The sequence below is a fragment of the Anopheles funestus genome, chromosome 3RL, assembly GCF_943734845.2.
Source record: "Anopheles funestus chromosome 3RL, idAnoFuneDA-416_04, whole genome shotgun sequence".
NCBI lineage: Eukaryota > Metazoa > Arthropoda > Insecta > Diptera > Culicidae > Anopheles > Anopheles funestus.
In genome coordinates this window covers 50,437,482-50,581,660 of record NC_064599.1, presented here as the reverse complement: position 1 = coordinate 50,581,660, position 144,179 = coordinate 50,437,482, and the positions used below count along the sequence as shown (strand labels likewise).

The 144,179-nt window shown below is 41.4% G+C and overlaps 6 protein-coding genes and 1 pseudogene across 6 annotated transcripts; 3 read left to right on the top strand and 4 right to left on the bottom strand.

The window, feature by feature from the left end:
• The first annotated feature begins 48,225 nt into the window (after positions 1 to 48,225).
• LOC125769488 (uncharacterized) lies at positions 48,226 to 119,863 on the top strand. The gene is made up of 6 exons (XM_049438220.1): positions 48,226 to 49,075; positions 49,170 to 49,230; positions 49,298 to 49,345; positions 118,201 to 119,110; positions 119,177 to 119,717; positions 119,770 to 119,863. Exons 4-6 carry the CDS (start codon positions 118,615 to 118,617, stop codon positions 119,861 to 119,863), a joined length of 1,131 nt encoding a protein of 376 aa, XP_049294177.1. The 5' UTR covers positions 48,226 to 49,075; positions 49,170 to 49,230; positions 49,298 to 49,345; positions 118,201 to 118,614.
• LOC125769671 (uncharacterized) lies at positions 60,787 to 62,397 on the top strand. Its single transcript, XM_049438478.1, has 2 exons — positions 60,787 to 61,373; positions 61,448 to 62,397. Exons 1-2 carry the CDS (start codon positions 61,197 to 61,199, stop codon positions 62,030 to 62,032), a joined length of 762 nt encoding a protein of 253 aa, XP_049294435.1. The 5' UTR covers positions 60,787 to 61,196; the 3' UTR covers positions 62,033 to 62,397.
• LOC125769673 (putative nuclease HARBI1) lies at positions 62,442 to 63,817 on the bottom strand. Its single transcript, XM_049438480.1, has 3 exons — positions 63,454 to 63,817; positions 62,966 to 63,398; positions 62,442 to 62,903 (listed from the first exon to the last, which is right to left on the bottom strand). The coding sequence occupies exons 1-3, from the start codon at positions 63,564 to 63,566 to the stop codon at positions 62,742 to 62,744; spliced, it is 708 nt and encodes a 235-aa protein (XP_049294437.1). The 5' UTR covers positions 63,567 to 63,817; the 3' UTR covers positions 62,442 to 62,741.
• On the bottom strand, positions 72,883 to 74,376 carry LOC125769489 (uncharacterized). Its single transcript, XM_049438223.1, has one exon. It carries the CDS (start codon positions 74,374 to 74,376, stop codon positions 72,883 to 72,885), a length of 1,494 nt encoding a protein of 497 aa, XP_049294180.1.
• LOC125769719 (uncharacterized) lies at positions 81,965 to 95,797 on the bottom strand (annotated as a pseudogene).
• LOC125769680 (putative nuclease HARBI1) lies at positions 105,404 to 106,809 on the top strand. Its single transcript, XM_049438487.1, has 3 exons — positions 105,404 to 106,185; positions 106,274 to 106,418; positions 106,543 to 106,809. The coding sequence occupies exons 1-3, from the start codon at positions 105,931 to 105,933 to the stop codon at positions 106,800 to 106,802; spliced, it is 660 nt and encodes a 219-aa protein (XP_049294444.1). The 5' UTR covers positions 105,404 to 105,930; the 3' UTR covers positions 106,803 to 106,809.
• Positions 119,864 to 128,088: 8,225 nt separating the features above from the next.
• On the bottom strand, positions 128,089 to 128,772 carry LOC125769487 (ATP-dependent DNA helicase PIF1-like). Its single transcript, XM_049438219.1, has one exon. It carries the CDS (start codon positions 128,770 to 128,772, stop codon positions 128,089 to 128,091), a length of 684 nt encoding a protein of 227 aa, XP_049294176.1.
• Between the last annotated feature and the right edge of the window lie 15,407 nt (positions 128,773 to 144,179).

Here is a 144,179-nt window from a genome sequence, read left to right as displayed (position 1 = left end):
TTAAAGTATTGGGTGAGTGTTTATTTATTGAACCCTTCATTTGTGAGACAATTACAACGTTCGCAAATTGAAACACTTTTTTTTCAGCGGATTCTGCTTATCCATCAAAGCCATGGCTGGAGACTCCGAAACGAAATTCCGGTATCAATACGCCAGAATTCGAATACAACCTGAGACACGCCAAGGGACGAGAGATCATAGAGCGCACAATAGGCGTGTTAAAAACCGTTTCAGGTGTTTATTAGGGGCGCGGCAACTCCACTATACGCCAGAGAAGTGCGTTAAAATTATAAATGTTTGTTGTGCACTGCATGATATTTGCATAGCCAATAACTTGCCGATAGAATAATGCTTCAGTTCGTTCTAAAAAGCAGACTACAACAAAAATTATTTGTGTTAAATTAATAAACAGGAAAAACAATTTCTTTTATGACATAATGTTGGAAAATTTGGAAAGAAAGATGAAATAAATATGCTAAAATGTTTTTATGTAAATGTTTTTTAATGATTAGTGACCCGACAGCGGTGTCATATGTTTGAACAAATGATCATTTCCGAGTGCTCCCATGGCTTCGGAGCCGACTCCTAACTGACGGCTCCGGAGACGGCTATGGAGTAGGTGATTTGCTGCCTCACAACATTCAATTGAATGGTTCTGAAATGGATCTCAAGAGTCAGCTTCCGAACATCTACCTCGCTCGTACTACTCATGAGCCGTTGATTCGGAACTTAAACAATTGCTAGAGTGTGGCGGACCTGTCTCCAGTTCCGGAGCCGTTTTTTCCATTGCTGAACTGAAACAACAACACTGTAGAGTCATGCTGCTACTACGAGTCCGTTGAGTTACAGTTTTATGAAAAATATGCTATGGAGCTCAGCGTGTTTAAATATCACCGTTATGTTGTAACAATTTCTGCTGGCAGTGCCTCGTGGAATATATTTAACTCGTTCAACGTCGTTTAAAAAATCGCTAGGGTTACCGCGGCTCCCCTATTTGGCATAACGTATAGCACATCGCCCGGGCGCATCCTTCGGGTGCTACGTCCACGCGATAACCGTAGGTATCACCAGAATTCGGGAACGAACGGATGTGATGAACGAACGGCAAAGTAAGAGAAAATTTAAGTTTTTTTTTTTCACAACCATAGTTCAGTTTATTTCAGTATTTCATACTTCAGTTCATCACACAAAAATAGTAATAGTTACGGAAATTTATGAGAAACGTAGTAAAAAAAATTAAATAGGTTTACTAATTATTACTCCTATTGACAAGTTCTTCTCTGAGTTGACCTAAAAGATTCTTTAGAAGATTGTTCCCTTCTTCATGAACTTTGGTGTTCTTTTTTAGCTCATCGATAAGTGCTCTATCTGAATCGATTTTTTCTTTCATGACTTGAATCAACTGGGCATTTTGATCAAGAACTGCCTCTGTGATTTTCTTTTTACGTTTGCGAGCCGGTTCAATATTTTCATGTACTACATGAGACGTACATGGTTCAGCTTGAACTATAGGTTGATCCTGAGGGTTCCCATAGCTTCTGCCAAAGTTTTGTATTGTCGTCCGCAAATTTGTTAGATCAGCCACTCTTTCTTCCAATTCGTTCAAAAATTTTTTGTTTGTTTGGACCGCCTCCTGTTGCTGTTGCTTCCTTATAGTTCTCCCGGAGCTTCTTTTTCACGGAACATTTAAAATCAAACCACACCTAGAGATGAAGCAAACAATTCGGAAATCAATCATGATGAATCATAATATTGTAATATAACTCACTTTTTTCCATACTGATGCTTGCCGTACAGGTGGCCCAAGTGCGTTCACGTTCTCGGCAAGTGTTTCCCAGAACACTGTCTGATATCCTTTGTGCAGAGCTCTAGCAATTTCGGGCTCCTTTTCCAACATTTCCACCATTTTATCAAGCTGAGCTCTGTTCGTCCGCACTTCCCTACAACACAACAAAAGTTGTATCTCATTTTTCGATAATAATTCAAATCAAATCAATTTCACTTACATTTCAAATTTTTGAAAACACCACAGCATCAACAGCACTTTGACAGGAATAATTTCGTTTGACATTCGGTGACAAGCATTTGTCGTATAAAAGCTCCTGTCATTTCTCGAACGGCAGCTCGAACACAGGCAAAGAGGGTATATAAGGAGGTGTATTCATAGCATTTGACATATTGCCATTTTGAATTTCAGTTTGACAGCAGGGGTCGATATATGTATACCGATGAAGGCCACACATACAGTGATGTTATTGTTGACGATCAATGTAAGTGCAGTAGGTGCCCACAATAATTGTAAAGTATTGAGTGGAACTTCGGCCAAGAATGTGGCGTGTCGTCGTTCTTCTGGATCCTACACATTACTCTACGCATTTACCGCTTATGTGATCATCAGTGTTTTGATTGTGGCAACGATATAAATACGGATGTAAACATTTGCCATTCACCAACACACATGAACAAACGGATGGGATTTGACAACTGGGGTCGATCCTCTTTTTCCTACCAAATGTTCTACATGACTACACCTCCTTATATACCCACTTTAAACACAGGTATGATACCAAATAAACGTTTTCAGTGTGCTTTTCTGCCGTTCGAGATTCATGATCACGCTCAAAGACGGATCTGTGCGATTATGCCTAGACGGTATAGGCGTTTGATCATGCTAAAATAAAACCACTGTCCAATCTCTTTTTGGGTCTTATCCGCACTTTATTTTTCCGTCCGTTCTCTGCGACGGTTTCCACCAAAAAGCCCCTTGTTCAAAGTCTGTCATTTGACAGTTCACCTTTTTCGCCAGGTTGGATCAACGCCCAACTGTCATTCGACGTTGTCCATTGTCCAGGCGCCTACAGCTCGTCCATCCTGACTACCTACCATTGCCCTCAATGGTACAATTCTTCTTGTGCTGGCTCGTAAAGCCTCATGTTAAGGGGATCAAATATTCCCTCAAATCGTATTCCTGACACCTGATGGCCTTCGATGTCCCTGACTACGTATCTATTTCGATCCAACACTTTACTGATCTGATACGGTCCTTTAAACTTCGGTTGCAGCTTACTGCTCTCCCCTAACGCTTTTGGACATACAGTAGCGTTTAAAATGTGTTGTATTCCGTGGTCTTTCGTCATTTTTTCAAAACTCTCCGATGTAAAACATGTTCCTCTATCAGATACTAATATTCGCGGCCTAGAGTATGCTATAATATACGATTTTAAGTGCTTATTTACTTCTCTCGTTGATGTAGTTTTGGTAGCATACAGTTTTATGAACTTAGTGAACGCATCACAAATTGCAAATATGTACTTGTTACCGCTTTTCACTGTACCTATCGGACCTACATGATCAACGTGTACCATCTCAAACGGTTGCTGAGGCTTTTCAATGAGATTCATTTTACCATCATACTTGCGATCTTTAGGATTGTAATGTATACAAACTATACATGATTTTATATGTTCATTCAACTTCTCTTTCATATTTGGAAACCAATATACTCTTGTGATCATTTCTCTAACCTTATCTCTTCCAAAGTGTCCCATTTCATTATGATATTTGTAAATGACTGAACTTTCCATATTCTCAGGAACATAAAGTAATGATAATTGACCTTGTTGTTTATAAAGTATTCGATCTCTGATTTCGTATCCATTTGAATCTCCATTGATCACGTTACCTATTATCTTTTGCACCTTTTCATCTCTTAATTGATTGACATACATTGCTTTGTTGAACAGATTGTCTTCTGTTCTGTCCTCTTCATCTAATATGAAAACTCCAATTCTAGACAATGCATCGACATGGCCCATTCTATCACCACTGCGATGTATAATGTTATAGTCGTACTGTTCCAAAAATATTGACCATCTGGCTATCTTAGGACTCACGTCTCGTTTATCCAATGTAACCTTTAACGAATTACAATCCGTTACAATAGTAAATTTTATACCAAACAAATACATTCTAAACCTTTGAATGCTATACACAACAGCTAACGTCTCGAGTTCAAAACTGTGTAATTTAGCCTCGACTGTTGTCGTCTTTCTACTAAAGAACATCACAGGATGGAATTGATTATCATCTGCTTGTTTTTGCATCAATATTCCTCCATATCCACTACTGGATGCATCTGTGTGTAATTGTGTTTCAGCTGTGTGAGAGTAAATGCATAAAACTGGTTTTTCTATCAAAACTTGCTTAAGTCTTTCTATGGCTTCTATGTGTTCTTTTCCCAAAATGAATTCAGATGTTCCTTTCAATAATTCGTATAATGGTGCTGCAATTCTGTTAAACTGATATATAAACTTACGAAAATAACTAACAAGGCCTACAAACCTTTGTAAACTATGTCGCGAAGTTGGTACTGGTATTCTTTTGATTGACTCTACATGTCTGTCAGATGGTTGTATTTGATTGTGGCTTATATCATATCCTAGATATTCTATTTTGGTTTTCAGGAACTGACACTTATCTACATTTAGTCTTATACAATTATCATTAAGCAAATTCAAAAGTTCTTTTAAGTTCTTTAAATGTTCAGGAATAGTTTCAGTTGCCACAAGTATATCATCTACAAATACAATTATCTTGCCATTTCTTATCATTGGGTCCAGTACTTTGCTGATAAATTTAACAAATATTGAAGGAGAATTAGCATACCCAAATGGAAGCCTATTAAATTCGTACTGACCATCTGCAGTTACAAATGATGTATACTTCTTTGAATTTTCAGAGAGCGCTACGTGATAAAATCCATTCTTCAGATCTAATGATGAAAAGTAATTCTTGCCCTGCAGCTTCATAATCTGATCTTCTATGACTGGCATAGGGAAATGTACTCTTTCTACCAACTTATTCAATGGTTTGTAATTTACGCACATTCGATAACTACCATTCTTCTTTCTAGTCAATACTACTCGACTTGTATAAGGAGAATCGCTTTCTCGAATTATACCTTCTCTTTTAAGATCGCTTATCAACTTGTTTAATTCATCTTTTTCTGTGTAACTTAATCGTGCTGGGCTTGCTGTAAAATATTTATCTTCTTTAAGTTTTATCTCGCACGAGTATTTTACTTTAGGCTCTCTCGGTTTAATTCGCTCTTCATACTCTTTTTTGTACATCGTTTCTATTATATTCTTTTCATTTCGCGTTATGTCTGTATCACCAACATCTAATTCAATTTCTATATTCGTTGTCAATATTTCATCGATATGGTCAACTAGTTCACCGAATTCCTGTTTTAACAAATTCGTACATTTGAGCTCTTCATATTTTGGATTTCCTTTTGTCATTCTAATGTGAACAATATTATTCCTTCGTAGAAAATCACGACCCAGGATAATATCTGACCATATGGTTTTTTTCCGGAACAATCAGGAAGCACGCCGAATATTCTCGTCCTTGCACAGAGAGTGTTGTTGCCCAGGAACCCAGCTTCTCGATCACGGATTGGTTAACGCCAACCACCTCCGTTTCTACATGTGCTGGTTGCCATTGTACATCTTTGGGTAAAATGGTCGCTGTTATTAAGGTCACTGCACTTCCCGAGTCAACCAAAGCATTCGCCATTATGTTCTTTTCACCCATTTTCACACTCACCCAAGTTTTAGCTTCTTCGTTCGTCTCCAATGATTGTTCTTCGAATCGAGAATGTTCATCGTTTACCGTGGTAGCTGCGTTCACACTCGGCTTAAACGCATGTTGCGCTGGTGTTCTGCGTCGACAAACTTCAGAGCGATGTCCTACTCGATGACAATAGCTACACGTATCTGCTTGTCTCGGCTTTGGACACACCGTTGACTTGTGATCCTTTTCTCCGCAATTATAACAAACAATGTCTTTCTTTGCGGCTGTTTGTGTAGTAGTTTGATGCTCATTGTCTTTCTTCCCCGAAGTATATGCAGAAGTTTTGTACTCATCCTTCTTTTTCCGGAGGTTCATGTTGTTCTCACACCATTTTAGCTGGTCTAACAACTCGTAAATATCGTGGTATTTCTTTGAAATAATGCTAGAGTAAACCGGATCAAACGATAGTCCTCGTATGATATAGGAAATAATAGCCAACTCGCTAACTTTCCCAGTAACTCCAATCGCATTCACCCGAAACACGTACTGTTCATATGTTTCGTCTCTTTCTTTTGTCACTCTCTGTAACTCCATATGTACTTCTGCTTCGTTGCGCTGATCAGGAAACGCCTTCCTTGCTGCTACACAGAATTCCGAGAACGTTTTGATTGTACTCCGAAACCCGTCGTACCATGCTTTTGCTGCTCCCTCCAGCCGACAACTCGCGTACAATAGTTTCGAACGATCCTGCCACTCGTAAAGCTGCGCGTAATGCTCGATGGTTTCTAGCCACAGATTCACTTTTGAACCTCGAAACTCCGGTATCAACGCACGCAATTCTTGTGGATGTAATAATCGTTCATTTGCAATCATTACTTTCCTCTCTGTTACCATTGGATCCTCATAGCGTGTCGAGCTCAATTCCGGGCTACCTTGGCGACGGCTGACTGAGCGTTTCGGTGCCATTTTATTTTCACGTCGTCTTTATAATATCCACGCACGTGTTTTATCTATGCGCACTTTCCTCTTTGTCCCGTCTCACTTGTACACCACGGTTAGCTACGGTTCGTATGACGACAATCCACTTCGGAACGAATTTACACAATTCCGGACAATTGGGCTTTATCCCACTTCTGAAAAACTATAGGCGTTTGATCATGCTAAAATAAAACCACTGTCCAATCTCTTTTTGGGTCTTATCCGCACTTTATTTTTCCGTCCGTTCTCTGCGACGGTTTCCACCAAAAAGCCCCTTGTTCAAAGTCTGTCATTTGACAGTTCACCTTTTTCGCCAGGTTGGATCAACGCCCAACTGTCATTCGACGTTGTCCATTGTCCAGGCGCCTACAACGGTAAGGCTACTATCAATAGAATGCTATCCACAGACCATTACCCGCTGCCGAGAATAGATGATATTCTAGCGAAAATTGCAGGGTTGAAATATTTTTGTGAGCTAGATTTTTCGGGAGCAGATATGATTTGCAGGAGATAAGTACAATTGTCGTAGGCCTCCTAAGAAGTATGTACCATTAACATGCATAAAGGGTTATACAGGTATACCAGAATGCCCTTTGGAGTCAGTTCCGCGCCCGCCATATTCCAAAGCATAATAGATCAGATATTGATTAATACACGTGACATTGCTTATCAATCATCATCATGGAAGGTATTGCATATTTTCCACATAATCAACAATGTAATTACGTTCTTATTAAATAAGTCATAATTAGTGTAATGTGGCTCTGTGGCAACACCATGCGTTTTTCACATGGTAGTATCTACCCGAATGGTCCCTCCTCGCCATTACTAAATGCGTTGTTGTCGTCGTCGTCTAAAAAGAAAAAAAGATCATACAAGGATCTCTTACATTGTATTGTGTTTTCGAAGGTCGCAAAAAATATCTTTTTATATATATCTGGTGGCTCTGATAAGAGCCGATGTGCTGTGAAAATGGGTTAGTATGGTAAACTTAATCTGAATTTCGCATTATCCTAAACCGCTATTTAAACCGATTCCTTAGCCATTTAATCCTAGCATATCTTATTTACTTCCTATGTAGCTTCAAATGTTACTTTATCCCATTCTAACCTATGCCGCTTTTCTTCTACCAATCACAACAGTTTTCTTCCATGTACACATTACCCTAACTACCATAATTATACTACAATACACCTATATTTTATTTTACGCTCAATTTCCTATTCTACATAGCTATAATACTATGATTACCTAAAGTTTAGGCGCCATAACTGGATTATCTGGAGATTACACTGCAGTCAGTGCATCTCCTCATACGTGGTCCGTTTAACGACTAAAAATAGTTGTGGTCGCAGGAGCCAGGGTCGTTCAATTTAGATCCTTCCTCGTTCAATGTAGTTGTTACAGCGTCTATAAGCCGGCCACAGAACGCTGGGTTGCTCTGTTCGCAGGCAGCGATTCGCGCCTTTACAAAGTTTCCCAGAGCTCTGGCCTTTGTCATTGAACGAGGAGTAGTGTCTAAGTAGCTAATCTTATAGATTTGGAACCTCGAATCGCAGAAAAAGTTGTTCTTGGAGCTATATGTCTGCACAACTTTAGACTACGACACTTATTGCACAACTACTTAGAATCACTACTCCCTTGTACTGCAAACCAAGACAATATCTCTCTAAACTCGGAAGAATCAGACTAGCGATGGGAAAAACGGCTCCGAATCCGGAGCCGGCTCCGACCGGCTCCCACAAAAAATTGGAGCCGGCTCCGGACCCACGGCTCCGGACTCACGGCTCCGGAACCACGGCTTCGGATGCACGGCTCCGGATCCACGGCTCTGGACACACGGCTCCGAACCCACAGCTCCGGACTCACGGAGCCGTGGGGCCGGAGGATCCGGACTGAAGTCGGAGCCGGCTCTGGAGCTGTCTGTCCGGAGCCGCCTCCGGAGCCGTGGGTGCAGTCCAGAGCGCACATCACTAAATCAGACGATGTATCAGCATTAATTTCAATGCTGCCTATTACGGGCGTTCCAATAAGACCGATCAGAGCATTGCAAAATATGCGTAAACAATTAGCACGTCGCCTCACGATAAATAACCCACTGCCCTATGATCTGCCGCAACCCCAAAGAGCTGCACAATAAAATTGTTATGAAATGAAATTACTTACACTATTTATTGTTGGTCGGGGTGCTGTCTTGTCGTGCGGAAATGGCATGTGCTCGTACGCGAACCAACGGTGTTGTTAAAACTAGAACGACAATCGGATTATCGACTGAAGACAAACAAACCCGAACTGATCCGCACTTCAAAGACGGCACGTGAAGCTTGGTTAGCGCTTCGGAATTACCACCGGAAGACAACCCTAACCTCAAAGGTATCGCTGCTTAAGAGAATATGCGACAAACGTTACACATAAGGGGACGATATGGCGGAACACATTTTCACCATGGAGGAGCTGTTCGAGCAGCTAACAAACGCAGGGCAAGAGTTGGAAGAAACCCTTAGAGTCGCGATGATTCTGAGAGAGCTTCCAGGCTCAGTTTTCGAATCAGCAGATAGCGACGAGAAGACATATAACTGTCTTCAGATAGGCGAAGAAGGGCCAAGAAGATCTACACGAAGTACGATCTAGAAGTACGATGTCAAAGAGCCTAGAAGTTACGCAGAGACGATACATAGCTCCGAGAAAAGTGCTTGGCAGGCAGCCATGGAGGCGGAGATCGCTTCGTTGAACAAAAACGAGACGTGGGAGCTTTTACCAGCACCAACAGGTAGAAAAGTCGTTGGATGCAAATGGACGTTCAAACGTAAAGAAAACGAATAAGAAAAAGTCGTGGGATCTAAGGTCAGACTTGTAGTCCAAGGTTTTTCCCAACAATATGGCACCGACTACGACGAAGTATTTGCGCCCGTAGCAAAACAAGCCACACTTCGGACATTTTTGTCCATAGCAACACGTAGCAATATGCTACTAAAACACTTGGATATCAAGTGCGCTTATTTGTACGGAGACTTGGAAGAGTACATCTACATGATGCAGCCGTTGGGATTCGAGGACAAAAATAAAAACCTGGTAGGCAAGTTGAAACGTAGCATATACGGCTTGAAGCAGTCCGCCAGAGTTTGGAACAGAACAATCGACGGCATCTTCAAGGAAATTGGCTTTCACCCGAGTAGGTAGATTGCTGCTTATATGTCCGTAACAAAGGAGGGAAGCGCTCATTCATCCTCATTTACCTACGTGGATAATATGGTTAATGGTACAATTCCGTGGACGAGTTTCCGAGCATTCGAACAGTGTTAGAAAAAAGCTCCAAGCTTTCTAACCTTGGAGACCTTAAACAGTTCTTGGGAATCTACGTCGACAAGATTGATGAATGCTATACGCTCGATCAGACTTGCTGAATCGAAAAAGTCGTCTCACGGTTCGGACATGAAGACGTTAAACCTTCAAAGATTCCTATAGACACCGCCTACGTAAAATAATCCTCAGTTCTAGAGAAATCCTCAGCTCTAACGAATCTTGTAGATCGTTAGTGGAGAGATTGTTATACGTGGCAGTAAACCAGTAAGACCAGATACAAGCCACAGTATGTCGCTGCTTTGTCGGAAGGTGTCAAACCCGACAAACCGAAATTGGATGGAGGCGAAGCGTGTGTTACGGTACTTGAAGGGGTACTAAGGATCTTCGATTGTACCTAGGAAACGGAAAAGATGCACTGGAACGCTACGCGGATGCAGATTTGGCCTGGAAATGAGGGGATCGTAAAACAAATTCGGGATTTCTGATCAATTACGATGGTGGCTTGGTTAGTTGGAGAACACGCAAGCAATCCTGTGTTTCATTATCTTCCACAGGAGCAGAGTTTGTAGCACTGTAGGTATGCTGCCAGGAGCTCCTGTGGACTCGTCAGTTACATGAATAAAAAGACCTTTTGTCACTTCCTATCTAGTTACCACCAGAAGCAGGACGTGTGTCCGCGTCAATTTTTGTTATCCCTTAAACGTTCTAACAATCCCTAACTGCTACGTTGCGAGAAAATATAGTTCCAAATTAAGAAGAAACCCGTGATTCCTCGGGTCGAGTAAAACACAAAGGAAATTTTAACTGTCGGGTCCGCCGGGAATAAACCCAGTGGTGCCGTATTTTGTTCAGCGAGCGCACACTGCTTGCGGGAGTTGGACCCTTTCTTTCAATGGTAAAAGACAAAACAATTGTCTTTCATTGAACTTAAGTTCTGCCCTTTGTTTTAGAGAGTAAAGAGCCCGTTTATTGATTTTTTCCTTGCCGCGCCGTTCGCAGACGGCGTGCTGTTTTAGCAATGTTTACAATGTTTATCCCTACTCGTCCTTGCCTAAGAGAGTGCGTGATCATTATCGGTTAGTTTGCAGCGCCCAAGTGACTAAGCTTGCAGCATCTCTCGCTCTCGCGGCGTTGGGTCTGAAGCGTAAGGGATCATTCTACTCGTTACGCATTGTGGTGATAATTTTTTTTTTATTATTACAATTATTTTATTTATTAATTTTTTTTATTTTTCATTTAATTGCTCTAGCGGCAACAGTTACCTACATGAAAAACGGTGATCTACACGAAAAACATGTGCAAAATGTGAAAAACCATTCTGCGCTTGATACTCTCGGAAAGACCGGACTGAAATATATTTTGCATATCTACTTTACCACTGTCGTATCTGAAAAGTATTATGTGAAATATGTGACAGCTTTACCGACAATTTCAATAGTTAAAAGCGAAGAAACTATCAGAAAAAATGAATGATCTTCCCGTGAAGGTGGTTGTAGAAGTAAGGCGTATTAAAAGTTTGAACAAAACAAAATTTATAAAAAAGAAATTTTTAAATTTTGATTTTTTTAAATAGGCAAGAAAATAGTATTATACATTTGTTATGGCTATCTGGGTAGTTATGAACATAGAAATTAGAGAAGGGAATGGCAAAATGTATGGATTTTGACAGCTCCGGCAACATTTGTTGCCGTCGATTTTAATGCAATTTGATTTTGATAGTAACTTCGCCAGCAACATTTCAGACGTTTGAAACGTTAGATTTTGAATTTGAATTTTTAGCGTAAAAAATTTGATTGTTTGTTTTCCTGCTTCTAGCTATGAAAGTTTAGCAAAAGTGGCATGCGCTGCGTACCCAATATAATAGGGAATTGGGTAAAATGAAGCAACCTTCAGGATCCGGAGCCACAAATTTTCCAAGGTGGAAATATTTTGGGCACCTTGAGTTCCTGAGGGATTCATTCGCGTCAAGAGCGAATGTGTCGAACGTTTCATTCCAAATGTAGCTGACGGAAGGTAATTCATATGATGTGATCTGTACTGTAATGTTATTTTGAATTATTAATAATACTCTGTTATTATTCATTCACAGAGTACCTCGATGATTCGGACATCCGTGAGCCGGCATCAGAGGCATTGGATAGCGGCACACCAGGCTTAGTAACACTAATAAAAACAGCTCTCTGAACAGCCAAATTCGAAAGCTGTTAAACGTACAACGAGAGAAACTGGAAGAAATTCGGAACAGAAATAATTCCGAAAAGTTTTTGTCTTGTTTCGCTCCTTTCATGGAGTCAATGCCCCATGATGTGCAGCTAAAAATTATAAAGGAAATTGTTGAAGTTTTTGAAAAATATTCAGGATTAAATGCAATCGAAGAATAAATATACTATATAAATAGTATACCTAAAAAAAACAAAAATGACTGTTTACACAACAATCACAATAGTGGTATAAACCGACAGTTTGCTGGTTTCGTCAAGTTTCAGCAACTGTCGTATTGTGAGTGCCGGTGGCACTCAGTGGGCACTCAGAGAAAAGGTTATAAAAGGAAAAACAAATAAACAAAATCCCTCTTCTTCGCTTAAAAATCCCGCCAATCGTACGGTAACTATTAGAAAGAAAATTCAGCATCCGAATTCCGCAAGTTTGTTCATGGTGCCGTGACCAGGTTACGCCGAATTGCTGGTTATTAATTTGCGGATTCTCGCGACCTGTTTTTTCCTACGCATAACGCAATTTTTATCGCGACACAACACTCCCGTTTTTTCGTTACCGCTGACGAAGCTATTTCCATCGTGTCTGATCATGCCAGCGTCTTCCGTCATTCTATCGTCCCGAAGGGCAATTTTGCTGGTCTCATTAGATCGCCACGAGAAGTTCCTCCTTGATTTTCTCCCGGAACGAGACGCTATCGAGATCGAAACGCGCATAACAAAGTTCGACCAGCTGTCCATTGACTTGGAGAAAATCCAAGGTCAGCTAGAGGATTTGGCAATCACGGAAGAAGAAATTGCGCACAATGCCGCTTTACGCGATGATTTTGAGCCGCGCTTGATACGCGCACATTCCCAGCTAAAGGCTAAAAGGGTGCATGTTCCTCGAAGCATTAGTTCCACACCAAACGCTGGCCCGAGCCCCCTAGTAGGCATTAAACTTCCCACCATCGCGCTTCCCGAATACGATGGTGATTACATGCAGTGGCTAACGTATAGGGACACTTTTGAGGGCTTAATACATGATAACCCCGACCTACCGCCGATCCAAAAGTTCCACTATTTGCGCGCATCCTTAAAGGGAGAAGCCGCTAAGGTTATTGAATCCATCACCATCAGTGCCGCAAACTATGAAATAGCATGGAAAATACTGACGGAGCGTTACTCTAACGAGTACCTGTTAAAAAAGCGTCATTTGCAAGCCTTATTCGGAATGGCCACCATGAAACGGGAAAGTGCCTCAACCCTTCACCATCTTGTCGATGAGTTCGAGCGGCACAAGAAAACGCTAAACCACTTGGGTGAAAACACAGATGCTTGGAGTAGCGTATTGGAACATTTGCTATGCACAAAATTGCCTACAACAACGTTGCGCGATTGGGAGGAATTTGCATCAACAAATGAAAATCCAAGCTACGAAGGCTTGGTGCAATTTTTGCAACGCCGAATGCGAGTGCTCGAAACTCTGATGGTAAACAATACCGACGCGCCCTCTAGCGGAAATCACACGCACTTCACACACAAACAATCGAATCTCACTCGGCTGGCTAGTTTTCCGTCTACCTCTTACGAAACACGTAGGTGCATAATATGCCAGCAAGAGCATAGCATCACGAAATGTCCGCGATTCATGACTATGGGTCCGGAAGAACGAAATCGACAGGTCATGTCCAATAAGTTATGCTTAAACTGTTTGCGGGACAACCACCGAGCGCGCGATTGCTCCTCGCAATACAAATGCAGACACTGTCACTCAGCACACCATACACCAGGCATGAGCAACCTGCGGCCCGCGGGCCTCATGCGGCCCTCGAAGTGGTTTTATGCGGCCCGCGAATAGCCAGTAGCAAATTTTATAGCAAATGGTATTAAGAATTAAAAGTGCAAATTACCCGGTTAATGCAACACGCAAAAATGATTTTTTATCCTAATTCACTTTAAAAAAAACAACAATGCATCTAGTCCGAAAAAGTCCGGATAAAAGCAGCTTTACTACATTCATTATTATATCAATGCATCCTGCAATGTGGCCCGCCAACCAGTTTTTGCTTTTGAATGTGGCCCGAAGCTCTAAAAGGTTGCTCATCCCTGCCATACACTGTTACACAACGTACACAACGCACAAGGAGCACTTCCCACTGCAAACACCATGCCAGCTGCGCGAAATGTTCCGGTAAGCCATCCACAGAACAAAGACGATCACGCCACAAACACCCAAAGACACCACGTAGCAGCACACGCAAGCCAGCAAACATATGATCATGTGTTTCTGCAAACTGCCGTGGTACACGTTGCTGATTCACATGGTACTCTGCATCCAGTGCGAGCACTATTGGATAGTGCCTCGCAGCCTGATTTGATGAGCACCAGGCTTGCTCAGAGGTTAGCGTTGAAACTTGATACGGTCAACGTAACGCTCATCGGTGCGGGTCACTCTTCCACCCCGGTGCGGAAATCGGTGCGTGCGAAGATTTCCTCCCGAACGGGCCAATATCAGCTGAATGCTGATTTCTTGATTGTGGACAATTTGATTGGGGATTTGCCAGCACATGATGTGCGCACCGCCGAGTGGCAAATTCCGCCGAATTTTATGCTTGCCGACCCCCAGTTTAATAAGTCGGCACCGCTCGATCTTATCCTCGGTGCCCGGCATTATCATGCATTTTTCCAGAGCGGGGCGCAATATAAAATTTCGCATAACCTTCCTGTCCTCATTGAAAGTGTGTTCGGCTGGATCGTGACCGGCTCAGCATCAGCATGTAATAACACCGAAACTTCCAACGCATCTTCCGTCGTCTGCATGAGCACGCTTGAGGAATCACTCGAGCGATTCTGGAAAGTGGAAGAATTACAAATAAGAGATGGTTACTCCCCCGAAGAAAGGTATTGCGAAAAATTATACCAAGATACAACACAACGAGACGATACTGGTCGTTATATTGTTCGTTTACCAAAGCAGCCTGACTTTGAAGAAAAGCTGGGTCTTTCGAAATTATCAGCTCTACGACGTTTCACAATGCTCGAAAGGCGCGTAGAACGCGATCCTCATATTAAAGCGGCATACCATGAATTCATGCATGAATATTTGGAGCTAGGGCACATGTCGCTGATACGAGCTCCAGCTGACGACGAATCAGCATATTATCTGCCGCACCATCCCGTATTCAAGGCTTCGAGCACAACAACAAAAACCAGGGTGGTGTTTGATGGATCAGCGAAAACATCATCTGGATACTCGCTCAACGAAGCGCTATGTGTCGGCCCTGCAGTGCAGGATGATTTGTTGGACATCATTCTACGATTCCGCACGTACCAGGTGGCGGTTGTTGGAGACATTGCTAAAATGTACCGCCAAATACTACTGCCCGCATTTGTTTCCGGTTTGATGCGCATTCACCGATCCAGTATTACGAGCTGAACACCGTAACCTATGGGTTGTCCCCATCATCCTTCCTTGCAACTCGAACCTTGCAGCAGCTTGCAAACGATGAGGGAACCACATATCCTGTTGCCGCATCCGCTCTGAAGAGCAATTTCTACGTGGACGACTTCATAGGCGGTGCGGATTCGATCGAAAGCGCTCGGCGTCTACGAGTAGAGTTAGATGAATTACTTTCAAGGGGTGGTTTTGAATTACGGAAGTGGACTTCAAACCGATTAGAGGTGCTTACCGGTCTAACTGCGGATCAGATCGGCACACAGTCAGCGCTACAGTTTATACCCGACGAAACGGTAAAGACTCTTGGAGTTTCGTGAGAGCCAGAACATGATGTTCTATCATTCGAGTCCGCAATCGACACCGACACAGCAAGTCCTACTAAAAGAAGCATCCTCTCTAACATAGCCCGCATGTTCGATCCGCTTGGCCTGATTTCTCCCATTGTCGTCCGAGCCAAAATCATGATGCAGGAGTTGTGGTTGCAGAAAGCTGGTTGGGACGATCTTGTTCCTGATTCTATCTGCAAGAAATGGAAAAATATTCAGCAAGATTGGCCACTCATATCCGGTTTTAAGATCGATCGCTATGCGCTGTTACCTGGTAGTAAATTGCAGTTACACACCTTCTGTGACGCATCTGAAGCAGCTTACGGGGCCTGCATTTATGTTCGTTGCGAAAGTGAGCAAGGGGAAGTTCGCACCACTTTACTTTCATCCAAGTCGCGAGTGGCACCACTTAAGCGTGTCACACTACCTCGACTGGAACTGTGTGCTGCAGTATTAGGCGCTCATCTTTACGATCGAGTCAAGAAGGCGATGGGACTACACGCAGCAGAAGTATTCTTTTGGTCCGATTCTACCGTCACGTTAAAGTGGATCAGCGCCTCACCTAACACGTGGGCAACGTTCGTAGGCAACCGAGTATCGGAGGTGCAGCATTATACTCATCCTCGTCAGTGGAGGCATGTTCCCGGCTCAACTAACCCTGCCGATCTGGTCTCACGCGGCATGTCAGCAGCAGATTTCCTGCAGAGCAAGCTGTGGAGTTGCGGTCCGGAATGGCTAGCACTACCCGCATCCAACTGGCCCAACTGTAATCCTGAACCAGCTGAAGATACGAATCTCGAAATTCGTCAGGTGAGTGCTGCCTATGTAAACACCATCACTAACCCTTGGTTTACGTTGTGTTCCAGCTACACGCGATTGTTGCGCATCGTTGCATACTGCATTCGCTTCACACGTAACACTAAGGAGAAGGCACGCACTCAACGAACACCAACACACCTCGCATCACCTTTAGTCATCACTCCCGAATACATGGAAGCTGCTAAAACTGTGCTATGTCGTTTAGCACAGCAAGACGCATTTTCAGCGGAGCTACGGCAATTGGCAAAAGGTGAAGCAATAGGAAGACAATCACCACTACGGCGACTCAACCCATTCCTCGACGAGCAAGGAATAATACGAGTAGGAGGACGATTGAAGCTTTCGCAGCTTCCCTACCAATCCCAGCATCCCATAGTACTTCCTAAGAAGCACAAATTCGCACATCTAATTGCAACCTACTATCACGAGCAACTTATGCATGGCGGCGGAAGATTATTGCTGTCGCAAATAAGGGAAGCATATTGGCCACTAGACGGAAGGTGCTTGGTGAAAAAAATCGTGCGAAACTGTTTCCGTTGCATACGTCACAATCCTACACTCGAGCAACAACAAATCGGCCAACTTCCACCACCTCGGGTCATCCCCAGCCGGCCGTTCTCCGTAACCGGAGTGGATTACGCTGGCCCATTCTATCTGAAACCAGCACATCGTCGAGCTGCCGCTGTTAAAAGCTACTTGTGCGTATTTGTATGCTTCGCAACGAAAGCGGTCCACTTAGAGCTGGTGGGAGACCTCACCACAGCTGGTTTTCTGGCGGCGTTACATCGATTTGCATCCCGTCGCGGTTTACCGGCGCACATACACTCAGACAACGGAAAGAATTTCGAAGGCGCTGCGCACGAGCTCAGCGAACTAGTCAACATGCTGAACGACGAACAGCAGCAGCACATCATTGCCACCAATTGTGCCAACAAAGATATCACTTGGTACTTCACTCCACCCAAAGCTCCACACTTCGGTGGATTATGGGAAGCAGCGGTGAAAACAGCCAAACGACACCTCTATCGTCATCTAGGCAGCTCGAGGCTGTCATACGAAGGATATTGCACTATCCTTCAACAAATCGAAGCGGCAATGAACTCCCGACCCTTGCTACCTATGTCCGACGACCCGAATGATCTGGCAGCACTTACCCCAGCGCATTTCCTCATCGGTACGTCCATGCACGCAGTTCCTGTTCCTGACTATACCAAATTGAAGGCGTACACTCTCGATGAACTGCAAAGGTGGCAGCTAATCGTTCAGCGATTCTGGAAGCATTGGGCTACGGAGTATCTGCAGGAAATGCAGAAAGACAACATGAGACATCACCGAACCAACGATATACTCCCCGGCCGATTGGTTATACTACTGGATGAATCCTTACCAACAACCCGATGGCCCCTAGCACGCATCGTTGCAATTCATCCTGGAGAGGATCCGCTCACACGTGTGGTAAAACTACAAACGGTAAAAGGGATCATCACTCGTCCGATCAACAAAATCTGCTTACTGCCGTTAGCGGACGGTGAAACCACATGCTAGTTCCTTTCGCCTTTGTTATGACATTCTGTCATGGGGGGGAGTATGTTTACACAAGAATCACAATAGTGGTATAAACCGACAGTTTGCTGGTTTCGTCAAGTTTCAGCAACTGTCGTATTGTGAGTGCCGGTGGCACTCAGTGGGCACTCAGAGAAAAGGTTATAAAAGGAAAAACAAATAAACAAAATCCCTCTTCTTCGCTTAAAAATCCCGCCAATCGTACGGTAACTATTAGAAAGAAAATTCAGCATCCGAATTCCGCAAGTTTGTTCAATGACTATTCTCGCTTATCAACTCGTACACAAATACGATCCCGACACAGTTTCCGAAAAAAACGTGTAACCAACTGGCGCATAGTACAAAAACGATTGCAACAAATGAAGACTAACACGGTTTTTGCAACGAATCAAAGATATTTATCCCTTTGAATAATGCGTAATATGAGTGATATCAACAGGCACGAAGTATCTATACTAATAGAATGCAAAAACGATTTGTAGTACACAAAGGAGTAAAACAGCCTGCAATAAACCTATGCGTTCCCTCCACTCATCTAATCTAAATTAAATTAAAACAAAATAAAAATTGTACAGGTTATTTGAATCGATTTATAGAAAAACCTTGAACTCTCAGCCTACCTAAACCACCCACATTCATTTTTCCCGGGTTTCTTTTTCAGCTACGCTAAGTAGATTTTTTTTTAAATATAAACTAGAAAAAAAAACGACGGCTTTATTGAAAGTGTATTTTTCGATAGATCTCATTTACCATGTAACGTGTACAGTTACTCATTGAGCAACTGCAGCGAATCGAGCGATCGATCGTAAGAGGAGTTTTCTTTGCGGAAATATGGTACGGTACGGAAGACGATCGGAACCAAATTCAAACGTAAGAAACCAAGTGTATAATTCTGGTGGAAGTGCCAAATAGTGGTCAATGACCATTGTCATTGGTAACAAAAATTCGCTGATACACGAAGGAGTAAAAAGCAAGTGCACTTATTTGAAATGGATACCGTAAGTATTTGGATACCCACTGCTTGGCATTTGGTTTTGTTTTCTTATACGACATTCAAAAATATATACGGAGTTTGAGAAGCAAAACATTCCTAAGCTAACTCTAGACCTAAGAAGACATAAAATTTATTCTATACATTTCAGACAAAGCGTCTAGTAACTTCTCGCCGGCAATATTTGAAGCTGGTAGAAATGTTGGAAGCAAATCCAATGATATTGAAGGAAAAATGAAAGGTTCTGCATCTTTTTGGAATGTTGTTTAGGAAGAATAAAATCGGCTTGGATCTCCATTAAAGGATGCAACAGGATGGAAGAAAGTATGTATACTTTGATTAATTTGGTCACTACATTATTTATTTTTTCGATTGTAGGTGTGGACAGATTACAAATGTTCGTTAAAGAGGAAACTGGATAATAACTATAAAGAGTACCAAGCAACTGGCGCTGGGCCGTGCAATATTAAAAGCTTTAACGATATAGAATCCCGTGTGTTAGAGCTAATGGAAATGAATCAATCTGCTGGATCGCTGAATATATCTGCATTTCGAACCTTACCATCAAAGCCAAATGTTTCACAGGCACAAGATCCACAAAATGAAAGTTTACTATTACTATCTAAATCGGAACAAAGCGCTGTCCCAAACTTAAATATTCAAGAAGAACCTGAATCTATTAGCCACCACGATACCTCTTTGGAACCTTTGAGCCAGACCTCCTCAATTGCCGCGAACGATGAAAAGATTAAAAATAAGAGCCGAACATCAATTGGAAGCTATGCAGGAAAATAACAAAATTTGGAAAAGCGATTGACGTTCGACGAAGAACGTTTTGAATTTGATAAAACAATGCGTGAACGACAGGCTGAGCGCGAGGCTCAACAAATAGAACTTAATAGGCAGCAAATAGAATTGCAGCAACAATTACTGGATAAAATCGGTTCGATGGACCGGTGTGCGCATCAATAAAAAAATAAAATAAAAATTATACTGGTTTACATATATCATGGTGGTCGAGATTTATCTTCGCGGCCGACATAATAAAAATAACATTACTGTGGTCATACAGCCATTGAGTTTATTGAGCAAGATATTTCCTGTGATCACAATTAAACTAAATCCTAAATAAAACTAGTATTAATAAACAATGTTCGCACGAATATACATTGTTCGTTCCTAAATAATTAATTCTATCATCCGCCAAATTTCATTTATTTTACAGACACATGTTGTGTAAAGCACAACATACGTTTAAAATCATTCCACATTTTTCTGGCGTGTAATTTAATTGCCCATTGACTCCGAGTAGACTTCTAAATTCCAACAAATCAACGACAAATCCAACGCTAAAAACTATCGCGGCATAACCTCGCTATGTGCCAAACCAAAAGTCTTCGAGCTGCTTATGTACGAGCCGCTTCTCTCTGCTGTATCGAACTACATCAGCGCCGCTTAGCATGGGTTTGTCCCCAAGCGCTCAACTTCTACCAATCTCGTCGAGTTTGTCAGCCTCTGCCACAGGACCATCGATGCAGGCTTCCAGGTTTTCCAGGTTGAAATTTCTTATTTCAGCGTTTGTTAGCCAGCTGGAATGAGAAAGTGTTATTAAAATGGTTCTAAACAAATGAATATTCTAATTCCCTACGCTCATCCTAAGCTGGCCCTACTCTGCTTTCAAGGCATCAATAATTGTGGCAAACACATTTGGGTTGTGGCGTTTAAATTCAAATTCCCTAACATATGTATCTATACTAGCTTTGTGTGTTCCTTTCCTCCTAAGGTATGGCTTAAGCTTACCCCAAAGATTTTCTATGCCCTGCGTATGTATTTCCCTATCTTCCGGATCTACGAAATTTTGTGAATGGTTCACTGTCCTATGCTCATAACCATTATCCTCGAGTCCGTTGTACGCCCGCCAACAATCAGTGACAATGATTGTTTCCGGCGCAACGTTCTCGAGGATTATGTCATGGAGCGTGGCCCTATCTCTTTTTTCTACTAACTCAAAACTTTTCTTTATTTTCCCTACAAATACCTCCTACAACCCACACCTGATTATTGGCCGATAGTCGGCCACGGTTGTACTTACGCTTTGTCAGGACGGACTCGTCGATTTCTACCGTCATTCCGGGTCCGCCCACGATGTCCCTATGCTCATCTAAATATTCCTTGCTTTTTGCCCTAAGTACACTGAACCACTTGTTCACTGTTTTTCGACTAACTCCTGACTCAGCCCTAGTGCTGCTAACATGCGAGTCGCGCGACCACTCGAAGGTTAAACGAAGGAGTTGTGCTAGCGACAATTTCGAGTATCGGAACACACTTCCCTTGCGGATAGAGCATTCCGATCCTTCACAATTGTCGCTTGCGCAAATCCATTTACTTGCATTTCTTCTCCCTATACTACGTAAAACCATCGAGTGGTGGCACTTCTCGCACTCCTGTTCGCCCTTCAATAATCCTGCATCCTGCATCAATCTAACTACCTCACGCCCATCCTGCGTTAAACTTACTAACTCGCTAATTGTTTTTACCTGGCTAAGGACGCTCATTTTCCCTAATTTCCTTTTTTCCAATTCGGCTCTTTTTATCTTATCTTCGCTAATCCTCACTAATTTTCACTTCACTGTATATCCAACACTGTAATAATTTGTTTTTCACACACAACAAAAAATTTCACAACCGGGCACTTGGTTCGTTCGCGTGGTATTGACACTTATTGAACTTAATAAATATCAGGCGGTTAATTGTTTACATGCAGATTACCGATACCTGTCAATCAGGGCGGTTGACCCGTTTTTATTTAAATTCAAGTGGTTAAAAAACCGTAACCGTTATTCATTCGTAACCGATAAGGTTAATTTTTTATCATTATGGCCTTTTCCAAATTTATTTCTATATGATTTTATACTCCTTTTTAAGTGTTGTAGCTTTGCCAATTATCTGTTATCAACATGTTTAAACAATATCAATACGGCCAGGCCGTTCTATCTGAATGAAAAAACATGTTTAAACAATTCTTTATTTATTTTTTACCTGTTAACGGGCTAGGAACTGATAAAATTTAGTTTTTTCGATGTTTTTTATGTTACGGTCGTAAATTCGATAATAATTATTAACCACGTAAGGACCACCTCGTACACAAACCTTGATGTAATGCACGTAAACATGTATGTAAACCTTGATAACGTGCAATGCAAAATTAATAATTTCATTGTTTTTTTTCTCTGCGGTGCTCCAGATAGTTATTAAGATTTGTTTATCAAGGTTTGATAACTATCTGGAGCACCACAGAGAAAAAAAATGAAAGGATTTTTTGGCATTGCACGTAATCAAGGTTTACATATATTGTATGTTTACGTGCATTACATGCATTGCATGTAATCAAGGTTTGTTTACGAGGTGGTCCTTACGTGGTTAATAATTATTATCCAATTTACGACCAATTTAACATAAAAAACAACGAAAAAAAAAATTTATCAGTTGCTGACCTGTTATCAGGTAAAAGATAAATAAAGAATTGTTTAAACGCGTTTTTTTTAAAGACAGAACAGCCTGGCCGTATTGATATTGTTTAAACATGTTGATAACAAATAATTTACGAAGCTACAACTTGTCAAAAGGAGTATAAAATAATGTAGAAATAAATTTGATATAAGGCAAAAATGGTAAAAAATGAACCTTATCGGATATGCAGAAAATAATGATAAAGTTTTTTAACCACTTGAATTTAAATAAAACCGGGTCAACCGCCCTGGTTGACAGGTATCGGTAATCTGCATGTAAACAATTAACCGCCATATATTCATTAACTTCAATAAGTGTCAATACCACGCATACGAACAGACTGCACGGTTGCGAAATTTTTTTCTTGTGTGAAAAAAAATTTATCAAAGCTTTGGAGATAAAGTGCAGTGAGGATTAGTGAAGATCAGATAAAAAGAGCCGCATAGGAAAAATGGAAATTAGGGAAAATGAGCGTCCTTAGCCAGGTAAAAACAATTAGTGAGTTAGTAAGTTTAACAGAGCATGGGCGAGAGGTAGTTAGATTAATGCAGGATGCAGGTTTATTGACGGGCGAACAGGAGTGCGAGAAGTGCCACCACTCGATGGTTTTGCGAAATATAGGCAGAAGAAATATCAGCAAATGGATTTACGCAAGCGACAATTGTGAAGGATCGGGATGTTCTATCCGCAAGGGAAGTGTGTTCCGATACTCGAAATTGTCGCTACCACAACTCCTTCGTTTAACCTTCGAGTGGTCCCGTGACTCGCATGTTAGCAGCACTAGGGCCGAGTCAGGTGTCAGCCGGAAAACAGGTGACAAGTGGTTCCGTATACTTAGGACAAAAAGCAAGGAATATTTAGATGAGCATGGGGACATCGCAGGCGGAATGACGGTAGAAATCGACGAGTCCGTCCTGACAAAGCGTAAGTACAACCGTGGCTGACTATCGGCCAATAATCAGATGTGGGTTGTAGGGGGTATTTGTAGTGAAAACAAATTTTTTTTTGGAGTTATTAGAAAAAAGAGATAGGTCCACGCTCCATGACATAATCCTCGAGAATATTGCGCCGGAAACAATCATTATCACTGATTGTTGGCGGGCGTACAACGGACTCGAGGCTTATGGTTATGAGCATAGGACAGTGAATCATTCACAACATTTCGTAGATCCAGGAGATAGGGAAATACATACGCAGGGCATAGAAAATCTTTGGGGTAAGCTTAAGCCATACCTTAGGAGGAAGGGAACACACAAAGCTAGTATAGATTCATATGTTAGGGAATTTGAATTTAAACGCCACAACCCAAATGTGTTTGCCACAATTATTGATGCCTTGAAAGCAGAGTAGGGCCAGCTTAGGATGAGCGTAGGGAAGTAGAATATTTATTTGTTTAGAACCATTTTAATTTAACCATTTTAACACTTTCTCATTCCAGCTGGCTAGCAAACGCTGAAATAAGAAATTTCAGAACTCCGACCCGAACCTCCACGTGGTGCTGGCTGGACTAAAATTGTTGCCAATCATGGCCAACAATTGTATACCGACTGGGGCGGGGGAAAGAATGTTTTCTGTTTGTTTGTTTATTTTCAGATTATACAATTATAACATCGCATCGGTACAGTGCAGCTAATTGCAATGCAATCAAGTAGGATTGATCCAGGCCGATTAATAGGCGTCCTTTAACTTTTGCCTGCAGAACAAAAAGGTTTGCACCAATAGCACCTACAGTCGTATATGCAACCATCTGATACATTACACTTTTCCTTGCAGCGTTCCTCCAACACGATGCACCGGAACCAAGGCGCACTGTATGTTACAGCAATCGAAGGCGATGGACCGCTAGACATTTATTTAATATAATATCAAAATCAAATAATAATAAATAGGACATTAAAAGGCGATAAGGAGTAGATTAGATTAGGATTGATAGGATTAGTTCAGCATAACAATTCGTTTGAATTGTAACGAGACCATATACAGGTAGAGACCGGAAGGGACCGTCGAAAAATCGCATCGTGCGGACAAAATAATTAGACCTGCCAAAATATGTAAAAAAAGAAAAACAAAAACGAAGTATCAAAACGTGCAAGCCAATCCTTAAGATAGACCTAAAATAAAACAAAAGGCTAGAAAATAAGCGTAAACAAAAACAAATCCTCACCAATGTTTGATCAGCTGCACACAATAAAATGCATTAGTAACGATTGCATGTGAATAAATACTCAGCAATAGGAAACATTCCATGTATAAGAACTTTTGTAAAACCATGTACACAGTTACCACATTGAGTATAAAATAAACAAAACCGTTAGACCCTGGTAAGCTGCACAACTGGGTTTCCAGTACGTACATTTGCGTTGTTATTTCAAAAGCATCGAGAGTCCGATACCGATATGTTAAATATATTACAGTCCTATGCTGCAATTGCTGTTTCTGTGCTGCTGCCGCGTTACGAAATCTTCCTTACATATCGTTTACCTAATTGTATAAATAATATATTCAGGCAGAATTTCAATCTATCAGCCAGCTTAGTCGATGGTCTGATCATTGATCGTTTGCGCATATTTTTGTTATTTGTATTTGCGTATGTTTTTCTTTGAACTGTTTCACCTGTATGTTTTAACAACGTAGCATATAACCTAAACTTATACACTAAAATATAAACTTGTATACATAATAAGCGGGTGTAAGAAAAGTGTGAGGATGGGATAGCTGTGATCATCGAGAATATGTTGCTGTGTCAGTGTTTACGAGCTAAACATTATTTTAAAAATATTTCCTCCATGTAGTTACTATACCGCGGCAATCGAATGTTTGATATTTAATCTTTTAACGAAAACGAAAAAAAATGGAACAACAGATGTCATAATAATACGCATATTAAAAGACTAATCTTGCCAAAATAAGAATAAACAGTGTGTATTAAAAGTTTATGTAAAGAAAAAAAAATAACCCATTGAGATTTGAACTTGATACCGATCTAACACCGCACCGACTCTGTAGCAATAAAGCCATGTCGGCTATCCCCTTCCACCGGAAAATAGCGGTATTTGTTTACAGGTACATTACCATTGCCTATCCCTATATATAGAATGTTCTATATCCCTATATAGAACATGAACTTGACCCTAAGTGCTAAGTTATCCATCACTAGAAGCAAAGTGGGTATAGATATCAGGTGGGCTTATCCCTAACGATTTGACAGCTGCGTTGTAGAAAAATGAATTAAAATTTGACGTTTATGGGTTCGATTTTTTGTCAATGTATGTGAGTGAATCCTTTGGAATGTGCTATGTGTGTGAGTGAAAATATACGTATCACAATCGAACCCACAAACTTCTAATTGGTTTTCAGCATGTCTACCGCGTCAAACCTATGAGCCCACCTGGTCTCTTTACCCACTTTGACTAGAAGTGAAACGAACTGTCACATTGCGCAGTTTAAACAGCTCACGATTACCAGTCGGAAGCGAGCAAGGATATAGAAAATGCAGCCTCACCCCCGTACCAAAAAGTCGTTCCTTAAGCCTTAAGGGACGATTAAAGCGGCGCCGCCTAATACCGTCCCTTAGAAGCCCTTAAGCGGCTGAACCAATGGCAATTCGACATGACGCTAGCTCTTAAGCGGCTGAACGCTTGCATGCTATGATAGCATGCAAGTTTTCCGTCCCTTAAAGCCAAAAACAGACGGAGCATACTTGTATGCGGCGACAACTGACAGCTCCAATTTTTTTTGATTTCTCGTCGCCGGCTCGTAACCCATATATCTGGGTTATGAGCTGGCGACGCGGTGACGTTCGGCTATCGCCAGAGTTTATACCTTTATAAGTTGGGGAGTTGAATCACAGCGATGCGAGGGTAACTCCTGGTTTTAAATTTTAGCCGTTATGTATCCGAATTATTTTTTTTTTGCTTTAGCAATGCGGTAGTCAAGGGGGTATAACGTTTGGAAAAAATTATTTAGATGTAAACTGTTGACTTTGAATAATACACATACTGAATAGTCCTGTACTTATCAACTACTGCGTACTGCGGGATCTTGCTGTATATTCTGCATGCATATTAATGTTTGATTTTAGCTACGCAAGAATGTTTAAATCACGATTTAATGGTGTATCTTCTTCTTCTTGGCGTAACGACCTCTGAGGTCATGCCGACCATTTCTGGCTTGTGAGACTTATTTTACTACGTAGCTGAATAGTCCTGAACAGTCCTTGCTATGGGGGAACGGTCCGGAAGGGATTTGATCCCTGGTCCTGCCGTGTGGAGCGGCGCCGTTTATCACATACAACAACGGGCCGATTTAATGGTGCTGAATGTGTTAAATTTTGTTTTACTAATAATTTATAACATAATTATTGAAAAATATTAACAAATCGGTACCATCATCGAATCCATGAACACCATTATAAACACAACGAAACTTCTTTTGATACATGGTTCATGTCTGCGTCTGCGACACCCCCCACATGATAGCTACAGCTACACGAGCGACGCCTCGCCAAGAACAAAAGAAATTCCAAGAAAAACGGGAGCTGTCAGTTGTCGCCGCATACAAGTATGTTCCGTGTGTTCTTGGCTTAAGAGCTAGCGTCGTATCGAATTGTCATTGCTTCAGCCGCTTAAGAGCTTCTAAGGGACGGTATTAAGCGGCGCCCTTTTTCGATTTTTTGCTACGGGGGTTGAACGGCGATTGCACCAGAATACTGAGTGCTGATGGAAAGACAGTTAGCGTTCTACAGCTAGAGAGGATAGACCGTTTTTGAGCCTTCTTTAACCTTACTTTACTATATTTTACTTTTGTTGAATTTGTCTATGTGAAATAAAAAGAAAAGGATTCTTCCTTTATTACAAAGGGAATTACAAAAAACTCTTCAAACGCTTTGTGCAGCGAGGCCGGAACAGGTAGTGTTTGACGCTTCCTGCAAGTCAAGCTCAGGTCGGTCACTAAGGCAATGGTCTAATGTTGTTGTGGGCAACAATGTTGCTGGCAAAATGTATGGATTTTGACGGATCCGGCAACATTTGTTGCCGACGATTTCAATTCAATTTGATTTTGCCAGCAACATTGCCAGCAACATTTCAGAAGTTTGAGGCTTCAGACGTTAGAGCATTTGAACTGTGCTGGTGTTCGTTGACCATCACTTTTTCATCCCAGGAAAGAAATTGGTTCGAAAATAAACCTAAAGCTTATAGACGGGTATTTAGCATTTGCCAAGTAATAAAAATTATTCATTTATTTGCTGGAAACCCGTTTTAAAACGCGTCGATGCGACCAAAAATATAAACAAACATTTGGTTGACATTTAATTTGACGTTATTTTCTAAATGTTGCCAGCAACTTTCATAGACCAACCCGTCGGCAACATGTTGCGAAACAATGTTGCCCGCAACAACATTAGACCAAGCCCTCATTGATCTGTTATTAGCAGGCCCGCAACTTCAGGATGATGTAGTATCGATCTATTTGCGTTTCCGCATGAAAGCAGTAGCAATTGTAGCTGACATTGAGAAATACATATATCGGCAAATCTTGGTTACCGAGAGCGACAGAAACCTACAACAAATCCTTTGACGAGAGAGCAGCAACGAACCGTTAGCGGTATACCAATTGAACACCTTTACCTATGGCACAGCAGCTGCACAATATTATATACACTTATATAAGAAATTCAAATGTTACATATACTCATGTAAGATTAGAATTGCATAACATATCCGGAATTGTTTTAATTTTTTAGCTGAAACCATCAAACCAAAATTTTTCAAGCGCTAAAATAAATCGGCAGGCCTCACATTCATTTGGTAGCCCGTCAAAGATACCCAGACTCTCCCGGTCGAGCAGCATTCAAGTCTTGCTGGACTGCCACCAAACTTAGTCTCGGGACCTGGCATATCATCAGGACAGCGAGCACGAATTCAATTGGCTCCGAAAACATCGTCGAGACAGGGGCTGCGGGCGCAGCAGGAACAAGACATATCAACAGCACACCGGTTGATGGTCAGGCCGGAACTTGCAGCTGTGACGGACCAGCGAACACAGGACCACCCAGAATCTGGTTTATCGACGGAACAGGGACCGCCAATGCAGTCAGAAACGGCAGCTTCGACGGACCAGGGCGCGCAGGTCCAGTTGGAACCAGGTACATCGACAGGACAGGAACCCCTAGTCCCGCCTGAACCAGAATCTGCTACGGACCAGCTGGAACTGATATTAACGAACGGAGAAGTACCTGGAACGCTACAACATGTGCCAAAATTATCTAGGCAAGCAAGAATTGATGAAAAAATCATCAAATGCTTGGGATTCCTCGAGAATTCTTATAAACGCATGCAGGAGCGAGAACCTCTGTCAAATTTTTTGGGCATCGTTGCCGAACGCATACAGCGCAGGCAAATGACAATACAAAATTTGGAACGGATGCAAAACGAAGTTTTGCAGGTTATTGACCGTAACCAAATCAATGAGGAATAAAACTAATATAGACTACTATCGTCTCGGACACCTCAATTATTCTAAGTTTTTTTGTGGTAACTCCATGATAGCAAATCGATGGCAGGTTAAATAAAATTTTGTTTGTTACTGTTATTCGGTAGTTAGTGATGAATTGTTGATATTTGTACAAAATTCTGAACGTTGGTATTTGTTTGACTGCAAAAATGTGTGGAGGTCACATGTAGAACAACTGGCAATAAAGTGTGCCAAAAGAATCAACTTCCTCCGAACAGTCACAGGTTTCTGGTGGGGTGCACACCCACTACATCTCCTGCGGCTGTATAAGACAACGATCCTATCCGTCTTGGAATACGGATGCGTCTGCTTCTGTTGGGCAGCCAAGATGCATATACTAAAACTGGAACGTATTCAATATCGTTGTCTTAGAATTGCGCTGGGCAGTATGAAGTCCACTAATACGTTGTCCTTAGAAGTGATGTCCGGAGTGATGCCGCTGCAACTAAGATTTTTGCAACTGTCGCTTCGCCTTTTATTGCGTTCCACATTATCTAATCCCCTATTGATTGATAATTTCAAATCGCTACAAGAGGCAGTCTATGTATCAGTATCAGTATCATGAAAGTATATCATGATTTTGTATCTTTACAGGCAAACCCTAGCGCCACAAGAGCAATTAACTGCGCCAGTTTACCGGAGTACTACAATTCCCTTTTAGTAATCTACACCTCGATGAGGGAGGAAACGAAGAACATACCAGATGATCTTCGCCGGAGGATAATTCCCAGCATTTTTGTGGATAAGTATGGCCAACAAAAAAATAATCAGTACTTTACTGACGGATCCTCTTCGGAAGTGGGCACGGGTTTTGGTGTATTCAACACATGCACCGAAGCTTTCCACAAGCTTAGACAGCCATGCTCAATCTATGTAGCTGAGCTGGCTGCTATTTTTTACGCACTTATATTAATAAGCGCGAGTCCTCCATATGAATATTTCATATTCACCGACAGTCTCAGTGCAAGCATTGAAATCCGTTGAGGCTATAAAGAGCTCTGATTATTTCAACCGAAAAATTTTGGAGATACTACACCAGTGGCACAAATTCAAATTTTCGACTGAACTCTATGGTGAATTGATGTATAGAAACGAAGTTTTTTACCACAGCTGTGACATTACCGCGGTGTTATGGTGAGCGTTCATGTCAACAAAGCAAAGCGAAAGTGGAAGTGCTTAGCTGTAAAGTTTCGTTTAAAAGTGTTGCGGTAAAATGAGCACTACACCATCAGCTTGTTCTGGCCGCAGGAAGAGCCGTGAACTAGAAAGACAACGAAAATCCGGCGCGTTTTACCGGCGCACCGGTAAAAAGCCTATGAAAAGCACCATGGTGAAAAACGTCAAAAAGGTGAGTCGAAACAGGACTGCTAACCGGCAGCAGTTTCGACTCACCATGTATGGAGTTGTCAAAATTTTCGACCCGCCGAAACTGAGTCGATATATGAGTCGAAAATTTGAATTTGATGCGTTTTGTGCCACTGGTGTAAGGTCTCTGTTTAACACTAAGCGTTTATATCGCTTATTTGGCTCATTGCTCATTGCAGTATCCCCGGAAATGAAAAGGCAGATCTAGTGGCCAAACTAGGTGCCTCTGAGGGCAGCTTTCTTGAGAGATCGATTCCACCTCACGAGTTTCTTCGTACCCCACATCAACTTTGCATGACACGTTGGCAGAGCATGTGGGATGACGATGACCTCGGGAGGTTCCTGTATTCAATCTCAGCACAGGTATCCCTGCGTCCCTGGTTTTACAGGCTCCCGGTAGGTCGTGCGTTCATTCGTGTGATGTCTAAACTTATGTCGAACCATTATGCAATGAATGCGCACCTTCAACGTATAGGCATATCCGATTTCAAGGTTTGTAGCTGCAGCGTTGGATTCCACGACATGGACCACATCCTCTGGTCATGTGGGGAAATTGAAGCCGCAAGACCCGGACTTCTAACAGCCGTTCGGGCATCAGGAAGAACCCCTGCTGTGCCGATGCGCGACATTCTGGGTCAGAAGAACGTGTACGTGTACGTCCCATCAGAACTATGGGAATAAAATAACGAAGCGAAACGAATCGAAGGGAACCAAATGGAAAGAACGTCTTAATCGATTGGAGGCTCAGCTGTTAGAGAGCGCTTATTGGGAAAATCATTTCCATCATCCGATAGGACGAAACGAACTTCGTCCTCGTGGTTCCTCTTGATCTCGTATGATTGAGCACTTGAGGCTCCGCAAACATAAAACGCCGTTTCATGTAACACAGTACTACATATGTACGCCGCAACATTTGCTTATCACCGAGTTCACCCGGGATAAGGTGCAACCGTAGAATGAGGGAAGGAAATGTCCCTTATTCACATAACCATAAGTAGCGTAACACTGTTAGATAATAAAGATAGTCTGTAAGATATACGACCTGACCGTCCCTACGCTAATAAATAATAATGAACGTTGGTATTCTACCCATGTATTAATAGAATAACAATATTTACCTGTACGTAATCGACCAGCTCTTCGATTAACACATTGCAAATTTTCGGCACTATTTTGCGAATGGTTGAAGCAGAAACCTGTTTATGTTTTCATATTTTGAAAACATGATAACGAATTGCTGCAAATAGTGGCTACATTTTACTTACACGGAATAGAAACTGCAAACTTAGGAAAGTTTCTCCCGTCGCAAGAAAGCGTAACGTTATGATTTAACGTTCTCTTGCTGTTACCGCTTTTCTCATGTAAGTGTCTTGCTTACATATTTTGCTAGAAATTTTTGCCAGCAAGAACTCTAAATCATCCTCCGTCATTCGCAAAGACTTAATAATAATTTCATCAGCTGCTTCATCAGCTATATCCGCAAGCAATTTGTTACCGTCCTCGGATCTCTTGAACAACATTGGTCGTTCACACCATCTACGGCGACATACAACTAAGCTATATAGGCACAAGATAGCCGCTGTCGATTCGCTGATGAACTGCAAATCCATTATTTTCTTAAAAGAGTCACGATGAAAAGATTTTACGTCGACATTAACTTTAGTGGTGCGTATTTATCGTACTTACGTTCAGTTGATGCAACCAACAATTGTATTTTACGCATTAAAACACACAGCAGCAGACACACCAACCAGCAAACAACAAACATATACCACGAAACAAAAAAAAGTTCAACCCAACAAAATACAGACAAGTAGAATTTGGGAACCTGTACTGACAAGAACTATTTTACTTATCGCATGAGTGATCTAAACCACATGCAGGAGATAACCCTATGGTATGTGGCTTCTGTATGTGGTACCAGAGCCATACACATAACCAAAGTGTCCCTTATTATTGGCTCGTTCCTGTGGCAAGGATCCGGAGGCATACGTGTGCCGCTGAACCACCTATCCTTACCCCGAAACCGTGGAGGACTAAACCTGCATATTCTGGCTATCGCTACGCAGGCACTGCTAACCAACAGATATATCGCTCAAAAGGAATGTCTGCCTGTCGGAGGCCAACAGATGTCGTGTGCTGGAAACCCTCCCCACATAACATCAATTTCATCGACGTATGCATGTCTAAAAAGGTTGTCATGCAACTAACATACATCCTGGGCACAATTCCAAATATTACCACCCGAGCAATTCATCGGATGCTAGTTGAGAGGCTTCCTGACTCGAAGATAGAACAGGAATTCCCTAAAATGAGCTGGCGACTTGTTTGGGCCAACATTAGCACTCGACGGCTTTCATCCGTACAGAGATCCGTTCTGTACCTGCCGGTCCACAATAAGATAGCTCATGGAGAAAATGAACCGAGGAACATCAGCTTGCACTGAGTGCTCCCAGGTGGATACACTGGAACACAAATTTACGTTGTGTTCCAGAGTGTCATCGGCCCGAAATACTCTGCTGCAAGCAATCCAACACATCGATCCCGCCCTTACTCCTTCAATCCTGTCCCTCCGCTTCCCTATACTTCCCTTTACCGGTTTGACTGGCACCTTTACACGATTTTTTTTTTATTTACTTGACTCTCTATCCCGTAAGTTTGCACCTCGTTAGGTTAGTTAGTAAGCTTAGTGATAAGGCCAATCTTTGTGGCCAATCACTTAAATTCGAATACATATTAGTACCTCTTCACTATAATAACAAACAATATCAACAAAACATAAAATGTCAGAACACTGGGGCATGGCTATGGGTCACAACAACAGCGCCTACGTAATGGTCACAGCTTTTTCACAAGCGTCGTGAAATGTTTTCTCTTCCTATCTTTTGATGAACTATTCTAAATTGCACTCATCTGAGGAAGCGCAGGCAGCTTGACATGTACACATCATTCGTGGCTCCCAATGTAAGGAGCCAGAAAAGGAAAAAATGTGTGCTAGGAAGAAGGTGTAGGCACACTAAACCCGCATAGTAAACAAAAATTCGTGGTGATTGAACATACTCTCCAGCAAAACGGCCAGGCCGTTTTGTTTGATTACAAAAAAACACTTCAAATTGTACGCTTTGATGATAAACACGGTATTGCAAAAAATAAAATTTTCCCGGTTTGACTGATGGATTGACTGACCAGCAGGTCTTCTCCTATGAACAGATCAAGAATTGGTTGGATATCAAAAAACGTATCATTTTTCCGAAAAGGAATCCGCGATTTATCCGAAAGATAGTAATAAGAAAGTAATAAATAATAATGGCCAATACTTTGATTGACCCAATTTCCACAAATAAAAATGCCACGAGTAAAAATAAACTTATGAAAAATCAAATCAATAAGCGATCACCACTGAAATTGCTAGTGTTAGTTGAGAATTATAGCAAGCTTAGTTCGAGAAATCCTAACCAAGGTTATAATGGAATTTAGATAGGTAGGAAACATTACCGCCGGATTCGGGAAGTTTCGAGTAGGATCGGTATAGTACAATCGGTTAGCTACGATAGTGGAAAAATTAATATAAGGAATCTAAAAACGAACACCATCGAGCGAAGACGTTTTAATTTGAGCTACCGAAAGGGAATTGGTCCCAACATTTGGTCCTTCGAACCGGATGATCTGATCCGGAGAATTTGTCGTGCCGTGCGCGTGTCAAGTGTGAGAGACGGAATTAAACGTTGATTGCTAACAGTGCGTTGTGTGTGATGTGCAAGCGTGTGCACCGTGGACGCTATCACAGAAATCTTTGTGCGTAAATGTGTGGCTGCAGACAACGCGTTGGATGCTGCGCTAGAATAGATACTCTTCTGTGCGTGTTAGAGTGCGCGTAATTATTGGCGAAACATTCACATCGATACAATCGTCAGTTCGAAAGGAGTTGAAGAGCCTCTTTACGAAACAGCTTAGTGGAGAGTAAGCGTATTGAAGCAGAATCTGTATCTAAATTTGAGCGTGTTAGATTGTGCGTGTGTGCAGAAGCGTTACCTAAGCGTCTGTTGAAAACCATTTTGGTAACGCTATCAAGAGAAAGGGTGTTACGATACTTAGATTGAGAGTGTGTATCAAACGCGCAGAGATTTAGTGAGTGTAACAAACGCATAGGGAGTGAGAGTGAGTGGATTAAACGCATATCGAACAGAGAGTGTCCTGAGGTGATTGACATAGTGCTGAGTGTCTCAACTTTGGAAAATGGCCGAGAAGAAATTAGCCAGTTACACGCGTAAGCGTCAAAGCGTGCTTAATATGATGAAGGCGTTGGAAACATTTTGCGAAACTTTCGACGCAAGTGCAATCGATGAAGTGCCTATCCGCCTCGAGCTGGTCGAGCAGTGTAAGGTCGATTACAAGGAGATAATGTCTAAAATAGAAGAGTTAGACTTAGATCAAAAGGGAGAGTCGATAGATAAAGCCTTGCAGGAAGATGCAGAGTTCTTTACACGGTTTTGTAAAGTAAAAGGCTTCCTTCTTGCACATTCGAAACAAGAGAGCATAAGCGCGATGAATACATCCATACTTGGTACCACACTATTTGCAGGTGGTCAAGCCAATCCTCATCTAAGGTTACCAAAGGTAGACTTACCTACATTCAATGGTGACAGCACAACGTGGTTAACTTTCCGTGATCGATTTACATCGACGATACATTCATCTTCCGAAATACCGCCCGTGATGAAGCTTCAATATTTGCTAGCATCTTTAAAGGGTGAAGCAGCATCTCAGTTTGAGCACACGAACGTTACTGCGGACAATTATTCTATAACATGGAGTGCGTTGCTTAAAAAATACGATGATAAAAGAATGCTCATCAGAGAGTATTACAAAGCATTGCACTTTCTACCAGCAATGACTTCAGAAAGTGTAGAAGAACTGTCCCAGCTTGTGGATGAGTTCGTGCGACATACACAGGGACTGCAACGTCTGGGTGAACCGATTGATAAATGGGACACACCACTATCAAACATGTTGTTCCTAAAGTTGGACGATGCAACTCTTTTGGCATGGGAAATCCATTCGGCAATCTATGATAGTGATACTTACGATATATTAATTGAGTTCCTACAAGAGAGAATAAAGATTCTTAAGTCGAGAATCCGTCATGGACAAAAACTGGATCCCGGCAAGGTGGCCGGTGGTGGAACTTCATCACATAAACCCAACGTGATCGGAACGCGGTCGAAGTTAGTTAGAGGATATGCTGCCTCATGTGCGGATCAAATTGTCAAGAAGTGTCCCGCGTGTGATCAAAGGCATGAACTGTATCAGTGTGCGTCGTTTGAAAGGATGAGTGTGCGTGAGCGGTCTAATCTAGTGGCAAGGTTAAGGTTATGTTACAACTGCCTAAAACCTAACCACACGTCTCGGTTATGTTTATCAAAGTTCACGTGTCGATACTGCAAAAGGGGACATAATTCAATGTTATGTTTCAATAAAGAAAGGCCAACAAATTCAAGTGGATTTTTGGCAAACAAACCTGCACCAGCAACAACAAGTTCTACTGTAACAGTAGCCACTGCAGAGCCAGAAGTTTGCCTATCAAGTTATCAGACTTCAAAGACAGTATTTCTTTCAACGGCTGTTGTTTATGTGATGGACAAAGACGGTATAAAGCTACCCGCAAGAGCGTTGATAGACAGTGGTGCACAAATCAATCTGATAACCGAACGATTAGTGCAACAGTTGAAGTTGTCACGCAACACAGTGCATGTGCCAATAGCAGGAGTAGGAAGTGCAGTTGCCGACGTAAGGGCAAAGGTGACAACAAAAATAAAATCTGTGCATTCACACTTTGAAAGTGTGTTAGAATTTCTAGTGCTTCCAAAACTGATGCCTCGGCTTCCATCAGTGACAGTGAGCACCAGAGACTGGAACATTCCAAATAATATTAAATTGGCTGATCCCCAATTTAACGTGGCGAGTGAAATAGATATGATCTTAGGCGCCGAAGTATTCTTCAACTGGCTGTTGGATGGCAAGATTAAAATGGCATCGAATTTGCCTGTACTGGTAAACAGTCATCTGGGTTGGATTGTCAGTGGGGCGTTCAGCTCTGGACAAATTGAATCCCCGCATATGATATGTGCATCAACGTGTTGTGAAGAAGGAACAGATTTGGCGGAAATTATGAAAGCATTTTTTCGCATAGAGGAATTGAATGATGAAAACAAATGGAGTGTAGAAGAGTTGGAATGTGAAGAACATTTCAAAAACACTACAACGAGAGACGCGAGTGGTAGATATGTGGTTAGATTACCGTGCAAAGAAACCCCACTATTAGGAGATTCTCGTGGGATTGCACTACGCAGATTCAAATCATTAGAGAAAAGATTAAATCGAGAGCCCGAGACCAAGCAATCATATGTGGAGTTTATGAACGAATATGTGAAATTAGGCCACATGACGTTGTTAAGCGACGCGAAGGTAACCGATGAACAAGGATATTATTTGCCTCACCACCCAGTGTTTAAATTAGAAAGCTCAACAACAAAGTGTCGCGTTGTGTTCGATGCGTCATGTAAGTCGTCAAATGGTGTGTCGCTTAACGATGTGTTAAAAATCGGTCCAACAATTCAAGAAGACTCATTGGCGATTTTATTGAGATGGCGCACGAAAGCAATAGCTATAACTGCGGACATAGCAAAAATGTACAGACAAGTGTTGGTGCATGAAGATGATAGAATGCTTCAAAAAATCCTGTGGAGATTTCAAGCAGACGATCCGATTAGAACGTACATGTTAAACACAGTGACGTACGGCACAGCATCTGCGCCATTTCTTGCGGTGAGAGCGTTACAACAAGTGATCGAGGATCATGGAAAGGAGTTTCCATCGGCAGCCGCGAGAAGTCGAGACTTCTATGTGGATGATTTTATTTCTGGAGCTCAATCCATAAAAGAAGCCAGACAGATATACAGTGAGGCGAAGTCGCTTTTCGCCAAGGGTGGATTTGAATTAAGAAAATGGGTGTCGAACGAACACAGTGTACTACAAGATGATGAATCACGAGTAACATCAGAACCGTTCGATACAAAGGGAAACAATTCATCGTCTGTGCTAGGACTCACGTGGCATTCACTGCGTGACGAATTGTGTGTAAAAATACCATCGATCGATCTAAGTCGCAGTTGCAGCAAACGAGAAGTGTTAAGCACTATTGCAAAGATTTTCGATCCCCTCGGAATGATCGATACCGTTAAAGCGAAGGCAAAACAGTTTATGCAAACTTTATGGAAACTAAAAATGGAAAATGGAAGAGCTTTCAACTGGGACGATGAGATACCAGAGTCAATGAAATGTGAGTGGCTAGAGTTTGTGTCGCAATTGAATTGTCTTAAAACTCTTAGTGTACCGCGACTAGTAACGATAGTGAATCCCGTCAAAATCGAATTGCACGATTTTTGTGACGCTTCAGAACTTGGGTATGGCGCATGCGTGTATGTTAGAAGTTCGGATTGTTGTGGAAAAGTGGAGTCTAGGCTTTTCGTGTCAAAATCTAAGGTCACACCACTGGACACTAAACACACGATTGCGAGACTCGAATCATGTGGAGCACATCTTCTAAGTAAGTTGCTCAACAAGGTATGCAATTCATGTGAATTTTCGATTCCAACTTATTGTTGGACTGATAGTATGACAGTGATTCACTGGTTAAACGGGTCTGCAAGTCGTTGGAAGACCTTTGTAGCCAATCGTGTGTCAAAAATACAAAGGCTTACGAACAATTACTATTGGAGACATGTTCCGGGCGTGGAAAATCCCGCTGATGCAGTTTCGCGAGGGCGATGGCCTAAGGAGGTGATAAATGATACGTTGTGGTGGCAGGGGCCAAGATGGTTGTTGTTGTCAGAGGACAAATGGCCTGTATTAAAGGAGACTGTTGTGGATAATGCTGAAGTGATGGTTGAAACAAAAATGGTGTCAGTGTCAGCGAAGAATGAAGAAAACTGCATTGATCAGCTCATAGATCGTTGCGGGACACTCAACAAGCTAAAAAGAGTCATCGGCCACTGCTGTCGTTTTATAGACGGTCTGAAGAAGGGTACGACACCTGAGAAGCTGAGATTGTGTCATTTAAAGAGGGCAGAGACAATAATTTTGAGACACGTACAAAAGCAGACATTCAGCGATGAGTTTCAAAAACTGTTGAAGTGTATTCCGGTTGGAAAATCATCGCCATTGAGATGGTATTCTCCAATGCTGGACGAAAACAAGCTAATTCGTGTGGGTGGTAGATTATCAAATGCTGATTTGGAGCACAGTGCGCAACACCCGGTGGTAGTTTCTGGAAAGCATCGGTTGGCGAGCATGATTGCTGAACACTATCACAAAATCATGCTACATTCCGGTCTGCGGCTGACATCTACTACAATCAACCAAAAATATTGGATTCTGGGCGGTCTTCGTGTTATAAAAAACGCAATACACAATTGCGTACGCTGTGCACGATGTCGTCCGAAGCTGGTGCAGCAGCCGATGGCAGATCTTCCCATGAGCAGAGTGAGGCAGGCGAAACCGTTCGCTATTACTGGAGTCGACTACGCGGGCCCTATTTATGTGAAAGGAGGTCATCGACGTGCTACAGCGGTTAAGGCATACGTATCAATATTTGTTTGTTTTGTTACTAAAGCCACACACATTGAGTTGGTATCAGAACTAACTACTCTTGCCTTTTTAGCCGCGCTGAGACGTTTTGTTGCTCGCCGAGGATTAGTCGCTGAAATATACTCCGACAATGGGACAAATTTTAGAGGAGCATCAAACCACCTGTGCGAACTTGTCGAATTTCTACGTTCCGAGTCACATCAAGACAAAACGACAGAATGGTGCTATGAGCGCGGAATAAAATGGAGTTTTTCACCACCTTCTTCCCCACACTTTGGCGGACTATGGGAAGCAGCCGTCAAATCTATGAAGCACTACCTAATACGTGTAGTAGGATCTGCGAAACTAATATTTGAAAATATGGCTACGTTATTGGTCGAAGTAGAAGCGTGTCTGAACTCTAGACCACTAACACAACTGTCAGACGATCCAAATGATGTAGAAGCATTAACTCCGGGACATTTTCTCATAGGGTGCAATTTGAAAACGTTACCTGATGTTAATTTAGAAGAGACTAATGTTAATCGTTTAAACCATTGGAGGCAGGTTCAACACTACATGCAAAACATATGGCGTAGGTGGCACTTAGAATATTTACAAGAATTGCAAAGAAAGACAAAATGGAACAAGGCACCGATGAAAATAAACCCAGAAATGTTAGTAGTGGTCCAAGAAGATAATCTTCCAGTATCTAGATGGCCTTTAGCGAGGATTCAAGAGGTCCACCCAGGGAAGGACAACATAGTACGTGTTGTGACAGTGAATTTCGGAAACAACAAGATAGGTCGCAGAACAGTCACAAAAATCGCAATTTTACCGGTATTCGATTAAATTAATCATCATTACAGTACATATTAGCTATAGGAATGGAAAAACGTTGTTTTTGGTGGCCGGGAAATGTTAGTTGAGAATTATAGCAAGCTTAGTTCGAGAAATCCTAACCAAGGTTATAATGGAATTTAGATAGGTAGGAAACATTACCGCCGGATTCGGGAAGTTTCGAGTAGGATCGGTATAGTACAATCGGTTAGCTACGATAGTGGAAAAATTAATATAAGGAATCTAAAAACGAACACCATCGAGCGAAGACGTTTTAATTTGAGCTACCGAAAGGGAATTGGTCCCAACAGCTAGCATCATACGTGGAAGATGGACTGCTGATAGTAGGTGGGTGACGAAAATATCCTTACATTCTTCCAGTGGGTCATCCACTGATTGAGAAACTTGCTACTTACTATCATTACAATTTTCTTCATGTCGGTCCCCAGCTTCTCATTGCTAGCATGAGGGAATGGTTTTGGCCGTTACGCAAGTTAGCAACACCGATACGGCAACAAATGCTGATGCAAAGATGGTGAGCATTTGTCGGGGCAGCTCCGCAGAGCAGCGTCGTCAGCAGAGTTAATGCAGCGTTGAGTCAATGCATGGAATTTACCCAATTAATCAGTTGTTCGAACGTCGGCGGCACGATCGCATTCCTGATTGCACTTTGAAGATTCATCTCGCGACGTGGAAAACCATCCATAATCGAGTGTGACAACGCAAAACAAATCCTGGGTGCATCTCGCGAGATAGCTTTACTGGCGAAAGAATTCAACAAAGAATAGCGAACTAAGGTAACCACTCCTTGCATCGACGAAGGTATCTCTTTTCAGCTCGTTCCTCCTCGATCGCCCAATTTTGGAGGCCTCTTGGAGGCCGCCGTCAAATCTTTTAAATCCCATCTTCGCCCTACCTTAGGAAGCGGAATCTTTACGATCGAACACTCTACTCATTCAAATAAAAGGATGTCTAAACTCGAGACCCTTAACACCGCTGTCCAGCGAACCGTCGGAGGTGCTGACTCCAGATCACTTTTTAATTCATCGGCCAATCATGTCTTTTACCGAACCTTCACTGGAGAATCTACCGTTGAACCGTCTCGATCGCTGGCAACAAGTTCAGAAATATTTAAGACGACGGTGGAAAAGATGGTCAAGCGACTATTTATCTGGCTTGGAACGATGGTTCTTTTAAAGGAGGACTGGTTGCCGCCCTTCAAATGGTGGTAATGGTGAAAACAAAAGACGGGGAATTCAAAAGAGGATTCTCAAAAATTTGCGTTCTTCCGAGACGCGAGCAACTGTCTGATTAATGTTGAATTAATTTAAGTAATTCAACGCGGGGGAATATATTACGACAAAAACACCATTATCAAAAAAAGTACCTAAGTGTACAAATCATAGCCAGCGTACGCCGTACGAATTTAGGCAGAAGATGACGATTCCTAGGAACGAACTAAAAACACCCGTCGTACTAGTTTATGGTAGAAAGTAGACGATGACAATTCCTAGGAAACAAACTAAACACACACAAAAAAGAAAAAAAACTAAGAAAGGACAGGCAGCAAAAGAACAGACAGAAAAAGGATAACAACAAATATAAGGACGAAAAACACAGGCAAGTGGAACGATTGTTTAAAACCACCATATACGAAGACAATCTTGTTAAGAACAAAACAGTCAAAGTAAAACCACCTAAGCGCGAACATAGAGTGTTTGACAACTTACAGGGTTTATCATGCCAGTTAGCGATGCGTGAAGTATATTTCCTTGTGCATGAGTTGTATTTCTGTTTCGGTGAAGCATTTCACTTTCAATCAAATGTAGTTCCGTTCCTTTTAAATGATTTTCAACACGTCGCTGCTCGAATCGCTGTAGCTTTTTCACCGGGATTGATACTGGATCTGACACATGCCCCAGACCGAATGAGTTTATATTAGTATGTTGAAAAATCGATTGCAACATGTTTATCTTTTTTTCTTGGAATACATTGAAAGAAGTATTCGATCATTGGATGAAAACATTGACGACAAGAATCAAGCGGGAAAGGAAACAATACAATACAATGTATAGAAGGCGGCTTTTTCAAAGAAATGAAAACACGTTGCAACCGCATAATCTGTGAGCTGATTTGAGTTACCATACACAGTGATTAATTTTTGTGCTGCAACCGTACCAAGTGATGAATTTGTATGCTCCAACCGTAGATAAGTGACTATTTGGTAAAAGGTATGTGCGAGATGTATACATAATTCATGGAATATAGATATGTTCTTTAACTTTGTTTATCGGTTCCAGCTATGGCAGACAGCAACGTTGAAGAAATTGTTCCGGAGAATCTGAATTCGGTAGATGTAGGAGTTCCAGGAAATGCTGGTTTGTTTGATGATTTCAATTTATGGAAAACAAAATGATTTTATTTTGTTTTAAATCATTTTTAGTTACGGCGGGCAGGCTAAATGTTTCGGAAGATGTAGGAGTTCCGGAAGATGCATATGCGTGTTGCGATACGGTGGACAATATCTCAGAAGACATTGCATCGGATTTGTTGAATGTTTCGAGAGATGTAGGAGTTCCGGAAGATGCGGATGCGTGTTCCGATACAGATGTAGATGTTTTCGTCGAAGTAATTACGCCTAGTACATCGCAGTCTCATCGGAAACATAGAACCACCAGTGATGAGGATCGTGAGCGGGTTATCACTGCCTATGAAAATGGCTACACAGCTACAATGATAGCCGATATGCTTTCAATAAACCGTTCAACGGTTTACAGCATTTTGAAGAAATTTTGGAAGACCGGAGAAGTGGAAGCAAAGAAACGAGGAGGTATTAAACCCAAAAAACTCACAAGTGCGGCAATAAGTGACATACAAAAATGGATTGATGAAGACTGCTCCATTTCGCTAAAAAAACTCGGAGAAAAAATATTGGAAAGTCATGGCATCCAAGTGAGTGCAGCTACCATCGCTAGGGAGATAAAAAAATTTAATTATTCTTTTAAAAGAGTAAAACTTTTGCCTGAACGACGCAACAACCCAAATACGCTGGGTATACGCAAAGAATACGCATTGTCGTTCAACCGAATTTCTCAACGCCTTCCACAAGCGGCCGTAGTTTTTATCGACGAAGTAGGCTTCAATATAAGCATGCGGACGTCAATGGGCCGTTCTTTAGTTGGAACAGCAGCCACTAAAGTTGTTCCACAGATACGTACCAGAAATGTTTCGATTGTGTGTGCAATGAATCGTGGCGGTATTTTGCATTACATATCGAAAAAAAGGGCCATTAATCAGGGAGTGTTTGCTGAATTTGTCAAAGAACTTAATACTAATATGAATGGGCACAACGTTGGACATCAACCTATCCTGATCATGGACAACGTTGCCTTTCATAAATGCACCACGGTGCGAGAAACAATCGTTGCAGAAGGATTTGATGTAATGTATCTACCACCATATTCACCCTTTCTCAATCCGATTGAGAACTTATTTAGTAAATGGAAGAACATTGTTAGAAGGGCCAATCCACAAAATGAAACGGAGTTAATGACAGCTATTGAACAAGCTGCTAGTCTTATCACGGCGGAAGATTGTGACGGGTACTTTTGTAACATGTTCCACTACATAGAGAGGTGCATATTGGGAGAGGAGATTAATGATTAGGTAATCTATTATTATTATTATTAATGTAATCTATTAACATTTTGTTCTATTTAGTGTTCATGTTGAAAATTGGATGTTTTATTTTTTTGTTCCATAATATGTTTAATAAATTTCATGAATTGATATGTTAAATGCACCGTAAAGATTCAGTTTTGTCGGATCTGTAAGTTGTAAGTTTAAGATTTTATTGCGTTTTACAATGCAATTGATTGGAATTCAAACACTTATCGAAACATATCTAATGATTCTAAACAATACTTTCAGTAGATGCCGTATTACATAAATCATCAGAAGGAAGTCGCTTAATAAGTACTATCTGGTGAATAATTTGCATGATAATAAATTCAACGTAGATTGTTAAAGTCGAGTGTATGAGTATGGTTCTACATTTGAGTGGAAATGATGTGATTAGGTTGGAATGGCGACTCGTATCCTCTACATAGCTATCTATCTGCTATAGATTAATAACAGAGATTGAACGATGCATAGAATATGCATTTCATGACGGGGAAAACGTATCAATCACGCCGGCAAAACGAACGGACGCTTTTGAATATGTACTGTATCCGTGCTAAAAGGATCTTCTTTATGCCAGGAGCAACGAAGAAGATTGTGTGCATTTCGCCTAAGACTTGCGCCTTGACTCGCACTCGAATGAGGAAGATCTAGGACATCAAAGGTGTAAACTGATCGTTTCAATGAATACGAAATCACTTTAAAAATTGACGAATAAAAATGTTGTGAACAACAGCACCGTTTTGTGCTGCTTTGGTTATTTACCTTAACAAACATTCCGTTTAGAGCATGTGTCAAATCGAATTCGGACGCTGTGTAAACAAACCAGCTTTGATAATGGATTTATAAAATCTTTACATATTCCTAATGAATAGACGGTGGCACTAAATTTGCATTGCAAAAATTAATTTGATACTTGCTTTACGTTCCATAACATACATATTATGGACCGTTTTAGTGAGTTCTAAGCTCTAACAGGATTTTTAATCTTAGCCCTAGGATATGTTTTCGAAATGTTAAGGATTGATCTATTTATCTATTTTTATGTATTACCCAACACATAATCTGATATCGGGTTAAAATTGCATGACATAAAGAAGCTGAACCTCCACCTTTTCCAAAATAATATGACTTTGTTGATAAACTACTCGTAAAAACATTTAATATAATTTTAAAATTATGGTTCGAATGTTGGTCACATCCAGCATCAATCCCGGTGAAAAAGCTACAGCGATTCGAGCAGCGACGTGTTGAAAATCATTTAAAAGGAACGGAACTACATTTGATTGAAAGTGAAATGCTTCACCGAAACAGAAATACAACTCATGCACAAGGAAATATACTTCACGCATCGCTAACTGGCATGATAAACCCTGTAAAATAAAAACAAAAAACTCACCTAAACTAAAGTGGTTTAACACTATCCGATGTCTGGATACCCTTGGCTAAATTCACAACTTACAACAATGTGGTCAGAGCAATTTTGATCACATCAGAATGAGTTTGTGTTTACGTAGAGTTCCAAATTTAAGCTATCGGCATCATCTAACATGCTAGAAGAACAAGAAGACACTGACTCTTCAAGCTTTGGTTTTGTAGTACCCAGAAGAAACCAACGGCGTGTATTGCGTTTTTTATCAACTGAAGATGAAGAAACTAGTGAGCGAGAAGAATATCCAACAGTGCAAGAAGAATGGTTCGAACCGCAACGACACCATAAAAGTTTTACGCATTTTGCAAGTACATTCGGGGCAAAAACCAATATAGAAAAAGTGAGAAATTGTAGCACAGTTCAAGATTTTTACTCACTTCTGGTTACAGATGAAATATTTGAATACATAAGCGAACAAACAAATATATACGCAGCTCAGTCTAATAACTCATCGAATCGTTCCAAAAAATGGAACCCAAGCAATAAGGATGAAATTAAAAAGTTATTCGGACTGCTCATGTGGATGGGTTTGGCCTCGTTTTAGCAACCGATTAACACGTTGAGCGCTACGCATATTTTGCACAGCCTTCCGCTGTGCCGGCAGTTCGTCATAAGTCGACCGCGAGCGAGCAGCGCACACGGTACGACGAAACAATACAATGCAAATCTGATAAGCCAGAAATTACCAGAAATTCGCTTATATTGGAGTACAAAACCAATTTATGCACAAAGTTTCCCATGCAAGATGATGAGCCGTTATCGCTTTGAAATTTTACTAAAAATGCTACATTTTTCCAATAATGAACTTGTGGATAAATCGGACCGCCTTTCCAAAGTTAGCTACATTATTGAGGCTCTAAATCAAAATTTTCAAAAATATTATGACCCTCCAGAAACTGTGTGCATCGACGAATCACTAATACCGTAATAAGGGCGTATCGTATTTCGCCAATATTTGAAAAACAAAAGACACAAGTATGGCATAAAAATATTCAAATTGTGCTGTGGCTACGGATATACGTATAATTGTAGTGTTTATGCTGGAAAAATTCACGAAAAAGAAAAGACAACCCCTGTAAAGGTTGGAATGAAATTGTCGGAGAAGTGGTTAGATAAAGATCACACTATTTGCACAGGCAATTGGTACACCAGTGTAAAATTAGCCAATATGTTGATCAAACGTAAAACTCAATTGATTGGAACTCTACGAAGCAATAGAAAAGATAATCCGAAAGAAGTAGTTATAGTCAAATCGAAAGTTGGCGAATTGATTGCAAAAGAAAACTCCAACGGAATTACAGTAATGAAATGGAAAAATAAGAGAGATGTACTCATGCTTTCCACAAAACATTCAGACCAAATGGTTATAGCAAAAATCAAGAATAGATATGTTGTGAAACCAAAAATTATTTTTGAATATAATAAGACCAAAAATGTCTATTGATTTGAGTGATCAAATGGGATCGTATTCCAATCCGCTTAGGAAAACTTTAAAATGAACTTTCTTATGAAGATTATGCACTGTCGGTCCCTGAGAAAATACTCTCCTATCAAAACCGCTCTGGCGGTCCGAGCGGACCTCCGCCGGCACAGGGGAAAGTTCACTGACGGGGACCGGCTAGGGACCGCCATAGCGCTGAACGTGTTAAGGTATTCAATTCATATCAGAATTCATATCACCATATCACCAAGCAAATAACGACTTGGCAGAAAGTTACGTACAGTGTTCCAAATACATATCCGGCAGACAAATATGATTTCGAATTGATTGTACGATTCCTAAACAAGAAATATAAGCCAAGTATATTAATGCTAAATCAAAGCATAGCGGCAAGAGGCTACGTTTTGCTAAACCGAGAAATGCAAATTTGGAACGATTATTAAAAAAACTAAGAAAACTGTACTATCAGCTACAACTGGAAGAGTTTGGATAAGGCACCAGGCTAAGTAGCTGGTTGATTAGCTAAGAACAGGACACACAAAAAATCCATCTCATAATAGTGACGAGCATAACTTAAACACCTACATAGGTACATTATTCATATCCGGACACAGACATAGGAAAACATTCTCACGTTACACAAATGATCCAAATATTCAGTCAAATGATGTAATTGCAGAGTTTAAAATTTCACAGAATGAAGTAATGAAATGAAATGAAGTAATTGTAGAGTTTGAGATCAACTAGAATTCTTCATGTCTATTAAGCTTAAGTAAAAATGTAAATGAGGATTGAGTTAGAATGTAGGGTGAAACAGTATCATACATATATGTTTGATAGCGATGACGTGAAATAAATGCCACTCCGTGTCTGGGCGATGAACGGACAACTCATGTTTTCCTTCTGCGAAATACAACAATAGAGGACAAAAAGGAACATGCATGTGATGCGTAAGTAGATAAACTATTAACTTAGCGATACGAAGATTCCGTTCTGAAACGGGGTAATAGCTTGTTGCGGTTGTAGTTGCGCTTTGTGCTTGGTCTGCATCCGTTTTCAGAATGCCCACTGAAGGATACACGCCAGTTGCGCAGTACGCCGACTTCCCTGGCCGGTTTGGAAACGATACCCATCATACAAAGTGCGTCGTCTGATGTACTTACAAGGAACATTTACTGCCCATCATCATTCGTTTAAGGAAGTTTTAAAACTGAACAATTGTATTGAAAACAGCTTTGAGGTAGATCACAGATACGTTTCCGCAACCGATTGTATTTATCAAGGTACCGCACAGGTTTGCATTCTTCTCCCAATTGTAGTATATTATAGAAGATCATATATAACCTAAAAACATAACCATATTATGAGTAAGCTATCTGCCAAATCTTAAACTATTTACAATAAAAGTAACTTACTTATCTTATCCCAACGAAGAACGAAGCCAAATCCCAATACAAAAACAGAAGTAAGGCAGCGCAAGGAATTATTTTATAATATTCCACTTAATCACTTCGCAATTTCGTTGTATACACACTCTCAACTTATTTTCACAAGTGACTTTTTCTACACAAGTTATCTGGCACACAACACTGCTGTTTTAACCGATCCTTATTATTCAACCAAAATGATTTAACGTTGCCACTGTTGGCAATTTTGTTTTCAGAAAACCAACCTAAGTCAACATGCTTCTCGCTTTGACAAATTTGATTCTTGATGAAACAGAGCGAGAAAGCATGTTGATTCGGTTGACGGAAAAGAAGTCGTTGTCCAATGTAAACGTCAATGGTAGTGATGGTCATATTGGATCGAAAAGAATCATTCCGGAAGGGATTTTTAGTCTAAACCAAGGTGTTTATAATATTGTTTTGTCCATCAAAGGGTAAAATATCCATTCCAAGGTCCGCTTTGTATTACGGGATTTAATCTCGACTTAGCATTTAAAGCTTAACTACAGATTCCATCTGATCTCCTTGAAATTTGTGAAAAAGTTTTGATAAAAAAGAGCAATTATTTGATATTCGAATTATCTTCGAAAACTTCATTTCGATTCCAAATGATATTTTCAATTTAGCTATGTTTGGCAACCTTGTACAATTGCATGTCGAGTGATAATTTGCAAGTCATGTTTCTAGAATGGAAGAAGCCATTTTAACATTAAAAATAGTTCGTGCCAAGCGTGGTGAAGTAAAACATGAGATAATTACGTTAATTGTGATGTGATCGTGTAAAATGGGCAGTGTTTCTTTTAAAAAAAAGTGAACAATTATTAAAATGATCAAAGTGATGTGTGGTGTTAAACGAATACGCTTTTGTTTCAAGTGATAAAAGTGTTCTTGTGGTTGAGGTGGTACAGGACGAGTTGTGCTGTGAAAAAATGAACCTAATCATAATCCTTTTCTCATTGTATGCTCTCTGGAAGTATAGTTTGGGATTCGGATGTCGTTTGGCAGCTAAATGAGACAGTAATGTATTAATCTATTGTTTTAGTTTCGCTTCATCTTTTTCTGTTATCTGATGCATGCGTACTTAATGATTTTGGATTGTTCCTCATTCTAGGGTATTTTCTCTTTGTATCGGGATCTTTAACTTACCGAATTAAAATGGAACAGCATGCAGGGTAAGTGTCCTATTCTATGAATTTGTTTCTTTATTATTTAAACTAAAAATTTTATCGGTTGTTGTAGGGATTGACGAATGAAATAAATTAATCGGTATGGACCCGGTGCAGCGCAGTGAGTAAATCATATCCTTTTTTTTATTAATTCAGATATACATATACATCAGTTCCTCGATATTGGGAAAGAAGGATTCAGCGTATCGAGTTTCCGCGTACATCACATCTCCTTTGACACATCATTTTTTTAAATTATATTTTAAAAACGTCTTACATACTAGTGAAAGAAAAGTCCGGCCATTTCTGGATTACTACACTTATATTTACCGCGTAGCCGGATTGTCAGTCCTTGCTGCGGGGGACTTTTCGACTTGGTCTTGTCGTGTGGACTGCCGCCGTTTATCATACACTCGGCCCCTATTTCTAACATATACGACTATTGATTTCATGTACATGTGTTTTGTTCTAACTCCTGCCTTACACTAGTTTAGACAATGAATGGAATGACGTTCAGGGATTACAAAAACCATTTGGATGAGGATGAGGTAATTTGCAAACAAACGTAGAATATTTTCTTTCCTACTTGCACATGTTACTTAACACAGACAGGATGGGAGGGAAAAATAGTCAAGGGTCTCTACGTTGTGGTTCGCTGGACTGACGACAGTTGGTGGATGTTCTTCCATACCCATACCATATGTTCATAATTTGGGGTGCCTCCACCTCTATTTTTCCAGCCGGAATTATTACGATCATAAACTGTCTAAGGGTTTTGGTACTGATTTCCGTCTATCTCGGAAAGTCGTCAAATACTGGATAATCCTTCTCAGGCGATGGTAGGTTGTTTCAATCGACCTTGGTCCATCCACCGATCCATTTACCAGCATAAGATATAAGTTGCATTCGGAAAGAATGTGCCGAGCCGTGATTTGGGTAGCGCAAAATTGGCAGAGTGGAAGGCGTTACCAATACGTAATTTCGATAAAACCTGTTGAACCTTGTTATTTTTGAGGTCCTCCTAGGGTTGAGTAGAGATTTGAGCCATGATATAAGGATATCGCATTTAACCTGCTTAATAGTGTCTCTTCTAGGTACGGAGTATGTAACTGGATAAATTGAAAGGCGTGCTTCGTTTGCAAGTAAACCTGCTATTTCATTACCAATATGCCTCGGAACCCAGCAAAATGTTATATTATTGATGTGAGGATTTGTGTCTATTGCTTGTATGGTTGGATGTTTTATATGTCCTTGTTCTATAGCGGTCACTACACTGGCACTGTATGTGAATATAATATTTGGTTTTCCGAGTTTTAGTTTTCTTCTGCTGTTAGCCTCAATACCAATAGCCTCAGCCGAAAATATTGATGTATGGTCAGGGAATTTTATCGCACATCTTGTATTTGAGGAATAAATGCCACATTCTGTAGAGTTTGTAGAGATAGAACCGTCGGTGTACATTGTATGATGATTGGGGTTTTTATATGTTCTATGGTGAATTGATGAGTTTGTTTATTGTTTAATCTTTTCAGTTTATAAATGGTCCAATCTATGTTGGATGTAATAATGAGCCAAGGGCGTTAATACGTTCGAGAAAGTTTGATAATGTCAGGCAAGGTACGATTGGTGTCGCTTGTATACTTTAGTACATTCCTTTAGCGCTTTGGAAAAGAGTAGCACACTACATGCCTTTTTCGAAGCTTCGTAAGCCGTAGCTTAGCTACGTGTGTAAATGTGAGCGTGTCACTTTCACAAATCAGCGACTTTAAGAAGCTTGTAACGAAAGCACCCGTCGCGTATCTTAGAGCCGCATGGTATATTGGAGAAATTATTTTATGTCATGTAGCGAATTCTAAACTCACCAATTCTGTTACAAATAAGATTTTGGGACTAAGTTTACTAATCGTAACATTGTAGGTCGCGATGCTCTGGCTTTATAGGACCTTAACATTCTTAACATGTTGATATAGGTTGTAGTAGATTGTTTATTGATTGTTTAGTTTATTTTCCTTAGAGATTGGCCGGAAATGGCCTTATCATTTTCTTAAAATTAAAACTTTATTTACTACCCATAAAGAGTTACGCGACGAACGAGGAAGTTTACGCAGGTCACAAATTTTACATCAATAGAAATATGAGTTTAGTTGAAATGGATAGGTTGGTGCCAATCAAAAAACGCGTAACGTAAATTAAATCTAAGAGCCATCGCTGTCATAGGATCGTTTCCGCTATATGCACGTCTTCTAAGATCAGTTCTAAGTGGTCTGTAATTACGAAACATTCTATGAGGGACATTTATATTAACTCTAGTCAATAGATCGGGTACATCTATATCACCGATGAGTAGCTTAGACATAAAGGTGGACTGGGCGTTGTCAGGTCTCCTAGCAATTGTATCTAGTTCAAATAACAGACAACGAGTATGGTACGCAGGACGAGAAGATACATTGCGCCACGAAGTGAAGTGAAGGACAATAGGCGTTGAGTGGACTCGTGGTCAGTTTACATTTTTTTCAATAAATCAATTTTATTCGTATTTATAAAAGACTAATGTTCCTCTCCACGATTGCGTTGCTATTGTCCGACCGAATCTCTTCCTACGCACCCATTTTCTCCCTTCACCGGAGCTAGATCAGCGCACGCATTATCCTGTCTAAGTATTTTGTTTATTACGTCGGGTCGAAGTGCGGTCGTTCCCAACAAGATAATAAAATGTCCTCTTTTACGAACCATCGATCCCGATATTTGTACTAATTCACAGCCCGGCTCAGAACCAATTGCGCTAGTTTAGCCGAGACTCAAAACCAATCGCGATAATTTCGAGTTAATCGAGCTCAAATATCGACCAGCAGGCTCGGATAACGATTAAAAACTTATCGAATTGTTTGCTGCGAATTATTCGCTAAAGTTTATTGTTTATGATCATCTGCAATCGTTTCAAAGAGTGATTCGATGGTCTGGTGTGCAACTCAGTGGAAATGTATCGTGGCGGTCAACGTGTTAACAGCACTTTTTTCATTCGCACTATCCTTCAACATTTGAAAACGTTCCGATAATGTGGTCTATGATACCTTAAGTTAGAAAGCTAAAATTTTTAGCCTGGATCTGTCAAAACATCGAGCAGAATCGAGCGGGAAATTGTTGACAGGTAATATCAAAGTGGGTATAAGGTTGCAAATACACGAATCGAGTTTTACGCAGTGTGATTAAAACGCGGCTAGTTTATACCAGATTTAGCCCACATCAGCTGTCAAATTTTAAGCGCTTGCTATCGCGCCCGCGTTTCCGCAGAGTTGCTGAAGTGCAGCAACTCTGCGTCAACTCGGTAGCGAGATCGATGACATAAAGAGTTGTTTAAAATTTTGTTGATGATTTTCTGGTAAGGAAGAACCAAAGCATAAAGATTTCGCTCAGAGGACTTAAAAATACAACAAAATCAGTAAGTTTATAACTGCAGTAAATAGATTTTCTTTGGCTATTGCCACTGCGTACGCGGTTAGGTCCATACATGAGGCGCGTTTTACTCGCCTGTTTGACAGAGGTTATACCAAAATTGTCAGGCGCGTTTTACTCGCACTGCGTAAAACTCGATTCGTGTATTTGCAACCTAATATACAGGTGGATTTATCCCTAATGATTTGACAACTGCGCTGTAAAAAAATAAAAAAGGTTTGGCAGTTCGAGGTACGGTCATTTGAGCACGTGTGTGAAAAAGCGTACATCGTGTGCAGAGTGACCAGATTATTTTCTTCGTTACGTGTGGTTTGCACACAATAGATATTGCCTTGAAAAATGAATTAGGACATGGCAACCGGAGGCATTTTCAATCCATTAGAGGCAACTGCGCCGCAAACCATAACTCCGACGGGGTGTTTAGTGGTGAACTTAAACTTTAACTTCTTTGGAACATCCTCAAGCTTCTGCGACGAAATAAAACTATCGGTGCGTGAATTTGACACAGGATCAATAGTGAAAAGCTTTTCATCAGAGAACACGACGATCGGATGTTACTTCTTGAGCATATTCAACATAACCTTCGATCGTTCCAGCCGTAAAGCTTTTATCCGGTCCGTTATTAGGTAAAACGCTACCTCGAACGTAGTGGCACACGATTTGACCGTAGTGGCACGCTTCGGAAGGTGATGGCATGCGATTTGAAGCAGATGGTATGCGGTTCAAGGCAGATGGCACGATATTCGAACATAGCTTGACACAGGTGTATTAAAAAACCATCAAACTTTGATTAAATGGTCGTTATTTCCTTGGAAATAAACCAAAGTGTTCAACACCCGTATATGTTGTGCTCGTTACGAACTTGAAATGTCGCGTACCGAAATATCAAATTATATTCGTTAAGTATTAGCATTTGTAAACTGAATGTTGTATGAATGGTCTACACTCAAAATTGAATGTTATGCTGTTGGGTGATAAATTTAAAATTGCCAGTCACCCTGTCAAAAACCCGGCTTAATTGTTAGGTTCGTTAGTGGGTTAGTAAGATAGCATGTTGTTTTTTTATATATATTTTTTCTTTCTAAAAAGAAAATAAAGAAATTTTAATTTACATTGAATATATTCTCGAACATAAAACTTTTACTTGCCGGATGGTGCTAGCTCTCCTATCGTTCGTTCGGATGCTGCAGCTGTTCCATTGCAGTGTTGCTGCTCAGCATGTATCGCGAGCGAAGACGTCGACAAGGGCCGCGAAGACGCCCGTCTTGTGCGCTTTGCGGAACATGTGCTCCGCAAAGTAACCCTCGAATGATCCATGGATGTTGGTGTCCTTTTGGCGGCGAAAATGCTTCAGCCACCGCCACACAATCTCGATCCGTTGCGTGTGTACATCACCCAGCAACGGGTCGACGAAATTGCGTGAGTGGTTAACTGTCGCATGCTCGTACCCAAGGGCACCAAGCCCATTGTAGCCCGCCCAGCAGTCCGATAAGATGCGGGTTCAGAGACCACGTGTCGCTGGATTAGCTCGTGGAGTACTTCACTAGTCCTGGTCTGCACACGCTCCAGGAAAATGTCTCCAGTTTCCCGGCAAATGCCACCAAAAAAACAAGTCCTTGTGAGACTCCCGCACATCACCCTGCAACGGGTCGACGAAATTGCGTGAGTGGTTAACTGTCGCATGCTCGTACCCAAGGGCACCAAGCCCATTGTAGCCCGCCCAGCAGTCCGCTAAGATGCGGGTTCAGAGACCACGTGTCGCTGGATTAGCTCGTGGAGTACTTCACGAGTCCTGGTCTGCACACGCTCCAGGAAAATGTCTCCAGTTTCCCGGCAAATGCCACCAACCAACCAGTCCTTGTGAGACTCCCGCACTCGCCCAACGTGGTACTTCCGGCGAGCGACTTTCGTCTCGTCGATCTCGACGGTCATCCCTGCTCCGCCGATTTGCCTCGACGTACTGTCGAACACAAAATCAAAAAGAAAATTGCGGAGCAGTTTATACCAGTCGAGGACAGCGCATCGACTCAAGCCGGTCTCCGTCATCGCACGGCTAACTGGCGATTTGGCGGCCCATTCATACAGCAGCCGCGTCAGCTGCTTCAAACTTCCTTTCGAGTCGTAGAAGATGGAACCCGTCCAAATACTACAAGCAGTTGCACATGCCTTCCGGCGGCACAACGACTTGTACCAGTCGCCACCGGTCATCTTCTTCGGCTTCATGGGCCCGCCACATTTCGGGCATGGCTGATCCCGTTTCAGCAGCCCCTTGCGCTGCAGCCACTCGGTGCTGCGCCACGGATCTTCAAACAGCAATGTCAAAGCTCCCGTTTTTAATCTCCATAACGGGAATTGAGGGAAACAGGCAAAGTATTGAGCAAAAAAATCCGAAAACGTAGGAAGCACAGTGTTACACCAACGGTGTGTTTTTGGATAATGCAGTTGTTGTCTGCACTAAGGGTATTCATCCTCGTTCCCGGTTTTTCTCTCACTCTCTCTCTCTCTCTCTCTGTCTTCCTTGTGACATGCATTTTCGCGCCTTTTGCAATTACCTCGACCTATATTATCGGTCATTTGAATTAAGTCACCGTGCTTGTATTTTAATCATGCATTTTTATTAGCACATTTATAGATGTGCAGCAGCAAAAGTTCTCATGAGAACGACTTAGTTCAATATTAAAAAAATGTTGAACTTTAATTAAATGGTCGTTATTTTGGTCGTTTTTTTGGAAATAAACGCTCGAATTCACGCTCGAATTCAACGCCCGTAAATTTTGCTATCGTGCTCGCTCTTTCTTCCCTGTAGCGAAACAGCAATACTGTACCGAAATAGTTAGATGTCCCTTTAAAAACGGTTGCACGTTTCCAGCCAATCCTTGCTTTTGGAGAGTCGCTAGCTTTGTCAGAAAAGTTCGAAGCGATGTTACTCATCCTTCAAATGCTAACTTAATCTAAACTTATAATTAACTTACAAACTAACTTATTTCCAATTTCGTGGATCGTATCCATTCTTCTCCACGAATCTCGCGGCATTCACCTTCGCAAGCCTGCTTTGAATTCTTACCAGCATAGCTTCCGTATCGGCGACCAATCCCGCATGCTGGCGTAGAAAGGAGCCAAATGGTTTTCTGACCCCGCCAATCTCAACTCCAGCGTAGTCTGTGCGACATTACCAAGCGCCGTCAACACTTCCTGGTTGTATTGCAAATTGGCTTCATGCCAACGACGCTTGGGGACAGCAGACACGTTCTGCCGTGGAGGAGATGATGGTGCTAATGGCTGGTGGTCGGTTTGGGTGACCGGTGTGGGCACTTCGCACGCAACAGGTATACTGCCCAATTTATCTGGCTCGGAGGAGATTGCTATCGATGTGGTATCGTCAGGGGGTAACGTGTTGGCTTCAAACTACAAATGATAACAACATCATTAACTGTGCCAGAAGTTAATAAATTTAAAAAAAGCACATACCGTGTCTACCCTGGAACCACCATCCGTGACTGCATGGAGGAATGCCATCGCGCTGTACGCAAACCATCTTGGTCTGCATACATCCTTTGAGCCTAAAAATATGAAAAGAATTTTGAAAAAATACCAATACCGATAACGATCCGTCTGTGATACACTGTGGTGCAAAATTGATCGGACAAGAACAAAAGTTTCGTAAATTAGGTATAAAATGCATGAAACAAATGTATTTTCAATAATTTTCCTAATACACAAAATACAAATCAACAAATTTCCTAATACAAATTATACAACATAGTTCAAATTCAATGTGCGAAAATGATCGGACAAGATGCAACGATAACATTTTTCTATTTAATAGTTCATTCAATCAATTGTTTTAGTAATGTGTATGTCTTCCTTTGTACTTTATAACCTCTGCCAAGCGTTTTGGCATGGATTCGACCAAGTTGTTAGTTGTTTCTGGACGTAGACAGTTGCACACAGCTTCGATCTCCTGCATCAATTGTTTTTTGTTGAGGATATGCTTCTTTTTTTTTGGGCGGCCCGGTGGTGCATGTGAAAAACGGCGCCCGTCCACATGGCAGGGACCGGGTTCAAATCCCATCCGGACCGTCTCCCCGTAGCATGGACTGACTATCCTGCTACGTGGTAAAATAAGTCTTGATTCGGCCAGGTCGTTCTAACCGAGCAAAAATAAAATGCTTCTTTTGCAATTCTCGTCCAATTTCATCCCAAAGATGGTCGATCGGGTTTAAATCTGGGCTTTGGGGAGGGTGATTTAGCACATTTATTTTTTTTCGGCCAAATACTCCGTCACAAGCTTCGACTTATGCTTGGGGTCATTGTCGTGCATAAACACAAAGTTGCTGCCCAGCCGATATTTCCTGGTAGATTTTGAGATATTACGTTCTCCATGGAGCGAGCGCCACTTTTCTCGCAACAGGGGCACAGGCACTTGCAATTGATGGCCAATGCACTCCCAAGCATCTTGTTGCCTGTTCCGGTTTTTGTATTCAGGGTGGCTCCGATCCCACAGGCATCTTTCTCCCTCAACATGGCTTATAAAGGCCAACACAGTTTCCTGTGACATATCGACGGTCTGAAAGTACAAGTACAAAATTAGTTACATGCTCTATTCAATTTTTAATTGTACTAATTTCATGAAGCTCCCATGATAATTTACCCCACTATCACACACCGGGAAGTATGAATGGTATCATCGCTATAAGAACTACATTTGTGCATCTATATGTAACAGAGTTGGCTAAATGATAATATGAACGAGTATTAATTAATTAAATTAGCTACTTAAAGCGAAACCAAGCAATTATGTCGTGCTACAATCTAGTTACAGTTAAAAGTTATCCTAAGTTTATACATAAATGAATGAAAAAAGCATTTGTTCAACCGTATTTTAAATACCTCCAACGCTACCTCTTCTAGCGTTTGTTTCCGTATATCGGTCATTGGCTTGTATCGCATAAGAATTCGATTACGATCGAAATCGAAATCCTGTCGAGAAGTGTTCATTTTGGGTGAACACAATTCATTTTGCTATCGTGAAAGGACGGAAGAGCCGATCGAAATCGAAATCGAAATGTCAGCTTCAGTCTGTTGACAAAATGTATGGGGCAAATCGAGCAGTCGACAGTTTTGTCGACAATTGATATCGCGAAAGCATCATTTCGATCGAGGTCGTTTCGACTGGGTGAGGGTATATCGAGAACTGTTAAACTATCTTTTCTTCAATACTTTTTGATTATTTTGTTGGTTATTAAAGATTACGTTTCATTTATATCACGGATATTATAAATAACGAAACTTCTTAATTAATTAAGACAAACATATGTTTTATATATAACGTTAAAAACTACATGAGAGTGTTGAGTTACCATAACATATTTTTGTGCGAACTGAAAAATAAAACGACATCATGGCAGAATAGGCAATCTTATATATTATAAATTTTCCAAAATCTGTACAGACACACTACAAATAATTCAAAGTTTTTCTTTTAGTTTGAAATATGTCAGTGTAGCAAGGAGATTTTGTTTTAAAAAATCAAATCGCTCATGCAAACATGCACTTCCCACTGACAACCAGATTCGCCAGATTATTTTATTTTTTATAGGTTTCTTCTTCCTGGCACAACAACCGTAGACGGTCAAGGCCTGCCTAAGCCACTATTGGGCTTGCTATCTGTGACTTATTGGTTACCCATAGCAGGATAGTCAGTCCTGCGTATGGGGAACCTCGGTCCATTCGGGAATTGAACCCATGACGGGCGTGCTATTAAGCCGTCGACTTGACAGCCGTACCACGAGACCGGCTCAACCGGCTTTTTTATAGGTAGGAACGCAAAAAAAAACTATCGGCTTCAGAGTGTTTTAACTCATCAACTGTAAGACTGCAGTATGTGCACATATTTGAATATAAACGAAAACACACAATATTTTTTAAAATAGTTTTTACTAAACACATTTGAAATGCTATAATCTGTATATAGTCGGTCCCCGAGAAACGCGGTACCTTTTCTGACTGATCTGACGTATAAACTGATATTTTTGAATTCATTATTTTAAAAAAATATTGCAATATTTTAGCAGAAAATACTGGGGGCTGGGGCTGATCACTTTCAAATCTTGTATACAGAATTATCGGGCCCGATAAGTCTGGTCCGTGTATTTTCACCCGGACCCTTTTACACATCCCTAGCGACAAAAATGACCACAAATTCATCCCAAAATATTCATTTTGAAAATGGTCGAGCCAGGGTCGAGGCGAGGGTCGACGTGTCGTGGTCCCTCGACCTTTTGCCAAAGTGAACAAGACTCGTACTAAAATGAATCGTAACCTGCCGTGAACCGAAAGCAAAAATTTTGTTATCTGGGTAGCTCTAAGCACGCTTCCCCCTCCTAATCGCGTGTTGTGATTGGCTCAGCCGTATATTCTATTTATAACTCTCTCTTCCTTATCCTTTTATGTCCTTGTATGCGCGCCAGGCTTTGCTTGCATCTGTAGAATTGTGGAGGGGGATATATTTTTGCCTAAACTTTAACCTCAACCAACTGAACTGTTGTGAGAGAGAGAGTCTCTTTTTCTTGTTCGCCTATGGATGGAATTGAAGGATGAAAATTTATGTGTTGATGTGATTTGAACTCAATTTAGATACGTTTCCCTATACTAAATGTCCTGCCGCTACGATCAGGACTACAAAAATTGGGTTTTCGTCCGCGCGCGTAGTACGTTATATAAAAAATGGGTGGAAGGAAAGATTTCTGCAACCATGATCTAGGAGTAAACACGTCTACACACTCTTTCGACTCTTAGGATTTTGGTGCAAATATGTAAGAGGTAAGACGAATTTTTCATGAGCAAAGCGCAACATTCCCGTTTTTTTATTAATCGAATGCAATGCTAGATATGCGAAAACATGAAAAATTATCTTTTTTTAATCAATTAATATCAAATGGACGTACATTCGTTAAAGCATATGATAAATAATGATTAAAAAAATGTTTTAACATTAGAGGCAAGATATCTCTAAATTTTGTTTTAATTGCTTATGTAAACATAGCTTAATATTTTCATTTCCAAAAATGATATATTTCGTCGCACGTCTAACGATTTAGGTTCTGGTTAACTGGCCCATTTTCTCTTACTCTGTGATAAAGCCAATTAATCACATCATATTTTGTCTTGCACATTCAGTGCACCTGCACCTTCGCTGCATTCGTGATCTTTGTTCTATCTTTTAAAATCATGTGCCGTGTCATCTATTTTGTTTTGTAGAAGTGCTGCTGATGATTGTTTTTACTGAATTTCAATAACAATTCAAAAATTTGATATTGTTGGTGATAATATACCAGCGTAACAAATTTCTTCATTATGTAATGAAAACAATCATTATCATTATTATCATTAACATTATTTTTCATGTAAAATATCGTAGGCGGGTTCGAAAGGAAATGCAGTCCGTATGATCCACATGGTAAAGACGACATACCTTGCAATGATCGAACGGCAATAGGTTTTGAAACATGCAAAAAATAATCATATCAATAGAACCACCGCAGCTTGACGATGCTCTTTCACGTTCATTTCAGAGCAGTTTTGACAAAGAGGCAAATACAATCAAGAGAATTTAAAGGGACATCGTGTGTGTGCAATGCATATGGGTCAAGGGGGGGTGAAACAAGAAGCAATGCAGGGTGCAAAATTCATCGTGTCGTGACGACGGACGCTTGTGGGTTCGAGCAACAAGGCAAGAGGAAGCAAGAGTAGGAGCAAATGACCGGCCGAGCAGACGATGAACATTTTCGTGTTCTCGAATGAAGGTTTTTGCTCTTATCGTGAATTTTTGGGACAGCGCGGTCATTTTTAGAGGGTCGGCGTTTTTTTTATATGGAGTTTGGATGAATTTGTGGTCATTTTTGTCGCTAGGGATACAACTGATTTCAAAAAGCGCCGAACTTTCAAATCGCGTGTCACACCTTTTGGCTAGTTGTCACATCGTTACATTACAAGACCTTGTTTCTACACTCAGCTTCATATAAAGATGCTTTTTCACTCTGTCCCATAAGCAACTTAAACGCCAAAGTGAAAAAGCATGATGATATTGTTAGCAACAGACTTCACACTCTAGTCTACAGTCTGTTAAAATAGAAGTAGGACTATTTTTAATGGGAGTTATTTTCCCAATTTTGACAATTTTTTACAGATGGCTTTTTATGGTATTGTGCAGTATTTATCGAATATATATTTTTTATAATTCACACTATTTCTGAACGAACAACTGTTGCAACAGTTGCGAAGAACCATTAAAGATTGAGTGAATAATTTGCTGTCCGTGTTTTACCTACATGCACTGTATGATTTCATCGGCGCGTCGCATGTTTTATCGTATTTGTCTTGCTTGTTTTTGCTAGACGACTTCATGAAATGATTCCACGAAATGAGCTGTATTCATAACATCACACAAGAGTGGTCGATCACACCTATTTGGTTTATTTTCTTTCTGAGTTTTGTGCACCTCAAACGTTAACAGCATAATGGAAAACGCTACCTCGCGTGTGACGAAAGACCAAATCGAGCATTTGGTACAAATAATGGAGAAAAACCCGAACGTTGCCAAAGGAGTTTGTACGAACCCTGCTTTATTTTGGCAGGAAGTAAGCGTGGAGCTAAATTGCTTAGGCCCAGCAAAAGACAAAAATTCATGGAAAAAGGTAAGATGAAATGATCAAATTTTGTAGATTGGTAACAAAATTGAATCATAATTGTCAAATGATTCTTCTTTTAGACATGGACTGACAAAAAATCAAACGTTAAGAAAAAGTACAGCCTTATGCGACGGGAACAATTGAAAACCGGCGGTGGTATTCCTGAGGCTATTTTTTTGAGTGAGATTGAGGAGCGAATTTTAAATGTTACAAACACGAGAGCCAATGTTGACGGTGTGAAAGATAGCGTTTGTATCGGAGCACCAGAACACCTTAACAAACAACCAGCGCAACTTCAACCAGATCCTGTGGCGTCTTGTTCTTCGGTTGAACAAGATCCTGTACCGTCTTGTTCTTCGGTTGTACAAGAATTTGTACCATCTTGTTCTTCGCTTGTAGAACCTGTACCGTGCCCAGAAACAATCAAAACAAATAGTGCGAAACCGTCCCAAAATACTGCAAAACCGTCCCAAAATAGTGCGAAACCGTCCCATAATATTACGAAATTGACCGAGTTGGAAAAGAACCAAACAAAATTAATTCAGCAAAATGAAATGATTGCTGATTCGCTAGCGGAGTTGGTAACGGCTTTTAAAATTTACGCTGAGAGTACCATGAATTTCCATAAAGAATTTTTAGAACATCTGAAAAAGAAGGAAAATTAGGAGTAATCTGAACGGTTTTTGTTCTGTTGAATCGTATGTGCTGGAAATGCGAAGTTAGAAGTTATTGTTAAATTGGATTGTTATATTGGAATAAAAACGTGAAATCATCGTTATATCAACAGTTCATATTTTTATTTTATTATATGTATTATACTTGTTACTAAATTTAGTACTCAACGGATTATGTGGTGCTGGGATTGAAAAGGCTGAAATTAATTCAAGATGAAGATGAAAAAAAATACAGCACACAAGAAGTGAACGTTGGATTCCATTTTTAATGATCACTTCATGATTCATGATTCAAATGATTCAAATTAAACAATTAAACAGTCCACAAAATGTGCTTGTTACAAATTTTTGGATTCGAATATATGTTTTGCTCGTATGCGAAGTGCTCGTCATTCGAGTTCAGTTATTCTGTTAATAATACACAGGTTGTGTAAAGCACAACAAACATTTACAATTCGAACGCATTTTGTGGGAGTGTAGTGCAATTGTCTTTCTCCATTTATGCACCTAAATCTCCCTTTCAGCATACCAATAGTTTTTTCAATTATGACTCGTGCTTTAGCATGCTTGAAGTTATATTCAGCTTCCACACTATTGGGCTGGGAATTGGCAAAAGGTCGCAAGAGCCATGGTTTTGATGGGTATGCGGAATCACCTAAAATGATTCGTTTAAAGGAGCATTTAGATATATTCAATTATGTTAAACGTTCAACCTACCTAAAATCTTGCACTGCCTGTCCCCTTCCCTCCATCTTTCTTCAAAGAACAAGTTTGCTGGACTTTCTTCAAAAATGAACGCATCATGATTCGACCCGCTGTATTTCGCATTAACATAGCGTATTAGGTTACGATGATCGCATATCTGCAATTACATGAAATACACTTCATACATTTCATTATGATTGTGTAGTATTGTGTAGTTACCAAAAGTGCATTTAAGCTGTAAAAGCCTTTTCTATTGAAATACAGCACAGCATTTTCGTTTGGGGCTACCATCCTTATATGGGTTCCATCCGCTGCCATAACCACACCCGGGATGCCAGATTTGCTATAGAAGAATCTGCGTGCCTCCTGCTTTTCCAGTTCCGTCATCTCCAACGTTATGCACTCTTTGAGCTCACGTTCCATAACACGCACTGTTTCGTCAAATATTTCTGAAAAAGTTGATTGACCCATTGGTACGGTGAAATCATTTCCTACACCTTGTTGATAGGATCCTTGGGCCAAGAATTTTAATGTTGCTGCTAATTTTTGCTTCGCTGATAACCCTCGATTGTGCTTTGGAGTGATGAACGGAGCAATTTTTTCCAGTATATCCAAAAATATTTCCTTAGAAATTCGGAAATTTTTCCTAAAACTATAAAATCGTACTTTATTAAAACACAACCTTCTGCGGTGTAATCATTACTTACGCAGTATCTTCTAGCGCTAAAGGATCCAATTCCTTCCTTAGTTTTCTACGATATTTAGCGAGATCTTCCGTTTCAGTGGTGTAATTATCGAAAAGCAAGAAGGAAGCAATCATTTTTTCACTTTTATAGTAAATATTGGTGGTAAGATATGTATCGCGACACGTTTGTTCACCGCGCTCACAAATGTAAACAATCGAATGATTTGACAGAACACAAACTACTCGACCAATCGATCGAGCAGATTTACTCGATCATAATCGTAAACCCGTATACGATAGGTATTTCGATTCGATTTCGATTTCGATCGACAATTTTGCTTAGATCGAAATCGAATCGACTATTCTTATGCGATACGAGCCATTGTTCGGGCAGGAAAAACACATTCGTCGCTGTTGTACGAGCGCTGACAATAAAGTAAGGTCTCCAATTTTTTTTTTTCATAGAAAATGACATTTATTTACAAAAAGCGATACACCGTTGGAAAGGCCAAGGTCTTGGCTACTTTTGTACATAATCGCCATTTTTTTCCAACACCTTGCGCATCCGCACGATGAACTTGTCTATGCCGGCAGAATACCACTCTCCGTCCGCCTCGCGCAGCCAGGTGTTGACCTCTTTCTGAACCTCCGCGTCACTTTCAAACTTCTTCCCTCCGAGATGTTTTTTTCAGGGCGGGGAACATGTGGTAGTCACTTGGGGCCACGTCGGGACTATAGGGAGGGTGATCGATGATCCTCTTCAAAACGGGCCACAACTTTGGTCGCACATTCCACGCGCCGCTTCATGTGGTCTTCGGTCAGCTGGTTCGGCACCCATCGGGCAGAAACTTTGTGATACTGCAAGTTGTTCACAAGGATATGACGGTTTGTTTCGCTGCTACACACTCCTCCAAGCTTCTCTTCCAAGTCCCTAATTGTCGCACGGCGGTTTTTGAGCATTTCTGCCTACACTGCTTGAACAATCGCATCCGAGACCGACGGTCGGCCACTTCTCTCCTCGTCGTGAACATTAGTGCGCCCGGAATTGAACTCGCGGCTCCACTTACGCACGTTTTTTATGTCCATACACTTTTCCCCGTAAACTTCAACTAGTTGACGATGGATTTCAATAGGTGTCACCTTTTTCGCATCCAAAAAACGTATTACAGAACGCAATTCGCACTTGGACGCTGACGCGAGGGGTACCTCCATCGTTGACGGCTGCTCAGCCAAGACTGAGCGGTCGGGGAAGCCTCACCCACCAGCAAAGTGATAGTGGGGGAACCAAGGAACACGGCGGTGTTGCCAGATTTCGCCTAGCGCGTGATCCGGCGAAGTTGCAGCGTTGGAGACCTTACTTTATTGTCAGCCAAGGCTATTTAAAAAGACCAGGTGGTGGAATGTAGAGCATTTTGACATTCAAGAAGACGTGAAACAAGAAGACATTGTTTGACAAGGGTGGGGGCGTTTGACAGCATACCAAATATCTAAGCAAAGATACACTGACTGTTTAAATTGCAACGCTATTTTCATTTTAGGTAAAAATGTTGAAGGGATAAGGTGGCTGGAGGGTACGTTCGATATGGTTGATCTTGTTAAAGTTATTCTTGAAAGCCCCAAACATGTATACCTATAAATGCCTTATACAGCATAAAAAGGAAAACGCATATCACATCTTCAGGTATAGCGTAACACCCCATCTGGAAAAGAAGCTTTCTACTGCACCCCCTGTGCATGCATCAATTAAAGTAAAATAAGTTTACATCGTAGCAAGGACTGGTCATCCGACTACGTGATAAAAATAAGTATAATAAGTCAGAAATGGCTGGCTGGCCTTAGAGGACGTTAAGGCAAAAAGAGAGATAGAGAGAAGTTAAAATCCATGTTAAAATATTTGCATGCTTCAAACAAATTTTAAATAGATAAAATAATAACAATTTCGTACCAATGATTTGAGTAATATGTATATTTTACCATCATTATTTTGTTATGCATTATGACACATTGACTATACACATGAAACCAGTGTTGTAAACCTAAGACCCCCACCCGCTTATGTCAAAATATCTGAAGAAGAATTTTGCCAAAACTCGCTAATATTCGACCTGGTCTCCTTAAGGGACCTTGTTGTCAGCCCTCGTATTTTACTCCGCAAAAGTGTGCAGCAAAGGCACCAGTGTCAAATCGTTGCCACGCTTAGTAACAACCATTTTGCAGAGCACTTCGTCCGTGCGAAAATTGACGGAAGCATTGGCCGACAGGTCATGGATGGATACCTTGAAAATAAACATATCGCTTGAATCCAAGGGATCATCAAAAGCGGATGTTGGGCGCTTTTGACCAGCTTTTGACCGAGGATGATGATTTGGCCAGCATCCGCATCCATGCCCATCGCCGCTGATTGCATTTTTACAATGCTCCCGTCTCTCGTCAACAACCAGCAATTTTTATGATTGTTCATCAATGTCAGCTTTTCCCTTACGAATACCTTTATCATCCTACCTCGTACGCTGTACGATGGATAGGTAATTCGCAGGGCGGCCTCTTGAATACCGAACTGCTCCACCTCCGATATTCTGCCGATCGCCTGCTCCCAACTTTTCCACCCGCTGCGCATCATGCGCTTCAGATGCTGGAGCTCGTTTTCAAACCTGTACGTAGAAATGGAGGCCAGGGAACCAAAACGAACCACTTCTTCGTGCACATGCAGCAAATTGTGGACGTTGCTGGTCATGAACTTTTCTCCGTACAAGCGTTCACCCAAGCTCACAAACTTCTCCAGCATCTGCGCAGCGAGTGGCCACTTTGCCTGGTGGACCTTTGCAGACAGCAAGGTGATCGCGCAGAACAGCAACATAAAATGTTCGTAGCGGCTGGGTGGAATATCCCCCTCTAACACTACAAAGGAGCTGTAGTGAAAGAAAAAGGCAAATTGCGAACCCTTCCAATACCCCAAATATTTTAAGTGCCGTATCTTGCGATGCACCTCACAAGGCTGTGCTGTCTGCTGCAAAGCCAACGAAAAACTGTGGCGCTTTCTTTCGTTCCACTTCGGCTCGCCTAGCCTCCCGTCTCGCCAGCCCATCATCAACCGACGGACGTTGCCCAGGTCCAACAGGTGCAGCCGATCGGCCACGGGAACATCTTCGATAATGTCGAACCCGGCGCAATCCAGCAGTGGCGTAGCGGTTTTGCGATGTCCGGGGTAAACATCATCCCTGAAGCCTCGGTCGGTTCGTTTGGGCGCGTTTGAGTACGGGAACAACATAGTTCGTGCCGTTGTGGTATGGTGTCCTTGCACCGTACATTTAAGGCAACTACCGTAACCGGTGTGCCCTATAACGCCTAGTAAAATGAAAAGGAAAAAAAATTACTAGTCTGTACATGTGGACGATTATTAAAATTTATAAAAAAAACTCTTTTCTATTACCTTTTACGAACGACCTCGCAGGAGTGTCTGCGACAATGGCGCGAAGCTTGCAGGTAATGAGTTTCCCCTTGATCTGCAATCCGTTTCTAATAAGCTCGTTGAGCTCAGTCACTACTGGACGCAAATATTGTTCGACACTATCGGGCTTTTTCAAGCCGCAATAAATTGCCGCCGTCATCACCGGCGCTGCTGGCAACTCATCGACGGAGAAAAGCACCGGCCAAAACTGGCACGAGCCGCTTCTGTGCAGCGGTAAACCGTCGACAGATAGCGTCAACGTGAATTGGCCAACCGCTGGTGGATCCTGGTTTCTGTAACACAAAAGAAAGATAAAAAATTGTCGCTGTTTCTATGCACAAATGCTATTAATTGCACTTACCCAAAATAAATGGACAACGTTTTTTTAAATCCGTTGTACCAGTACTGTCCACCGGCGAGTTGTGCAATCTCCGTCGATGGATTTCGCCTCGTTTGCAGCAGCGTTTTGGCGGTAACGGGCACTCTAATACCTGCCTTCCGGAACAACTTCAAGACCATGTCGATGGATCGATGCGTGGCGTTATTCGACAAGGCCCAGTATCGAATGCCATCGACAAGCGGCAGGTCTTCAACTGTCCGGACACCGGCGTCGGCGTCGGCGTCGCTATCGTAGGAAAAGCTATCACTGTCGCCGATGTAATCGGACAACGGTTCGCTTGCCTCCGATAGCGATGCTTCCGGATCCAACGGCGGCATTTCGGGCGGGGAGTCCACACTTGGTGGCGAGTCAGTAACCGCTTCGAAGGGAACTAAAAAAGAACAGAACCATGATTCACACAAATCGCACAGAAAACACAACACACTCGAACTTGCCACTTTGGCTAGGGCCCGCTTCCCGATCATCTTCTTCGGGCGTACTTTGCCTTTGGAATTTGGCCGATCGTCGGTAAAATCCACCGGATTTACGTTCGCGGTTCAAATCAGACATAATTGCGATGGTTGGAATAACGTTTTATGGCACTGAAATAAACGGAAACTTTTTCACTGTATACACTTTGTAGCAGTAGTCCGTAGCGCAAAAAATGGAAAGCGTGTGGTGAATTTGAGACCGGTAACGATTTGATCGAGCCCTTTCATTCGGATTAATTCGGTAAGGTTTGAATCTTAATGCGAGAAATCAAACCGAGTGATATACGCACTACTAGATCGTTGGAGGCTGTAATGGTAATTACAAAGAGTGCGTGTTCTCATCACGACAAACTAATTAGTTTGCCAATGAAAAAATTGCAACGGTAAAAATGAGTAAATGTAGGCTAATGTAGGGAATTTATGAAACATGCCATTCTACATCATCGTATCCTGTGGGTGGGATAACATAATATTACATATTGCGATTCGAATCTCGCTGCATTGATTTTGCATACGACTATTAAACGCTCTTCAGCAATACCGATTCGTTTGTGTTGTGTGCGGTTTGTGTGAAATACGTAAAGTAATCACGTCGATTGCACACCCTCGATACACACGCTGAAGTAGAACTTAATGTGTAGAGAGCACTGTGTGAGGGAGCAAACAAGACTTTTGCGCGAACAGGACACCATGCGTGGCATGGGTACAAAGTTTGTAGTTGTACTACAAACAAGAGGGCATAACGCAAGAGAAGCGAACAGCATGCGAAAACTCGCATGCTCAGTGTAAGTGCGAGCAGGCACGGGATACTGATTAGAGGGAGACATTCTGTCATTTGCTCTTGACAAATTGAAACTTTCTGCTTGGGTATGTACTTTGCACATACTACTTAAAACCTCACGAAACCAGTCGTGCGAGATTGTTTCTTTCGCAAAATCTTTCCGGATTCCTTTTTAATACGTGTAACGCGCGCGATGATCGGTTAGCTCCTGTGTATTCATTTGTCCTTAAGTTCATTTACATCGAGTTCATTTCCTAATCCTAATAGTTCATTAATCATTGCCCTCGATCGGTTGTCATAATTACTCCTCTAGTGCAGTTTTTAGCTAAGGTCTATATTGCATGTAAATATCCGTGAAATATTTCAACTTAATTTTAATTAATTCAGATAAATCTCAACATTCCGGCCACCAAAGAAAGTATTTCTTTAACTAATCTAAGAAATTCAATATTGGCTTATCTGTAATGATTACATGCAATTCACTGCTCTACCTATCATGTGTGATCGCTATCAATGTGATCTCATGCCAAGTGAAGTGTATGTGTATGTGTATGACACTTGTTTTGTTTGTTTTGTTTTGATCGAAACCGATCGATCCCTTGTGGCTAATTATCTTCAAAAAGATCTGGATTCGGAAGAATAGCTAATCTTGCTGCTGCACGTACTATTTCCTTCCCTGCACCTGTTCTCAACGTGACAACTCGAACCGTATTATCTCTCCCTGGGTGTAATTTCGTTATTCTGCCCATTGGCCATAAGGTAGGTGGTGTGTTGTCTTCCTTGATAATAACTAGTTGTCCCTCTTTCAGATCTACCGGTTTTGATGAAATATGTTTTGCACGGGCCTGTAGCTGTTGCAAATATTCTGGGTACCACCGTGCCCATATACACTGAAGGTGTTTTTGAACGAGTTCGTATTCTTTCAACCGATTTGACGGAGTGTTCGTACAATCAACCTGTGGTGGTGCTAACATGTTTGACCCTACTAAGAAATGACCCGGTGTCAACGGTTCCATATCAGTGGGCTCGCTCGATAACGGAACTAATGGTCGAGAATTAAGACATTGCTCAACCTGGGCCAACAATGTCAACCAGCCTTCTTGGGTGAGGCTCGCCGTTCCAATCGTCCGTATAATGTGATGTTTTGCGGACCGTACCGCAGCCTCCCACAGTCCACCGAAATGAGGCGCCCGTGGCGGAATGAACTTCCACCGGATTTCGTTGATCGCGCACCAATTGAAAATTTCCGCCCGTTCCGTGTTCCTGCACTTCAGCATCTGGTACAGACGATGCAGCTCGTGTGCAGCCCCCTTAAATGTAGTCGCGTTGTCGGAGTGAATTTCCGTAACCAGACCTCTGCGAGCGATGAATCTTCGGAGTGCGGCTAAAAATGCAAAAGTGGTTAGATCGTTGACCAATTCTATGTGCACCGCTCTCGTCGAAAAGCATACGAAGATCGCGATGTATGCTTTGGTTGCGCTTCGATTGCGGATGGCTGACTTGATCATTACGGGTTCGCAATAATCAACCCCGCATACTGCAAACGGCCTTGTCGGTGACACTCTGGATGTAGGCAAATCGGCGGCAGCTTGTCTCACCAACGAAGGTTTACTCTTGAAACACCTGTGGCATCGATGAAAAATTGACTTCACTAAACTGCGGCCTCCAATTATCCAAAATCGCTGGCGAAGTGAAGCTAGCAAAAGTTGCGGTCCAGCATGCAACAGTTTGCGATGATACCAGCAAACCAGTAATGATGCGAGCGGGTGTTTCGAAGATAGCACAATCGGATGTTTCGTGGCGTCTGTAATCTGCGCGTTTCGAAGCCGGCCACCAACACGCAAGATTCCATCATGATCAACGAAAGGTGACAACCATTTTAGCCGTGAGTGTCGTGGTATCTCGTTACCACTCCTTATCGCATGAAGATCCTCCGGAAACGAATCTTGTTGCGCAAGTTTACACAAACACATCTCAGCGCGATGTAGTTCATCCTTGGATAGTGCTGAGATCAATGCGATAAGTTCTGCAACTGTTGTATTTTTTCTGCTAACTGCTGTTACCGAAGATACGCTATTCTTTAAGCATCGAAGATAGCGCAAGGCGTATGCCGTCGTTCGAAGAAGTTTCAGGTAGCCAGAAAACCGTGCGAAATATTTGCTGCCAAAATCGTTCGTTGTAGATGTTGCAGCAACCAATTGTGTAGCTCTCTCCTCGTCATTGCAAACGATTTCTTCTGTGGTAGGGTTATGTGGCCAATCTGCCTCCTTGCTACTTAACCAATGTGGCCCATGCCACCAGCGATGAGAAGATAGTAGCTTGTCTGGAAGCAGCCCACGAGATATATCATCTGCTGGATTGTCCACCCCAGGAACGTGTCTCCAGCATTTGATCCGAGTTTCCTGTTGGATCTGTGCCACTCTGTTGGCGACAAATGGCTTCCAGCGACGTGGAGGTGACTTCAGCCAATATAACACCGTCATCGAATCAGTCCAACAGAAGATGATGATGGGAGTGTTGAGTGACGTACTGATTCTCTTAACCAATTGTATGGCTAACCGTGCAGCGCAGAGCTCGAGTCTGGCGATCGAGTGAGTGTTAGCTAGAGAAACAACCTTTGACTTTGCGGTCAACAGGTTCACAGAAATCCCGTGATGATTTTCTGCTCGGAAATAGCAACATGCTCCGTATGCTGCTTGAGAAGCATCCGCGAAGACATGCAATTGGGTGGTAGTTGCATTTGGAAGCGATATGAACCGTGGAATGTGCAACTCACGAAGAGAATGTAGCGATGAGTGAAACCTGTTCCACTCTTGTTGAAGATGCAATGGTAGCTCACTGTCCCAACCCAGTGCAACACCATTTTCCTTAAGCGACCACAACTGCTGCATAAATAGTTTGGCAATAACTATCGTTGGGCCGAGTACTCCGAGGATGTCGAATATTTTAGCGATAGACGATAAAACCAAGCGCTTTGTCAACACTGATGCGGAAGGAGGTAGTTCGATGCGAAACCGAATTACGTCTGCTGCTGGCTCCCAGATCAATCCCAAAGTGGACACAAATTGCGATTTATTCCATTCATGGCATGTTTGCAATGCCAAATCCTCCTGAGGGATCCCGTGAAGCGCCTTAGGATTGTTCGATGCCCACTTTTTCAGCGCGAACCCAGCTGACTGCAACATGGATGAGATTTGTTTCTGCATCTCGATCGCGTCTGATATCTCATCCGTCCCCGTCAACAGATCATCAACGTAAAAATCTCGAAGCACCGGAACGACTGCTCGAGGATACTGTTCCTGATGATCGTATGCAATTTGCTTCAATGTCCGTGTGGCTAAGAATGGTGCAGATGCGGTACCATACGTTACGGTTTGTAACTCGAAGGTTGCTATTGGTTCTGACGGATCCTTTCTGTACCGAATTCGAAGAAAGTTTTTATCTGCAGGGTGATGTTGGATTTGACGGTACATCTTTTCAACGTCAGCTGTGAGCGCAATAGCATGTGACCGAAATCGAAGCATAATAGTGTACAGATCTTGCTGAACGACAGGTCCAACCAGCAGGGAATCGTTTAAGGAATAACCTGACGTCGTCTTACACGAAGCATCGAATACTACACGAACCTTTGTCGATGTGCTGGATTCTTTTACAACAGCATGGTGCGGTAGGTAGTAATGTGGACATGATTCATCAATTGGCTCCTCGAGCCTTATCATGTGTCCCAAATGTTCATACTCTCGCATGAATGACGAATATGCTTCCCTCATTTCAGGATTAGCCTTCAGTCGCCGTTCCACCGCTAGCAAACGACGATCTGCTATCTGCCTTGAGGCTCCTAAAATGATATTGGGATTAGACTTGTGTGGCAAGCTAACGACATACCTTCCTGAACCATCCCGAGTTGTATTAGCGGTGAAATGATTCTCACAGATGTCTTCTTCCACAGATAGAGCGGGTTCATCGGAGATGGTTTCGCTCTCCCAGAAACGTGTCATGATTGCCTCCAAAGGACTTTCGCTCGTTGCAACATGACATACACGTGGAGCTGGTGATGACTGCACTGTATTTCCGGAAACAGCCCATCCAAATCGGGTCTCCACTAGCCACGGCTTGCCTGCGCCTAATGATCGCTTACGTCCAGTATGAACCTCCCAGAATGGATCACTGCCGATGATGAGATCCACCTTACCAGGAACGTGATAAGTGGGATCAGCGAGGGTCACGTTCGGCATATCCCATGAAGAAACGTCTACCGGTTTGGTAGGAATGGCTGCGATTGGTGTGTCAAGGATGAAAAACTCCATCGGTGTGGTGAAGTGTAGGTCCTTAGATCGAACACTAGCGGTCATTCAACATTTCACTTGCTGCCTTGCTGACCCGATGCCAATAACGCACACATTCACCTTCGTATGAGGGGTGACGAGTTTCTGAGCAAATGATTCCGATATAAAGTTTAACATCGATCCCGAATCAAGAAGCGCTCTAGCCTCGTGCTTAATTCCATAATCGTCTACGATGTAAACTATTGCCGTCTCGAGAAACACCATTTCATCGTCGGATTGAGCCGCCAGAGTAACTTTCGGTTGAACAGTTACGGATGAATGAGAAGCGTGATGAAGTAGGCTATGATGACGTTCACGGCATGATCGGCACGAGTAGTCTGATCTACAAGATTTCACTTGGTGTGAGCTGCTGAGGCAGTTCCAACATAGACCCTTTGCTTTGACGATGTCACGTCGTTGTTGTATCTCCTTGTTGATGAATTCCGGACAATTGCGTAGTAGATGAGGTTCCGGACACTGCAACGGACATCTCTGTAGTTGAGGTGAAGTAGAGATGGATGCGTTCTTCTGCATTGCAGCTGCGCTCGTGATCGACTTCCGTGATGCAGGAAGACGATGTGCGCCGGCCACCTTGGTCGGTGCAATTTTTGCGCATGCAAAGCTCTTGCTCGATTTCAATATTTGAACACGATCCTGCAGGAATTCAATCAGCTCACGGTACTTATCCCTTTTAAACTGCACGGAGTGTTTTTCCCACGCTAAGATGGTTTCGTTGTCCATCTTCATTAGAAGCATGTTGGACAGAGGTGTGTCCCACGAATCGACTGGTTCTTGTAGTTTCACCAATCCATTCACATGCCGCGTGAATTCATCCACCAACGATGTCAAACCGTCGACACTTTCTGCTTCTATTCCCGGAAGGAAATGAAGCTTCCGCCAATAATCGCGAATCAGCATCCGTGTATTGTCGTAACGCTTAAGAAGTGACGCCCACGTCACAGCGTAGTTCTCGGTAGTCAAAGCCACATGTTCAAAGGGCACCGCTGCGTCGCCCTTCAACGAAGAAAGCAAATATTGTAATTTTGCAATGTGTGGTAAGTCGGGTGAAGCGTCGATCATAGCGACAAAACGATCGCGGAATGACAACCACTTTGTCGAATCCCCATCGAACGTCGGCAGTTCGATTTTTGGCAACCGAAGATTGGGTGCGTTTGGCCGACCAAACGCAAGCGTTGAATTTGCCAAAAGAGTGGATTCGTTTAGCGGGTTGGCGTCCTTCCGTTGGTTCTCTCTGAGAAATGATTTCAGCCGTCGGCACCGTTCTTCCATATCGATCCTGTCGTTGATACAGGATTGTATCGCCTCACTGCTGTCGTCGCATTCCTCCAGTTTCGCCACTGCGGTGAAAAACTCCTGCTTGTACTGCTCCAGCCCCTCCAAAGCCTCCGGAATTTGGCTTGCATCGTCGCTGCTGAACGCCTGTGTAAACCGCTCCAGCGATTTAATGTTCTCCAACGCGATTAGTTTTTGATGCTGGGCAGTTTTGATCTTTTTGTCCATTTTAGTCACTTTCACTGACTGATGATTCATGAAAAATGACTACGACCGAAAAGGACCGAAAAACACGATGACACAAATTTGAACGATGGCGCAATTTCGACCGTTGCCCTTTCCGTAGGGCGAATGAACTTTCACGCGCGAATTCGGAATGGCGCGTAAGATGATTTGCACTTTGCTCGTGATGCGGAGCGTACCGAATATACTGATGCTCTTGATGCAGAGCGAAGAAAGAAACAATTCACACACTAATCCGTATCTATCCGGTTCGAAGGACCAAAAATGTGAAAAACCTCACGAAACCAGTCGTGCGAGATTGTTTCTTTCGCAAAATCTTTCCGGATTCCTTTTTAATACGTGTAACGCGCGCGATGATCGGTTAGCTCCTGTGTATTCATTTGTCCTTAAGTTCATTTACATCGAGTTCATTTCCTAATCCTAATAGTTCATTAATCATTGCCCTCGATCGGTTGTCATAATTACTCCTCTAGTGCAGTTTTTAGCTAAGGTCTATATTGCATGTAAATATCCGTGAAATATTTCAACTTAATTTTAATTAATTCAGATAAATCTCAACAAATATCTTCTTTTTTATTTGATATCATACCATCAGAGTTGAATTGAATAAATGAAGATTATTGTATTTAAATTATTCGGAATTTACAATAGAGTGAAGAACGTAATTTTTTTTAAATTCAAACTATTTTTATATAGCATAAATATAGGGGACAGTAAAATAAAAACAAAAAAATTATTATCAATTATTTTCTTAATTAATTAATCATTTTAAAAGTACCAATTCCTATCAATATGTTAAACTACTCACCTGTGAGGTTTTTGTAATAATATTTTTCTCGGTGAAATCAATTTCAGAATTCCCTGACTATTCTGAAAGTGAAACGGTTCTATTCAAATTATTCGCCGCATCAAACCGGTAAATGTGAACTGCATCAATAATTTGACAGCATTTCACTCCATGGAGATTTGCACGGTGATTTCACGGTGAACGGGGAATAACTAGGAAATGTATTAACTACAATATTTTATTCATTTAAAAAATGCCAACAGTTGGGGAATTTAATTTCCTATCTTTTGGTGTATAACACTTCATATTTGGACAATTGTTTTGAAAAATATGTTCAAAAAACAAAATTTTACGTTCACTATCACTCGATCATTAAATGGACCTTAAGCAGTGTAACAGCAATTAATTGCAAGCGCAATTAACTTCAACATATTTTTCGTTTACTTCCACTCCCATATGGTTTGTGGCTACAGATAAGAACGAACGTAGTATATTAGTATATTTTAAAAATCAAGTTTACTTCCTGCAGATCCTACCCAACTGAACATGGCAAAACATATTTTAACAAATAACAAATCTAACGCTTCGTGTAGCATGTTTTCTGCGTCTTGTTTCACGATTTCAGCATCCAATTTTTGGACATATAAAAAAAAGGAGATAAAATCGTTTTTGCCGATCTTTTTTTTTTTTTTGAAAACATCTACCTACTTTCTCCTCATTCGATAAATAGTTTAACACAAAGTGTTCCGGCAGCCTCGCTGCACAAAGCGTTTGAAGGGTTTTTGTAATTTTCTTCCTTTTCTTCTTATTTCACATAGTCAAATTCAACAAAAGCAAAATAAAGGAAAGTAAGGTTAAAGAAGTTCAAAAACGGTCTATCCTCTCTCGCTGTAGAACGCTAACTGTCTTTCCATCAGCACGTTTGACAGCCGTTACCTTCGGATTCTTCGGGGGTTTATAGCGTCTACTTCATTCCTTTCTTGGGCGTTCTAACACAAAGTGTTCCACGTTTTTACGAGTGCCCTTACACGGATTTAGGATTGTTGACTGCTCCTTTAGCATTACAATCATTCAAATCAAAGCTAATTTTAATAAAAATTGTTTGCAGTCGCGGATGTTTTCCAAAACATCATCCAAGGACTTGCCATCAGTACCTTTATTCCCCGACTTGCTATCAGTTGCTGCCGGTATCACGGCGTTAATCGACGATTATTGTCCACCAACGCGGACGACTTTTCCTGGCTGTCTGGACATCGCTGTGGTAGGCGCAGGATCCATGGACAGCGTTAGATGGTACAACACTAGTGTAACGAATGCGTAACGGCACGGTGTTAGTGGTATCATTGAAATAGTAATTGTAAGTGTAGAGCAAGTAGGCATAAGATACAAAGAACAAATTAGTTGATATGTTGCACCAAAAGAGAACACACGCAATCGACGACTTATTTTACACATGTACAACATGGATACATTATTTTACACAATACAGGGTTTACTATCCGTTATGAGATGTGAGCTGCATTTTTTTTGCTTCCTAGTATCATTCTGGGATTCTTCCCCTCAACATCAGTCTCAATTTGGAGGGAATATATTTTTTTATTGGGGCATATTTCGTCAGCTGCCATAAGCCAGCATAATTTGATTAATTCGCTATTAGTGAAGGGACTTCCATATTTTGCTATTGCATGACCTATTCGAAGATTTGCTTTAGTTATTGATTCATTTTTATTTTTGATATTAACAAATAGATTACGCTGCGCAGACAAACTCCGATTTAAAGCTTGAATTTGTTACACTTGTTCATTTTCGGAGAGATTTGAGTATGTTGATTGATGTCTGCATATAGCTATTGCGTCACTGCAAAGCAAACACGTTATTTTACTGTTGAAATACGAAACAAAATACTTAACACTCCATACTTGATTGAGTGTCCAATTTTCCCCAGTGCCCAATCTTTTTTATGTTTGTTGTGGACATGAATATCTTGTATAATGTTTCAATTATTTATTTAACCGTGACACTGTAAATATACGAATAAACTTTTCAGCGAAAAAAAAAGTTTTTCACTCTTAGTTCTCCTACTATATACTGATTCAGCCATCGGAAACCAACAAGAAAATTTCGTACTTTTGTAAAGGAACCAACACTTTCCGAAAGGTCTCGTATCGTCAACCGACGATTGTTGACCACCAAATCCTTGATTTGGACGACGTGGGCGTCGTCGGTCGAGGTGGATGGTCTGCCCGGATGGTTCTAGTCTTAGACATTCTCACGGCCATTCTTTGAAATCACTCTACCATTTTTTTAACATCCGCAATGTTTCCGCAGCGTTTATTCCATTGCGCAAACAAAATTTGCTACATGCGCGCTGCTCCACAAACTTGAACATGGTCAATGTGGGCAAAAACACTAAGTGCAGCTCCGAAAACAAATTGTCCCTCCTAGCCGGGTTGATGTTGTGACTTAAAACGTGGCAGATCTGTCAAACATACATATTGACAAACGAAAAATAAATACAAGGGGCTTTCTTTTGACGCGCGAAATTTCAATTCGATTTTTTTGAATTCAAATTTGCAAATAGGGATGCTCATCTAAATATGCCATGCTTTTTGCTCTAAGTATCCTGAACCTATTGTTAACCGTTTTCTGACTAATACCCGACTCGACTCTAGTGGTGGTAACGTGGGAGCCGCGGGACCGAAGGTTAAGGGAAGGAGTAGCTTAAACTACAATTTCGAGCATCAAAACACACTTCCCTTGCGGATAGAGCATTCCGATCCTTCACAATTGTCGCTTGCGTAAATCCTTGTGCACATATTTTGTCTACGTAAAACCATCGAGTGGTTTTACACTTCTCGCACTTCTGTTCACATTTGAATTATCCGGCATCCTGAATTAATCTAACTACCTCTCGCCCATCCTCTGTTAAACTTACTAACTAACTTGTGGTTTTCATCTGGTTAATGGCGCTCATTTTCCCTAATTTCTGTTTTTCCTATTCACCTGTATTTGGCTACTCTTCACTAATCTTCACTAATTTTCACTGCACTTCATTTCCAAAGCTTTAATTATTTTTTTTTTACAAAAGGAACAATTTTTGGCAACCGTGCAGTCTGTACGTATGCGTGGTATTGACACTTATTGTATCAGATGGTTGCATATACGTCTGTAGGTGCTATTGGTACAAACCCCTTTGTTCTGCAGGCAAAAGTTAAAGGACGCCAATTGATCAATCCTAGTTAGTTGCATTGCACTTAGCTGCACTGTTCCGATGCGATGTTATAATTGTATAATCTGAAAATAAACAAACAAACAGAAAACATTCTTTCCCCACCCAAGTCGGTATACAATTGTTGGTCATGATTTGCAACAGTTGTAATCCAGCCAGCACCACGTGGAGGTTGGGGTCGGAGTTCTGAAATTTCTTATTTCAGCGTTTGCTAGCCAGCTGGAATGAGAAAGTGTTAAAATGGTTAAATTAAAATGGTTCTTAACAAATAAATATTCTACTTCCCTACGCTCATCCTAAGCTGGCCCTACTCTGCTTTCAAGGCATCAATAATTGTGGTAAACACATTTGGGTTGTGGCGTTTAAATTCAAATTCCCTAACATATGAATCTATAATAGCTTTGTGTGTTCCCTTCCTCTTAAGGTATGGCTTAAGCTTACCCCAAAGATTTTCTATGCCCTGCGTATGTATTTCCCTATCTCCTGGATCTACGAAATTTTGTGAGTGGTTTACTGTTCTATGCTCATAACCATTAGCCTCGAGTCCGTTGTGATCAGTGATAATGATTGTTTCCGGCGCAACGTTCTCGAGGATTATGTCATGGAGCGTGGCCCTATCTCTTTTTTCTACTAACTCCAAAAATTTTTTCCCTACAAAATTTTCCCTACAAATACCTCCTACAACCCACACCTGATTATTGGCCGATAGTCGGCCACGGCTGTACTTACGCTTTGTCAGGACGGACTCGTCGATTTCTACCGTCATTCCGGGTCCGCCCACGATGTCCCTATGCTCATCTAAATATTCCTTGCTTTTTGCCCTAAGTACACTGAACCACTTGTTCACTGTTTTTCGACTAACTCCTGACTCGGCCCTAGTGCTGCTAACATGCGAGTCGCGGGACCACTCGAAGGTTAAACGAAGGAGTTGTGCTAGCGACAATTTCGAGTATCGGAACACACTTCCCTTGCGGATAGAGCATTCCGATTCTTCACAATTGTCGCTTGCGCAAATCCATTTACTCGTATTTCTTCTCCCTATACTACGTAAAACCATCGAGTGGTGGCACTTCTCGCACTCCTGTTCGCCCTTCAATAATCCTGCTTCCTGCATTAATCTAACTACCTCGCGCCCATCCTGCGTTAAACTTACTAACTCGCCAATTGTTTTTACCTGGCTAAGGACGCTCATTTTCCCTATTTTCCTTTCTTCCTATTTGGCTCTTTTTAGCTTATCTTCGCTAATCCTCACTAATCCTCACGAATCCTCACTAATTTTCACTTCTAATTTCACTTTTCACGTATCTCTAAAACTGTAATTATTTTGTTTTTAACACACAACAAAAATTTTCACAACCGGGCACTCGGTTCGTTCGCGTGGTATTGACACTTATTGAACTTAATAAATATCAGGCGGTTAATTGTTTACATGCAGATTACCGATACCTTGAATCAGGGCGGTTGACCCGGTTTTATTTAAATTCAAGTGATTAAAAAACCGTAACCGTTATTTTATGCATAACCGATATGGCTCATTTTTTATCATTATTGCCTTTTTCAAATTTATTTCTATATGATTTTATACTCCTTTTTAAGAGTTGTAGCTTTGTCAATTATCTGTTATTAACATGTTTAAACAATATCAATACGGCCAGGCCGTTCTATCTGAATGAAAAAACATGTTTAAACAATTCTTTATGTATTTTTTTATCTGATAACAGGTTAGGTATTGATAATATTTATTTTTTTTTTGTTATTTTTTATGTTACGGTCGCAAATTCGATAATAATTTTTAACCACGTAAGGACCACGTCGTAAACAAACCTTGATTACATGCAATGCATGTAATGCACATTAACATGGATGTAAACCTTGATTACGTGCAATGCAAAAACAAAACTTTCATTGTTTTTTTTTCTCTGTGATGCTGCAGAGACTTATTAAGATTTGTTTATCAAAGTTTACTGTGTTCACTTACTAGAGCTTGAGCTTCATCCAGCGTTTGCATCATGACATACACTATGCCCTTTACACCGTTCAGCTGCACCAAAGACACCTTTTCTACTCCAATCTTCAAGGTGTCCACCATGAAATCAATAGTTTCATTTTGTGAGGGCTTCACAGGGATATTCGAATAATCGATACGAAAGGTGTTCTTGTCGTATCGTGAAAATTTAAAGTTTAAAATTTAAAGAAATACATACGCAAATACAAATAACAAAAATATGCGCAAACGATCAATGATCAACCCATCGACTAAGCTGGCTGCTAGGTTGAAATTTTGCATGAATATATTATTTATACAACAATGTAAACGATATATCAATACTTCTAGGCCGTTGTATACAAATAACAGAAAAAAAAGATAAACGATATGTAGTGCAGATTTCGTAACGCGACTGAAATATATTTAACATATCGGTATCGGACTCTCGATGCTTTTGTAATAACAACGCCAAGGTACGTACTGGAAACCCAGTTGTGCAGCTGACCTGGATCTAACGGTTTTGTTTTATTATATAGTCAATGTGGTAACTGTGTACATGGTTTTACATAAGTTCTTATAAATTGAATGTTTCCTATTGCTGAGTATTTGTTCACATGCAATCGTTACTAATGCATTTTATTGTGTGCAGCTGATCAAACATTGGTGAGGATTATTTTTTGTTTACGCTTATTTTCTAGTCTTTTGTTTTATCTTAGGTCTATCTTAAGGAATGGTTTGCACGTTTTGATACTTCGTTCTTGTTTTTCTTTTTTAACATATTTTGGCAGGTCTAATTATTTTGTCCGCACGATGGGATTTTTCGACGGTCCCTTCCGGTCTCTACCTGTATATGGTTTGCTACAATTCACAAGAATTGCTATGCTGAACTAATCCTATCAATCCTAATCTAATCTACTCCGTATCCCCTTTTAATGTCCTATTTATTATTATTTGATTTTGATATTATATTAAATAAATGTTTAGCGGTCCATCGCCTTCGATTGCTGTAACATACAGTGCGCCTTGGTTCCGGTGCATCGTGTTGGAGGAACGCTGCAAGGAAAAGTGTAATGTATCAGATGGTTGCATATACGACTGTAGGTGCTATTGGTGCAAACCTTTTTGTTCTGCAGGCAAAAGTTAAAGGACGCCTATTAATCGGCCTGGATCAATCCTACTTGATTGCATTGCAATTAGCTGCACTGTTCCGATGCGATGTTATAATTGTATAATCTGAAAATAAACAAACAAACAGAAAACATTCTTTCCCCCGCCCCAGTCGGTATACAATTGTTGGCCATGATTGGCAACAATTGTAGTCCAGCCAGCACCACGTGGAGGTTGGGGTCGGAGTTCTGAAAATTCTTATTTCAGCGTTTGCTAGCCAGCTGGAATGAGAAAGTGTTAAAATGGTTAAATTAAAATGGTTCTTAACAAATAAATATTCTACTTCCCTACGCTCATCCTAAGCTGGCCCTACTCTGCTTTCAAGGCATCAATAATTGTGGTAAACACATTTGGGTTGTGGCGTTTAAATTCAAATTCCCTAACATATGTATCTATACTAGCTTTGTGTGTTCCCTTCCTCCTAAGGTATGGCTTAAGCTTACCCCAAAGATTTTCTATGCCCTGCGTATGTATTTCCCTATCTTCTGGATCTACGAAATTTTGTGAATGGTTCACTGTCCTATGCTCATAACCATAAGCCTCGAGTCCGTTGTACGCCCGCCAACAATCAGTGATAATGGTTGTTTCCGGCGCAACGTTCTCGAGGATTATGTCATGGAGCGTGGCCCTATCTCTTTTTTCTACTAACTCCAAAAAAATTTTTTTATTTTCCCTGCAAACACCCCCTACAACCCACACCTGATTATTGGCCGATAGTCGGCCACGGTTATACTTACGCTTTGTCAGGACGGACTCGTCGATTTCTACCGTCATTCCGGGTCCGCCTACGATGTCCCTATGCTCATCTAAATATTCCTTACTTTTTGCCCTAAGTACACGGAACCACTTATTCACGGTTTTTCTATTAACTCCTGACTCGGCCCTAGTGCTGCTAACATGCGAGTCGCGGGACCACTCGAAGGTTAAACGAAGGAGTTGTGCTAGCGACAATTTCGAGTATCGGAACACACTTCCCTTGCGGATAGAGCATTCCGATTCTTCACAATTGTCGCTTGCGCAAATCCATTTACTCGTATTTCTTCTCCCTATACTACGTAAAACCATCGAGTGGTGGCACTTCTCGCACTCCTGTTCGCCCTTCAATAATCCTGCTTCCTGCATTAATCTAACTACCTCGCGCCCATCCTGCGTTAAACTTACTAACTCGCCAATTGTTTTTACCTGGCTAAGGACGCTCATTTTCCCTATTTTCCTTTCTTCCTATTTGGCTCTTTTTAGCTTATCTTCGCTAATCCTCACTAATCCTCACGAATCCTCACTAATTTTCACTTCTAATTTCACTTTTCACGTATCTCTAAAACTGTAATTATTTTGTTTTTAACACACAACAAAAATTTTCACAACCGGGCACTCGGTTCGTTCGCGTGGTATTGACACTTATTGAACTTAATAAATATCAGGCGGTTAATTGTTTACATGCAGATTACCGATACCTTGAATCAGGGCGGTTGACCCGGTTTTATTTAAATTCAAGTGATTAAAAAACCGTAACCGTTATTTTATGCATAACCGATATGGCTCATTTTTTATCATTATTGCCTTTTTCAAATTTAGTTCTACATTAGTTTACACTGTTACATGGTAAATTATATAAATTGAATATATTTAAAGAATTCTTTTATAATTATTATTATTTGCGGTGCTCTAGACAGCTGATGGTCCGCTGGTGTGATGTCTTCCGTCTGTTTCGCTGGCGCTGGATTGTCTATCGTGTGTTGCCAGTGTGCTACAAATATTCAAGGTTGTTTAAAACGTTTTGGTGATCTCTGGGTAATTTCTGTGGTATTTGTACACGCAATTATTTCATTATATATTCAAATCTATCTGTGTCTTGTCCAGGCTGGTCTCCAAGAGTACTGTTGATGGTACTAAGCATTTCCCTTTCAGCTTGTATCTCATCAGCATTTGCTTCATATTCAAGCAAATTTGGAATTGCGCCTCTGTGAACAGCGTTGCAGATATGAAATTTTCATTTCGTTCTCTGCTTATCTCATCTTGATTTTCTTCTATTGTGAATCGTTTGTTGCTGAGTAGTTACTTGAAAAAATTGTCCAACACATTCAGACAAAAAAGGGTGTTCGATGCGCCAGTATGCGGCTCTGTCTCCGTACAATGCGTATGTCTTACGTACAATCAAAAAACAGGTTCACTGGCAAGTACCGCTAGCTTGTGCATTTCTACCTTACATGTATGACGCGCTTTGCGATTAAATAGTGACGGTAGGTCAGATAAACGACCGTCGCATAACTTGCGTGCGTATGATGCAGTATTAAATACGACTACCATTAACATCTTCTCCGTAATCAGATTATTGCCAAATTCGTCCTGCATAGCTTCCCGACTAAATCGCGAGTAGTGTTCTACACTGGATACCAAAATGATAGCCTCACCCAGTTTTTTCAATCTGGGGCAAAGACCAAACATCGGACATTTTTCAATAACTTGACATATATTCTCGTGCATTAAAGCAATACTTTGCATTTAAAAAAGTATCAATATAAAGCAACAATAACCGTAGAAATAAATAAATAAAAAAAACATGATGTACCATCGCAATTATCAGACTAAGAAACAGAAGATACTATTGAGTTTACAAGAAATTAGCAATTACAAACGACATCATAAAATCGGTTCAAAGAACGGTTTGGTGGTCTGACGTGCATTTCATTTAACATGTACCGTGGCTGTAAAGATAATAGCGGCGCGTTTCGGCGTTTGATAATATTATTTTTATTATAAATTCTTCAATTAATACACGACGGAAAAAAAACAACTTCAAAAAAGGTCCGCCTTTGCTCCGCTGCCTTTTATCTTTCCCATCCAACTACCCGATCGAACTCGAACCGCCCACACGCTCACACACGCTACTAATACCGCTCAGCAGCAGTGTGGCCAGCTTGCGCGTTGTCGGAAAGGGCGCTTCCGACAACCGTTTCGCCCGGTTGCAGGGTTCGCCTACGTTGCTTTGGTAACAGTGGCAGTCAACATGTTAAGGGGGATCAACCGGCTTTTTGGAAAGAGCATGCAGACAACCTTTACTCCTTAAGTTCTCCTATCAAGAATGTGACGACGTGGAAAAGGGTAATGACACACTTTACAATAAAATCACAATTTATGATACCGAAGAATTTCCTTATTTTTAAAGGGATGGTTCGATTACAAATGCGTGGTTAAGAAGAAGCTACGCGTCAACAAAGCTTCTCTTACTGCCACTGGGGGTGGACCAAATCGCAATTGTTAAATGAATTGGAGGAACGAGTATGTCGAGGAACCACATACATTCATTAATTAAATTAATTAAGTTAAATTAAATTTTAAAATATTAATTATTTATTCAATGCACTATTTCTGCATTTGAACTATCGTTCTCAGTTAAAATTTCCATATTCATTGCTATACACATATTGTGAAGAGCACAACAAACATTTGTGATTTGTGCAGCCTTTACTGGTTTGTAGTGCATCTGTCTTGCACCTAATACGCATCCGAATCGATTCTTTAGCACGCCAATGGTTCGTTCAATTATTTCTCTACCTTTCGCGTGACTTTTATTATAGGCAGCTTCGCGTGTATTTAGTGCTGCATTTCGTTTTGGTGTTACTAGCCACGGCTTTGAAGGGTACGCAGAACCATCTGCGAGTAGAAAAAAATTGAATTAGTCCTGATGAAAACACAACTCATGTAATATTTTGTAGCTTGTTTCACCCTTTTGATGATTCACCGAGAAAAAATCGTTTATGTCACTCACACTCCAAATATGAACATCATGATTGGCTCCGCTGAACCTGGCATAAACGTAGCGTATTTCCATTTTGTGATCTCAAACCTTTTAATTATTGATTATTATGATTATTATAGGTAATTCTGGGTTGCACATGAAACATGTACTGCAAAAATAATGATTATCTTACCGAGAGAACGTTTATACTGTAAAACCCCTTCCGTTTGTAATGCTGATCTCTATCTTGAACCGGAGCAATGATTTTTATTTGCGTCCCATCTGCTCTAATTACAACCACGGGTATACCCGATTTTGAAAATAAGTGTAGTCGTGCCTCTTGTTGCTCTTCCGGTGTCATTTCCAAACTGATTCATTTCTCGCACGTTTCCTCTAGAATCATTAGGGTTTTAGCAAACACTTTGGAAAAGGTCGGCTGTGCTATGGCAATGCTGAAGTCGGTTCCCACACCATGTTGATAGCATATGTTGATAGCTTCCTTCTGCCAGAAACCTCAGCGTAGCGGTTAGCATTTCCTTCGCAGTCAATCCATTGCGCCCTCTTATCGAAGGAAACTTTAGTGTTATTTCTTCCAAAATTTCCACAAAAATCTCTCGTGAAATACGGAAATTGTGGGAAAATCTGTACCGAATGTAATAAGTTACGGTCAGGGCTAGGGTAGATAATCCTAACGGGTGGAACATACAACGCAGCATGCGACGATCTGCAGCAAGATTTGCTTTCTGCTCGCTATCACTTACGTAAAATGTGGAAATCATTTTGAACACAATAATGTTTTACTGTAAAACTTTTCACGAAATGAATATCATCTTTTTGTAAGTTGTTGCTCTTAGAGTGCTGTGATTATAATTTTGTTTTGACAGTTTGATTGTACGAAGAAAAAAGTCGATGAAGCTTTCGTCGAATCTAACGGGTGTGCGGAGTGCAAATTAGATTCCCGTTTGGTTAGAGTGTTTGTGACGGAAAGTTTCTCGTTTGTTACTGAGAATGAGCACTTATGTATTTGTAAAAACTGCTTCTAAATACAGTATGTATTTGTAATGATTGGATTTGCTTGTTTTATTCCTGTGCTCATGCTCATGCCCTATGCCGTTTATTAGATATACCACCGGGCAGTCCCAAACTCAATTGGGAGTTGTTGCATGTAAAATGAATCAATTAATTTCTATTAAAGCCTTAAATTAAAATAACTTTCTTTCTAGAGGAAATAAAATAATGAATTAATGCAAAGATGGAAATTTGTAGTTATACTGATCTGCAATATAACCCTATATGTATTTGCATCCTTCAATTACTAGCTATGATTGTGACAGATTTTGTCAAGCAATTGGTACCAGCAAAATGCATTCACAATCAGGAGGTGTAAATTTTTCCGCGATCATTCCTAATAAATTTAGTACGTCTTCCAAAATGCCATGCTTCAAATCTATTTTCAGTGCATGCTTCTCTAATGTAGATACAGGGTTTTAATGGTCAATCGGTTACTATCAAATCGCTATCTGTTTTAACAAAGTTCCTGTTTGGCTACTCTGGCCTCTACAAGAATGAATCTGTCAAAGCAAAGTTTCAATCCGGCGTACTCTGGACTGTTTTGGTTTGAAGCTGTCAAAACCGTGCTCCATAGCGCTTGATTCATATCGCTCAAAAATATTTGCGTTGATTGCGTGGTGTTTTATTAACTGTAGTTTTATCAAAAACCCAGTAAAGCAAGTATAAAAATTTAGTTGATAAATTTAAAACTTAAATTTTGTTTTGATTTTTTACGTTTTTACTCACAGTTTTCACAGTCACGTAAACATATTCGAAATATCTAATTTTCAATCTATAAGTATAAACTCATGATGCATTCATGTGCGCTGCGCAGTACGCAAGATTGAAACTTTGCTTTGACGGATTCATTCTTGTAGAGGCCAGAATAGAATTGTGGGTTTACGTCGCCAAACAGAGACTTTGCTAAAACAGGTAGCGATTTGACAGTAACCGATTGGCCATTAAAACCCTGTATTGATGGCAATGGGTAGTTAAGATCTGTCGCAATTTATTTATAAGTGCGGTTTACAAAATATCTCAATGTGAATGCTTTACTTATCTCCAATTTTGTCCATCTAACACGTTTCTTGTTTTTCAAAACAAGATCAACCTGATTACTGCGCAAAGTATTCGAAGGCAATTTCTTAATTTTGGGTACTATTTATGTTCATGGTATGCTGCAATTTTTGATTTTCTGGAAATCTGTAGCTAATGCCAGGCTTTGTTTATTTAATTGTGAATTTTCTTTAAAAACTGTATCTAGCCGTGATTTAAGAATTTCGTTAGCATTTTTAAATTTTTTGGATTCTTCTATTTTTTTCTTCAAATAATTTACTTGCAACTCAAGTTCCTTAATTTTAGCATCTTTCTCTTCGCACTTTGTACAATTAATCTGTTCGTTGTTATTTGTCTCTATTGCATTTGCTAAGTTCGCGTTATACTAATCACAAACAATGTGTTGGTTGTTCAGGAACACAAACCTGCACTGCATCATTGTCGAGATGATCTTCTTGCTTCTTTCCTAGGCATTGTGATATTGAAGGAACCGCTAAAAATATAAAACACAATTGATGCTTTAGGTTTTTTTAGACTGTAAAAGTTGTTTAGTTGATTAGTATGTTTTGTACATTTTTATATTATGATACGAGGGCTGACAATAAAGTAAGGTCTCCAACTTTTTTTTCTATAGAAAATGACATTTATTTACAAAAAGCGATACACCGTTGGAAAGGCCAAGGTCTTGGCTACTTTTCTACATAATCGCCATTCTTTTCCAACACCTTGCACATCCGCACGATGAACTTGTCTATGCCGACAGAATACCACTCTCCGTCCGCCTCGCGCAGCCAGGTGTTGACCTCTTTCTGAACCTACGCGTCACTTTCAAACTTCTTCCCTCCGAGATGTTTTTTCAGGGCGGGGAACATGTGGTAGTCACTTGGGGCCACGTCGGGACTATAGGGAGAGTGATCGATGATATCCCAGCCAAATTTCTTGAGCAGGTCAAGGGTAACGTTGGCTGTGTGCGGGCGCGCGTTGTCGTGGTTAAATTTCACTCCTTTGTTCAGCAATCCCGGGCGTTTGTTTTTTATGGCACGACGAAGCTTTTCCAGGGTCTCACAGTACCTTGCAGCATTGATAGTGGTTCCCCTTGGCATGAAATCCACCAACAATACCCCGTGGCGATCCCAAAACACCGTAGCCATCACCTTGCCGGCTGACAGTGTCGCCTTAAATTTGTTGGGTTTCGGAGAATTGCTATGGCGCCATTGTTTGGACGACTCCTTTGTTTCGGGTGTGTAGTGATGAGCCCACGTTTCATCCCCCGTAACAAACCCTTCCAAAAAATCATCGCCTTCCTCTTCAAAACGGGCCACAACTTTGGTCGCACATTCCACGCGCCGCTTCATGTGGTCTTCGGTCAGCTGTTTCGGCACCCATCGGGCAGAAACTTTGTGATACTGCAAGTTGTTCACAAGGATATGACGGATTGTTTCGCTGCTACACACTCCACCAAGCTTCTCTTCCAAGTCCCTAATTGTCGCACGGCGGTTTTTGAGCATTTCTGCCTACCCTGCTTGAACAATCGCATCCGAGACCGACGGTCGGCCACTTCTCTCCTCGTCGTGAACATTAGTGCGCACGGAATTGAACTCGCGGCTCCACTTACGCACGTTTTTTTTATGTCCATACACTTTTCCTCGTAAACTTCAACTAGTTGACGATGGATTTCAATAGGTGTCACCTTTTTCGCACTCAAAAAACGTATTACAGAACGCAATTCGCACTTGGACGCTGACGCGAGGGGTACCTCCATCGTTGACGGCTGCTCAGCCAAGACTGAGCGGTCGGGGAAGCCTCACCCAGCAGCAAAGTGGTAGTGGGGGAACCAAGGAACACGGCGGTGTTGCCAGATTTCGCCTAGCGCGTGATCCGGCGAAGTTGCAGCGTTGGAGACCTTACTTTATTGTCAGCCCTCGTATACAGGTTTAAATGCCTCCACATACTGCTTAATAAATGACCATTGTTCCATAAGATCTAAAATTGAAGTACTATTTTAGAATAAAGAAAAAGTTTAAATTTATAATATTTTACCTAGTTCCGGGTACTGTTGACCAAGGTCGGTAAATAAATCTTCGTGGTCACAAAAATGTTTGAGCATCTCAAAGATACCACCCCATCTTGTTTTGGAGTACAGTGGTGGGAGAGACTCTTCGTTGAAAATGGCTTTATACGCAATTTTTCGACAATTGTTCGACACTGCAGTACATTTGCGTATTTCAGTATCAAATCTCTTCACGACATCCGCTACCGAAAGTTGCAAAGTATGCACGGCGCCTCTCACCAACGTAATTGTGTTAGAAAATTCCTTTTCAAGGGAACTCATCTAGTCCAACTGCTCGGTGGTATCCGTGTGATCGTCTTCGTCCGTTGGTAAATTAAAAGAGTTTTCAAGATCTGATTGCATTTGTTTGACGGTAGCGATCATATTTGCACCGTTGTCACAAGTAACCGCAAAAATTTGATCTAACGTCACTTGGTAAATGCCCAGGATTTCCAAAATTTTGCTTTTTAGATACTTTCTAGTATGCCTTTGGTTCAATTCTATCATTCCTGTTGAAATAAATGGTTTTGATTATTACTAACAATTTACATGATAGTGAGAATGTTAAAAGTCTTATACGAGGGATATTTTTCAGACTGTAAACACATTTTCGGAAAAGTTATAACCATTGAAGATACATTACCGATGGTATAAATAACAATGTCTTCTTGTTCTGTATTGTAAAACTGGATATTAACACCCAATATATGCCGTCCGAGACGTGTTGCACTATCTATTTTAAGGCAAAGAAGGTTTCCTTGGACGGCAGAAAATATCGCAGATCGAATCTTTTCAGCAGCAGCTCCCAGGTGGCAGACAAGATTTTTGCGATTTAATTGTACTTTCAGGGCATCACATATGGGTTGCAGGATAATCTTAAAACCTTCCCATTCTACGCACATCATGGCCACGTTGTGTAAACAGACCAGTTTAATTATGCCCTCTAGTAGCTTTTGCTGGTCCAAAGCTACTGGAACTTTCATTATTTTTGTTTGTTTTCCGGGAGCTGAAGAATCTTCTTGCTGTAATCCATAGGCTGTAGCCAACGTTGGATGTGCCGTTCTTATGTGGCGAATAAAATTTCCTGGATCAAACTTCTCAGATTTTTGTCGATATCTGCAACCATTGACAGTGTCAATAGTGCATATCATTACACCATTTTCTGAAGAAACGCAGTTTTCAATTAGGATATCACGCAGCTTCCGCTTCGATCCTGATGTGCAAGCCATCTTTTTATCAACAAAAATTCAACGAAATATCACACTGGTAAATTACGAATAACGTGAACACACTAACAAGACAAACTATAAGGTTTGCGTAGCCTACTGTTGATGGTCAAACGAATGGTCAAATGAATGGATTCAAAAAATTTCATTGTGTCGAATGACATTTTTTGACGTGAATGTCAAATGAAAGAGCTGGATGCGAATGCGAATCTTCGAACAGAGTGAATGTCAACAATTGCATGTCAATGAAAGTCACCGTTCACAACACTGGCCATAACCCCGATTACGATCTAAAATAGAATGCATATCTATACTCAAGTCTTTATTTAAATTCATTGCGTTTTTCTCCGAAATTATAACTTTTTGGACCTTTGTGCTTAAATGACCGCATTAAGCAAAGGCTGAGGTAAGAGTTGGTATCGCTAAATTTTTCTAAGAAATGCTATCATGCATGCAAAGGTGACAATGTTCCATCAATTTGAAAGTGTCCGGGTTTGAATGCTCGTGACAAAATCAGGGTGTTTTTCTGTTTCGTTCCGTTTTTCTTCGAAAGTACGTCTTTTTCTGTTCTTTTTTTTCATTTCTACATTGAGGAGAGGTAGAAGAAGCTACCTGAGAAGGTTTTATGTCGCTAAGTTTTTCTAAAAATTACTAGCAAACGCGTGAAGGTAAAAAAGTGTCCGAAATGCAGGTGTCCGGAAATGAGTGGCTGCTACTGTATAAATTGAACAAAGCGCGTGATATGCTGACCGAAGCTTTCAATGGAAATTAAAGCGCCAAAACTTGGAGCGCTGAATTTAATTAGTAAACAATTTACCAATACATAGCCAAGGACGTCTAACTGTCAACACAAAAATCCAAGATATCGATATCAACAAAGCCTATTATGAGACCTCATTACTCTACTCGTTGGCCCGATTCCATATTTATATTGTTTGCACCGGCAAATTGACGCTTAATCGCAAAGGTGTACACATTGGCCATAATGTACTCTTCTTAATGCACTCGTTGATGATTTGTGCATCTGTGTTCTTCGGTACGATCGGCATAAATTGTCGATAGTACCCTGACGGGAGGAGCATTTAACCCTCAAAAACTCATGGCACGCGTGTGATGTAATGAAGGCTTCGATCAGCGGCCTCGAGGGCGTAGCAATTGCTCATTCAGCGATGATGAACTGATTGATGTCACCATCATCGTTGACGAAGTAGGCTTGCGCGAGCGCAAAATCGACAAGCCGCGGAGGATATTTGAAAAATAGGCAAATTCCTTTGCAAGGGTGGTACCGCGATATTATTAATCAATCTCACTTAATGCACGTAAGTGTTCGATATTCAAGTTCTAGTCCTCCATGTACCAGTGTACCGTTTGTGATTGCGGTGAAAATATCCGTACAGCTATACAGCATATTTGTCATACCTAGGGTACGCGGGTTTTGCAGCATCCCTGCCGAAGATATTTGTGCAAAGATATGGCCCAAGTGGGTCGGCGTGCGATAGGTGACCGATTCTTGTAAAGCGCGATCTCACTCTGAATTATCCTGCAGCAAAACGCACCATTATGATTGCTTGTTGATAGGTTTCGCACACTACACCGTTAACAGTGTGCAAATCCTAGCACAACGTTGCCCCCTTGCAGTAGCACGGTAGTTACCTTAGGCAGAAACGTTCCATCAACATCGTTGAGCAATATACAATTCTGCCGAACATCGTTTTCTGCTGCCCGAAAAGACGTACAACCTGACGAATTCTCTGGTGCGTGTCATCTGGTCCATGCGATGGTTGGCGCTGATTCGCATTCGGTTTCGCATGACGGTAGTAAATTGTCCGTGGAGCTTGTCTGTTCGCCGAAAGTTTTCGGAAAACCCTTGGAACATTTACCCTATTTCATGCAAGGTGATGCTGGATTAGCAACTATACATGACGCATGCATCATGCAAGTCCGAACCGTTTCGTACAGTTGAGGATCGGGAAGTTCGGCCGTTACGAACTTATATTAGCCCTCGGGCGTTTGCGATTTGTCCTGATCGGTTAGAATTATCAAAATATGTGCACAGGGAAGGCCTCGTTTGTAAAATTTAACTATCTGAATTCGCGCCACCACCAAGGCGAGAGCTCCGATGAACAGATCGAGGAGGAGGACTTTCAGTTTAAGCCGGAACACACGAACCGGTAAGATTTCCTCGTCGAGAGCAAATGTTCCATTATTTCGGGCCATTTAGAATTGTGCATAATGGCGATGAATAAGTATGGCTTGCTCAAAGCTCAAACAATGGCCACGGAATACTGGTATTGTGCTTACATATGCCGCTTGCTGCCTAAGGACTAAGCATAGCCCCAGAATTATACGTGTTCCTGGAATAACAGGTTCGACGTTGTTTATAGTTCGTATTTAGTTCACAATTCTTTATTTAACGTTTACGTGGGTTACGGTTACGTGGTGTTTGCGCGGAGGTATCTTAAGAGCAACTAACGTATAAAGTTCGTGTAATGAGATATGAGTTCTGGTGAGTTCCTGTAGATCACAGTGTTCCCTGCTTCGGACATTCTATTACACCACCAGACGTGGTAGTTCGATTGGTGATGATACGAGCTTTTTGGTACACTCGGCACCAGCATGATCCATGAAGCTCGCCTACGATTTATTTCGAAGTATATTCTTATGATTCCGTAAATATCTCAACCGTTGTGTCTCGATTTTGCTGTAGCATTGACAACATTGTAACGACATTGTATCGACAGCAGATGATTTGGTTTTAGGAGATCCAAGGTGTGCTTTGAGCGCGACGTGTCACTGATGACCTCCATTACGCAGCGCGCTGCGAACAGCTGAACAAACCACACAAACACTTCGCTGTTCGAAAGGTGCTCTTCCGTCCGGCAATGTCAGCACTTTTTACAGGCGAGGGGCATATAGAAGTATGAAAACCTTGAGGAAATGTATGTAAAACTCGTGTAGAAACACGAATCCTTTGATTGTATGTGTAGGCTGACATCTAGCAATCATTGTTAGAATAATGCGCAGAAGTTTGCATATTTTTTAAATTAAGTCGATCTTTTCCAAAGCGCAATTTTAATTTCAAAAAATCCTCCACGTCGTTATCCGTGGCCTGCGTGAAAGAATTGCTGCGTACGGATCGGAAAAGCTCTAAAAGGTTTGTATATGTAGCTAACAGAATCTGTGGGTTAGAGGACGGACCGCTTTTCCAGCTGCAGCCTGCAAACAACTCTGGGCAGAAGATCAAATCACGCGCATCGTTCATTCTGTTGTTCATATCACCTTTCCCCATATTTCCATCCTTAACTTTGTCTTTAAACTCTGTATCTTTTCCTAATTTTTGGTCGAATTGCTCAATCCCTTCTTTAGTAATTAGTTTTTTGAATTCTTCTGGTGGTTTCATTTGCGCCGCTGTCCCAACACAAACAACGCTGGACATTTTTTGGTAAATATTTGCAATTGCAAGATTTTTTTCGATTGTTTCGCAATCGTGTCCTTTACGTGCTTCTGGTTGTCTTTTAATCCCAAAATCTCCAACTTTTGCTCACGCAATTCCTCTATTATGATGTGTTGATTCATCAAAATTTGCCGCAACAGTGTCGTCACGTCCTCTGATTCCTCGTTTTTTCCTGGGACATGGGACATGAGACCAATTCATCAATAGAATCATCCATCGATGATACAACTTCTGTCTCGTCTTCGATGCCCCGGCGCTTAGCGATCCGCTGATTTGAATTCATTTTTACTAAAATTGGAAAAAAATCAATTAAATTACAGCCAAAAACACCTACGCACGCAGCTAACATACTCAGCTCTCACTGGCCTAGGGCGATGAAACCTAACATTATCCGTCTCCAGTGTTCCCTGCATGATATTTTTTCGCGTAGATCATTAAATAATTTTTCTAAGAAAGTTACAAATGTCACGGTATTGTATGGGAATCTTTGCGATGCATAGTTCAATATTTCGTGTTTGTTGATTGCGCAACGAATTGAAATAATTCTCGATCTCACTCTTGGCACTCGCATTATTTCTGGTGTACCCACCATGGACCGTCCGTATTCTGATCGCATGGAAGCTTTAAATCCTACCACGTCAATAAATATGATATTTGCCTCAGAGTTGGATTCGCTTAAAACATTTAAAAGTTGCAGAGCGTATTCCTTCCGCTAAGCTATTGTGGTCGGACAATTTCGGCTTTCAAGTACAACAGATGTTAAGAAAAAAAGGATCCGTTAATCCTCCGTTAATTTTTCAACATCTAACGCAAATTCCGCACTTATCCTATTTTTCAACTGCAAGAGCGTTAGACTGCAATCTTCCCCAAGCCACTGTTTTATCCTTTCGCATATTTCTGCAGTTACTTTTGAACTACTTGGAAGTCTCCTTTTCATTTTGTAAATTCGTCTGTTTGTTTCGCATTTTTTTACGATTTGGTGAACGGTGGTGCTTTTTTATCTCCGTAATATCCCATATTTATCTTTGTGTTTTTCCACTGTCTAACAAAGAGCACACACATTCACGCTCCTTATTCGTCGTCGTCACGTTCTTCCTGCGATTCATGTTGTTGCTTTCTTCGGCGAATATTTTTCTGCGACTTTCAGCTTATTGGTTGAGCTAAAACGTAAGTAGATCGTAATTTAAATAAAACTTAACTCACTATGCTTTAATTAGAAATAAATATATTGTTTAAATTCTTCTGCGTTAAAACACTTTATTGGGAATTGGGAAATTAAAGATACAATGGTTGTTGGCGCTAACGCTTGCACCTACGCCTGTAAACGTGGGTTGGATGGTAAAACGTCAGAACACGCATTCGGTTAACGAAATGTGCGTGCGCTGTGTCAAGCGATCGACCTCTTTTCCATCCAACCACAGAGGAGACAGGACGAGTTTTAGTGTTCGCATCACCGCGCTCATACTCAAAACAGCTTTTGAATATTCCCAGTGTTTCGTTTATTGTTCCAAGTTCAAATTTCGTAACCAACCCGAATTACAAATATACGACTACCAATCCGTTAGTGATCCTCTCTTCTGGGACTCTATTCCGCACTTGGTGAAACAGTTAGAGAAGAATGTAGAAAAGTAATATTTCTGACGATTGCTGTTGAACTACTAAATTTATTCTAAACTTTTATCTCCTTATATACTGGGAAGCGGATCCCAGTCATCAGCTCTTTTCCATCGGATTATGATTTCGTGACCATATATGGTCATTCAAATTCCTCTAATTTCTTCAATTTCTCTTCGTGTGCTCCAAGACAATGTATATAATGTATTGGTTGGTTGGTATAAGGGGCGGTCCGGATCGCCCCTTGTATCGGGGATTAAATCCCATCCGGACCGTCCCCCGTAGGATTGACTACCCAGCTACGTGTTAAAATACAAGTCTCGAATTAAAATTTTCTTTCTTGAAAGAAGGGTGTGGGACGGTTGATTGCCAGATACGAACTGTATAAATTAATTTTAATTTAATACCGCCAACGTTCGAACAACTGACTAATTTGGTCAACTCCATGCATTGACCGAGAAATGCTCACCAGCTTTGCATCAGCATTTGTTGCCGTATCGATATTGCTATCTCTCGTAAGCCAGAAATGACCGACATGTCCTCAGAGGTCGTTACGCCAAGAAGAAGAAGATAATCTATCGGTTGTTTATTATTTGCCTTCACTTTTTTATTTATAAAATTTCTTTTGCTTGGCAGAACATTTTTACATTAAACAGGATAAATATCAGGCCCACGGTAGAAATTTCGTAACTATCACAACGCGATGCACGTTGTACATAGCTAAGTGTAACTAGACTTATTTTACCACGTAGCCGGATAGTCAGTCCTTGCTACGGGGCAACGGTCCGGATGGGATTTGCAGTCGGTACTGCCGTGTGGACCGGCGCCGTTTATCGCATTATATATGTATATATATCACTAATCACATACATATATGTATATCATAAATCTTCTTACATTTTAGGCCCTTACATGAACCAGCCAGCATTCCAGATAGGTTAGAAACAAAGATAAAGCAGAACTTCATTATTTTGAATTGTATATCGCAATCGTTCAGATAATAATCTACAATTCCTTCTCGTTGTAGGAGGTTGGGTATAATTAGTCGAAAAGTTTTCAACGATTTTAGCCAATTATTTGGAACTCGGATGAAATCAAATACCGCGATTCTAGTTCTAACGGATAAATTTACATATGTGATTTAACATTTTCTATGAATATTCATACATTTTTCTTTAATTGCTTATTAGGCTTTACAATCGAATTGGATTTGTCATTCCATTTACAAAGTAGCTCTTAAATTTATCTTTAACTAAATATGCAAGCTGGCTGGCACGATTGTTGCACCTCAAATCTGATGTGGTGGAAGGACTAGGGATAGTTTCATTATGTATTCCACGCACTTTCAGTCCACTCACGCACAATTCAGGGACACTAAAATCGCTGTCCCTGTCCACCGTCGATGCCCGGTTTCGTACCGCTGCAGCCGCTCCATATTATTATAAAAAGAAGCAGCAGCAGCAACAACAACTATTTAAATATAGGAGCGCATTATTTTCTTCCCGGCCGACGGGATCCACTGCACGCACTCCTCGCCCCCTCTCCCGGTGAACGCACCGGAAACGCACTTTTTCCACGCACTTTCAGTCCACTCACGCACAATTCAGGGACACTAAAATCACTGTCCCTGTCCACCATCGATGCCCGGTTTCGTACCGCTGCAGCCGCTCCATATTATTATATAAAGAAGCAGCAGCAGCAACAACAACTATTTAAATATAGGAGCGCATTTTTTTTTCTTCCCGGCCGACGGGATTCACTGCACGCACTCCTCGCCCCCTCTCCCGGTGAACGCACCGGAAACGCACTTACAAGGTTTTTCTATTCAGTTTAGACTAGCCGCACACTTTTTCCTGCTCGGCGCATTAGATATTGCATAGATATTGAAACTGACGTTATTTAATCTCATGTTTTAATTTAGTAAATTTATTATCTAGATATGTGACCACAGGCAAATGATCCGGATTGTAGACGCCAGGTTCAGCGGCTCCGATCACGTTTCTTTCATTTATAATTCCAGCCCAATTTCTGCATACTTTGAAGAAAAATGGAGAAGCGGAGACCGCTTCTAAACTCTAAACTCTTGGGTTTTGTATATTTATATATAATGTGTTAGGTCACATATTAATGGCTGTTTTAATAATATTTTAGGTGACTCAGCTTATCCTACGAAACCGTGGTTGATAAAGCCGCACAGAAATCCTCAAGCCGGAAGTCCTGAAGCACTGTTTCATGAACAGCATGCATAATTCGTGCCATAATCGAAAGAACTTTCGGCATGCTTAAAGGTCGATTTCGATGCATAAATGGTGAACGGCAGCTGCATTATGCACCAAACAAATGCGTACGAATTATAAATGTATGCTGCATGCTGCACAATCTGCTCATATGAATGGTGTAACTGACGAGATAAATGAACTGTTTTAATCAAATATTTAACTTCTGTGAATAGGAATCTGTGATTTATTCATGTTTATTCCGCTTCTAAAAAACTACAAATACAAAAAATAAAAATTATTTATTATTTTTTTATTTTTCATAAAATTTAGCATTTCGTTATAAATGCCAATAGTTCCTTCAGTTAAAATTTTCAAATTATTCGAAATGTCGGTCAAATGTCTAATTGTTTCGTCATTTTGTTTTAAAATTATGGTCTGAAAGTCTTCTAATTTGGCCTGCGCTGTTTTCTTAGTCTTCTTCCCTTGGTCCGATGGTCCTGGTTGTTCGGTATTATGGTCGTTGTGCGTTTGTCCTGGTTTTTCCTTGTCGTGGTGCGTTTCAGTGGTGTGGCTGTCGGCGGATGGTCCTGGTATTTCTTTGTTCTCGTCGTGGTGCGATTCAGTAGCGTGGTCGTGGTCCGTTGGTCCTGGGTTTTCCTTGTTCTCGTCGTTGCTCGATTCGGTGGTGTGGATGTGGTTGGATAATCCAGCGGTGAGTACTACGCGATCGTCTTCAAGGGGCTGGGCTAAACCGACGCATTGGCTTCCTTCAATCCTAGCATTGAACGCTCGCATGTTAGTAATCGCGGCTATGCGTTCTTCTAGTGCGTTTAATTCGCTTAACGCCGGGTTGCCCCCTCCTGTTTTATTGATCTCCCTCTTGTTCTGACTTAGTTTCTATTTTACAAAAGATTTTTTTTCAATCCATGTCTATAAATAAAGTTGAAAAATTAAGGATAAAATAAAAATTACAAAATGATTGGATGATCTGTTACATACCCTTTTCCACGCTGCTCCTTCCTTCACAGCTGGCTCCATTGAATTTAGCTCCATGGCCACATTTTTCCAAAAAGATGATGGGTTGGAGCCCGCGCCCTTAACCAGTTCTGAATTTTTCTCCATTATATCCACAAGTTTTTCTTGTTGGCACTTAGAATACCGAACTTTCCTGAAATGCAATAAACATTAATTTCACATGGTAAAACAATTACATATAAGCTATTACTTACTCTTTTCCTTCTTTAATCCCCTCCATAGTTATAATACTAAAACTTTTTAGGAATTCCCGGGGAGGAATCCTATTTTTATTATAACTTCCTTCCTAACCGGCCAAGGAGGTTAGCTGGCCTCACTCCCTTGGCCGGTTGGCGGGTCTTCCTTCTGGGGCCGGTTAGCTAGTCTTCCTTCTGGGGCCGGTTGGCTAGTCTTCCTTCTGGGGCCGGTTGGCTGTTCTTCCTTCAGGTCAGGACGAAAAACTGTCTCTGGTACGGGCATGCCACCGTTTTTATATCCTGCTGAGCGTGGTCCAAACCATTTCTTATTTTTCTTCTTTTTTCTATCTGTCGGTTGGTTTCCTGTCCGAGAACAAGGATCTCATTGTTCTCTGCCGAAGAACAAGGATTTGATTGTTCTCGCCCCGAACGGAAACTTTTCGTCCTTTTGTTGTTTCGTCCTAGGTGGCGCTTTGTTATTTGTTCGTGTCCTAGGTGGCGCTGTGTTTTATGTTCGCGTCCTAGGTGGCGCTGTGTTACTTGTTTGTGTCCTTGCTAATTAGGTCGCTTTGGTCGCCACAACTTCTTCTCTTAACCTCTTTTTTATCTTTTCTCTTAACCTTCTTCTCTAACTGTTGAGTTGTAACTGGACTGTACTGGGAACCGCTCCTGTTTTTATACGCAAATTCAATGGATAGGATGATCCATTTAAAAAAAAAACACACAATTTTCCATGCTTCCAATAGCATGGGACATAAATAATTCTCTTAAAACCAATTCAGCTCTCGAATTTCCACGTGAAATGAGCTTTCCACTGTTAATCTACTGGGTCGAAGCAGTAGATAATTATTTCGATCGCAGTGGAAAAAATATTTCTTTCCCGTTACAAATTCGCCATTTTTTTATCTACTGCTCGAGGTTTTCCTTACGATTTGTACGGTTGCCATGACTATTGTTCCTACCGTTTTACGGGTTGAAAAATGTTATGCGTTGCGATAGTAATCCGCCATGACAGTCAAGTTATTGGTCGCTATGTTATTCCACTGGTAGAAAGATTGCTTCGCGATGAGTACCAATGATTCCATATTGCCTCGTCTTTCAATGCAGACATTGGGCAAAATGCACACTGCCTTTATAATTGTATCCACATGAGGTGGTGTAACTTGAATTTCCGTTTTAACGGTTCTTCTAGTACTGTTTAGTCTATAATTAAACGCTTCTTTACCTTCATCTAAATTGCCACTATATGGTCGCATTAAATAGGGTTTCAAAGGATATCCTTGATCGTCTATTAACACCAAAGGCATGTTATGGTTTGTTCCTGGCAAGGGTTTAGGTGGTGGAACGTTGAAGGTTCTGTTTTCTAAATGTTGAAAGGTATTAGAATTGGCGAACACTCCGCTATCGCTTCGCCTTCCATAGTCTCCTAAATCGATAGCGATAAATTTACAATTTGCATCAGCAATTGCTTGGAAATGTATTGAAAAAAAAAATGTGTGTAATTGAAAAATTGAGACGCGGTGACATGGACATGGACATGGACGCTTCACCCTAACATGCTTCCCGTCGATACTTCCAAAGCAGTTTGGAATATTCCACAATAATTCATATTCTCTGGTGACCTTTAACAATGTATCTTCAGTTGGTGCAGGCAAATAGATGTATTTAAGCGCATCCCATATTGCTTCAGAAATCAAACGAGTAATAGGCAATTTAAAAAATTCGATTGATCAACGATTTTCTCTAATTACCACACGGATCAAAATTGAGCATTCAAACTGTTTGCTAAAAGACTTTAATTACAAAACGCATGTTTAAGGGCAAAGCTAGGTTTTCCGGCAAATTTTAACAAACTTAAAGTACTATTTATAACAAAAATAACCTTTTCCGGTTATTTCCGGGCGGAAGAAACCTTTTCCAACACCTTCAACACTTGCTCGTTGTAGGCGATGTTGGCTTCTTCCCAACGACGTTTTAAGCCACGCGCGTGTTGACGAGGATGATCAACGCATGGCGGTGGAGTTGGTAAACGTCTAAGCGAATGTGTCACAGGTAGGGTGTGCGATGGTAGCTCTGGTGGGGGATTCCCATGGCCGCTAGATAGCCCCGAAGATGGTGTAGTGCGTAATTCTTGAGACTAAAATATAAACAAAAGTGTCGTTAGCATCTGAGTTTAATGAGTAATATGACGTATAAGCTTAACCAAGCATGCCGAAACTGTTGGAACATCGCGTTGCGTTGATGGGTCTGGGTGTGGTGTTGTTCCACGAGCAGACGGTTGTGTCTGTACCATTTGCAGCTAGAATAAATAAGAAAAGACTCGTAGACATATCCATTAACAAATTTAGGAATCATATTTATTATGAAGCAAATTGTATATGTTTCTTATTAGCTTAACTACTTTTCATTATTTTTCGCAGTTCCCTTCAGCGACAGAGAATTGGTTAGTAGTTTCGGATCAATTTCGTACAAAATGGAATTTTTCTCATGCTATTGGCGCTATAGACGGCAAACATGTGGAAATAAAAGCTCCACGCAACAGCGGCATGCAATACTTTAACTAGAAACAATTTTTCAGTATTGTATTGCTGGCAGTTGTTAGTAGTAATTGTAATTTCATGTTCGTTGACGTTGGAGCAAAAGGACGAATTTCGGATAGTCGTGGAACATAATTTGCTGAATATTCCAGAGGCTGCGGTATTGCCTTCGGCGGATCCGATCCGATTCAGTGCCAATCCCTTATTTTCTGTTGGGTGATAAAGCATTCGGTTTCACCCAATATTGAATTCGACTTTTCGCCGCTATAAAAGAAGCAGGTTCGTTAGCTTATCCTTACCAGCAGGTTTCGAGTGCTGAAAAATGTAATCGAGCTTGAACCAATGATTGCAACCTAAATTGTTCTTGCTACGGTATACTTGCATATTTTTATTCGTCGACACGAGTCCGTCCTCTCATTCCATAGAGATCAGCAGGGAGGGCGAATTCTAGCTCCAACCGTCTCCAAGCATCAACCTGGACAATTTTGCTGAGGTAGTGCATACATCTCCTGTTCCAAAAGCATTCGCTATTTTCGATACTTTGTATAAAAAGCAAAGTATCCTCGTGATTCATGCTGATAGTCTAAAAAAAGTGAACATGTACCGTGTGGGTTACATCTACGCAGACATTCAAAATGCGTTGCTTTACCACCATACTTACTCGCTTTCTTGCTGCTTGTTCAACGCCGGACACAATAGCGTTATTATTGTCCATTTCCCCATTCAGCTTGTGCCTCCCGCATTGTTTTATCGAAGCGTTAAAAACTGTTTTTATTGAAGCGTTCTTCTTGAAATTTCAATCTCTTTAGCAAAATCGAATTATGCTTTTGCATAGCTTCTAATTGACGTTTTGCTCTCACTTTAGATCGTTTTTTAGATAGACCAGGTGTGGTAGATAGATCTTTGTGTTGTTGTTCGATATTTGTTATTGAAGTTGTAGGATCACTAGTGGGTTCAATAATGATCGATTCTGGAGAAGGTAATACAACTGCTGCAGGTGATGTCGATGGTATGTCATGGCTGTTTGTAGTTTCGTTAAAAGGCTACATGGTTGGTTCAATCATTTCATTATTAGAGGTGGTAGTTATGTTCAAATTTTCGGGAATTTCAGATTGTTGTTGGCTTGTTGTTTTAGTGTCAAATGCAGGTATATAAAGAGCACCAGCGGTATCGTCTAATTATATTAAATCCTGGACACGTAATTCTATTCCGTTTAGCTGAGTCCACCTCCATTTGCTCTATGGTCCCTGATATTGTGGGCAATCTTCTTTTTACGACCACATTTGAAATCAGTCCAGACCTGAAATAAAATGAACGATACTCATTTTGAAAATATTACGTATCTTCTTCTTGGTTTAACGACCTCTGAGGTCATGCGGGTCATTACGAGATTTATTTTGCCATGTAGCTGTTACGAATAAGCAACGTTTAAAGTTTGGCACACGGTTTAGGTTGGCATCACTGCCCTACGCCTATATACATAATTCGCTCCGCGATTTGAACTTGTACTGTATCCTTTCAGCAACAGAATAATAAACAACTGTGTCGAACTATTTGCAAACCGTGTCTTTCGCGTTCATTTATTTAACAGTAGCTGGATAGTCAGTCCTCGATACGAGGAGACTGTCCGCACGGGATTTGAAACCCGGTCTTGCCGCGTGGACCGGCGCCGTTTATCACATACACCACCGGGTCGCCACCGGTGGTTACCGCGATTACATTGTATTACGTACGTAAAATTGGTAGAACCACTTTATTAACAAAGGTCAAACAAGAAAACGAGGCACGAACAAGAATGGCACGTCCGTCGTGAGCGTGGGGGAACGATCGAGTGTCGCTAGGGTCCGTGCGACTACGATCTGAACGGTGGCCACTTAACTACACGATAACGTTGGATTATCGGTGAGTGCCTCGGGGATCGCTTCGGATGCTGCAGATGTGCACAATACAACACAATGCATTTACCTTTTTCCATCCTGTTGCATCCTTTTCAGTTGGGCCTAGCTCATACAAGGCATTTGCTACTTCTTTCCAAAATGCACTAGAACATTTCTGATTTTCTTTCTCTTGCTCGGTTAGAACGGCCTAGCCGTATCAAGACTTCTTGTACCGCGTAGCCGGATAGTCGGTCCTTGCTTCGGGGAGACGGTTCGGATGGGATTTGAAGCAGTATCATCAGTAGCTGCTAATCAAAGGCTTACCTCGGCTGAACCACCAAATAGAATAAAAACCACTCCAAACATCGCTCGCTCACGCCGCATATGTTCTGTGACTATCGTGATGATCACCGGCAGTAAAAGTCATGACAAAATGAGTGACCAAGAGAGAGTTGGTTGCAAAAATGTCACCAGCCTGGTCACACGTCTCACCGATCATGAACGTTTCACCTCTGATCATCGCAGTTGTGTACGTGAGTTGTCATAGTTCAGTTTTCAGCCATGATTGTTGATAACAATGGGGCAGATCACGGCTTAAGCTTTTTTTTTGTATGCGTTTTGACGTTTCGAGGCTTATCCGCTGTCAGTTCCCCATACAAATCGACAGCCAAGTTCAGCCTAGGAAATATGGATTAGAAAGTTTTCCTAATGAAAACTGCTCGATTAGCTCGATCAGCTGCTCGACAAATATGTAAACAAACCAATTTGCAAGCAGTTAAAAACAGGGTAAGGCCATGTTACCCATATGCTGAAAATGTAAACAAATCAACAAATATCCATAAATGCACATAAATTTAACACGTTTCAACATGTAATGTGTTGTTAAAATTAATTAAATTAAATCATAATATTTTTTCGTTAGAACGGCCTGGCCGTATTGACTTATTTTTTACCACGTAGCCGGATAGTCATTCCTTGCCACGGGGTTTGGTCCGAATGGGATTTGAAATATGGATCTGAATGGTAAACGCAACGGTATTAAATGTATTAAAACGGTATTAAACGACAAATGATATAAACTGTGCTTTCAAACTACGAACCTTTGCGCTACTATATGCTACTGTTTTGTGGCTACTGCTACGTATAATTCAGAGATGTTCTCATTCTTTATCATACAACAGCAGCATCCAACCTAACCTTTTGTGCATCATGCAGTACTTTACTTTGATTAATACCGTTGCGTTTACCATTCAGATCCAGATTTAACTAATTTCGAATCGCATACCAATTGCACAGCCTACTTTGAAGCTCACGTCGTTTCCATGGAATTCGTTACATTACGTTCTATTAGCATGCTAGGTTTAACAAGAATTATGAACCTCTATCAGCTGAAATTACCGCAAATAAACGACCATGTTTTTTAAAATACATCTATTTAATATTCGATGCGAAGAAGAAGAAGAAGATAGGTTGCTCGGTTTTGAAAATTCCAAACGATCGCTCTATTACAATACGCTTTGCCCTTCGTTGAATAGATGACGAATCCGGGATTTACATTTCGTTAATTTGTTTTCACCTTCTATAAAAACTCAGTGAGGCAAGTAGGAAATGCCTTGTAATGATTTGTAAATCAGTATATATGGTACTGACAATACGGCAAATGCCGTCATAATGGACTTATACAATAAAATAAAATAAAAAACCTCAGTGAACAGATTTACATATTTTTTTTAAAACTTAACAAAACAACAGGGTAAAACTGAAACAACACGGAAAATCCGACACGGGGTAAAATGTCTCTCGGATAATCGCCATCTGTTTTCGTCATCCATCTCCTGTCAAACCACTGAAATTATTCTACCTGTGTGCTCGCGATTAGCTGTTCGATCATTTTAGCCCAATTTAGTGAAAAAGCGTGTTTTTGTTTTTTACAACTTTAGTTACACCGTGATTGTGATTTAATTTTCAATATGATTCCATTGATTTTACTCGCTGAAGAGGAAGATCAAAGGGAAGAGAAGATGAATCAACAACGCTATCGTAGGTGTCTTCGGTTAAACAGAAGCGTGATTGAACTCCCACGCAATAGGTAATAAATTATTGCTTATCTCTTCGGTTTTGAAACATGACAATTCTGATACATACTATATTTCAGTTTTATACAAAATTTCCGAGTTTCACATGATATTTTCGTCGAAATTCTTCGTGAAATTGAAGGTGACCTTACTCCTGGTACATCGATTGGTATAACAGCCGAACAAAAATTAGCTGCAGCTCTACGGTTTTTCGCAACAGGTCACTTCCAACAAGGTGTTGGAAAAGATTTCCACATACCAATGGCACAGTCGACGTTTTCTACTATGTTGACCAAGGTTTTGAACAGTATGGAACGGAAGCTATGTTCAAAATACATCATGTTGGATATGTCCGAAGCAGACGCAGAAGCAGCAAACCAGTATTTTAACGAGAAATCTGGAATCAGTGGCGTAGTTATGTGTGCAGATGGGACACACATCAGAATAAAGCGCCCAAATACGAATGAGCATTTCTACTACAATCGCAAAGGAGTTTTCAGTATAAATGCTTTGATGGTATGTGCATTGAACTTGATTTGAATGTTTGTTTAATATTACACAGTGGAATATTTATTAACAAATGTAATTATAACCCATATTTCAGATATGTGATCACCAGCAAAGAATAAGATTTGTAAATGCAAAATATGGTGGAGCCAAACACGATGCGCATGTATGGAACCGGAGCCCTGCGCGTAGTTTTTTTGCGGCCAAGCATCGCAACGGCAACACAGCCTTTAAGTTGCTAGGTACTATATTTTTAATTCAATTAAATCCCATCCAGATTTATCCCACGTTGTCGTTACGCCAAGAAGATGTTATGTTTTTTTAATTAATGTTTAATGTTTAATAATAAATTCTGTTGTTTAATAGGTGATTCAGCATATCCAAGAGAAGACTGGTTACTCATACCTGTCAGAGATGCAAATCCGAGCTCTGCAGATGCTCAGTACAACGAACGACACACTGCAGGACGTATTATAATTGAGCGAACGTTTGGAGTTTTAAAAAGCAGATTTCGATGTCTTGCCGGAACACGAGAGCTACAATATGCACCTTCCAAATGTGTTAAAATAATAAATGTATGTTGTGCGCTTCACAACATGTGCATCGAACATGGAATAAATTCATAACAAATCATGGTCGTTTATTTGTGTTTTACTAACTAAATTGAGATACACAACAATAGACAAGTAAATGTGGAGAAACCAGAGATGTGTGAACGAAGAGCTTTGATTGTCGCAAGGTTGTGTCACTAGTTGAGTGATGAGATCGTAAACTTTTGCCTTATCCGTAGATCGGTAGCACACTGTGCTTGCGTGTATCTACTGGTAAAATAGACTAAACATGGTGCAGCCAGAATCGCATCGTTTAACGTAATAAAACGTATTTAGTTCGAGTTGTATTGTTACAACATTACACTTGGCCAGTGGCGGATCTAACGGTGGGCGAAGTAGACAACCGCAAGGCGTCTCATCCTTTCGAGGCCTCGAAAATCTGGTTTTGTGTTCTCACACGCTGTGATATTGTTTTGTGGTTAATCACGGAACCCAAATATATAGATAATATCTATTACTATTTATTTCAATACGACAATATTAACGCGACGCGAGCTCTGCATGATCGAACGCTACAAACCCGAATGGCCGGTGATCGAAAGGCCGTCCCGTGCCAACGTCCTTGCTAGAATCCAAAATGAGGGAAACATGGTTGGGCCCACGAGCCTAGCACGTGGGATCGCTGGGATGACATCTCTTGTCATCTAAGGATGTCGCACGTCGTGAGAAGCCCAGATGACGATGTCGCGTGACACAAGACGTGTCCACAACATCTGGTTACTTAAAACATGCAACACAATGACAGAGTGTAAGAACACACTAGTAAAGGAGCCTCCACTAGCATTTCACGCAGCACCTCCAAGAAGAATGATTTGCTACTGCTCTCGATTTTCAAATCTGCCCCGTGCTGTTCATGCTCATGTGATTGAACTTACACGAACTTGCTTTTGTATCGTAGCAACCACCTCATTGAAAAACATTTCATGAAAACTCTGCTTGTATTTCGTGTCCATTTATACTCCTTGATTTTAAAGAAAGTTTTATATGACACTTAATTTCAACATCAATAAAAAAATCATTTAGGTTATCACAAAAGATGGAAAGGATTTTATTTTGGTTTATATAAACTAGATTTTTGAAGCTTAACTATTGCATTGAATGCATACCATAGTAAACGAACTGGACTTATAAAAAGGCTGTTTTAAGAAGAACATAGCGTCTAATACATGTTTAGCTAATAGCCCTATTTACATCTAGTATTGCTTAAAGTGAATGACTCAGATAAAATTAAGGAAAAAATATGTTGGTATTACTAAAGTAGGTGAAATAGAATAATATGAATTTAATATTTAAGAATAATATGAATAATATGAATTAATGAAGAAAATTAAAAACAAGAAATTAAATAAAAATAACAGGCACTATACTATATCACAAGGTTTTAGCGTTTTAGCAAGGATTTTGGCGTTTCAGGTTTTGATTCATTTCACGAAGTTCTTGTAGGATGAGGATTTGGTTTTCTGCTAATGTGTCCATTTTTGTCACCATCGATTTCAATAGTTCCGTCTGTTGTTCGGCTAATTCTCTGATGTCTATTGTTTTTCTGCGTTTTTGTTGTGGCTGGTTTTCTTCGTCGCTATCGGTTATCAAAATGCTGGACTGTTGATGTGGATCCAATGAGGAATTGTTATTGCTGGTACTGGTGTCAGAGATGGTTGCGGATGAAAAACTGTGTGTATTTGGGTCTTGTAGAAACTGGTTGCTATTGTGATCTATGCCGTATATGTTGCCTGCATGGCCCTCGTCATCGTCTTTAAAGCAAAGGAGGAGAGCAATTCTCTCCTCCAATGCGGTTAACGGCACTGCAGTCGAGGGGCCTGCTCCCGTTGCCGTGAGGTTTCTTTGAATCTTGGCCCATTTTTTCTTGGTGCTGTATTTCAAGTTTTTCCATACCTACGGGTTTGTATTACAAGCATTAAAATAGTTTCAAAGTAGTACATAGAACAATTTATTTTGCTTACCGTTGTCCATTCCTCTGCACTTTTAAAAGGCGGCCCAAACGTGTTTAATTCTAAAGCAAGCTGTTGCCAGAAGGATTTCTGGCTACCTTTAGCAAAACCCTTAGCAATATCTGGTCGCTCTTCCATCAGGTCGACCAGTTTACCGAACTGGTTTCTTGTTGTAATTGGTTTACGGTTCCTAAAAAAAAAATATATCAATTTTCGAAAATATACACTCTACCTTAAACACGTTGACTGCCAAGCATTGTCTTGAATGAAAGTGATCTTCATATGATTTACATTTTGATACACGATTCGTATACCAAATTCACATACATTCTGATACTTTCTATCAAAAATTATTGCCAAGACAACCAACGTGTTAAAGAATAAATTAAAAAAAAAAAACAAAATACTTTAACTTACATTTTGTCACTAGATCACAGAATTGACGTTGCAAGGATCACAGTTTTTGAGCGAATGAGTAAAATATGACGCTCTGATTTATTTTTTCATCTGGTCGGTTAGTTTACAGCGTCGGTTTGAGTTCTTGATTTCTTGGTTCAATTCAAGATCTGTTTTGCCGCCATTTTGAATTACATTTGGCGTTTGGACGCCCTTAAGATGCATTATCTGCTCACCCACGCATTCGTGTTACCATGGTTACCCTTTCTTTGCGACCAAAGTCGATTAGACAGATTGGTTAGGTTTTTTTTATAACTCAATTCGATATTTTCTCTGTAATGTGAAATAAAAAACTAATTGAATGAAGAACATGGTGGCACTGAATAGGATCAATCTGCTTTCCTTGTTTCGACGGTTCAATTCACAGAGTTATAAATAACGAAGAATTTTTATTATTCTTCAAAGAGTGTTCCGCTTCTAATTTCATTACAAGACATGCCGTAAAAATTAATGGTTAAGAAATATTGTATAAAAGATGTTTAGAATGCATTTTTTACAATATTTTTCTATGAATTCATATTCATTGAAGAATTGTATTAAATTTATTTGAATTTATTTGATTAAAATTATTTCAAAACCTAATTAAATTAATAATTTGAAAATTAATAAAGACACCACTTTAAAAACAATGTCATGAAAAGGTCAAACTCAAATTTATTTTCCTCATATTTTGGTTCAGTAAAAAATACCTTATGTTGTTCTTAATGATTCAACCCGGTACCTTTTTACTGCTCGATATCTGCTCGATTATCTGACAGATGCCGGCTTACAGCTTAAGCTTTCTAACTTAAACCGTGATCTGCCCCAATATCAGTGACATTTTGCAGCAAAAAAAGTCATGATTATGCTTGCGCTGGCATTAAGGTCAGCTTGTCAGTCAGAGAATCACATTTGACTCAAGTAGTCACCTGTCATTGGGGTCTATGATACCTTAAGTTAGAAAGCTAAAATTTTTAGCCCGGATCTGTCAAAACATCGAGCAGAATCGAGCGGGAAATTGGTGACAGGTAATATCATCATGCAAGGATTCCTCAAGGACCTAGCATTTTGACATAAAGAATTACATTAGGCTGCAGTTTTGTAGAACCGCGTTTTGACGAAACAGGAATTACAGCGTCGAAATGTAGTTCGAAATAAAGGCATAGCACAAGTAAAAATTTGTATTATTTTTCATAAAAAGCTGAACATAATTAAACTCATGTAATTTCATTGTTGTTTTAAATCCAAATTCAATCAACATTCAGCCGAATCAAATATGGCCTAACCTGTTTTAGACCTGCTAGAAAAATGCCTTGTTTTGACATTTGTCGAGCAGCTGATCGAAACTAACATTAGAAAAATTTTCTAATCTGAAATACGCAGGCTTATTTTGCTGAGCGGTTTGTATGGAAAACATGCAGCAAATAAGCCGCGAAACGTCAAAGTCCATATAAAAAAACTAGTGGAAGGTATCATAGACCCCATTTTCGGCAAGTCATGACAAGTTTTCAATGACTATCAGTAATGAACATCACTTACCGTCGAGATGTTCATTGTTTTCAGTTGTGATCATCACGTGATGGTCATGACATTTTGCAGCACTGCGTGCGGGTTAATGATGAATCCTTATGGGTCAATGTGGCAAGCTACAAGACCGCTCGCAGCGGACGGTGTTTTGGTCGCGGTGGTCGTAGCGTAGCGTGCAAAAGCGCGTTCAGTTTTTTTAATTTATTTGTATTAAAATTATTATTTATTTACAAACGACCGATTACAATATGTTGGACACACTTTGGGCTGATAGTTGCATGATTTTTCCGTGTGGTATTTAGATAAAATAATTCAAAAATTCAATTACAAAAGAGGTATATAATTATGTAGGCGACGCGTGTTCATTAGTTTAAAGTACAAAACTTTTTATTAATGACGACTCGTTGCTTACAGTTGAGTTGCTCGATACAAACTAAAACTTTAATTCTAAGCTAATCCTACTTGTTGTGCCTAACCGATGGTGTTTGGTGCAGCGTGGCATGATGGTGTCAGATGGCGAACGCGGTCCAGAACTGCTGAGTTGTCGTCTAGTCCGGTCTGGACGACAACCGTGGGAAATGTTGCACTGTTATAGGTGTCGTATGACGGTCGCTTGTCATAGGCACATAACTATATTTCGCTACATTTTTATGCATTGCTTTAGCTATTTCCTCGCGGTTGCCCGTAACATGCTGGCTTTGGTTTTTAGCGAATAACAAAAAAAGTTGAAGAGATAGATGAAAACGACGTTCTTTGAGGTTGTAGAAAATAAAAGTTTGCATTTTTTTTAATGTTTGCAGATTTTTACAAAGCTAATTAAGCATGTGTTTATTGTTTGAAAGTATTAATAATGTTACATGCAACTATGTCACGACTAATGAAAATGTGTTCTTTTCGATACGCATAAACATTTAAAATTCGTTCCGAAATCCTGCTGGTGTGAAGGTATATAGTAATATAAATATATATTTAAATATTTTCTATTTATTGTTAAGTCACTGGTTCATGTAGATTATCAGGCCTTTCTTCTACGTTGTGTTAATCTTGTAATGACGCTAATTACAACAGCGCGATGGCGCTGGTCCTAACTGCTGTTTCTCCTCGCGCTAAGTCTTTTTCGCCTTTGTCAATCTTCGTGCCTTACTGTCAATAGTGTTGGCAAACAACACTTTTGTTCTGCGCGAGCAATATCCGTTTTTCATATTGCATGGTTCGTATTTTTTAAAGTTATAAATATTAAATCATTTAATTTATTTTTGAAAATAAATTATTAAATTTTTTATTTTATTTTATTTTATTACATGATTACGGCTTTTGCCATATTGTCAGCCACAGACGGCTGAGGTAATTACAATTTTCGCAAGGCATTTCCTCCTTGTAATTTGCCTTATCCCGGGCATACTCGGTTGTGGATGTCTTTTGAGGTGGTTGTAGTTGTTGGTGGAGTTGTTGTTAAGTGTAGAGTGTTAGTGTCGTATTTCGTTGTGTGCTTGGTTTATGCAGTTCTATTGTTTCATTGTGATGTAATGTCAATGACTGTACTGTTGCTTGGTTTGGTGGTGGTATGTTCGCAACTGCGTTATGGTCGCTCGATGATCGGGTCTGCGCGGCTGGTGGAGTGAACCAATGGCGATCTAGTCGTGCGCTGTTCGGTACTGAACGGGACTGTAACAGAACAAAGAACAGTTATAGTTTGTGGACAGCACAAAACACCCGGTCTGCCTCCATTTTGCGGCTCGGGTGTTGTCCTCGAAGACGCCTGTTTCCTCAACGGCTTGGCTAAGGTACTACAACAAAAACATGTATAGACACAACGGCTAACAATAGGTGTAGGAAGGGGAAGGAGGGAAAGTAGGGATAGGATTCAAAGGATAAGACCGTTGTCCCTGGCGAAGCGGAAGACAAGCCTCATGTACCTCAGGTCCCCGCAAGCCAAAACATCCCGGATCGGTGTATCCGGCAGTCTGCCAATGGCCTCGACTGCGCTTATCAAGCAGGGTCTCGCAGCTTCGAATTCCACGCAGGACCACAGAAGGTGATCCACATCGTGGAATCCAATGCCGCAGCCACAGACTTTCGTCTGAGCCAGATTAATACGCTGTAGATGTGCATCCAGGCATGTAGGCGAAATGATTCGACATGAGTCGAGACATCATCCGAATGAATGCACGATCTACAGAGAGCCCACCGAACCAAGGCCGCAGGGACACTTGCGGAGAGATCGAGAAAAGGTATCGCCCGAGTTCATCCGCCTCCCACATGCTCTGCCAGCGAGACAGGAAAAGTTGCTGTGGAAAACGAAGGAACTCTTGGGCAGAGATTGGTCGGTCGTAAAATGCGCCCTCTCTGACGCCTGTTTTGGCCAGTGAGTCTGCCTTCTCATTGCCGGGAATTCCGCAATGAGAAGGGACCCAAATTAGCGAGATTATGTACGCCTTGTCGAACATTGAGCCAAGTAGTTCAATGATTTTTATGGTAAGGTAATCCTGACTCTTAATAGCCTTTGGGGATCTCAGTGATTCAATAGCACTAAGACTATCTGTAAAAACGAAATACTGGTCCGGAGGACTCGCTGCTATCAGTAATAGTGCGTAAAAGATTGCGGCTAGCTCTGCGGTGTAAACACTACACGGCTGGCGCAATTTGTAGAAAGCTTCGGTGGACTCGCTAAAGACACCGAAGCCTATGCCCTCCTCAGAGGATGATTCATCAGTGTAGTACTGGCTTATTTGGTCAAGATGGCCATACTTGTTCATGAAAATGCCCGGAACTACCCTCGGGCGAAGATCATTGGGTATGGTCTTAATTTCCTCGCGCAGCTAGGTGTCTGTTGTTAAAATGGAACTATAGGTCTCAGGAAGGACAGCACGGTTTAATGCCTGTGGAGCGCTAGGATGCACTTGTAGGGTAACAAAGTCTTGGTAAACTTTCAAGATTTTGCTCTTAGAACCTGTCTCTAGAAGCGCTTTAAAATTTCCTATTATCAAGGGATTTGACACTGAAGAACGGACTAGAAGGCGAAGCGACAGCATTTCAAAACGAAGTTTGAGCGGCATCACTCCGGTCATCACTTCTAGGGACATGTTGTGTGTAGATTTCATGCTCCCTAGTGCGAGTCTAAGACAACGATACTGTAGCCTCTCCAGCTTGAGGATAAGCGTATTGGGTGCCCAATGGAAGCATATGCTTCCATATTCCAAAACGGAGAGTACCGTTGTCTTACAGCCGTTGCCACCAAATTTTAGTCCTAAGTCACAAATTTTTGTCTCGTAGGCACCTATTTTTGACAGTGCTCATCAAATTTTGTCTGTAAAGCATCAATTTTTGACAGAGCGCATCAATTTTTGCCAGTGCCCACCAATTTTTGACTAGAACGCACCAATTTTTGACTTTAAGTCATCAATTTTTGTCACATGACAGCTAGTTTGCCTCATTACTTGGTTTATAGTTAGCGTGTTGAAAGCTTGAAAACAAGAATCATGATGATGCATGTACGATTGAACGAGAAAAACAGAACAGAAAATTGTTTATTTTTAAGATAATTATTTCGTAAATTTTAACGCAATTTCACTGTTACAAATGAACAGTCCTTAATTGTCCGGTAAGGCAGTGAATTGATCTTGTTTTTAGTTCGTGTCAAAAATACGTGCTTAAGAGACAAAAATATGTGACTTAGAGTCAAAAATTGGTGCGTTCTAGTCAAAAATTGATGCGCACTGGCAAAAATTGATGCTTTACGGAAAAAAAATGATGAACTCTGTCAAAAATTCGTGACTTACGGCCAAAATTTGGTGGCAACGGCTGTATACAGTCGCAGAACATCTGATGGGTGTGCGCCCTACCAGAACCCTGTGACTGTCCTTAGAAAGTTGATTCTTTTACTACATTTTTGCACCAGATGGGCGACATGTTTACTCCAGTTTAGTCTAGAATTGAACCAAACACCAAGGTATCGAAAATTGTCGGTTGTTGATATCTTTTCACCATATAAAAAGACATCAATTTGCGGATCATATAGTCTTTTCTCCCTATTTTTTTGAGTGTCACTAAAAGGAGAAAAGACTACCATCTCAGTTTTCGTCGCAGAGAACTTGATACCAAGGTTGTCAGACCACTCGGCAAGATTATCCAAGGTGGTTTGTAAAGCCAGTTGTATTTCGGCGGCGTCCCTGCTTGCGACTGATATGACGCCGTCGTCTGCCAATTGTCTAAGGCTGCAGTTTGGCGCTAGACAAGAATCAATTTCACTAACGTAAAAATTATATAGCAGGGGGCTCAAGCAGGACCCTTGTGCTAGTCCCAGGAAACTAGTCCGCTTTAATTGCACATGACCATTGTTAAAATTCATAGCTTTTTCCGACAAAATATTGAATAAAAAATTATTCAACTTTGGACCAGCCCCGCATTTTCTAACTTTTGACTCAGCTTATATGGTGAGACTGAGTCAAATGCCCCCTGTATATCCAAAAAAATAGATCCCATGTTCTGCTTGCGTGCACGCGCAAGCTCTATTTCTGTAGTTAGAAGTGCTAGACAGTCATTAGTACCCCTGGCTTTACGAAAACCAAACTGGGTATCTGAAAGAAGGTTGCTTTTTTCCAACCAGTCTTCTAATCGGAAAAGAATCATCCTTTCCAGGAGTTTCCTCAGACACGACAGTAGCGATATTGATCGATATGAATCGTGTCTTGATGGCAGTTTGCCAGGCTTCAAAATAGGACAAATTTCACTTCTCTCCATTCTTGCGGGACGCTGTTGAACTCCAACATATTGTTGAAGATTCTTAACAGACGTTTCTTGCCTACGTCGGGAAGATTTTGAAGCAATTTGCTGCTAATCTGATCCAGGCCTGGGGAAGAATTTTTGCAAGATAGTAGAGCAAGTGATAGCTCAACCATTGTGAACGGTGAGTCCATCATAGGATCACTGCCAGGCGCATTTTGTATAAAGTTTTGCGCAGGAACGAAATCGGGGCAAAGCTTGTGGGCAAATTCATTCAACCACTCGCCAGAAAAGCTTTCGCTCTCATTGATGTTGTTGCTGTTTCGCATCCTCCTAGCCGTTTTCCAAAGGGAGCTAAGTGAAGTGGAGGGGTCTAGGTTATTGACATACCGACGCCAATAACCTTTTTTCTTCGCCTTCAACAGGTTTTTGCACGATCTCTCTAGTCCTTTATATTCTTCATATAAAGGCCTCGAGCCCGTGTCCCGGAATGCTTTATACGCCTTCCGCTTCTTATTGAAAGCCGCTTGGCAATCCTTGTCCCACCAAGGAGTGGGAGGTTTTTTGAATGTCCTTGCTTGGTGGGTGCGCCTTGATTGGGCCTCAAGTGCGCACTTGTTTATAGTTAAAACAAGTTTTTCATACTCCTTTACAGGAGACAAATCTTCCAAGACAAGAGAAAGCGAAGCGGCTACTAATTCACCGTATCTCGTCCAGTCGATGTTCCTCGTTAAGTCACATTTAACGAGGATTGCAACTACTGAACATCCTCTCTTGATGTAGGAAATTTCTATCGGCAAGTGGTCACTGCCGGTAGGGTCCTGTATCACCTTCCAAATAAAATCCAGGGCCATTGCTGATGGACATTGAGACAGGTCCAGTGCACTCTCCCTACTCATAGGTGTCTGCATCCTAGTTGCCTCTCCTCAGTTGAGTATTGTAAAGCCATATCTGTCGCAGATGTCTCGGATGATAGGGGCGCGAATGTCATCGCACCCCCATTCGATTCCATGGGAGTTAAAATCTCCCAGGATCAAAAGCGGTCCAGGCAAGACCGCTGTTAAATTTCCAAGATCCTCTTTGAACTTTTCAATTTTTTGCTTTTCATCATTGGCTATCGGAGGGATATAAATGTAGGCAATTGTCACGTGGAGATCGCCTAGTTTTGCCTTGATTGCGACAGTTTCGATGATTTCCTGCCTAGGGGTAGGTATTCTGGTGAAAGTGTGACTCTTTCGAACACCAATCAGTACCCCCCCACCCCTGGAAATTCGATCTTCACGGATTATATTATATCCCGGGAAGGTTAGTGTAATGTCATCCGATAGCCAAGTTTCACAGAGAGCGAACACATCACAATTGTGTTCGTCTACAAGTGCTTTAAAAGAATCTAATTTTCCAAGCAAACTTCTACAGTTCCACTGTATGAATGTAGCCATTGGAGAGTTAATCGTCCAAGCGTACCATCATACTTAAGCATGGCCATTGAGCCAGCCTTAATTATTAAATATGCAAGTAATAAATATTTATGATTAAGTACGTCTACAACTAGTTCCTCGGTTTCCTACCATAGTTTCCCGTTGAGTTGCGTGTTTCAACTTAAATTTGAAAAACTTGTTGACCGCTTCAATGGTCGGTACACCATAACCGCACGTACCGATCATTCTAAACATCTTTAATATATTTACTTTATTTGAAACCTTAATTTTTGGGCCATTTTTACCGACATCTGTCCAGCTACAACCGCATATAAACTGCCTGTTGATGCATACGGTTCTTCGGATCGTCGCGACAAATTTGATCAGTTAACCATGCGCCCATTGCTCCGAAGAAATCCGTATCAGTTCCCAACCTGGCCTCCAAAGCGTCTAGTTGTTCCGCTGTTTTTACTATGACAAAGTCAAAGCGATCTGAAGCCTGCGATGTCGTAACCTTTCTGATGATATCGTGCATTGTTGACATGACCGCCAGTGCATTATCGGTTTTCATAGCTAACTTTTCCATCAAGGTAAATTTTGCTGAAATAGCGATATGATCAACGACCTAAGCTTCGTGATGTTGTCTTGGTTTTGTTTCGTTTGATGCAGCAGCTCCTCAAATAAGTCGGTTGTAGGAATGAGATAGTTGTTGTTCAATGTTGTAGGAAGATGAGATAGTTGAAGTAATGTTTGCTCGACTCTTGCGTCTACACCGTACTATTCTTGGAGACGGTTGCAATGGTTCGGCCAAAACTGCACAGTCCTCTAGTTGTTGAAGTCCTGAAGTCGAAGGCTGCTGGAGTGGTGATGTTGAAGCCGGAACTATATTTCCAATGTCGAGGGACGGCAACTGGATGTTCGATATAACCTCAACACCAGTATCGACGAAATCAGTTTCCTGATTTTCGTCCAGACGCAACTTTTTGGTAGAAGAATACATCTTTACTGACTTGTTTTCAATTTGATGGTTTTGAAACGAATAATGGGGACACGTACAAAATTTGTATTAATATACAAAAAAAAGGAGAATTCCTTACCTGTATTACAAATGGCTGAAGAACTACCCTTAAATAATGCTGTACACATTTTATACGTTCGTTCACTCATCGAGGTTTTCTAGTTAAACTCGTAGGTACTCAAAGTAACACTTATGGCACTTGCCTTTGAGGGTAAATTTAACAGGCGTCACACGCAGGACAAAATAATCCTATTTAAATGAAGGCATGTTCACAAACAAATCATTCTTAAGTCAGCCACACTCGTTACTGGTTCTTAACATTCAATCATAAAAATAATTCAAAGAATGGCTACCAAACGTATACGCGACACCGGTGGTCTATATAAACGTCGTAATAAAATCACCAAACAGTTCGATAAGGAATGGGAAGCACTCCATCCAGCTCCAAGTGCGTCTATTTTGGCTGTTGATGGTAAGTATATTTATTGCTAGAGCAATTTTCGTTGATATCGCTTTTATTGATTACATATTCTCCATTTATCGTTCCAGACTTTTCTCCAAACTTTTCCGAGGCTGATTTGCGTACACTGTTGCTTGATCCAGGGGAAAGTGTTAACCCGGATGGCTCAGTTGATGATGATTACATAACATCGGATGAAGAGCTAAGTACATCAGATGATGAGGAATCAACAAACGAGGAAGAGATAGGAGCAACATTATTCGTGGATGATTTACGAAATTGGGCCCTAACGTCAAATATGACGCATACTGCGATGAATAGTCTGTTGAAACTTTTAAAAACTAAAAAGGTTGTGCAGTCTCGTTTGCCAAAGGACTACCGCACACTGTTGAGAACACCGCATCGGACGTGTGCATCCTTCATCACAATCGAAGGTGGTCAAATGTGGTATCATGGCATTAAGCAGTGTCTTCAACATTACTTCAGCGATGTGAAACCATCCTTAGAGTCTCTGTGGATCGATATTTCCATGGATGGTTTGTCACTTCATAGAAGCGGACCCACTCAGTTGTGGCCTATTTTAATGAGGCTGTGTGAAGTGCAGGAAGCTCCAATATTCGTCGTTGCTATATTTTGCGGGTCATCTAAACCTCAAAACGCCGAACAATATCTAAGACAGTTTGTCACAGAGATCAACGAACTTCAGAGCAACGGTATTGTTTTACAAGGCGTTACACATCAAGTAAAGCTAAGGGCTATTATAGCAGATTCACCAGCTCGAGCTTTAATTAAAGGTAAGTGTAAAAATATGCTTTTGAAATCAAAAGAAGGCCTTTAATTTTTTTTATTTTTTTTCCCAGGTGTCGTTTCGTTTAACGGTTGTCATGGATGCTTAAAATGCACAGACATTCCTGTACATGACACAGCCACCAAAAGGATGTATTTTGCAGGAGTGGGAATAGAAAAGCGGACAGATGCCAAATTCCGAGCACAAGAATACCCTCAGCATTGCAAAAAACCAACACCTCTAATCGATATTTTGTACTTCGACATCATCGCAGACGTCATTATTGCCGACAGACTTCATCTGATTGATCTTGGGGTGATGAGGAAACTGTTAAACGGATGGATTAAAGGCAAATTTACTAAAGGACCACATCACACCAAATGGACTTCAAGACAATGTGATATCATTTCGGAATTTTTATTACATATCAAGCTCCCTTCAGAAATTCATCGAAGCCCGCGAAGCCTACAATACATCAAATTCTGGAAAGGAACGGAGTTTAGAACCTTCTTACATTACGCCAGCGTAGTCGTTCTAAAGGAAATACTTCCGGAAACAGCATACAATCATTTTTTGCTACTGTTTTGTGCCACGACATTCCTGTCAACGACTGTGTATGAAAACGAATGGGAACTTGCAAAAGAAATGCTGGACCTGTTCGTCAAGGATTTTGGAACCATTTATGGACCTAGCAGAGTTTCAAGCAACGTTCATAATCTTCAGCATGTTCACGACGAAGTTGCCAGATTCGGACCATTAGAAGACATCTCCACATACGGCTTCGAAAATGAACTACAACGCTTGAAACGCTTGATGAGAGGTGGCAGCAAATTTCTGGAACAAATAGTCAAAAGAGTGTGTGAACTACATCACACAAATGTAGCCGGAGAAAACGACGAAACCAGTAGCTACCCATCGATAACTACAAAAGGCCAAAACATTTCGTTGGCCATAAATCCGGAATTCAGCTTAAGGAAAGGACCCAGGAACGAATGGTTCTTATTGAAAGACAGCACCATTATGAAGTACTGTACAGCAGCTCAATCAGAAACTGGACAAATAAGCGTGTATGGTTATAACTTTGTTCGTCAGTACGAATTATTTGACTATCCCTGTTCTTCGACAAAGTTAATGATCTTCCAGGCCAGCATGAGTGACCTGTCGTCTTCTTTAAGACAAGTTGCTGTCTCGGACATACGTTGCAAATTAGTAGGAATTAGTGTAGATAAATCGCAAGGAGTTGTTGTACTTCCATTACTACATACATTACAACCCAAGTAATTTAGAGTTAAATAAATATTTAAAAAAAATACACGTGTTTAAAATTATTATAAGCACTAAAAGATATTGGTTTAGGCAAAAAGATGAAAAAAATGCATTTCATACACACACACACACATGGCTGATTATTAAATCGAAACTGATGGCGTTAATAAATGCGTTGCTGGAAGTCTAAGGAAACCTTTGAAAAACTCTCAATTTCAATAGAATACGTACGTAGCTACGACAGTTAACATGTTCGAATCATACCTCCAAGCACTAGAATAACACTCGGCACAGATCAGCGTGTAAAGGTAACGAATGTTTTTTTTTTTTTTCAAAGCTATCTACGTTCATTTTATTCCAACCATACCAGGCATGCCATAAGCGCGCGGCCGCTACCCGAATCTAAGCATAACAGGGATAGCATCAACACGCAGGCTTTACACGCCTCCAAGCAACAACAAACATTTTTATAGCCTACTTGTCTTAATTACCTGGCAGGCTTCATGCCAATGCTACAAGGGGGAAGGAAAAGAGTTAAGCACCTGAAGAAGTGGTGTGCAGCATTTGTGTTTTATAAACTGTTTAAAAATAAACTGGACTCACTACCTTTACCGTGGTATCAAGATTGGTGGAAAAACCATTACCCCTAAAAAAAATAGTTTCCACTATGTATGTATATATGGTACACAACGTACCATCAGTAGGTGAGCAAGAGGAAGGCCACGTTTCTGAAACTCGATCACATGAATGCGCGAGTTAAGAGTCAACGACATTATCGTGTCAGCAACATCGATGGCCGTAGCTGTTTCCGACCGCATCCAAATGCACGGATAGCATAAAACCGATTAGCAATAAAATTGCTATTCGGCAGAAATAGCGTATCGATGCAATTCTGACGACGCAGTTGGTACACCTCCGTTCCCTCCCTTCCTTCATCCATCCAATTACTGGCAGTAATCAGCACTCGACGCGTTACCAACTATTTTATTCGATCATCATTCGTCCGAAATTTAACTCGCGTTACCTCGATGCCGAGAACTCCCATAGTAAGGTCATGCAGGAAGGTTTTCCTCGAAAAAGTCGAAAAACACGCATGGTAACATCAGGTCGATCCGGGCCCGCTGTCCCGGGAGTAGGGATCGTGTTTTTTCCGGCCACTTCGGATTGCATGTTACAGTGATGAACAGGTCTGGTTTGCCCAACGCTCGAACGATGGCCATTGCGTCTTGATATTGCGCCCGCATGTATCGATTGCTTCCGACGAATGATGGTCCGAGCATAACACGCGTGCCGGTACGTGAGAGGTTCGACGATGGATGAATGGAACGACGGACATTGGGAATGGGTGATCCTTGTGGCACCGGGACTTCCACAGGCAAATTATGCAATGATAGCCGTGTGCTACTCACAAGTGGCCGGTCATGCCCCGCCGGGATATAAATTGTCGCTGCCGATTTGCTTCGTTGTCGTGAAGAAGACGCACGCATGTTTGCAACTGTTGTTGTGTGGATACGATGGTAATTGGTGCTGTTGGTCCTGGTGCTGGCTCTGGTGCTGGTCCTGTTGCTGGTCCTAGTGCTGGTGCTAGTTGTGGTGCTGGTGTTGGTACTGGACCTGGCTGTTGGCTGTGGTTGGCTCTAGAAGAAACAGAATTGCTACGGGCAATTCGCTTCCTGGCTCTGTACAGTGCCTTCCTTTTCCTAGCGAGTCTTTCCTTCCGTTCGTCTGCTGTTTCTTCCGGAGGGGTACTGTAACTTATATCCTCGATCTGCAACGGGATCGGGTCGAGGATATGTTGTACTTCTACCGATGATGCCGGTACTGGTGTTGGTGTCGGTACTACTTATGGTACTCCGGAAGAAGCAAACGTTCTCCGAGCAAGACGCTTCCTGGCTCTGTACAGTGCCTGCCGTTTCCTAGCGAGTCTTGCCTTCCGTCCGTTTGGTGTTTCTTTCGGTGGGGTGCTGTACCTTTTATCCTCGGATCGGATCGAGGGTATGTTGTGGTTCTACCGATGATGCCGGTACTGGTGTTGGTGCCGGGACCACTTCTGGTACTCCGGAAGAAGTAAACGTTGTCTGAGCAAAACGCTTCTTGGCTCTGTACAGTGCCTGCCGTTTCCTAGCGAGCCTCGCCTTCCGTTCGTCTGTTGTTTCTGCGAGTGCGGTTGGGTATCTAGCAGCAGTACGTTGCATTTCGTTTCGTTCTGACACGGTTTCAACTGAGGCGCTACCACTATTTACTTGGCTGGAACTCATGGTAAGCCGAACGCTGAAAGTAATCTAACTTAACACTTATCGCTAGTCACTTATTGCTACGCACTTATCATTATAGACGCTTAATATGATAATTATACAACACTTATAAGTAATAATGTTAAAGAAATGAACATGTGTTGAATATAATGTAAAAATACTAATTAGAATTAGTAATGAGAATATAAAAATAATTAAAAATAAAACTTTTTTCTGAACTGAATGGAGAACCGACACAGGGATGCGGGAAGTAACCAAACTTAACAGAAAACACTTTTCGCTAGTCTCTTAACCCTATACACGCTTAATATAATAATTACACTACTCTTAAATAGTATTAGAACTGTAAGGAATTGAATGGAATAATAATTATAATTAAAAATGGGAATATAGTGTAACCGTAAATTTTATTTTCGCTAGATCTCACACGCACGTCCTTCGCTTGCTATCGCTGTTTCGTGAATCCTACTTCTCACCGTGCTACTTCGGTCCTATCGATCTTATCGTTTTTCGAAGCAGGGTTACTCCTGTGGGTTTCGAAAATACTGAGTACAATAGGAATATTTGAAAAAAAAACCTGTTTCCTAACGGAATGTGAAGGCAATACCCAGCAGGGATACATTGACGCTAGTTTAATCGTACGCACTTATCGATGTAATTCGCTACTATTCACTACGCATTTATCATTGTACACGCTTAATATAATAAAAGCACTATTCTCCGCACTAAGGTCCACGGATTTAATATAAGGTAGGCAGAATGGGAAAGCACTCGTGATGCGATTTACATGCGAAAATAAGAAAAGACAACCATGGACAGCGATTAACATAACGGCACAGACACATGTATCCTTATCACGCTGTAACGGCAATCGTAGAAGCACCAAAGGAATCAGAACACGGGTGGGATACTGCACGCATAACAGTAGAAATCTAGGCGTATGTTATCATTGAGTGGATAAGATAAAAAAGGGAATTAAAGCGATGCAAATATGTGCAATTTATATATTTTTCATTCATCTGCAATTGGTATGGCATTAGGCTGCCAGACCAATTGCAGATGAATAAAAAATATATAAATTGCACATATTTGCTCCGCGTAATGTTACAAATTACGTGAATTGGATCTCGGCAATGCCAAAGTCTACCTGTGATGCGTTAACCCAGGCATGAGCATCCTAGGGCCCGCTGGCCGCTCCTCAAGGGGGTTTTATGCGGCCCGCAAATCTAGATTCAAAGTTTCATTAGTTAGAATATTTCAAATGTTATTAGGACTTCAAAGTAAGCTTCAGCGTAGTAAGCTTAAAGAGCTTTACTACACTGATTATTACATCAATGCATTTCGAAGCTATAAAAGGTTGCTGCGTTAACCCGTTATGTTATGGGTATCCATCACCTATCCCTCTCTTCTGTGCCGCGATTATTCGACTTAGTTATCCGAGTTTTTTTTTACGTGTCCCGACTATGCCCCGTTCGCGGTATCAAATGTGAGTGTGTGATATTATTTCAAAGTGTGCAATAGTGTAAAAAAAAATTGTGTTGTGTGCTTAGAGTTTTGTGTTTTTTATTGTCGCTAGTGTATATGTGTGTGGGTGTGCATTATCCCCACAGTAATTAAGTGATCATGATGATTATTAGGTGTACCCGCCCATGATTAGGTGTACCCGCCGGTGAAGTAGCGGTGACGCATTGGAATGTGCGTTGTACTTACGGTTTGTACCATACCGGAGTGTATGCTGATGTGTGTCCGGATTTGCTGAAATCGGAAAACTCTCCAGAAAGATATGTTGCTGAGCGAGCCATGCAATTATTTCCTATTACGGAAACAATAATGTTCTTGTACCTTTTCGGCTAAAGGCTGAAGAAAAAATATCATAAAATCCGATACTGCGAAACTGTGTCCGCATTTTTTCGGTGTCACTCAAACGGAGTGGACCAAGCGTTTTTTAGCGTTTATACAAAAAAGAAATACGCTATAAAAATGATCAGGCCGATAGTGTTTTTTGTTTCTTGCAACAACAAAACTTTAAAAAACTATAGTAAAATAATAATCATTACGGTGTAGAAATGATCAGGCCGACAGATGTAGAAATGATCACGAAAGAATTGTATTAATTAAATAATCATTGTACATAGTGTAGAGTATTGGATTATAGAAGGTAAACTCGAGTAACATTAAGCCGACTCTTTGAGAGCGGGCTGTAAATGACGGACTTGGAGGATGTAGGATTAGCGGCAGTTGGATGGCAACAGTCGCCACGAGAGAGGATCAATAACCGTGATATAACGAATACTAATAAAGGGAACTCTACACATAGTAGGAACCAAATTCAAAGAGTGAGTAAACCGACAGCCGGTTGATAAATTTATAGTGCGGTGAATGTTTTGGCGAATTAATGAGTGACGCGTGATACGTGATTTTCATCTAAAGAAATCAACAAAAAATATTGCAACAAAATAATAGTACAATAATCATTGTAAATAGTAGAAACAATAGTATACTAACGGAAAAAGTGAATAAACAGAAAGCTGGCTGTCGAATGTAATGCGCTGAAATTTAGGCGAATAAAATGCGTGACGCGTGATTTTTTTTTCGACAAAATAATCAATAGCATAACGCGGAAAGATGATGCATAACGTTTTACGAAAACTAAAAAAAGACTAGCTTAAACTCCAGGCCCGGTATATTACAGGGCAACGCACGGATTTGGGGTGTAAAAATTTAGAGGTTGTAACATTTTCTCACAGGTATAATAAGCGTTTGCTTTATAAATGTGAGCTTACGCGAACTATCCGTTGTCCGACTTGACTCATGGCTTCATAAGCTGAGCGATATGGTAAAATAGCCACACAAAACTTTAGAAACGCTATGGTCACCCTTTTCGATACTGAACAATGTTAGAGTTAGTTTTTGAAAAATTAACGCAGTGTAAAACAAAGTAAATTTAGTTTTTCAGGGAAAAAGTAGAAATAAAATAACGAAACGTATTTTTACAAAAGTGAACTAAAATAAATAACAATCTATTAATCAATTTGTGCTATAAGTTATTTGTTTGTAACTTGTAAAATAAATAAAATGGCATAAGCGGTTAGTGTTAATAATTAATATTATTCAATATAAGAAAAACTTAAGAATGTACTGTGAGTAAGATTGCAAAACTATTATTTAATTATTAAGATACAAAACTGATTGTATGTGTGTGTTCGTACATCTTTGAGTGTTTAACGTATGAGCAGTCGCAGTACGACAACTATTTCATCATTTACATGTAAGCGTGAGAGTGCCATTTGTATATTGTTCGTTAAAAACACTTCAAGGTGGCCACATATGCTCCGTTAATTACAACGTAAAAATATAAAAATATACAAAAAAACACAACACAAAACTTCAGACATTTCGAGGCCCGGATAGTCACTTAACAGCATCCACATTTATAAGCGTTTGCATTATAAATGTGAGCTTACGTGAATTATCCGTTGTCCGACGTGACTCCTGGTTTCGTGTGGTAAGTGTGTTAACTTAATGATTAATTAATGGTTGTTTTATGTGCATTAAAAATTATCGTTTAAATACGGTTAGTTAAATAACGGTAAAGTTAAATAATAGTTGTGCAACCTTGTGTATTAGAATGAGAGTAAAACAAAATCTAACTTTACTTTCTTAGCGCAATGCACGACAGGGTTCATAATATGCTGATGCACTCTGCACTCGGTGACATCGCAATCGCTAAAATGTTTTGTGAAATGGTGTCGTGTAGATCTTTCTGTTTCGGTTGCCCCAATCCGCTCCTAGGCGTTCACCCGCACAAAGAACATAGAGTACTTGTGAGCATCAACGATATGTTTGATGCGGCATCTTTGGCAGTTGTTGTGATGATACTCAACATACTCCGATGCCGATCCCGGTGTCTCTAAAAGCAGAGCAGTGTATTAGTAAATGTGTAACCGTGCAAATAGACCTGGAGCGACATTTCTCGTCAATATTCGATGAAATGCGATGAAAAGTCCATATATAAAAAAACAGCATCGAAACGTCATTTCCATAGAAACACATAGAAATATTCCAACGAAGTAGCCACAGAAATGTCTGGCCGAGCGATTTGCTTTGTTTGCAGAATTGAGCTACTTTTGAGAAATGTCGCGCGAGAAATGTCGCTCTACGTCTATTTCCACGGTAATAGTGTTGCGTACAATATGCGCATACGTACGTTAACAGTTACAGTCCCGTGATGTAGTTTCCAGAGGTCTGTCCCGATGCTGCTATTTGATGCTCTTGATACACCGCTGCTGCATGTTGTTTGTTCGCGTGCTCCCAAAGTGATGCGGCGACATGAAATAAATAATAAAAAAGAATTAATAAGTGCATAACACCAATGGTAGGTATGGATAACGATACGTACATTATGTTTTACTGACTACGATGAATGTGTTGTCTTCGCCTCTGTTTTATACTTGATGTGTGATGAATATCCACTTGCTCGTTGCAGCATCCGGGATAAGGTCTCATTCAGCTTCTGAAAGCTATGGAAAAAAATGTAAATATGCAAATTTGGAATAGAACGGTGAAATGATTAAAAAGGAAAAAATATGATACCTGATAAAAGAAAACACTCCAACAGGTGCCGATAGCAATCAGAGTAGAAAGTTGATTATGTTGTCCTGGAAAGAGCAAATTGTGTAAGCAAAAAAAGTTAAGCGTAAATTTTATGCATATTGTTTGTGTGTGTAGAAATGTATAACTTACCTATTATTTGGGTCGTCATAAATTGGGCGAATTCATCCTTGAGTTGAAGCTGGTTCGTCGACAAATAGTCAAATTATTACCTGTAGGTAGGAGAGGTTAGAGCTACTTGGTCATGAAATATTTAAAAAACGGACTGGCTTTCGTTCCTTTTAGCTCTTACCAACATACGAACGCGTTCCAGCACTACATTGAATGTAGCGAGGCATGAGGCATAGACACACTTGATAACTGTAGTAGGATTAATAAAAAAGGTTAGGTATTTTGTTATTGAATTTCTTACTTTTTTCTCTTTCTACTTACCTACATTGGAATGCGTCCGAATTATCAAAGTCTCGATCGATGAACTTGGTCAAAGTTTATGTTTGTTTTCGGGCTGAAATGAAAAGGAAGGATATAAAGTTTTTTTTTCTTAGATTTGTTTTTCTTCTTTTCACCTACCAACACGCGAATTCGTCCGAATTCGAATGAATAAACTCGATGAGGGCGAACAAATTATTATCTGTAATTTGAGGGAAAAAAGGTTCACAATTACTTCTTGCTTGTATTTGGTACTTTCATTCTTTTTCCTTACTTCCATCCGAATGCGTTCGACCATCAACAATAAGCTCGACCAATAAGGCACGAGGACATGGTATCTGTAATATGAATAAAAACTAAACAGATAGTAATGCAGTTTTTTTTCTTCGTTCCCAAATGTTCTTACCTGAATCCCCGAACACGTTCAATCGTCAATGATTTCTCGATACACAATGTTTCGCGTTGAGACACCATCTTGATTGTCGTGTTCAGGATTTGCGATCAGCACAGCTATATTCGCTCGTGACGTGACGCGGGACACTGCCACGTACAGCTGGCCGTGTCCAAACACATCCTTTGGCAGATAGAGGCCCAGATGGTTCAGTAATTGTCCTTGTGCTTTATTAATGGTCATGGCAAAGCACACCTGCACCGGGAACTGTTTGCGGCGGATTTGGAACGGTTGGCCCTTGTCGTTGCTGTCACAGTAGATGCGTGGCAGCAGCACGTCCGTTCCTCGCCGCTTGCCCGTCAATATCTTGGCGTGCAAGCAGTGCGTCTTCATGTCCACAATCTGAAGACGCGTTCCGTTGCAAAGTCCCATGTCGGAATTGAGATTTCGCAACAACAGCACCGGTGTCGATCGCTTCAGCCGTAAGCGATGCAGTGGTATGCCGCTAATGTTGAGCGAGTTCAGGTATTCGGATGGAATCTGCAAGTGTTCATGCTCCTCCGGGTTTACCAATGTGTCCACGGAACGATACTCCCTTGCCTGCCCGGGTAACTGATCCGTCACAATGTTGTTAATGACGGCAACGTCAACATTAAATGGAGACAGAATCGCACGATCGGAAAAGAATCGATCTGGATTCTGACAGTTCCGTTGCATGTCTGGGTAGATGCGGGCAATCAGCTAATTGATGTCCTAAGCCGAGTTCGCCGTACGGGGTACAACCATATCGTGCGTTATTTTTGCCAACGATGGGTCCGCTCCTGCAAACGTATCGTGTCGCCCTTTTCCGATACGCAGCAAAAAGTTGGCAAATTCCTGCAGCTCGCTGGCTCGAGTCGCGTTAGGATCCGTGCGAACCGGCTTGTTAACGCACAGCCGTAGCGTCGTACAAAGGGACCATAGTGTGGTCCGTTTGATGCACTCGTTGATTATTTGTGCATCATTATCCTTGGGTACAATGGGCAAAATTTGACGGAAGTCACCGGACAGCAGTACCACCTTGCCGCCAAATGGTCGCTGCACGCCCGTTATGTCCCGAATGGTACGATCGACTGCTTGCAACGCGTACTGGCTGCTCATGGATGCTCCGTCCCACACGATTAGCGTTGCCTGGCGGATGAGTTCAGCGCGCTTGGACTGTCGTGGGATGTTGCAAGTGGAGTGTCGGTTTAAGTCGAGCGGAAGCTTATACGTTGAGTGGACCGTTCTTCCTCCAGTAAGCAACAGCGCAGCTATTCCACTCGCCGCAGTGGCAAGGGCAATTTTTGACTGGCGTCGCGTGTATGCGAGGATGTTTTCCAGCACGAAAGATTTGCCCGTACCGCCAGGACCGTCCAGGAAGAAAAAGCGATTGTCTTCAGCATCATAGGTTCCGGTTCCGGAGTTGGTGTTCACATCCGTATCCGTTGTAGTGCTCGTCGATATCCGAACTCGATCAATGGCCGCCGTAATTTTGTCGTACACTGTACGCTGCTCGTCGGTGAGTATGTGTAGGGTGGCCAAAGTTTCGTCGAGATCGTTCACTGCGTAAGCCCGTTCGGTCGTGATGAACTCGGTCTTCTCATTCGCATCGTTCCTGAGGTGTTCTGCAACGTGTTCATAATCCTGCAGCTGTGGCATATCGGGAAAGGTGGTTAAATCCTTTGCCGGAATGGTACCTCGCAAAAACCGATCGATTTCGCGCAGCGCACGAAAACGTTCGACGTCAATCAGCAGCGTATTCAGGTCGGACTGTTGTGATGTATACCGGTCGCGATTGTGGAAGTAAAAGTCTTCACACAATAGTTCTGCGTACTTATCCCACAGCTTGCGCGGTTCTTGTGGCATCCCAGCTAAGATAATGAGTGCAAAGAAATGGCGAAATTGGGAGGGCTTTTGGAATGTGGCCGCTTCCTGTAGAGCCCGTTCCCACTCGGAATTATCTTGCAACAGTCCTTCTCTGATGGCAGCTTGCTGGAACTTGCATACACTGTGCCGTCAACAGTGCGCAAATCCTCGAACGATGTCTGTCCTTTGTGGTAGCACAGTAGCAATCGCAGACAGTAGCGTTCCAAGAGCTGCATTCCCCAGGACACCATGCGTCCAACTACCGTTTTGTGCGAGGTACGGGTGCGACGGATCCACTGCTTGGTGCCAAGTTCGTGCCACGGTTGTTGCTGACGCGCTGTCGGTTCACCGTACCGATAGTACATGGGTACGTCGTGATAAAGGAGCGTTTTGGGGAAATCGTCGCTAGCCGCAAGCAAGAAAAACTGAGTCAGCATTGTGCGTTTTACACGGTTTAACGCACAGGAAAGGTTCTCGTTCGCTCGGTAAAACACGTGCTGCTGGTTCGCCAGGTGGATGGGCAGCGTCACGACGGTGTGCGTTTTCGCCTGCAGCTCGAAACGCATGTTACGCCAGCAGCTGTCTGTGGGTGATAGGTAGCGTGCGTCGATGAACTGCTGTATCTCATCATTGCCACCGGTGAGAGATATGCTCAGCCGATAATGACCCTTGTACACGTACTTGTACAGATACTTTACACTGCTGATCGTTGTGCATACTTCGACGTTAATGTGTCAATTGTACTTGTGACTTAACCACGAGTTTTACGGTAAAACGTTCCGATTGTCGAGTACCGTTCCATTTACCGACACGGTGCGTCCATTGTTTGTTATTTTTGTTATTTTGTTATGTATGTCCGTTCGCAGAAAGGCTTCGGATATCGCTTTGACCAGACACCATCCTTCATGCATGGTGAGGCAGAATGCGCTAGTCCGCACGGTCCATGTATCATGCAGGAGTGCACCGTTTGGCAGAGTTGCTCGCATCGTTCCCGATCGGGCAGCTCAGCCGATACAAACGGATCGTAGCTGTACGGCGTTTGTGGTTTGCCTGCTTCTACCAGTATCATCAGGATGTGGGCATGAGGTAGGCCACGTTTTTGAAATTCAATTATTTGTATGCGCGTTACCTTAACGCTGAGAGCTCCCATCGTGAGATCCTGAAGGATGGCTTTCAGCTTCAACCGGAAAACACGTACTGCCACATCGCCGGTTCTGTGTAATTTCCCCGTCGGCGTCGGCTGGTATCGGCACCGGACCTTCCATCGGCATGTTCGGCACGCGTTGGTTTGTATCGGCCAGCAAGATCGATCAATCCTGCGTATGCCTCTGTGCGCATTTGTGCCTGATTATCACCCACAAACGCTGCATATTGCTGGAACAATCGTCCACCACGCGGCATATTAACGAGATGAAATTTGATGCGCTGATGATGCAGTATCTTCCATGTAGATTCTCATCGTTGCGTTTTGCACCATCATTAGTTGTCGCGTTGACTGTTTTCGTCGGGCTATCGGTCTTTGCGGACGTACCTTCGGTATTCCATATGTCCAACTCATTTCACCCCGTGGAAACAAAAGCGGTAGCTGACATGCCATGAAGTATTGACTATGGTCATATATTCGCAGATCGTCTCGAACGGACATACGTTCGCATGCATAGCTAAACAATGCTGCCAGTGGATTGTGGGTGGTAAGCACGCGTTACAAGATCTAGAGGATGTTACGATCCAGCTCACCTCCGAACAAAGTGGCACGTTGGTTCAGCATCGATGTGTACTGGTCCTCCGAGCTGGGATCGTAAAAGTAATGCTGGGCAAAGCTGGAACGTCCCGGAAGTGCTGCAAGTGAGACAATACGGTGGCAAAGCGCATCCTGTATGCGGTAGTTGTAAATGCCACCTTGAGCGACACGCTCATCCTGGTGCACAGGGTCATTGCCACGAATAGATGCACCGGTGAAAGTAAAAGCGAATGCATTCCCTAGCAACAAAAATGACCACAAATTCATCCAAACTCCATATAAAAAAAACGCCGACCCTCTAAAAATGACCGCGCTGTCCCAAAAATTCACGATAAGAGCAAAATCCTTCATTCGAGAACACGAAAATGTTCATCGTCTGCTCGGCCGGTCATTTGCTCCTACTCTTGCTTCCTCTTGCCTTGCTGCTCGTACCCACAAGCGTCCGTCGTTACGACTACGATGAATTTTGCACCCTGCATTGCTTCTTATTTCACACCCTCTGACCCATATGCATTGCACACACACGATGTCCTTTTAAATTCTCTTGATTGTACTTGCCTCTTTGTCAAAACTGTTCTGAAATGAACGTGAAAGAGCATCGTCAAGCTGCGGTGGTTCTATTGATATGATTATTTTTTGCATGTTTCAAAACCTATTGCCGTTCGATCATTGCAAGGTATGTCGTCTTTACCACGTGGATCATACGGACTGCGTTTCCTTTCGAACCCGCCTACGATATTTTACATGAAAAATAATTTTAATGATAATAATGATTGTTTTCATGTAATGAAGAAATTTGTTACGCTGTTATATTATCACCAACATTATCAAATTTTTGAATTGTTATTGAAAATCAGTAAAAACAATCATCAGCAGCACCTCTACAAAATAAAATAGATGACACGGCACATGATTTTAAAAGATAGAACGAAGATCACGAATGCAGCGAAGGTGCAGGTGCACTGAATGTGCAAGACAAAATATGATGTGATTAATTGGCTTTATCACAGAGTAAGAGAAAATGGGTCACTTAACCAGAACCTAAATCGTTAGACGTGCGACGAAATATAACATTTTTCGAAATGAAAATATTAAGCTATGTTTACATAAGCAATTAAAACAAAATTTATAGATATCTTGCCTGTTAAAACTTGTTAACACTTTTACTGTTAAAACTTTTGTTTTAATCATTATTTATCATATGCTTTAACGAATGTACGTCCATTTGATATTAATTGATTGAAAAAAGATAATTTTTCATGTTTTCGAATGGCGAAGACGCATATCTAGCATTGCATTCGATTAATAAAAAAACGGGAATGTTGCGCTTTGCTCATGAAAAATACGTCTTACCTCTTACATATTTGCACCAAAATCCTAAGAGTACTAAAGAGTGTATAGACGTGTTCACTCCTAGATCATGGTTGCAGAAATCTTTCCTTCCATCCATTTTTTATATAACGTTCTTCGCGCGCGGACGAAAACCCAATTTTTGTAGTCCTGATCGTAGCGGCAGGACATTTAGTATAGGGAAACGTATCTAAATTGAGTTCAAATCACAACAACACATAAATTTTCATCCTTCAATTCCATCCATAGGCGAACAAGAAAAAGAGACTCTCTCTCACAACAGTTCAGTTGGTGGTTGAGGTTAAAGTTTAGGCAAAAATATATCCCCCTCCACAATTCTACAGATGCAAGCAAAGCCTGGCGCGCATACAGGACATAAAAGGATAAGGAAGAGAGAGTTATAAATAGAATATACGGCTGAGCCAATCACAACACGCGATTAGGAGGGGGAAGCGTGCTTAGAGCTACCCAGATAACAAAATTTTTGCTTTCGGTTCACGGCAGGTTACGATTCATTTTAGTACGGGTCTTGTTCATTTTGGCAAAAGGTCGAGGGACCACGACACGTCGACCCTCGCCTCGACCCTGGCTCGACCATTTTCAAAATGAATATTTTGGGATGAATTTGTGGTCATTTTTGTCGCTAGGGTTGTTCCCAGGCAGCAAAATCGCCGATGTCGCATGAACTTTTGTATGGGAGCGATTAAACCCAATCGCTAACCCAAATGCGGGAAAGAGCAGCAGGAAATGGTGTGATCGCTGCGATATGTCGCGTGTTGCATGCGATGTTTCGTACCATTTTACCCCCACCCCAAACCTTTCGGATGGTATGAAATGATGACACCAAAAATTCTCTCTTCATTCTCTTTTTTTATTTACTCACCAATTGCTCACATTATTTGGTACACTTTGTACTGCCGCCAGCTGATCCGCGCCTCTTCGTACCGGTCGATCCATCCTTCCATCGGCGTGCTTCAGCCGCGCGCGCTTGTCCTGGCATTCCCTCTGGCCCCTCGCACGTCTTCCTTCATCCACAAGGACGGGCTTCCTTGGAAATGCGGTGCACGGTGTTGGCGGCGCCCGATGAAAAGCTGTGGGAGAAAGCGAAATAGAACACTTTTTATACACACATTAAAACACGGGAACATTTTAAACTTACCGAACTATTCGACAGCTAATATTGCTGCAATTTTGTGCACGCCAACTGCATCGAGGCCGCCGGCATTTCCGTCCACTTCAACTGCATTCTGCAATGTCCCACTTGGTCCGGGATGATCCTTTCGCTGCGCCGTCCACCTTCGCACACACGCACTTTTATTCATTTTATACACAGGGCTTACGACCCCTTCTAACACTACACACTTTCTAAACACTTTCGCGGTACATTTCATTAATTTAACTTAACTTAGTTAAGTTTAAAATTACACTCCACGAGCTGAACCGAGTCCAGCAAAATCAATTTCTGTTTGCTACCAGCGGTGAAAATTTGCTCAATTCGTCCAACACGAGAAAGAAAAGAGCCAAAACAAATGCCACTATGGGGTATTTCAAATGAAGGTGTTGTATTTTTGACCATAAAAATAAAGTACATTATTGGCAGCAAACAAAATCCACAAATGGAATAAATCATTGAAGGAGAAGATAAATTAACCTTTCTTAATAATTTAAAAAAATATTTTAATCAATAAAAAGATTTTTTTACGATTAAATAAGCATAAAAACGAAATATTTGCAATAATAATTAATTTTGACCAACTCCAATCTAATCCTTGCCATTCACCCGTAGTGGTCCTAATCGGCGCCATCATTTGATAACAGCCAATCAGGATGAGCCGAGTACGATCCATGGCCGATATTGTGTGTGTGTGCGGTGCGACACCTCGAAACCGTTCATTTTGTTGCACACCGGAAAATGAACAAGAGCGAGATGAGCGAGAGGGAAGAAAAGCTCGTGTAGGCCAGAATGGGACGGGAATAGCTTGCAACACGAGCCCTCGGGCGCGACACTTTCGTTCGTGGGTGCGCTGAGCCGCGCGGGGTAGAAATCGCACGTGAAACGAGGGGAAGTCATGCAACATTGCTACCTGGGTTATACTTTCTGATGTTCTGCGTAAATGCTGGCACATCAAACAAATTTCGCAATTCTGCCGGTGGATCAGCAAATGGTTGAAGCACTACCTGTCCATTGTTGCAGCACACATTCGGTGGTTCACCGGGCCACTTCAACGCGGAACAGTAGCTACATGGTTCCCGTGCTGGCTGGGTGTGAACCTCGGGATGATTGTATTGTTCATGGTTGCCATGTGCCACCCTTAGCATATGGGTCATACGATGCGAGCCAATATATGCACGCTGGCGAGCTGCTTCCTCTTCGTACAGTTGATGCACGTATGCTTGTTGCTGCTGTTGCTACGGTACAGCAGTTGTAGTGACCGTTGCTGAGTGGACAGTTGTTGCTGTCGGTTGTTGTTGTAATACAGGGTGTTCGAGATAAATTTGACAGTTTCTGAGGGAATAGGAAAGGAATTTTTATCAAATTTATGTTAAATATTAAAAAAAAAATTTCTACAAAGTTTAGCTTACCATGTTTGCCGCATTTTTTATTCGAAGTATCCCCCCTCCGCGTCGATGGCCGCCTGCACCCGCTTCCGGAACCGCGCGCAAGCCCGGACAACCATGTCTCTGGGGATGGCCGCAAACACGGCCTTTATTCTGGCCACCAGCTCCGCTTTGGTATTGCAGGACGCCCTGTTGGTGTCCCTCTCAACTGTGCCCCACACAAAGTAATCCATAGGATTAAGGTCAGGGGAGCTGGGTGGCCAAACGTCGGTTCTGGTGTATCGGTCGAAATTGGCAGTGAGCCATTGGCGTGTTTTTACGGCCGTATGGCATGGTGCAGAATCCTGCTGCCAAACGTACGGCCGCCCATTGGCCACCGTCTCAATCCACGGCTTCACCACGGTGGCCAGCAGGTCAATGTACCCGTCAGCATTCAGCCGCAGGCCCTGGGGGAAGATGTGAGGCGGCATCACGTCTCCCTCCGGCGAGACGCACCCGAACACCATCACTGTCTGAGGAAACTTCGTCTGCGGCACACGGGGCACATCAGCAGCACAGTAAGCGAGCCAGCGGTTGTTCTGCACGTTGTGCTTCTGGTCTTGACAAAAGTTCTTCTCGTCAGAGAAGAACCACAACGTGCCTGGCTGCGCCGGGTGCTTCAGCCAGCTCAGCAAGCGCTTAGCGTTGGCAAGCCGCTTTTCGCGCGTTTTTGCTGTTATGAGCTGTCCCCTACGTCGCTTGTACGACGCGTACCGCAGGTCCTCATTTAACGCCACCTTGACGGTGCTCGGGGCCACGCCAACGTCTCGCGCCAGGGCCCGGATGCCGACGCCGGGATCGGCCGTCGCCCAGTGCTGCAATCCGGCCAGGAACGCATCGGTCCGCACACAATCGGACCGCCTGCTATGCTGTTTGCGAACAATAACGCTATCCACGTCTTCACCACACTCCTCGAGCTGTGCGCGTATTGTTTTTACGGTGTTCAGCGAACACATCGCCGCCTTCCGAATTTCGGCATTAGTATGGCCGGCACGAACACACGTTGCGCGCTTGTACAATTCGGGCGGGTTCCACATATTTACGGAGCTAGACATTTTTTACACTTGTTCGCACAACTTTTAGCAATCGAATGACATATCAATCATTTCGATACGTCAAGTCAACCCTGAGATATTAACCCAAAGCCAGGTGTCAAATTTATCTCGAACACCCTGTAATTGTTGTTGCTGTTTTTGTAGTAGATGTTGTTGTCATTGGTGGTAACATTGCAGATAAATAGGTTGGCGCAATAATTGCACTAACTGCCAGTCGCTTCAATGCTCGATGCAGAGCCTTTCATTTTCTGGAAAGTCTTGCCTTACGTGCAGCCGTTGTCTCTCCCAACGGGGTGCCATATTTTGCAGCAATCTCCATCCGGATCGATTCAACGTTTGATTGACCTGGTTCAACAACTATCACCATGTTCTGGTTTAAGGTAGAAGGATGGTCTGCTCCGGAAGCTACCGCCATTGTCCGAGCAAAGCGTTTGTTGGCTCTGTACCGTGCTTGTCGTGCAAGTCTTGCCCTCTTTGCTTTCGCCGTTTCAGATTATGGTGGTGCCGTCGAAGGTAATGTTGTCTGCTGTGTCGTCATTTTCATCGTTCTCCATCATATTTAATGGGAAGGTTAAAAGCATCTGTTCGGCTGCTGAACCCATTCCGGAAGAAACAATATTCGTACGAAAAAAGGGCATTTGCAAATTAGTTTTGATGCGAAGAGTTTCGTTGGAATACATATTTTGTGCTATTGATGCATTTAACGGAAAGCCTCAAATTATGCATTGATATGTTGCATTTATTCAAATGCATCAGTGAGAGAACAAAATAGAAGACCATAATTGAACGTAAACAATGGCATTTGCCATTTCGGCAAGGATACGTGATGTTTTCCGTAATGTTTTGCGAAATTTTGAAATAAAATAAAAAGCGAATGACACAACAACGCAAAACAAATAATCACTCCACAATAAATATAGCTTTAAAATTTTTGTGGGTAAATTTGTTCTGTTATGTTAAAAAAGTTTAAATATTAATTTTTATCATTTATGTACACCATTTGAACGTACCTATACAATTAGTTGCATCACTGAGTTCTCTTTTTTTTACCCGCATTGAGACAGGTCGTAGCAAATGGTGATTGAAAATATTACACCCAGGTAAATTGATTTGCATAGAAAATCTTTGAATAATTCTCGTAATGAGGACGAATACGTTGTAGCAAGTTAAAAAAAGGTCTAACAACATTTGTCCGAACTACGTTAGCAAAGCAACTATTCTACAGTACGCAGGAAAAAACATTCTCATCTGTATAGAATAAATAGTTTATAGATGCCTTATTTAGTGATAATCATCAATAAAGATGAAAATTGATGATGATCATCAATAATGATGAAACTTGAAACCAAGAGAAAAAAAATGTGATTTTAAATGTAATGCTATTTAGAAATCATGTATTAAATGTAAATAATTGTAGTTGAATTGAATACAAATAAATTTATTTTATTAAAAAGAAATGCAAACGAAGTTAATTTAGAATAATTGAACTTAATTAGGTTGACAAAAATATAATCAAGTTTAAATCATTGAACTTATATTGGTGAAATAGAAGTACTTTAGTTTAATTTTAGTTACATTTTTTTAAAATAAAAACAATTCAAATTAACATTTGAAACCAATAATGGTCAATTTTCGGCTTCGCTGCGCGGGTCAATTTTGATTTTGATTTGGTGTCATAAATAAACATGCGGGTTCTACTTGTTGACGTTTCCAATGGTTGTGGCCAATGCTTACGCAGCACATGTAAGTAGCCTACTTTCATTGGACTCATTTCCTAGTTCTTTACTTTATGTAGGTCATTATAAATTTAAGTTGCATACTTGTACTGTCTATTTCTTCAATACCGATCCCAAAGTCTGTTTTCTGTAATAGCTGTTACTTTAATACTATAGCTGTATAGCAGATTAGATATTATCTGCTACAAGGCATCTCTTCGACACGGGTTGCATAAAGTGGCGTACGTTCCAATATGAATGACAGAACATGTCAATTTGCTTCGAAAATCAAGTGTATTTCTGTTGCTAACAAAGAAAAAAATGAGCTTTAAACCAGTTTTTTATGAAATCGTTCTTTTATGAAAAAGTTCCTTACCCTTCACTGTGAGCTCAAGTTGATCATGGCCAATGTCAGCCTGGCCATCGTGATTTGGAATTGCTTCGTTTTAAACATCAAAAATTTCGAATTTACTAGCCTTTTGCGCAACGGACATGGTTCCGTCGGTATTGCTTAAAATAATTTTACTACAATCTCCAAAATAGGGAAATCATGTGCCATCATGCGCCATTGCAGGATCGATCACAGAAAAGTAATATTTTCTGAGCGTATGATATGTATTCCTTTTTCTGCAACTAACAAAAAATAGTAACTTGTTGAATAAAATGCCTAAGCATGTTCCAGAATTCCTTACCCCTACACTGCCAACGAATGAGATCGGTATACTAATGGATGTTTTCACTGTTTTACACAATTGGTCGTGCTCAATGCAGACCGTCACACCATCTGCCATTCATTCTCCAATCACCTCACGGATAACGACATTCTTTACACCGACACCATCCTGATCCTCTTGTTCAGGATCCACATTCAGCACTACTATATTCGATCACGAGGTTCCTCGCGACAGTGCAACGTACAGCTGCCCGTGCACGAACATCTCTGTAGGTGTATATAGGCCAAGGTGGTGCAGGGATTGACCTTGAACTTTGTTTATGGTCATCGCAAAACACACCTGAATTGGGAACTGTTTTCGACGATTCTGAAATGGTAGGCTCGCGTCGTTGCTGTCATAGAAAATGCGGGGTAACTGCAAGTCATCTCCCCGACGCTTGCCCGTCAGAATACGTGCATGTATGCAATGTGGCTTGAGTGTGATGACCTACAGGCATGTCCCGTTGCATAATCCACGTTCGGTGTTCAGATTACGCAGAAGTAGTACCGGGGTATACTGCTTCAGCCGTAATCGATGGACCGGAATTCCGCTCATGTTTAGCGAGTGGAGGAATTCGGTCGGCAGCTGTAGCGCATCGTGTTCCTCTGGGTTGACCAAAGTATCAATTGATAAATACTCTTGTTCCTGTCCAGGGAGCTGTTCTAACACGCTGTTGTTGATCGCTGTTACATCGACGTTCCACGGTGAAAGAATGACCCTATCAGTAAAATACTGCGGATGATTATGGTGGAGTCGAAAGTCCGGATAAATGCGGCTAATTAGTGTTCGTACAGGCGAAAAGTTGGCGCAACTGTCAAGATGTATGAAACGAAACAGCTTTCCCTAGGGCACGGTCCCATTCAAGATCGTCCTGCAGTAGTCCGGACATGGTGGCTGCCTGTTGGTAGAAGGCATACACCATACCGCCAACTGTCCACAGATCCTCGAAGGACGCAGATTCTTTGCGGTAGCACAGCATAAGTCGCAGACAGTAGCGTTCCATGTGCGATATGAGGCAGTAAACCATGCGTCCAACCAGAATGTCAGTCTGACGAACACGTGGGACCCACTAATTACCTGTACCGTCGTGTCAAGGTAATCTTCGCGTCGGTTTAGCGTATCGGTAATGCGCTGGAATGCCCTGATACGTTAGCCTTCGAGCGATGGGATCGTTTGCCGCCAGTTGAGAAAACCGTGTGAGCATTGTGTGGTGTTCTCGTTCAAGCACGGAATCAACGCTATCGTTTGCCCTATACATTACGCTTTGCTGGTGTTCCAGATGTATCGGCAGCTGAACAACAGTTACCGTTTTTGCCTGAATCGCAAAGCCGAAGATAGTCCACATGGCCTGAGATGCGGAAATGTATTGTGCGTCGAGGTACTGTTGGATCTCGTCCAAGGATTGAGCAGCAGATGAAACGGCAACGCGATCGTGATCCTTGTAAACATATTTGTATATATATTTCACACTGGCCACACTCGAACATACTTCCACATTGATGTGGCAGCCGTACTAGTGTCAAAGCCACGGGTTGTACGGCACCACATAACGGTTGTCTAATGGAACGCCCTTAATTATGACATTGCGCCCATCGTTGCGGCGACGGTACAACGGATAGCCGTCCTCTGCCTGGCGTGTTTGGCTGATATAATGCATCGGGAATCGTTTCGAGCAAACGCCGTTCTTTATGCAAGGTTCCCGTGGGTTGGAACAACCGCATGATCCGTACATCGTACACTTTCGCACCGTGTCATGAAGCTCCTCGTTTGCTGAGGCTGGCATTTCGACAGACACCACTCGGTCGTAGTCGGCTTTGTCAGCATAACTCAAAATCACCAGACAGTGTGCATGAGGAAGCCCACATTTCTGGAACTCAATAACTTGTATCCGTGTGATCTCCATTACGAGCACACCTGCTGAAAGGTCCTCTCAGATAGCCTTTAATTGCAACCGAAAAACGCGTGCTGTGAGATCAGATCGATCGGAGGACTGTTGTCTTGGTAGCAGATTTTGTAAAATTTCTGGCCACGTGATGAAAAGATCCGGCTTTCCGACTGCACGAACGATGCCCACCGACCCCTGATATTGAACGCGCGTGTATCATTCGCATCCAGTGAATGATGGTGAGAGGATGACGCGCGATGGAATATTCTCTACTGGTACGTTCTGCAACTGTTGGCAGTCCCGACAAAGTCCATGATCCCAGCGTATAAGACAAGTTTGACCGTCTCATAAGCAAAGTCGATATGCAGCATACTCGCGAGGTGTGATCTGCCCTGAAGAGTTTGTGTTCTTATATCCGCTGCAGTTTGGATACAATTATTTGATCCAGATTGCTGTTGAGAGCCATGCGCGCGTCGATAATTTTGTTGTTTTGTTCCAAATTGCTCGGATCGTAGAAATAAAGCTGCGCAAACATCGGTGTGCGCCCTTGAGATCGACAAAGATCATCGATTCGATGACAGAGGACACCCTGGATACGATACGTATATGCACCTCTACCGTCAGTGACGATCCGGTCCTGACACACTGAGTCATTTGGACGCAATAAAGCACCCATTGATGTAAACGCGAAAGCGTTGTTATACGAACGAATATGGCACACAAATGCTGAGTTGTTGTAAAGCTCCATTAGTTCGTTGGGTGGTTCAGCAAATGCTGGCAACACGACCTGACCACCGTTGCAGCACAACATACCTGTCTCACTCGTCCACTTCTGCGTCGCACAGTAAGGGCACGGTGTACGGACGCCAAGCCGATGCTGGTCCGGCTGGGTATATTTCATGATTTCTGGGATTCATGATTTCTCAGTCCCATTTTGTAATTTTGCATCCCGTGTCGTCTGCGGAGTTGTTGTCGTTGTAATGATTCGCACTATTGCCGAATCGGAAGAATCAAGTTCACATCAACGCTGAATGTCGTCTGTGTTTGGATCGCTTCAGTGGTACGCAATTGAGGAACGGATGAAACCGAAGAATAAGTCGAAATATCGGCGGTCCGTCGAAGATGTCGATACTCGGCTTGTCGCTTACGGTTCAACAGAGCCTTCCGCGCTGCGGGCTCGGTCTCTTGGGGTGGTGTTGCATATCTTGTCATCCATCCCGATGTGGACGGTATCTGCAGGACTAAAACCTAAATTAAATGCGGTGTAAGTAGAAGTAAGATTGGACGCATAAGGAGTGGGTTCCATCACTGTTGTTCCTACCTCTTCGGCCACCGAATCTGGTTTTCCGTAACCATAGGGGCTTGTCTTGAAGTTATAGAATTGTTGACCCTCCGGCGACTACGGTACTCCGCTTGTCGCTTGCGATTAAACCGCGCCTTTCGTGCTGCGGGAATCGCTTCAGGTGGGGTTGTATATCTTGCCATCCAATCTGAGTGGGATCGTACCTCTTCTGACATTGTAAAAGTAGATCCTTTTTGTCTATACTAAGTTAATTTTCTGCTAAAATCAAGATACAACACTGATGAATCCGTTTTAGTATGAACGTGAATGTCTTTAGCAAGCTTACCAGTTTATGAAGTATAAGTATACGCGAATAAATCAGTCACTGGTCTATACGTTACACAACAAACAATTGAATTTCACCAACAATCTAATACTCCACGAGGAATTATTACAGAGAAGATATGAATATTCTAACTCGCTTGACACACTGAACGACTCGCGAAAATATACGATTGTTCCGTATCGTATAGCCTACTATGACTACTTCATGAAATAATGTAGCATCTCCACCATGTATGAATGGTTTTTAAATGAATTACATAATTTCCTATAATAAAATGGTTATTGTATAATTTTAAAGAACTTCGAGACAGTTTTTCCCAAACATTATTATAATTGAGACAGCAAATTCTTAAATTCCGGTTGCAAAACTATTGCAATTGCTGAAAACATATTTTTTTCGTAAACCAAATCATACTAAGTAAATTCAAGTAGGCCTCTGGTGACCATGCGGGGTTTGTTGATTGAGTTTTCATATTGGGCAAATTAAAGTTTTATTACACTGACTTGGAAAACCCGGTATGCCAACACTGCAGTAACAGGCCCGGTAGATTACAGGGAACCGGACGGACGGAACGCACGGAAACTCCAGGATGCATGCCAACCCGGGTACCTTTAGAATTTCCGAGGCGCATGAAAAGTCGGGTGATCATGAAAATATGATTGGCCATGGAATGCCATGCAAAAAGTTGCATTGCGAGGAAATGCGATAGACTTTTGGGAATTGGGACGCAGTATAAACCCGGAAACTCATGTGCAGTTCTCGGAATCTGTATGGAAAATCGTAGGCTTGTCGTAGGGAAAATTGGATGGGCATGGAATTTAACGATGATAACGATATCCTTTTTTTTCTATTATGTGGAAAACTGTGGAAATGAAGAAATAAAGCAATCAGTTAGTTGTTAGTGTCTGTGTGTGTGTGTGATTTTTTTTCTGTTGCGGGGAATCTTCGAAAGACACATGGGCTCCCAACTTACCTTCCAAGCCCATGTAGTGTGGGATTTATCAATAGACGCCTACCCACTAAACCGCTTCCCGATCCGATCCTCTCAGGACAGCGAGAATATAGAAGAATATCCAAGGCACGTATTGGAATACATGCATACCGCTGTATTCCAACACTTGTTGTCAGCAGGTTGAGCAGGTCAAGGAAAGATGTGTTCTTTTTTCATTGTTTTGCCAACATTTCTATAAATGCACGGTTGCAGAATGTTTTCGTTACGAAAAAGGTTTCACTATAATTTAATCATAATCGGTAAAACATTTCATCTTTAATTTCTATACTACATTCCAGCACATTTCTTCTTCTGTTGTGCATGATTGTTTGTGATTGTCTGCCAAAGGAGTATTACTCACCTCAAGTAATCTATTGTCGGGAAGCCCTATTGTTCCCTTGTTTACGCTTTCCTGTTCTTTTATTCGATCCGTTTTGAAGCTTACTACAACGCTAACTCCTAAACCTATCGTAACTGAACTCGAATATAAAAAAAAACCAACAGATGAAAGATGCAAAACCTTTAACAAAAGCTGTAGATCGTAGAGAAAGGAATGAAGAA

Bases quoted from the DNA above. Each gene is read 5' to 3' on its own strand.
- LOC125769487 (XM_049438219.1), bottom strand. From the start codon at position 128,772: ATGCAACGGAACTGTCAGAATCCAGATCGATTCTTTTCCGATCGTGCG.
- LOC125769489 (XM_049438223.1), bottom strand. From the start codon at position 74,376: ATGGACAAAAAGATCAAAACTGCCCAGCATCAAAAACTAATCGCGTTG.
- LOC125769671 (XM_049438478.1), top strand. From the start codon at position 61,197: ATGGAAAACGCTACCTCGCGTGTGACGAAAGACCAAATCGAGCATTTG. The intron at 61,374-61,447 runs GTAAGATGAAAT...TTCTTCTTTTAG, and splicing joins ACAAAAATTCATGGAAAAAG to ACATGGACTGACAAAAAATC.
- LOC125769673 (XM_049438480.1), bottom strand. From the start codon at position 63,566: ATGATTGCTTCCTTCTTGCTTTTCGATAATTACACCACTGAAACGGAA. The intron at 63,399-63,453 runs GTAAGTAATGAT...ACGATTTTATAG, and splicing joins TTAGCGCTAGAAGATACTGC to TTTTAGGAAAAATTTCCGAA. The intron at 62,904-62,965 runs GTAACTACACAA...ATGTAATTGCAG, and splicing joins ACAGCTTAAATGCACTTTTG to ATATGCGATCATCGTAACCT.
- LOC125769488 (XM_049438220.1), top strand. From the start codon at position 118,615: ATGACGCATACTGCGATGAATAGTCTGTTGAAACTTTTAAAAACTAAA. The intron at 119,111-119,176 runs GTAAGTGTAAAA...TTTTTTTCCCAG, and splicing joins AGCTCGAGCTTTAATTAAAG to GTGTCGTTTCGTTTAACGGT. The intron at 119,718-119,769 runs GTATGAAAACGA...CTGTTCGTCAAG, and splicing joins ACATTCCTGTCAACGACTGT to GATTTTGGAACCATTTATGG.
- LOC125769680 (XM_049438487.1), top strand. From the start codon at position 105,931: ATGGCACAGTCGACGTTTTCTACTATGTTGACCAAGGTTTTGAACAGT. The intron at 106,186-106,273 runs GTATGTGCATTG...CCCATATTTCAG, and splicing joins TCAGTATAAATGCTTTGATG to ATATGTGATCACCAGCAAAG. The intron at 106,419-106,542 runs GTACTATATTTT...GTTGTTTAATAG, and splicing joins CACAGCCTTTAAGTTGCTAG to GTGATTCAGCATATCCAAGA.